We start from the raw sequence: 144,179 nt of genomic DNA on the forward strand, positions 1-144,179 counted from the left end.
ATGGGGGCATTTTGGTCATTTTTTGCGCTTTATGGGGTATTTTGGTCTCATTCAAGTAATCGAGCGTATTTTGATCTTTTTCAGGCATGGGGGGTACTTTGTTCATTTTCGATGTTTTGGGGGCTACTTTAGTCAGTTTTTAGGTTTTTGGGGTTATTTCGGTTATTTTTTAGGTTTTAAGGGTGTATAGGTCATTTTTATGTATTGGGGGTGTTTTGAACATTTTTGTGTGCTTATGGGGGCATTTTATTCATTATTTCGATTTCTAGGGGGTATTTTGGTCATATTTAAGTAATCGAGGGTATTTTGGTCTTTTTTAGGAATGGGGGTACTTTGATCATTTTCGATGTTTTGGGGTGTACTTTGGTCAGTTTTTAGGTTTTTGTGGTTATTTTAGTCATGTTGTAGGTTTCAGGGGTGTATCCATCTTTTTCTAGGTATCAACGGTGTTTTGGACATTTTTGTGTTTACAGGGGCATTTTGGTCACTTTTACAATTTATGGGGGTATTTTGGTCTTATTTAAGTAATCGAGAGTATTTTTGGTCTATTTCAAGCACAAGGGGTACTTTGGTCATTTTCGATGTTTTGGGGTATTTCGGTCATTTTTTAGGTTTCGAGGTGTATCGGTCTTTTTTTAGGTATCAAGGGTGTTTTGGACCCTTTTTTTTATTTTTTTATTTTTTGTGTTTACGGGGGCATTTTGGTCACTTTTTTAATTTATGGGGGTAATTTGGTCTTATTCAAGTAATCGAGGGTATTTTGGTATTTTGCGATTTTGGGGGGGGGGGGTGTGTGGGGTACTTTGGTCATTGCTTAAGTTTTAAGGGTGGTATTGGTCATTTATTATGAGAAACCCTATTCCAGCGCTTTTAAAAGCACTAGGATAGGTCTCCCCATAAGGGAATAGAGTAATCCTATCCTAGTGCTTTTATAGTGCTGGTATAGGTAAACCCTATTCAGTGCTTTTAAAAGTTTCGGGATAGGTATACCCTATATTGGAATGAAGTAACCCTATTCAAGCGCTTTTAACTGTGCTGGGATAGGTTAACCCTATTCCAACACTTTTAAAAGCGCCAGGATAAGTCTCCCCTACAAGGGAATAGAGTAACCATATCCTAATGTTGGGGTTTATGCCCTAAAATCCAATTTATTGGCATGTCATAAATAATTAAATTATTTACTTATATGAGACTATTTATAAATAAAATAATGAGATATTATCTTAGTCCATGAGATGCATAGTATGTGATTTATGTGAAAAGTCACAGAAGATATAAATCACAAATTTTTATATACTCAAAATTTTAGTTCGTAGTCAGTGATGAAATTGGGCATTTCATCTGTAAAGACTATAACATATTAACTAAGATGATTTGTCTTGATCATGGAAGTGGAGACTTCTAGTTGATATGTTTTAAGAGTTAAGACATATTAAACTGGATCGCTGTGAGAATTATTATTCTCCTAACGATTATCAAATTAATAATAATCTCACGATTCTATTTACATCAACTCTAAATCCTGAGAGAATAATGGACCTGATCATGAGATGTAGGTTGCTTTGATATATCAGGAGTGAGATCTATAAGTCACGGTCAAAACCTTAGTATGTTGGGCAGCCGCATCTAGTATTGATGGAACATATATTCTCAAGATAGAATTTATAATCTCTTAACGGAGATATAAAATATTCCTTGAGATAAGTTTATTTGTTTTGGTTATTCAATGTGTTGGGCCCAACCACTTTAGTAAGGAGTTACTAAAGTATATATTTATAAAATTGAATTCATAAATATATGATGAATAACATAAATGATTAAATTGGGTACTCAAGGATTAATATGTAGTAATCTTTAAAGTGGCAGTCTACATTCATAACTTTCTATTACTATGAATATTTTAATGAAGGAGTTGCATGTATAATAAAGTATTGGGATATAATTTATTAATAAGGCCTAAAGTGCAATTATATTCTTATAGTGGTATTGAATATAATTAATGGTAACTTTGGATTTGTCAAGAATTGACAGAAAAGCCCAAGGCCCATTAGAGTTAGAGTCTTATTTGTTCCCTTTTGGTCCCACTCCAAACCATATACTAGAGCCCAATTGGAATAGTCCAAAAGGCTAGCCCAATTAAATAATTAGTTATATATAAGGAGAGAAACATACAAAATTTCAGGAGTATGGTTTTCATTTAGATCACATAAGGAATGCAATGATGTATGTGAGTGTTGACATTCTCTTATTCTCTTTTTGGAAACTGATTGGGAGACCACACTTCTTGGGCATTAAGGGGAATTGGAGTGAAAATTAAAAGTTTTCCCAAGTGTTCTCAAGTACTTCTAATTTGGTTTTGAATTTCACCTCACCAAGGTACGCTTTCTATTCTTTGTTCTATAATTCAAGGTTATATGTTATCTTTCATGAATAAAGTAAATCCATATTTATTGCTTCCGCTGTATGTTCTATATGAGATACAAAACCAGATTTTCAACACCCAGCGCTTTGAGAGTGCTGGGATAAGGTTAATTAAAAAAAAAAATCAATAATTCTGGCCTACAGCGATGGTTTGAAAATGCTGCAATAGGGCTTCCTAAAACTGCTGCTATAGGTCTCCTATTGCAGCAATTTATGAAGCGTCGATGTTGAAATGCCGTAATAAGATTTCCATACTAGTGGTTTCAAAAAGCACTGATACAGGCTCCTCTATTATGGTAGTTTTTTTGTAGTGAGTTGTCAATTTTTTTTTTTTTTTTTTTTTTTTTGAGAATCATGTTGAAGTTGCCAAATTATTATTATGTATTTAGAATTTGCGAGTGATATTCAAAATTGGTGTTGTTTTTTGGAGGTGGATATTTATAATTTTAATAGTGTCTTGGTTCATGGTTGCATGTTTTAGGCAAGTCAAACCAAATAAGAATATGGTTTAAACAATAAAAGTTGGATTAAAACAAGAAAAAAAAAGGGATTATGATGTATATATATGTGTGTGTATATATATATATATATATTTTTTTTTTTGATGAGTTATTATGGTGTATATTTGATTGGCCTAATTGAATTATAATCAAGAAAACTTTGTTAAAAAAAAAAAAAAAACTCATCCTGAAAAAGGGCTTAAAAAAAGCCCAACCCAGTTTGTAGGTCTAAGGCTGTGTAAAATTACAAAACATGAAACACCGATCGGGAGCAGTGCGGTGCCAAAAAAGACAAACATAATAAATTTGTTGATAATTTAATGAGCATTAAATTAAAGAAGTTCACCTGTATTTAGTATTTATCTAAAAACACAAATTTTTTGAAAAAAAAAAAATCCAAAAACACAAAATAATAAGTTAGTAGTAATCCCTAATATCAATTATCAATGACCACATGGCGTAAACATAATATATGTTCTTCAAATTTTGGGGATAATTAATAGCAAAGAAGTTGACTGACGACTTAAATATGGTACTACTGTTTATCTAAAAACTAAAAGCACTAAATAAATATGATTGAGTTGTGGACCCACCTTGCGTGGTTAGAGCATTAGTATTGGGAAATGTTAATGCCAAATTTAAGGAAAATTTGACATTTTAAGCCCCAAAACCATCTGCATTGGGAAATACTAAATAGCAGTATTGCAAATTTTTTTGCAATACTGCAACAGTGCAATTCTAAACATAGAATTGCACCGTAGCAAGTATTGTAAAAAATATATATATATATATATTTTATTATGTAGAGAGAGGAGAGAGATGGGAGATAAAATATATTATTTTAAGATATATTATTTTATTATGTAGATATATTATTTTAATGAGTAAAAGAGAGAAGTAGAAGTTTGGGATGTGGAGGTATTGTAAAATAGTATGATATAATGATAAAGTGGCTTTTTAGAATTGTAAAATAGAATAGCATTAGAATTTTTCAATGCTAATGCTCTTAGTCAAGTGGTCATGAGTTCACTCTTACAAGTCTAGGAAGTAGAGATCTAAATTCAAATCCTGTAATTAGTGGCGGCTCTAAGAAATTTTTTTAGGGAGGTCATTAAGAAATTTAAATTAAACAAAATTTAATATAGAAGAGAACTTGAATATATTGAGTTATTAAAAAAAAAAACACACAAATACATGAAATTTTAGAATTTCTTTTTACAAGTTTTCATATTTTGAAATCATCTCACAATAGTTTATTATTAGTTATCATTATTTATTGTCAATGTAAGTATGACCATTTTATATTGTTAAGTTTGTATAACATTTTTATTTTTATGCAATTGTGGTTATATATTTATCATTGTTTTTATAAAAAATATTTTAAACTAAATGACAAAACTCAACCCCACTTGCATTGTATAATTATTAACCCATAGAACCACACTCATCCATAAATAAATAATACATCAAATTGTTGTTTGATTGTGTTGGAAATAAAGGAGAGATAATACCTGAATTTTCCTTGGAAATTATACAATTTGATATTACCAAAAAGAGGTGGCAGAGATGAGGCGTGGACCAAGTCACTGTCTTGAGACAAATCGTGCCGTCTACGGTATATCCGATGTAGTTAGACAAATAGTTTCTGCACGTTGCCCCCAGGATACAACAGCCCAGCCACCTTTTGCTGATTATCCTTGCGAGCCTACACTGCTCGTAGGATATAAGCTCTCTATAGTACTTTCTTTTCCCAGAAAAGTTTGTAAAAGATAGAATATTTTTTGTGAGTTGTAAAAAGTAAAAGATGGTAAGTGTTTAGGACAATAAAAAAAATTGCTTTTTGAAAAGTCTACAGCTTTCTAATTCAAAAATCAAAATGTATGTATAAAACTTTTATTTCTTTCCTTATATATAAAGCTAGACACGTTGCTTGTCCTTAGCCAAAAAATCAAGAGGATTTGATATCAATTAAATAGTCATAAAGTAATGAGATAAATATATATAATCAATGGCTTTCAATCTGTACGTTGGAAAACAAAGAAAANATCTATCCAGCAGTCGATCCTTTAGATTAAACAAAAAACCCACAACCACCACTAAACAAAAAATACAGTCACCACCATTAACACAAAAACATAGTCATTACCATAAACAAAAAAACCAAACCACCACCATAAACACAAAAACCCAACCACACAATAAACAAAAAATCCAGCCACCATCATTAACACAAAACCCACCACCAACATTAGACAAAAACTCTAACTACCATCACAAACAAAAAACTCATCACCACCATTAAACAAAAAATACAATTGTAGCACAATTGTGCTATAGTACCCTCATACATATAAGAGGTTACTATAGCACAATTGTAAAAATGTTTACAATTGAGAGACTAGGTAAGACTTGTTTTTGTGTTTTTATGCTAAATATAGCAACATATACCATATACAAGCCCCAATACTAATGCTCTTAGGCAGGAAAATAAAACACTAACCAAGGTGTGTTCTAGTTAGTAGATGAGCTCCCCCCACTGCCACAAATGTCACTGTCACCCTTGCTCCTCAAATATTGTATGATGCAATCCATCTTCTCTTCCAGCCTGAAGTTTGCATCCTGAAGCTCTTCTACTCGACCCTCCAGCTTGTAGTTTGCATCTTGGAGCTCTTCTACTCGACCCTCGAGTTGTTGAGTATACTGAGTTGAGGAAGATGAGGCAAAAGTCCTAAGAGATGAGGAAGGCCTCATGCCAAGTCCCTTTACATAGCCAGATCTCGGCTTAAGAACCATCATAGATATCTCCTCTTCGGTTAAAGGCTGTGCTTCAGGAGTGCTACAATGCTTATCTTGTACTCTCAACATCTCTTGTTGTCATTTCAAATAATAAAAACCATCAAAAATATATATGTTCTAGTTTTGCAAACATATATAGAATAAAAATACATATATTCTAGTTTTGCAAACTCAAGGCATGTACTGATATACATACATATGTATCTTCGCAATCAGGGTGTACCCACTATTTTGTCTTTGAATTGAAATGGGTATCATAGTAGACTTGTGCTAGCTTAGGAATATGACCTCCATTTTTCCGTCTCTAATTACATGCTTTTCAATGTTAGAAGACAAGTTAATTAATTACATTTGAAGTTCAATGTTAGAAGACATGTCAGTAGTCCCACAAAAGCTATTTTTCTATATAATGAGATTGATCTACAAATATGCCATTTGAAGTTCTAGAGATTTTCATGCCAAGAATCACATTAGCTTCTCCTAAATCTTTCGTATAAAAATTATTTTTAAGAAGCATTTTGGTAGCATTTATAATATCCATATTAGGACCAAAAATTAGAAGATCATCAACATATAAACAAATTATAAGATGAGCATCATCAAATGTTTTATAATATATACATTTGTCACTTTCATTTGTTTTAAAACCATTAGAAAGCAAACATTGATCAAATTTCTCATGTCACTGTCTAGGTGCTTGTTTTAGACCATATAAAGATTTTAATAATTTACATACCTTGTGCTCATTACCTGGCATTGTAAAACCTTCTGGTTGGTTCATGCAGATTTCTTCTTCTAAATCTCCATTTAGAAATGCCGTCTTTACATCCATTTGATGTATCATCAAATTATGTATAGCTACTATAACAATCAATAATCTAATAGATGTAACTTTAGTAACAGGAGAAAAAGTATCGAAAAAATCAATATCTTCTTTTTGTTTAAAACCTTTAGCTACAAGCCTTGCTTTGAATTTTTCAATAGATCCATCAGGTTTTAATTTTCTCCTAAGTACCCATTTACATCCAATTGTTTTACAACCTGGAGGTAAATCTACAAGTTTCCAAGTATTATTAGATATAATAGAATCCATCTCATCATTGATGGCTTCTTTCCAAAAACCTGAATCAGGAGAAGATAAAGCTTCTTCTAAAGAAGTAGGGNACAGCCGTATCCCTTTCCGCTGGGTCGCCGCTAGACGACAGCCCAGTATCAAGCTCACTAGACCTAACTTCTGACATCGTCCTTCCCCTCACTAATTCTTCAAACCACTCAATAGATTGGTGAAGGATTGGCAATAAATCAGCCAACACAACAGACAAACTACTGCCTTCGTGAACAAAGTTTTCTAAGTGAGGGAAAGTCCCTAAAACCCCCCCTAATCGAGCGAACAAGAATGAGATTGAAGGGCACTCTAACCTAACCTTAAGGTTACTGCACATGGAAAGCTAGGAAACAGGAGGTCTAAAGCACCCCAAAAACCAAAAAAGAAGAAAAACAAAGAAGCAACCAGCAAAGCAAAGAAAAAAAAAAAAAAAAAAAAAAAATCAGAAATTGGCAACAACAAAAGAGATCAAGGGAAAAAGAAAGCCGAAGAAAAAAAGACTTACCTCGGAGAAGACAACAATGGCACTGCGCAGAAGATCGCCGGGGAGAAGAAGAACACCAGAGCAATATTGAAAGGGAGTTTTTCGAAAAAATGAAAAAAATAATGGGGAAAGGAGAAGTTTAAAAACCCAATGTTGGGAAGCTGAAAAACCAGCGGGAAAATCAAGGAGGCTCATCATATGCAGCCTTAACTCCTCCAACCAAAAGGCGCCACGTGGGCCACAACTCAAAAGGAACCGCCGCTGCACATTAAATGCGGCTCAAAAACCCAACCGCCTGCTGCCCAGAAACCTTTTACATTCCTTGGTCAACACGACGCGTCATGACGACCATGGAATCCGGGGGCAACTGATGGGACAGACGACATAGATCCTGCAAGAGGTGAGGCTGATGACGAGGAAGATCGATAGTGACGATAACACGCGTCATTGACGAGGATAGCTCCATCATTACCATCAGTAAATGATAAGGGGCGGTTACACATCCAGACGAACAGACCGTTGGGACCAACTTAAAACCACTTAATAATGCCAACAGGCGTTACGTAGAGGGAAGTTAAAGCACCATAAATCACCCAACGGCTAAAATCTACAACAACATATATAAATCCTCCACATTCCCCTACGGGAGAGGTATGAACATTTTTTTTTACATTGATACTGTGTGTTTGTTCTGCTCTCATATAATTTTCAACACTAACTTTAGCATCGGAGACGTTGTGGCAGGCACCACACCGGTGACCATCCATCAGGAAAGGTCGATCACGAGGTTTCAATTCGTCCATGATCGCATTCATCTTCTGATGAAGTCACGTTTCATCATAAGCAAAACTTGAATTTTCATTCATCTCAACATTAAGTTTAAACATGTCATCACAAGCATAGCCTTTGCCAACAAACATGCCCTTTTTAGAGAGTACATATTGATTAGCCTCAAAGACTTGTTTGAAACCAGCCTTATTCAACAAAAAACTAGAAACTAGATTCTTTCTAATGTCAGGAACATGAAAGACATCTTTGAGAGTGACTTCTCTCCCAAAAGTAAATTTGAGAAGCACATCTCCAATACCCACAACTTTAATGGTATGAGAATCACCAAGCATAATTTTCTTTTTCTCATCCAAGATGGTGTAGGTCTTGAACCAATTTTTATCATAGCAAACATATCTAGTTGCCCCAGAATCAATCCACCACCTTCCTAAGCCTTCAAGAATATTAATCTCGGTAACCATAGCCACAAGAGGCTCTTCAATGACATTGGCTTGAGCCATAGGCCCATGTTTTCGAAAGCGACAATTTCTAGCCGAATGTCCAGGCTTTCCACATACAAAACATGCATAATTGTTATTATTATTGTGGCTGCCATTATTTGGAGCATGCTTAGGATGGTGTGCTTGATTCTTTCTTTGATTAGAGTGGGTCTTATGTTGAGGCTGATTTCCATTTGGCCTACGTTTGAAGTTTCTTTTCTTAGGCCTTACATAGTCATTATTTTTTGCATTGGCTTTTGACATGTTTTCATTTGAGGAGACGAAATTTACCTTAGGACCATTTGCTCCATGGAATTCAACAGCTTTGTCTTGGTTCCTTGCCTCTTCCTCCACTCTCAAACGGGTAATAAGGGATTCAATGGAGAGTTCCTTTTGCTTGTGTCTCAGAACTTTGGCAAACTCCTTCCAAGACTCAGGCAGCTTGTCAATGATGGTTGAAACTTGCATTTGTTCATCTACTCGAATGCCTTCAGATCGAACATCTTGTGAAATCATTTGGAGTTCATAGGATTGTTCCACCACGGACTTGCCTTCAACCATCTGAAACTTGAAAAATCGGCTACATGCATATTTCTTGGATCCAGCTTCCTCTGTATCATATTTTTGATTCAATGCCTTCCATATCTTTTTGACTGATTTGTAAGCTTGATCATAATAATCATACAAGTCATCAGAAAGACAATTAAGTAAATAATTTCTACAGTAAAGATGATCCTTATCCCATTTCTTAACATCCTTTTCATGTTGAGAAAGTTCTTCTTCAGTCAATTGTTCAGATTTCTTTTTCTTTGGTTTTTTCTCAGTTAACACATAAGCCACATTCAAGAGAGTAAGATAAAACAAAGTCTTTTGTCTCCATCTCTTGAAGTTAACACCACGGAAGCGGAATGGCTTATTAAGATCACCCACTCCAGAGGAATTAGACATAACATTACCATTTTCCAAGGATGATTTTGTGTTCTCCATAATGATTTGTCTCAAATTGTTGGAAATAAAGGAGAGATAATACCTGAATTTTCCTTGAAAATTGCACAATTTGATATTTCCAAAAAAGAGGTGGCAGAGATGAGGCATGGACCAAGTCACTGTCTTGAGACAAATCATACCGTCTACGGTATATCTAACGTAGTTAGACAAATAATTTCTGCACGTTGCTCCCAGGATATAACAGCCCAGCCACCTTTGCTGATTATCCTTGCGAGCCTACACTGCTTGCAGGATATAAGCTCTCTATAGTACTTTCTTTTCCCAGAAAATTTTGTAAAAGATAGAATAATTTTGTGAGTAGTAAAAATCAATAGATGATAAGTGTTTACGACAATAAAAAATTGTTTTTAAAAAGTTTGTAGCTTTCTAAAATAAAAATGTGTGTTTTTGAAACTTTTATTTCTTTCCATATATATAGAACTAGATATGTTGCTTGTCCTTAGCCAGAAAATAAAACGTTTGATATCAATTAAATAGTCAAAATGTTATTAAAATTAATATATATAATCAATGGCTTCTTTATATATATATATATATATAATATAATATAATATAATATAATAAAACCGGATACCAAGATTAAAAGTCTGTCTTTGCCAGCCTTTAGTACGTTGAGAGCAAGAAAAGAAAGAATCAAAATGTCCCATAGATTACGTTGCTGAACAAGAAAAGAAAAAGTCGTAGTGCCAAGCATTTAATGGCCTATTATTACAATACTTTTTCAAAAGTTTTCTTTCTGAATATATGTTAGCAATTTGCTAACGGTTTGACCACTGCCCATTAAACCAAATAGTAAACATTTGTGTATATATGGTAACATAAAATAATTCAGAATAACTGTACATTTAAGTGCTGAAATTCTTCCATATATGACATTATTATGTCATATTCAAATAAGATAATAAAACCAAATATGCTGGCAATTATGGTATTAATATTACATTAATGTTCATAAATTTCCTGATTAAAACCATTGACAAAAACTATTCAAATTTTGAATTAAATTTGAATTTCAAAATTTAGTATTCAACGTATCTGACATTAAGGGATAATTGATACACATAAATGAGTATCAAAAATATAATATTTTTTATAAAAATATCCAACAAGACATCCACTGATTTTTTGTTCATCAAACGGTTTATTGGAGACTTTGTTAATGCAGAAGGACTTGTTATTGATGAGGATTACGTCCTATATAATTCTGAAATTTGCCCATATCGTACAAAGCTATTTTATGTTTACAAGTTGAATTTCAGGCAGAAAACATGGGAACAGGTTGAATCTTTGAACGATCAGGTTGTGCTTTTGGGCGGGAATCAGTCAATATCACTCTCCAGCCATGATCTTTTGGAGTACATACCAGATTAGATTTATTTCACGGATCATAGATGGGATGAGATGGATGTGGATGACTCGTATGTTGGCCACGGTATTGGATTTTTCAATTTAGATGATCAAAGTATTAAACCATATTACCATTTAAATTTGGCGAGGATCAATCCACCATCCTTTTGGATTACTCCAAATCTATCTATGGTGAAAGACTAGGATGATGTTAGCTAGAATTGCCAACCTCTGTACAGGTTCTAAGGTAAAAGAAGATAAAAGATAAAAGACGAAGAATAAGATGCTGTTAGCTAGAATTGCCAACCCCAGGTAGTAGGAGATAAAGATGAGGTATTTAAAATCAATGAGTACAACAATTAGAATCAAATCTGCTGCAAGTTTATCTAATAGCTGTAGAAGTATTTGAATTTAAATTATGTGAACCGGTGTGATCTGAATTTTAAGAATGAGAGCATTTATCTGAGATGGAAGCATGAATTCAAAGTGGTTAAACATGATGATAAAGCTAAGATCACAACCAACACCAGATTGCAGTCCATACAAAAATATTAGAGTTTATCATTATCTTTTCATATTTGTAATTATCACATTCTGTAAAAATAAACATCAGGTGTATATTGATATATTTATAACTACAAGCATGGACAACTAACAATTCAAGCTGCCATTTACGGCAAACACTACTTTTTACAAAACTGACACGAAATTTTAATTGATGCCTGTGAATGTGACAGCATCTTATTTAGCCACATAAACAATTTGCAAACCATAAGGGACTCATAATTTGGCAACGCATAAACAAGTGAAAGGCTGTTTTCAATTCAAAACCACAAATATTTTACAGTGAAATTGACGGAGCCTAAATATAAATTAGAGACATACATATCTAGTTTTTCTTAAATGGTTAAATTTTCATAGATGCATTTTGAGGCTATCATTGAATTTAGACTTTACATGATAACACAGGGCATTTGAGAAAATTGGTCAAATTTGATATTTGTTAGCATATATATATATATATATATATGCTAGAGAGAGATCGCAAGGGACAGAACTCGCTGAGAGAGATAGAGAAAAATTGCCGCTGCGAAGGCCAGCAGAGATCAACCAAAACAGGAGAAAGAGTCACTAGAAGGACAAAGTTGGTGGAGACAGGCGCTCACCATTCAACGCCACCTCGTTCGTTCCACCGCCAAGTGCATGCAAACCGAATTGGGTTAGATTGGCTTCTAACTTCAATTTTTTTTTTTTGTTCTTTTCTTATTCTGATTCAAATTTGTTGTTACCATTTGATTACTTTTATGTTTTGTGCTCTGATTATATGTCTTCGTTGAGACATTTGAGAGAGAAACAGATGTCCTTTGTCCTGGAGAAGAAACTAATATCTTCCATATATGACGTTATTATGTCATATTTAAATAAGAACGTTTGAATACAAAACGTTTAGAATGGAAAGTGTATATTTGTAATAGCCAAATATGCTGGCAATTATGGCATTAATATCACGTTAATATTTATAAATTTCCTAATTAAAACCATTGACAAAAACTATTCAAATTTTGAATTATATTTGAATTTCAAAATTTAGTAATCAACGTATCTGACATTAAGGGATAATTGATACACATAAATGAGTATCAAAATAAGTATAATATTTTTTATTAAAATATCCAACAGATTGTAAGATAAGCTAATATGTGATCAGGGTGTGCAAGAATATTTTTAGGAGTAAAATAAATTAGTAAAGCAATATATGTGTGTGTGTGTGGGTGTGTGTGTGTGCAACCACCCCTATTCTTGCAATGGGAAGCGCCTAGAAAAAACCTATGTTCTCAATTCATGCTCACTAGTGATCAAGATCCTTTGCTCCTGTAGGACTGAGCTCAGTAAATAGGTTGTCATCATAATCACGATGAGGTAGAAGACGTTAACTCAAGCTTATGAAGTTTACTGAAAATTGATTTCATTAATCTGAATAAAATAGATACAATTACAGGTATTTATAGTATCACTAAGCAACTAAACCAGAGCCAAAAACTGACTAATCTGATCTAACAAACTTCTTAACCAACTAACAGAAATGTACAACTAATCAGTCACGTGTAAAACACATACTCACTAACTAACACTATACTACACGCAGCTTTATACTTTAAACTACTTGTCGTTGATCTCTGCTTCAGGTCTACAGCTACTTGAACTTGTGGACTCTTGTGATTCACTCAGCTGCTCTGATTTCTTGGACTTCTGATAAAGCTGCTCACCTATCCATTTTTTTCATAAAAAAAGAAAAAGAAATAGATTGAGTTGTGGAAATGATTTGGCAAACCCACACCAAGATAGGAAGATGGATCTTAAAAAAATAAAAGAAGAAGAAGAGAATTACAAAATACAAGGTGTTAGTTTTGTAATACTAGTGGTTCCATTCCTGCAAGGCTCTATGAAACTGTGTACTAAAATTTAAGAGTCGGAAAATACCAGTTCATGCCCACCAATGGTTAATGGTTAGGCCCTTCTCACCTGAATACTAAATTTGTTCTAACCTCCATCCACAAATTCACGTGAGGCTGGCTTCTTTTTAATATCCTAAATACATCTTGGGAAGTGGGAACGAAAACAATACAACAGAGAATAGAGGTCCGGGGGAACACTGTTAACTTGTAAGATGTTCACACTGTCTATTACACTCAAAAATTTGGAAGTTTTAGGTCTATTTTATCACACTATCCATTAATAAAATTTTCGGTTTAATGTTTTAAAATTCTCATCATTATATTATATGTTTTTTATATTCTTAATATATATATATATATCAAGTTTTGTGTGAATCAATCTCATTTATTATTCTATTTAGAAGTTCATCATTTATACAAAATTTTAAATACAAAAATTTGAAGTTTAAATATTTAATGAATAACATAATTTTTTTTTATTATTGAAATTTCAACTTATCGCGTCCACTTCTGATAATAGTTATTTTATCATTATATTAAGACACTAATCAGTTTTTTGTGTAGGCACGGATTGAACTTCAAATCTCTTATTCAACCATCAAAGACTTTACCAATTGAGCTAACTGAAACTCATAATTATTGATCTAAAATTACCTTAAAATTTTAGAAGCTTGTAAAGTATAAAAAGAAAATTTAATCCAACAATATAAAAAAAAAAAAAAAAAAATTAAGCATTATAACATAGCTTATAGTTACATACTTACATTAACTAGAACTCATCAACACACACATATATAATAGTGGATGAACCTAGATAAATAGAACCAAACAACTAGCATGGAAACCTAGCAGAAACAAATACTAAAAACAACAACAACAACGACATGAGAGAGAGAGAGAGAAAGAGAGAGAGAGATTTATTATACTGTAGAAGAAAATGAAATGGGCATTCTGGCAAGTTCTTCTAAATGTAGTTCATATTCTCCATTTTATTTTCTTTAATGTTTAACGTTTGTAAATGTCATAGAGTTTTAATATTAATACACACACGTCTCTTGCGCTTTGTCCGCTAATACTAACATTATGATAAAACCAACATTTTTTCCTGTTATATTATGTTGACTAGAACCTCCATACTTACATTATCACATAACATGTCAAATGCCTTATTATGAATCGTAAGCTTCATTGTCACTGAACAGAACCTAGTGCCTACTTTACGTACATTCTCTTAATGATTCTTCGTCAGATCCTAAACCAGTCAATTTTATGAACTTTAATTCACTCAAATACGTACCTATACCATTATATCTAAATAATAAAAAATAGCATCGACTGGGGCTAGCCAAATCCACATGGAGGAGATGTAGTTCCAACCCTATCTCAACTCCTAATTAAATACTTTTGCAAATGGTTATTTAACTGTATAAAGTATAAACAATGGACAAAATTTGGCTCAAAACATATTTGAAACTATATTTTTTAACTCACGATTTATAAGACTACTTATATGTATTATTTAAACAAATCACATAATTTATAAAGAATTCATGTAACTAAAACTACAAATGAATAGTTTCTTCAATCGCCACATATCAGGGGCGGCTCTACATAGAGTTTAGGGTGGTCACAAGACCACCTTGACCTGGAAAAAAAATACAATTATTATGTATAAATTTTAAAAATTTATAATTTTTTTTATCTTTAAAAAAATTTTGTGACCACCCTAAATTTTTTTAGGCCGAACGTAATTAAATTTTGGACAAAATTTGGCAACAAGCATGGCTATAGACTAAGGCTACAACTCTATTCATTATTTTTTTTTTTTATTGAATGTGAATTTTAACAAATCCACAATTTAATCACATTTTTTTTATAAATCCTCCATACTTGCAACATTTCAAGAAGATAAAAGATCAATAGCTATATCGTCAATCAAATATTTAAATTTCGAGTTTTTGTAGTCTAAAATTATACATAAAAAATAATTTATGGATCGAATAGCAAATAACATTTGATTGGCATGAAATTTTAACATGTTTTAAGAATATAGAGAACATGCAATTCATCGATTAGATTTTCAAAATATATAATAATGTTAATTCATATAGTGAGAGTGACTACAACAAAGTTTGTAGCCAAATTTTGTTCTTAAATTTTGGTTCCCTTAACAATATATATGTCCTTACAAATAAAAAGAAAAAGTTCAAGAAAAATTTTATTCAACTAACTTTTGAAGAGATGTAGTTTGCAACATTGATAATGAGACTATTATGTAACGATTTTAAAATTTTTAAAAAAAAAATTGTAGAAGGAAATTGTAAGATTTTATGTATTTGTGTGTGTGTGTGTTTGTCAAAGTATGAAATTATCTTTTTCTTAGATTTTGTATAATTTAAATTTCTTAATGACTACCCTCAAAAAAATTCATGGAGCTACCACTGCCACATATTGCAAGATAACCCCAAGCATGTTTGGAGTTAAACTTTTTCCCTTTTCTAATATGTATGTATAATCTATACATCTAAAATCAACATAAATTTTAACTACCTTTGGATTAGTTCTTTAGTGAAAAATGTTACATATTAAGAAGCAACAAATATACAATTATGAATTAAAAAACACACACTTTTCTAAGATAAAAATATAACTATCAACAATTCATTAGTTTCCACTCAAAAAATCATTGTAATTGTGTGTTTATATATATATATATATATATTCAAAATTTGTTGTAACTGTGTGTGTATATATATTACAACTTGTCTTTATATTTTGGGTTTTGTTAATACGCATACCTTAAGCACTCATTAAGAAGACTTCAAAGGTCTCACCTACAGTGAAAACATCTAAAGTTAATTAATAAAAATCTAGATTGAAATTGGTTTTGACTTCTTCTAAAAGTGGTTTCGACTCTATCATTAAATTCTACCTTAGAAGGTGCCATTTGACACCCAGGACTCTTTACAAAATACAGTATATATATAAAAACATTACGTAACATTAAGTGCATCAATTTGTTCTCTTAGTTATAAGTACACTCCCAAATCTTAGTTTATTTGTTGAAAGTTTATTTATTAAAAATTTGTCCACAATGCACAACTTGTCTTTATTTTTTGGTATTTATTAATAGGTTCCTTAGGCACTCATTAAGGAGACTTCAAGGGGTCTCACCTACATCGAAAAATAGCAAAAGTTCATTAAAATTTGGGAAATGTTAACCAATATCCTAAGGGTATTGGTTTAGAAACTATTTTTAGAAACATTTATTCGAGATTAATAAAACAATAAATATTGTTAACAGCTTTTTATATATCCTATAAAAGTGGTGTTAAAACTTTTCTATTATGATTTATTAACAATTGCTCTAAAGACATCCGTTAATATGACCCTAAAAATTTAGATTGAAAATTGTTTGACTTCTTATAAAAGTGGTTTCGACTCCATTATTAAATTCTACCTTAATAGGTGCCTTTTGATACCCAAGACTCTTTGTATATGATGATGGGAATGTAATCCAGAACCATGACTGGGGTTTCGGTAAGTCCTTATAGGGTTGAAAACCAACCAAAATTCATCTACGTATTATTGTAACACTTGCTGATGTACCTCATAGTTGGGTGTACCTTCCTCAGGTGTCAAATGTGATGTTGTACACCTGAGAATGAATGAATTGTGTGTGATATAGCGGAATAAGCCATTGCTCTATTCCCAACTCAAATCTATAAAGGACTTTAAGGAGAGAAAATGGGAGCCCTATACCATACATTCTGCTGCCTGGGACGACTGCACGTTACATCATAGCAGCACGTCCAAATGAAGGCGGAAACCCCTTGTATAGGTTGGGTGTTTCTGTGCACCCGACATCTTGCAAGAAAGGGCCCCTTACTATAGAACAAAGCAACGAATTGAGCTTTAGAAAGCCGTTTCGCGTTAGGCATCCGTTTTCTTGCTCGTTAGCACTTTACTAATATAATAGAAAGGGGCAAGCCAAAACCTACTCCTAGTAAGTTGCTAGATCGAAGTAGAACATTCTCCATCCGCTCTCTTTTTAACATTAAATGCACCTACTTCTGTTCTTAGTAAGTATACTCCAAAACCTTTAGGGCACGTTTGATACATTAAATAAGGATTATATTAGGAACAGTAGTTTTATATATTTGTACTACTATTTAAGAGGTTTCTCCAGTTTGGAATGAACATTTCGTTAGTTCAAAAAACCCTAAACTCTAAGTTCAAGCAGAGACAAAACTAAAGGACAACCTAGTGTGTATTTGGCAAAAATTAAAAAGCCAGCTTATTTTACTATTCAGCTTATTTAATTTTACTACTATTCATAGATTCTACTGCACTTTTTGGTACTATTCATGGGTCTTACTGTACTATTTCAGCTAACTTTTACCTTTATCTACAGTAGTTGCAGCAAAAAGTTTTCAGTTTCAGCAAAATAAACAAATTTCAAACAGACCCCTAATAAAAATACATTTCTAACTCCTACATAAAATATTGCCTACGAAACAAAACCACTATCACATTGGTTTTTAAACTGAGTATTTAGAATTTAGAATTGCTCCAACTCCCCTATATTTCTCCAATCACTCAAACACATTTTTGCTTTTTTTTTTTTTTTCTTTAACAAGATTTACCATTTATTTATAATTTTCCGGCTTCCCAATCATACATTTTTTTTTTCTTTAATGTCTTTTTCTTTATTTTGAATTTGAAGGAAAAAAAACTCACTAACTAGAAAACTATTACTATAACTGTAAGGGCTATTTTTGTCTCCTAGGCTCAAAAGGTAAAAGGATTAAAGCCCAAAGAGCTCAATATAAAGAATTTGTAAAGAGTGGGCTAAAAACTAAGTTTCAATGGGTTGGACAACGCTTATAATGAATTAAATATTGAAATAAAACAAATAAAAACAAGTTTTATGTGAAGAAATCCTTCCTCGGCAAAGTCCGAGGAGAGTAGTTCTTGAGTATATTCATTTTAGACTTGATTATAATTACAGTTCTTAGTGCTACAATTTTTTTTTTCTTTCTATAGATTCTCCGCTGATCCCCTTATAATTGGGGTCTTTCTTCTTTATATTACCCTGTTTGCTTTATCTCCACCCTCCACATGTAGATCAAGCTCCTAACTTTTATCCTTGTCCCATCAACACCTTCCTAAAGTCTTTGGGAATATCTGTAAAGCTGAATATTACTGTTCAGGTATCACCTCCATATTAATGCGGCCAGAGAGTTAGCTGCAGAGCTTTTAATGCGATGGTAGTAGCTTTCTCTTTGGTATTTCTTAGCTTCCCTCTGTCCTATTCTCTCATGATGTTTATCCTTACCAATAGAATCGTCTGGAGCGTAGCTCCTAATGGTAGACTAAATCTTCTGACCTTTGCTTTGCTTGGTTGAGGAGGCATTTCTCCTCGGACAACCTTACCAAACCTTTATGGCCATGATCCTGTCATAACTCACTGATTGGTACCTTTCTGTTAAAGCCTACCTGTCCTCAGACTGCTAAATGTCCTCGGACAAGGCCCACGGCCCAATATACACTCTGGGCCCTTCATCCCTACAATAACTTATCATCCATATCCCTTAAATTTAGGCACTACCACGTATTCTTGGTTTTTTTTTTTTTTTTTTTTTTTTTTTTGAATTGCAAGTAGCTGTAAAAACAAAACATAAATAAATGTCCTCTCTCCCCCTCCCTCTCTTTCTCTTTGAGGCATAAGCAGATGAAATTTTCTTATTACATATTATTTTTATGTTTTCTTGCTTACATATTTGTACGTTTGTCTTTACTTTACACAAGTTTATAATTCTAAAAAGATTTTCTTTTCTTTTGATGGTTGATCACAATTTGGTCTAGACACCATTAATTCTATTTAGGCTTTCAAACTTGAAAGTTGAAACATTGTTCTATACTACTTGGTGTATATTTAAAATGATCATTTTGTATATACAAATGCAAAAAAAAAAAAAAAAAAAAACAACCAACGCAATGTAGAAATACAAATAATTGGTATATATTTCAAATTAATGGTCATTTTGTATATAGAAATACAAAAAAGAAATAAAAAAAAAAAAGAAAAAAAGAACAACCAATGCAATGTAGGAATACAAATAGTTTTTTTTTTTTTAAAAAAAAAAAAAATTTAAAAAGAGCCTCTAAATTCATAATAATCATGTATAAGGAATAATTATATTTTTGGAAATATATTAATTTTAAAACCTTTTTTTTTTTTTTTTTGAGAAGGAAAGTAAACAGACAGCACACACACATACACAGAATGGGGACAAAGTCATAGTATCACACAACTTACCCCTTACAAAAGCCGGTAACTCTTGTAAGGTGTAGTAAGAAGGCTTTATACCCACATCATCGCTTAAAACCTATTACATGAACTATGGGATAGCTATTACAAGTTTACAACTATTTTAAAAAAGGAATAGTCACATTCCTTAATTTAAAGAATAATTATTCTTATTCTTATGTAATAACTAATCTATGTAATAAAAATGAGATCGAGTAAGTTCTATATTTATATAGATTTATTAGAACTTGTTTAAATATAAATCATAGATTTTATAGATATAATTAGATAATACTCAAAGTGCTGCTAATTAGTATGTAAATGATTGAATCACTTTTTACACATAAATAACTGTTTCATTAAATGATCACAGCATGCAAAATATACTCTTATTTATTTGTTGAAAGTTTGTAACATGAAAAGATATACAAATAATGTAATCACATGTTGGAATCTTATTCTCTGTTTTTTTTTTTTGTTTTTTTTTATACGCATGTTGGTTTTTTGAAAGAAAAAAGAATTGTAATTATCTTTGAGTTACCTCAACTGTTAAAATATTTTGTAAACGCGTATCGCGCTGTTCATGAAAATACGCCCCCTTAAGAATAGTAGAAGGCGTTACTAGTCGAGCAGAAGCCGGGGTGGAAAAGAAGACCAAACCTGAAAAGAGGGGACACGTGTAAGACGCCCGCTTAACCTGAAACCGTAATACTGCTATAGCTGCCAGCGTCACCTTCCTTTGTTGTCCTCTCAGTATTATGACAGATATATCTGTCTATATATGCATGCAAAAGTCTAGCTGTGTTTAGCATAGCCGTTTCAAGATCATGAATCATGATTCCCTTGCTTTCAACCATCCCAATCCCAACTCCATTGAAGCTTTGTACCTTTCTCTGCCCGAAAATCCTCACCTTTTTCCTCCTCCTTATCCAGCAAGCCTCTTTAGTCTTTCATGAATCATATACCCTACTAGGCTACTTGTACTAGCTATATGCATAGAAGAAGTGTTTTTGACTTAATGGCATGCACTTAAGGCACATCATTTTATACATCACGAGGTTGGTCATCACCCATTAGTCATAATCATTACCACAATATATATATATATATATATTATAAATTATTGAATCAAGATATTAATCGATTTTTTTATGTAACAGGTGTCAAACTCTAAAATTATTACTTGACAACAAATGAATTTTACCAGTTGAACTACAAAATGAAAAGAGAGGCACTTTTTTTTTTTTAAGGTAAGTCTTCACGCTATATGTATAGATTTTGTTAATCATATTTGAAGAGTATAAGTTAAAGTGTATTTAATATTTTTTTAGAGAGTTTCAACTTATAGTGTCTATTTTTTATGATAACTTTTTATCATTAAATCAAGATATTAATTAATTTTTGATGTAAATAGAGATTAAATCCTAGTTTTCTTATATAATTTTATATATTTTTAAGAAATAAAGTCAAACTGTGTATAAATATTAAAACAAATCAATTAGATTTATGTGCGTTCTCAAAAGTATGCATCAATGATTACATCTCATAACTATTTATTATTAATTTTTCATTTGCAGTCTTATTACACTCTTTAAAAAGTTGAAATATATGGGGATTGAGAGGTTGAAATATATGGGATTGAGGGTGATGATTGAAGCATTCAAATTTCATAATCACTGGACCCTTCTCTTTCAAGCCTTAATCCAATTAAATCAACCTAACTCCTATATGCCGAAAGCTTTGTTAGATCACACAGTTTCTTTTTTAAATTTTTTGATAGACCCCACTGCTTCCATACCATCCAATGTAAAACCTCATTCACTACTTAAGTAGAGCAAACAACTTCACTAACATCATATCAGACTTAAAAGGCATCACTCATCGTCAGAGATTCTCCTAGATTGATATCAATCTCTTTAAATGGAGACCTCAGCACAAGGCCCACAACAGCAAATTCTCTCAAAAACCTTTACCGACAACACCCTCACCACTCCCTCAAGTCTCAACAACAACAACAACAAGAAGTTTGAGGCCAAAGAAGAAGAGCAACAAGATTCATTATCACTGGCAGTCATGATGAACAATTCGAACCAACAGCATATTGAAGACCACAAATCCAAGACAAACAAGAACTATCTTCTCCTTTTGGTGGTGAACTATGTGTGCCTTTTTTTGGGTTCAACCTCTTCAACTTTGCTCTCAAAGTTCTATTTCAATCACAAAGGCTCAAGCAGGTGGGTGTCTACATGTGTTCAAACTGGTGGCTTTCCTCTCCTTATCATTCCTATTTACCTCCCTTATTTCCTCAAATGCACAGAGAGAAAACCCTTTACTCACTTCACTAAAAAGCTCTTAATCTTATCAGTTTTCGTAGGCATCATGTTAGGCATAAACAACCTTCTTTTCTCATGGGGAAATTCCTATTTGCCAGTATCAACCTCATCACTCTTATTGTCTTCTCAGTTGGTTTTCAATCTCATACTCTCAGTTTTGATTGTCAAGCAAAAAGTCACATTCTCAAACCTCAATTGTGTGATTCTCTTAACCCTGAGTTCTGTGCTCTTAGCCTTGGCTTCTAGCAATGACAAACCAACCAATATATCTCGTGCCAAATATTTCATAGGCTTTTTTTGTACAATAGGTGCTGGATTGTTATTTGCTCTCTATCTTCCTGTCATGGAGAAGATTTACAAGAAGGTTTATTGTTACCAAATGGTGATGGAAATGCAACTACTGATGCAAGTGGTAGCCACAATATTAGCTTGTATAGGGATGGCACTTGATGGTGGATTTTCAGAAATGATGAAAGAAAGCCGAGAATTGTTTGATAAGGGACCTACTTGGTATTGGGTCACAGTTTTTTCCAATGTAATCTCTTGGCAACTATGCTTTATGGGCACAGCAGGAATGGTGTTCTTGACCTCTTCTTTAACAGGAGGGATTTGCATGACAGCCTTGTTGGCCATCAACGTTTTGGGAGGGGTATTGGTGTATAAGGATGAGTTTGGTGGTATGAAAGTGGTGTCCACTGCACTTTGTTGTTGGGGGTTTTGTTCCTATGTGTATGGTTTGTACGTTAAGATGAAGGAAGAAGGAAAGGAAAAGAAAGAGGTGGAGAAAAGTATTCATGTAAGAGAGATGGTTCATATGGTCAATGATATTCCTTGATAATGATAATAATGTAGAATGAAAATCATCTTGTGGTAGCTTTGATAATAATAGATTGTAGAATGAATATCCTATGTTTTCCTCTTAATGTTCTACTTTAAACCTTTTCAATTGCAACTTATCACATATTTAATTTTTTCTTATAAAGTAACTAAAGTTAAAATGAAAATAAATCAAAGTATAACTTTTTTTTAGGGATAATTTCAACCTATGAGTTCTTGATAATTGCTTTTTATCGTTAGAGTAGAATACCGATTGATTTTTTGGTATAGACTAGGTTTAAACCCATATTTCTTATTTGATGATATGAAATTTTATCAGTTAAGTTAACTAAAATCTATATATGCATAACATGACGTAATTGGTAGAGTAAAAATAAAAAAGTTTAGGACTATACACTTGCTCTCACACTTTAACACAACTAAGAAATATAGAAAGCAGTAATTGGATTACTATGCACTAAATATTAGTGATAAATTCATAAGTAAGTGATGAAATTCAACCATACATTAACAAATATGCAAATTGTGTTAAAATGTGCTTAAAAATGTGTGTCCATAAAAGAAAAAAATTGAATACTACAGGTGAAATAAAGAAAAAAAAATTTTCTCAATAATTTATGATTTTACCGGAGACAAAAGGTCAATTCAAGCATATCATTGTACGACACCATGACTAAATGGAGTAATTCCAGTCTGCGGATTTGAAAGTTCTAAATTATTACCATGATCGATAAACCTCTTTTTCATTATAATTATCATTATCATCTTTGTCCTTATTGAGTTTAATTAAATGAGTGAAAGAAATTAGACACCCATAAGCATAAAGGTGGAGATTATTTTTGAAGTTGACTTTATACACAACTCCAATTTAGTCTCAAAAGTTGGATAAAAATTAAAAAACAAAAAAGTCTAACTACAGCCACAGGATCTCTAAAATCTTGAAACTAAATTCAATTTAGTAAAAGTAAAATATTAAAAAAATGGAACATTTTGGGGTTGTTTGGTGAGTGTTTTCAAATAATTATTTTTAGTTTTTAAACAACATTTTTCGTATTTTAACGCACTTTTTCACCTACACGTATTTTTATAAATATTTACAAATAATAATTTTTAATTTTTAAACACATATACCAAACGGACCCTTAACTTTTTAGATACAAATGATAAAATAAATTTCATAACATTTGAGACGGTAGGTATCGTAAATAATGGAATTTGTTGTGCATCTAGACTGCTTACAATTTAGATATAAATGTCAACCTGTATCAATAGGTAACGTTAAACTTGCCTACTAAACCTAGACTTTTATTCCACTTAGATTCTTAATTTGATTCCATATTCTGGAACCATTATAATCAGGTAGGGATTTGATATAATTAATCTTTTTTTTTTTTGAGGGGGCGATATAATTAATCTTAATTTAGGAATAGCGTAATAATTTTTTGCCCACTATGCCTCGTTGTAGAGTTTTTGTTTTTGTTTTTGCCTACACTTTATTAGATGCTTAGCTACCTACCACCGGAAAAAAAATAAAAAATAAAAAATTTCGGAGGTTCAAAAGAGATAGCCTAGTGATAATGATATCTCTTATTATGCTTCATATTTATGATTCGAACCTTGCCTCCTTTCTTCATACTATTTATCTTAAAACAAGTATTGTTTTATCATAAATTGATAAATTAAAGTTTAAAATATGTTTTAATAACCTCATCTCACAAATAATAACCATATGCAAAGCCAATATATACCTAACTAGGCTTGCAGATAATATGATTGTACACGTCTTCTTCTAGATTTGTGATGATAGTTGACACTTGACATATTTTTCTTTAATCCCATTCATGGTGGATTATATAAGGGAGATCCATCAGAACTTTTATGGGTTGCCAAATCATATCCAACTTTTACATGAACCTTCTTTATAAAATTTGGATATAAGAAATCAATTTAATCAAGCATTTGAAAAGTGAAAAGTTGAGCCTATTATGTATATTTTTATGAGAAAAAAAAAATTGTGTACATAGTAGTACATACTATATATGCAATTGTATGCCATCATGTCCTCATTATTTAACACTAAAGTGATAACTATAATGGAAGGAGCACAATGGTTGAAAACATAGGATTCGTTAGAAAACGAAATCATTTAGTTTTATATGTATAAGAAAAGTTCCTCTCAAAATGTGGAACTTCATATTACTAGGTAGAGAAGCTTTTATCATTGAGTTGATATTAAAAAGAACGAATTAAAAGAAAAAGAGGATAATGTAAGGACCTATTAATGAACATATATATTGGTAAATGTAACACATTTTAGGACTGACATTGTCCATCTTAGGGCAAAATTTTGCCAAATAGTAGATTTTTAGAAAAAATTGTATTTTTTTTTTTTTTGGGTCCATGTCAGACTTCACGCAAGAGGAAATTGAGTTTGAATGGGTTGGAACTCAAGTTTGTTAAACTCGATTTCCAAAAACAATCCAACTTACTAAAATATTTCATCCGCATGTCATGCACCAAAATTTTTTCTAAAAATCTACTATTTGGCAAATTTTGCCTCCATCTTAGTATGGAATAAATAACTTTATATTATATATGTATTGAAGAATATTGATTAATGTGCAAAGTAATATAGGCAATGAAAGATCACTAATGATTAGATACATAACAGTGTAATGCAAAGACAAAGAAGAAAAGCACGTGAAATCACACAGAAATTAACAATTCATGGTGGGAGATGTACTTTTTGATCACAAAACCGAAGCTTTGGTTTCTCTGCGTGCATGAAAATGAATTCTTGTTGGAGAACTTGGCTTTCTAGGGGTTCCACTTGCGATAAAACAAATGTTCAATACTACAAGTTATAACAATCTCCCCCATACTAAGAAACAGTATTTCACTGTGTCAGACTAAAGCAATGGTTTAAAAATATATGTGCTTGAAAGAAATTAAACAAATCATTCATAATCTGTTTCCATTTGCCTTTTTCTAATAAAAAGAATCACAAGAACCAATGTAGTTGTTCCACTCTGCGGCCTTTTTTTTGTCAATCTTTTTGTGATTTCCCTAGAAAAAAAGATAAGCGAGCTGTCATGATTTCCTTCAAAACATAAATAGTACAAAGAAAAACCATAAAATATTTAAGATATGAAAGAAAGCAAGTAGCTTGTCGTCTATCGTGCAAAGAAAGGTTTTTCTTTATGCACATTTTGTTTTCTACTTTCCTTGCACGTAGTTCTTTTTCAAATTGAATTAGCCCAAATTAATTAACGATAATGTAGCTTTACAACATGGTGTGTCCTTATCCTTGTCTCTCTAATGCTTTTTAAGCTATTATAAACTCATTTGAAAGGCCACTTTGGTTGTTATAAGGACTTAGATCCCTTTTATGGTGGATCACACTGTAGAAATAACAACTACAAATAGATATATCATAGGCCAAGGACAAACAAAATATTGCAGGGTGCGGAAAGATATATTTCAATGAACAATACAAGAAAAAATAATAATAAGCAACTTCCAAATTAATGGGACTTTTATCTCCTTTTCATCTTTGTAGATTGCAGTCTTGTAGTTGGCTTGATGTTAAACATAAAAAGGGATCTTAGTCTTAGAGATGCTGTAAAAAAAATATTGGTTTAAGTAGTTCACAACTCAAATGTTTAAAATTCTCACCTAATCCTTTTTTTTTTAATTTAAAAAAATCATTAAATTTCTTTAAGCTTGTAATTCCAAAATTGAGCTAGGAATTAGAGACAAATTTGGTGACACTAACTCAAAGTTGTTAGGATCTTAGTGTTGGCAAATTCTGTGCCAAATTTCTATGTATTTTCATGCTATTATTTTTAATGCATTTTGAACATTTGTGGGTTATATTGTATGTGATTGAAAGATGAAAGTGAAAGTGCTTTCATAGGAATCTCGGTTGAGCAAGTTTGGTATGACACGCAAATTATCAAGCAAGAGACAGCTTTTAAAATTTTATTACCAGCAATCTTGTTGGATTCTTGCCTAATTATTAATCTAGCGAGATTGCAAACTTGAGAGAATTTAGTTTCTCTCGTTCTCTATTGACTATTTTATCCATCCAATTAACCCTCTCATATAGTCATCTAATCCCACAAAATACAACACCCACTTCTTAGATTGAAGAGCTAAGAGCTACCAATTTTTTTAGGAGAAAAATATTTCTTTAGAGCCTAGCCTGTAATTTGGTGTCGAAGCATGTTAAATTCTTTAAAGCCTCCAATTACATATTAGCAAGTATTACATTATTATTATTATTATTATTTGGTGGGGGGAGGGGGAGGATCGGGGAAAAGAAAAAGGGAAATAAGAAAAAAAGAGAGAGATTATAATGACATCCTAATTAAGATTTTTAACTGAATTACAGATAAGATTGAACCTTTTTTGTTTTCTTTAATAGCTGACAATTAATTATTTCTCATAGGGTGTCTGTTTCTTTGCTTTAGGCCTAATCTTTACACTCAGGTCCTAGTACACAAAGCTACACTTCTTTTGCTTTATAAATTATATTAATTTTTCTTTTAAACCCAAACCAATGAAATCTTTGAGCTTTAGCTATTAAATTAAGACTTATTAGAAGGGAATGGGGACACCGTTGTCCGCCATTGTATCCACTTTTAATTATGAACAAATACTAGAAGCCAATGATGATAAAAAGGTCAACCAAAGCAAACTTGTCCATTTTATTAATTTTAGCAATTATGCGCATGCAAAGTGATGTGTGCACATTAATAGCATTACAAAATTTTTACTTAAAATTAACTATATATATGTACACCATGAAAAGCAAGATACACAATTAATTATTTTAAACAAAGAGGGAGATATAGAGAGAGAGAAGGATGTGAATATTGTACTTTGCAAGAGTTCAAAAGATTATTGTTATTAAGTACTTAATAAGTTGATGACAATAATTAAAAGGAGAGTGGGATGGAGTAATTAACTAGCAATTACTATAGAATTAGCAAATAGTTTTTTTTTTCGAGGGAATAATTAGCAAATGGTTAAATCTGATTATATGAGCACTCTAAAATATCTTATGAATTATGGCTCTTAATCCTTGTTCTGATGATAACAGACAAAAACCACCGGAACCTCACCTATGAGCTAGGATTGATGTATGTATGATTCCAAGAGATCAACCTACCTACCCTCTTCTCACTATTCTTCTTTAATATTTTTCTCTTTTAATTAATGTAAAATATTCCATTATAGTATGCTTCCAAGCAATGATTAACTATTATTCTTAGAAAAAAAAAAAAAAAACTTTAGTTGCATCTTGCATATGAGGGAAAAAAGAAGAAGAAGAAGAAGAAGAAGGAGGAAGAAACAGTCCTCAAATAATGAGTCCAAATCAACTGAGCTTGAGCTCGATTTTGAGTTTAAAATTCCATTTTATATATTATTATGTTAAATAGATTTCATTTTTGAACTTGACTTGCAAAAGTCTTAACGAGCTCAGGTGGTCTTGGGTTTAATTAAATAAACAACTTCAAATTTGTAATCGAATTAAATGCAACCTGATCAAGCTTGACTTCTAAAGTCTAAGAATGATATTTTCTAGTCCCATATATGTTTGTCAAATGTAACAAATAATCTAATTGAGTATTTCTTTTCGAATTATCAAATTTTCAAAGCCTATATATTACTTCTTTTGGAACTATGACAACTTGTTTTTTTACAACCAGTACAATTGAATAGTAAAATTAAAAGGATAAGAACTTTGGAGTCAACACCAAGAGCTAGCTCTAGTCATTATCAAACCAAAAAAAACCCCTCAAAATGCATTTTTTTTAAAATATATTTAATTATCAAAAACTTAAACATATCCAAAAGGAGTTTAATAGTTTGCTTATATAGGTAACCGTAGTTTCAATTGGCGCAATAAGAAACCCTAATTGCTTTATTACGAAAATAATATTACTTCCAAATATTAAAAAACTATTATTGCCTAAAACATAAAAATAAAATAAAATAAAATAAAATTACAATTAACTTGTAAAAATAAATAATACTAAATAAAAATAAAGTCTATCTTTCCGCATCAAGATCCATCAACGAAGATCTGGGGTTTTGGTCATATGGGATGATGATATTCGAAAGCTAGTATATCTGAGCTCAGCTGACACTAGTAATGAATTCCAAATTCAGACATTATTATTGCGTAGTAGTAGAGCTCATTATTACTTTACTGCATGTGTGTTGTGTCCTAACTCCTAAGTTCAGCATAAAGAGTACGTACGTACTTAAAACATGTATGGAGTGGATGCATGAACAAAGAAAAAGATGGATCAGAGTTTGCACTTTGCAGTAAAGCTCAGCAGAACCAATTCCTCCAACAAAAGCCCCAGGCCTCAAACTACTTCTTTATGAGTCTGTGGTTCCCATGGTGCATGATTTTGAGGGGGTGGTTAGGACGAACCCTTGTCAGATATTCTATGAATACTAGCTAGCTAGCTCTTTCTAGTCTCCTCTAGAAAGGTTTGCTTTTTCACACCAGAACTTGGGAATTGCCTATCTTTGAAAAAGGTTTTATGATTCTCAAGCTGGTGAAACGACACTGGGAATAATTCTTTTTTCTATTTTGTGCTATTTTTTTGGGTAAGACAAAGGTATTAGAATAAGAATTCGAACACAATATTTTTCATTTGATATATGGTTCGCTGTGATTGATTTATAATAATGGTCTGTTTGGATATTGCTTATTGCTAAAGACTGAAAACTGAAAACACTGTAATAAAATAATTTTTAAAGATGTGAATAGTATCGTAAGACCCAAAAATGCATGGGTATGCACATTTTGCTAAATTTAGTGGTCCCATGAACAATGCTGTGAGATCCAAAAAACAGCCAAACGCAACTGAAACTTGTAGAAGAAGCATGCACTGTAGCCATGGTGTAAACGAAGACGCAGACGTGGGGCAGATAAACGCAATCCAAACGCTCACTAAATGTGCTGTCGAATATAAATAAGATTGATATTACTCTAACTGGAATAAGTGCCCGTTTGTGTCAGCTTTTAGAAGCTGAAACGCACTTTTTGAAACCAAAAATATAAAAGATGCGTTTGGTAAGTTTTTAAAAGTTGCTATTTTTAAAAAGCTGTGTTTTCATTTGTGAAGGAAAAGCCCAAATCGCGAAAGCAATAAGCGAAAGCGATAAGGAGCTCCATTGCAAAAAAGCGCTGAAGAGAAAATGGAGATAGGAAGAAAGAAAATAAATAAATAAATAAATAAGAGGAAGAAAGAGAGCTCAGTGGAATGTTCTGGAGTTTGGAGGAAGTGGTAAGGAAAAAAAAGAGGAAAGAAGGAAAAAAGGAAAAAAGAAAAGAGTAAGGGTACGTGTGTGGAGGAGAAAAAAAGAGGGAAAAGGAAAAAAGGAAAAAAGAAGGAAATATGGATGAAAAAAAAAAAAGAAATAAGGGAAAAATAAAATTAAAAATTAAAAATTAAAATTGAGAAATGCTATTACAATATTTTCACAATACTTTTACAATAAATTTTAAGTGATAGGTTATTATTAGCTAATATTGGTGAAAAAAAAATTAGAAAGAGAAAAAAAAATAATTTTAATAGTACGTTCAAATTAAAATCAGTATTAATTTATCACCAATGATTTTTTGTGAAAATATTGTAAAAATATTATGAATATAGTTTTTAGAAATGAATGAGAAAAAATTGATTTAAGTATGAAATAAATTCTTTTATATATACATTGTTCTTTTTGGTAATTTATCACTCAAACCACCACTTTTATAAGTGCTAGCCAAACACTCAATTTTTTCAAAAAACACTTTTTAATAGCTTTTACTAAACATTCAGCTTTTTCAAAAAGCTCAGTTTCATACCGCACTTTTTAAAACCTCAACTTTTTCAAAAAGCACAATATCAAAAAGCTAAACCAAACTCACCTTAAACCATGTACAATTGTGAAAAATACTGTAAAAAAAAAAAAGTTTACATTCCTAACATTACTCGATTTATTAAATGGAATCTGTACCATATATACGTTGAAGTGGAAGGAGCTCTTGTGACTTGAAAGAAGGTGCCAAGGAGAGTAGTACCATTAGTACCTTGAAGGACTTTACATACTTTTTGCTGAAAGTACTGTAGATAAAGATGAAAGTTAGCTGAAATAAGATAGTGGAACTCATGAATAGTACCAAAAAGTACAATGAGACCCATAAATAGTAACAAAAATAAGTTAAATAGTAAAATAAGTTGACTTTTTAATTCAGAGTTAAACGCACACTTTATGAGAAAAGTGGCAATTAACAATAACATACCCAACTACTATCACAGAGTTAAGTGCGTTGGTACATTCCTAAATCAAAATTTATAAGTGCTTGGGGCAGAGGGGAGAGTGGGTTGGAGCTGATGACGTGGCAATATATATAGTACGTAAGTATTCTAACAATTTAAAATAATAATAATAATAATAATAACCTATGCACCTAATTAAGGCTAAAATCAACAGTACCCCATTCTATAATTGTCACATAAACTAAGTTCTCTTTCAAGGTACGAAGAGTGGGTGTGGATTAGCCCAATTAATAAATTCTCTTGGCATTATATATAGATTCTATCCGTGCATGGGGCAAGCCTAGCATAATAGAGTGTAGATCAGCCATGGACAAAAGGTGAAACAAAAAACGATAAATGGTGGCAAAATAATTTTGAAACCGAGAGCTATGGCCTATGGTACACAATAAGGAAATAAACATTTAAATCATTAAATTGAAAATTGAGAAGTTTATTGTACATTTTTTTCACTATGTTAATAGGGTAGTTATTAAGCTATTCTTTCTCTTTCCTCTCCCCTTTTCCAATTTCCATTGGTCCAAATATATAGCAAATAAACTCATAAGACATTTTATAGACTTTTTACTTTTGTGATAATAATAATAAAGGAATTCAGGTGAGACAATCCATATATACTTCCATAGTCCCTTTGAGTCCATGTTAAGTATGAAACATATTGGACTCATTAAAAGTGCATTGGGCCATGACCAGCTTGCAGGCTTAATTGCCATACCTATACAAATGTCAAAAGTGTAGCCTATGGTTGGGCTGATTTTTCTAAGAAAAGGTCATGAATATTTGAAGGAAACGCTAGAAAAGTTTGAATGGGCCAAGAATAAAGCTAGTGCGCTAAATGGGCTACGGTAAGTGTGGGCCAAGTGCTTGCTTACGTGTTTGGGGATTATCTGGTGCCATGGGCTACAATAAAAGTCTGGTGCCATGATAATATGAATCTCCACAACTTTTGCTACAACTTCATTATTTATAATTCACCATATAGTGAGTTGCAACAAAATTGTAAAGATTGTTGAGGTAGTAGACTTTTTGGAAAAAGAAAAGAAAGAGAAAATTTGTCTGAACATGTTTGGTTTGTGTTTTCAAAGAACCATTTTCAGTTTTTAAACAACATTACACGTATTTTCACACACTTTTTCACCTATACATATTTTTGCAAATGTTTTTAAACAACAATTTTCAGTTTTTAAATACGTGTACTAAACGGGCCCTTGGTTTTGTTGTTTTGTGTTTTCAAAACTAGTTTTCTAGTGCTTTGAAATTTGTTCCCAAATCTTGTTATCTAGTGATCTCCATCCTAAAAAACTGCTTGGTACTTGTTTGCTATTTCAAAGTTAATAAATCATATTAAGAAAGTTTTAAGTTTTTAACACCACTTTTATGAGAAATATAAAAAATTGTCAAAAAAATTAATTTCTTTATCATTTTCTCATAAAATATTTCTAAAAATAGTTCATAAACTAATACTCTTAGAGCATTCATTAACATTTCCTTTATTTATTTTGCCCAATTCTTCTTCACTTGAAAAAACTACGGAAAAAAAAATCAAAATTATCGACACATCGTCAACCACCACCTCCACCACTGTCAAACCAACAATCTCCTAGCACCATTACCGACACTACAGCAAGAGCTACTATTTATAAGGGCACAATCTAGTTCCTCCACCTACCCTAACTAAGGTACTGTTTGGTATGGGTGCTTTAGAACTGTTGTTTGTTGTTTAAATGCCCAAACACTTGAGCCCCACACTAAGTTCTATGTTTGGTAAAGTGTGTTGTTGAAGTGGTGTTTGAGTTATGTTATCCCAAATATGTTACCGTTTGGTTGAAATACATTGGGCCCACCTAAAGTGACTACACCTCAACGTCTCTTCTCCCCCACGCCATCTGTCCTTTCTGAGTCTCGACCCTCTCTATCCTTCCCAAAGCTCACTTCTTATTTCCCTTTTGCACAACTGCAGTCCCATCACCATAGAGTAACTAACCTTTTATTAACCCTTCATTAGTCCTCACCCACCCACCCAAATCCCTATTACTCATCCTCAACGGTCACCTAAAACATATCATAAATCTGAAATCAAAGTTACCAAACCCTAAATTTACCAAAATTAATCCCAAATCCATACGGCCTGATTCATCTCCTCAATCACTGTATTTACTCTACCAGTCCAGCCACATCTTAATCACTATTTTGGGCAAGATTTTTTCAAACAAGTATTAAACTTTATCTCAAATCAAATTAAGTTCCCTTGCACAACTCATCTACCATTACCATGGTATATTATGGAGTACGCAGACACAGCGTATTCCTCCTTAGCCTTTTTGCCATATTCATCCTCCTCCAATGCAATTCCTTCACCTACAGTAAGTGTTTAATTTTGCTGTTCAATTAAATGTTGAATTTTGCTGTTGCATTTGTTCTTAGTTGCTGTTGAACAATCCTTCACCCACCGTGTTCATATTTGTTCACAATTGCTGTTGATTTTGGACAAGATTTTCCTCCATGCCCATCCAACTAAAGCTAAGTATGGTTTGGAAAATGCGCTTTTTGAAGCACAATAAGGTTTAGGAAAATGGGCTTTTTGGAAATCATTTATAAAGGCTTAAAATGTATATTTGATTTCATATAAATCATTTATAATTATGAATTTTGTTTTCTTTCCCCATGCTGTATGTAACTTGTCTTCATTGCCATTTGTTATACATGTAATAACTTGTTTGAGTTAATTGCTAAATGTGTTGCTCTAGCTGTATTGGAACTTGAAACATAATGCTACAACATGTTTGGTAGAGTTTTTTTTGTGCAAAGGACCATTTTCCTATTCTGCAGTTACTGGTATTGGTGAGGATTAGGTTCAAGTCTGAGAAATCATAAAAGTAATCTAGGAAATCAGAAACCTTGAATTTACTATGAGATTATGTTCACTTTGTGTTGCCTACTATCCATGTTAGTGGATATTTTTTGGTTAAGTGTGTATCTTTTATTAGATGGCTGCATCAACTGACGCTGAGGATTGGAAGTTATGGCCTCCTCCCATTGAGAAGCACTTCATAGATGTTTTGGTTGAAGAAGAAGCCAAAGGGAACATGCCTAGTGGGCAATTTAAAAAATGGATTTGGACAGTTGTCCAAAATGAGTTCAATCAATGAGCCGGAAAAACCTAACACAAAGATCAATTACACCAAAAATATCAATGGTTAAAGCAGAGACACCGAGTTTTTTTCCAGCTAATCAGTCGAACCAGAATGGGATGAGATTTTGTCACTAACATGGTCACAAGTAGTGACAAGGCATGGGCATAGGCAGTAGCGGCGAGTGTTATGGGTTTGCTTAATAATTTCCATGCCATTGATTCATAGTATTCATATAAATAAATACCACATGTGAATAATCTCATATATACCACATGTTGATAAGCCAACACTAGGTGCAAAAAGTTTCATAAAAAGGGGCTAGATCACTATGACCTGCTAGGACAGCTGTTCAACACGGGCACTGCAATTGGATTTCAACAAATTTCCTCCACCCAACCAGCCCCTAACAGCAATGAAAAGCAAGAATTGGATGCCACTTTCCTAACGCATGGAGTACACATTAATGTCAAACTCGATAGTGGAAACAATGTGAAGGAGTTGCCCACCCCAGTTGCAGGGCAAGGCAGCAAACGTGTTGGAAAACAGTCATCTCACTCAGAGACATCAGCAAGGAAGAAAAGGAAATGAGGGCTCATTGAATATATGACCGATGTTATCATGGAGTTCATGGACATATCAAGGAAAAGGTGTAGTAATAAGAAAAGCAATAGTTGAAAGGAAACTGTTGATTATGCACTAGTGGGTGATAGGTTTTCAATGGACAGGGTCGTCACAATTCTTAACAGTATTGAAAATGTAAATGATTATACCACGTTCAAGGTCCTTAACAAACTCCATAAGCCCGATAGTAGGGCCGTTTTCATCATGCTGAGGCCGGATAAAAGAAGGGGCTGGATGGATTTAGTTAGTAGTTTAATGTAGGGGACTTGGTTAAGGAAAGGGGGCGAGTTTGGGCTGCTTTTTGTAGGGTTGCAGCTATTGTTTCTATTCTTATGTAGTGTTATGCTAATTACCACTAGAACCATTTTTTGTTGTATAGGCTATATGGTTTTGTGGGGTGACATTCTAGTTTGCTAAGGAATAATGATCTCACTACATGTGAACTTATTGTTAATGATGGTAGTACATTCTGGTTTGTTAAGGAACCATTTATTTTTATTGTTAAAAACTACTGTTATGCTGATGTTGTTTGTATATTGTTAATGATGGCAGTACATTCTAGTCTGTTAAGGAGTCATGTTATTTATATAGTTAAAAACTACTGTTGTGCTGAGTTTTTTGTAAAAACTTTTTGTTAATGATTATTCCAACATTCTGGTTTGTTAAGGAACCATTATTTTTATTGTTAATAACTACTATTGTGCTAATGTTGTTTGTATAAACATTATGCTATCTTTGCTGCAAATTATGCTATCTTTACTGGTGGATGTTGTTTGTATAAATATTATGCTGTCTGTTAGTACATTTTAAATTAAATATGTTGAAACTCAAAAAAACTGAAGAAGAATAAAGAGATGAGTTAGAATAAAATTTGTTAAAGAAAGAGTTACTTGTATGGAAATTAGATTAAATAAATTAAGAGAAGATTTAAAAAAAAAAAAATTAATAAATAACATGTAGGTTATGTGAAGGGTTGGAAGACTATATATATAGCTATGCTATGGACTAAGTTCATATCAAGAGTGAATGAAAAAAATAGTTAAAAGCAAAGAGTGTTGTCTGAGAGAGTGAATTCAATAATATTCCTAAATACTTGAGAAATTTCAGGCCAAAGAAAGGTGTTCTTCTGGTGGAGTTTTGGGCTTGAACACTTTGTGCAGAAGCTATTCTAGCCATACAACATTTGTTGGGTTGTTGTATCCTGGGGGAGACAAGTCAGAGAAGGTTTGCACCGGTTACAAGTCAGAAGCCGTTCTTGACATACTCTATATCTTTCATAGCTATACCTAATTGATATGCTATGTATGTATGAAGAGACATGCTCTGTGGCATAGGTTAATTGTTTTTTCCTTGTAGCATAAATAGTAGCATACACTATGTACAAAGTTGGCGTTCATATACGGATGTTTACATACAATACAGACATTTACATGAATGACCACAAATTGAGAAAATCATATTCAATAATATTTCAGAGATGAATCTTTTGAGACATGGTGCTACTGATTGAGACATGGTGACTGAAGTTTTTAGATCTGTATGCATGATTGATTTATTTGTAGTAACAACTTATTTAATTTTTTGCTGAACATTTTTTTACTGAAAATGTGCTAAAGTATACTTGTACCTTGAAAAAGTAAAAAGAAAAAAAAAAAAGTAAAGTTTTAAAAACGGTAAATAAAATCTTATAGCTAAAAGTTAAAACTTAAAGTTGATGTCAAACTCAAGTTTAATCAGAAAAGTGATTTAAAACCCATCAAAATAAGAAAAGTGACAAAGTCCCAGCAATATTATATGTTGCTATCATATGGTTTTTTTTTCCCTTAGGTGACATATTTTACTTATTTTTTTCTCTTCACACAAAAACTTTAAAGATATTTTAACGAATGTCTTAAAGTTATTAATTTAGAAAATATTTATAGAAATGTTCTATGGAAAAATGAAAAATAACAATTTAATTTTTTTATAGTTTTTTATATTTCACAAGAAAGTTGTATAAAAGCCATCTTAAAATAATTTATTAACAAATGTCCTAAGAATGGTATTATTTAGATTTTTAAATTTTTTCAAGCATTTTTTTTAAAAAAAAAAATGATGTAAGGAATGAAATGAGGATATCTCATTTTTCTTCCAAATCCCTTCCCCAGTTATCTCCAAAAACTCCACTAACGAATCTTTGTGCCTTGTTGTATTGTTTCTCATGCAAGTTCAGTAAATATGCGATTCATTTAATAAACATTGGGCATTAGTTATGACTTGGTGGGTTCTTAACGCCAGTTTTGAGTCCTATATGTGGTGTGTATATTTTTTGTAATTGTCAGGTCATTTTTTGGTTTGTTTTACAAGAGGGAAAGCTTATGTGAATTATTGTTATTTTTACACTTAATACCAACTCAACATTTTAATTTTGACCTACTTGTTTTGAATTTTTCCCGACTTTGGCTTGTTTTCTATTGAGTCTTTTAACTATAATATGTTTTTAATCAAGTTTCGATCAATCTCATCACTAGCACAAAATCAAGATTTCAATATTTGATAATTTCGTGAAAGACCTTATTGACTCCTTCACTAAAGTTTTTCATACACACATAATTTGATAATATAAAATTGACAACAATCTTTCACTTAATTACATTTGAATCTGCCACTTAGAGCATTCACAGATCAAAATGCTAAAAAGTTATTTTTAGCAACACAAATAACAAAATGAATGTTGTATCGATGGTGCGAAAATGTTCCTTTGCTTGATCTATAAACTATTATACTTCTAGAGAGAATGACATTAATTGTGGTATTAAGGTGTGTGTGTGTATATATATATATATAAACTGTGATAGTTTGCGGTCTTTTGGGAAAAAATTGGTTATGGCTCAAGGCCTTGGTTGTGTAATTGCCTAAGCTAGGCATGGCTCGGCTCCAAGCCAATGAGATCCTCTACCAAGATAGAAGAAATATCTACCATTCATGTGAACTGTTCTTGGGAGAAATCAAAAAATGGGGGTAGCAGTGACTACAAAAGTCCTTCCATTAATTCCATTTTAATACGGAATAAGCTAAGCTTTTATGGACTGTGAAATTAATCATGGAGGAGGAAATAATGCAAGGCACAGAATCAACAGCTTAAATGATATATCCATATTCAAAATGATATGTGGAATTAGTAAGATGCTAATATGTTTAATAAATACAAGAGAAGTTGCTAAACAGGTTTAGGCAAACAGTTTTCAAACATATATATATAGGTAGCAGTAGCAAAATACAATAGGCTGCTATGTCAAGAAACCCTACAGAACCACATTATAAAATGGTCCCCTGTATCCAAGTCAATTTGATAACGATTCATACATAATACACAAATATGCGTAGAAAGGAAAGACAAAGTGGGCCGCATATCACTTTCTTTTACACTGTTGGCATAGTGAGTAGTAGTGCAATAGCCGTGCATAGCAAGTACCATCCAACGAACATAATTTCACCATTCTTTTAGTCTTAACAGTGGGTTGGACTGTCTCATGCATGGCCTTCAATTCCTCTCGCAATACACACAGCTCTATTTGTAGTTGCTGGAAATCCTCTGTATATGATAATGACATCTTCAGTGGAATACACCATTCAAAAAAAACCACATTGATCCCTTGAGCAACATTGGTAAAGCTTGTATTGATTCTCATTTCGCTTATCCAAAATCCCCATGCTTATTCTCAAGCCACACAAACAATTTGCAATTTGGAACCTAAGCTTGTCGTCAATATCATTACACATTGCTTTCGACATTTGCAAATGAAACCAAAGAATATTGAATTCACTGTTCCTTCAATGTAATTTGCACAAAGACGCGAGTTCAGTATCAAGTTCAACATCATCATATTGTAATATGTATTATATAAAAGACTTTTGTTCAAAACAAGCAACAATGTAATACGCATGTCCACTGCAAAAAGATCATTTTTGAATCCATCATTATCACCAAAAGATTTTATAGTTGCTCATGTACAAATAAAATATTACTCTTGTTACTTCTCTTGTTTAGAATTATCACAAAACCAACTTGTTTTACCTTGCTTAGGGTGAGTCTTCACCTGAAAATAAACTCTTAAGGATTGTGGAGTAACTCCTCAAGAACTATTTACTCTAAAGCCTTGTGGGAGTAATATTGGATTAGGTGTTGATCCTATTAGTTTATACACTATATACTGTTTAGACTCCAAATAGCATCTGTTCTTACTTTCCATGATGTTTATTGCAGATAATAATGGACTGCTTTCAAGTCTCAAAGTCACCTTAATTTAAGTCAGACATTATTAGTGTTTTCTTTATTTTTGAAATTACCACACACATGGTTGTATACCTAAGCAATCTGTACTCCCACTTCAACAAAATCATCTATTTATACTAATCTTCTTCTTTATTTTCCCATATATACCACAACCCCAAACTTGGTATCCTTTTACAAGGTTTCCTTCGCTAGGGCTCGGTGATTTCTCCCTATGGAGTGGTTTAAAGCATCTGGGTATGTCACAAAACCCCTCTCACTAAATTGACACAATTTTTCAATTGAAAGTATAAAGAAGGAAAGCAATAATCTTGTTACAAAAACCTATTAAGAACCAAGGTCGAAGTGTTCTTCAAACTTGGATTTGCAACAGGCTCTTGGGTTTTCGGTGGTGAAGTGGGAACTTCTTCCCTTGGCTGTTGCTGGGTCGTGGACTGCTGACAGGAATCAATGAGATCCAAAGGAAAGTGAAGCCCAATCGCGGATCGTCGTCTATGTCGATGGAGATGAGGAATGCAAAGTTAAGGAAAAAGTTGAGGATCGTTGTCTGCCTCAGTTCCTACTCATGAAGGAATGAGAAGCTTTAGTGGTACAAAATTAAAAAGAATGCTTGAGAAGCTTCAGAGCACTTTTCTTCTCTCCTTATATAATAAATTTAAATTTGTACCCGTTGTCAGCTTTTTCAAAATTAAGTATACATATACTAAACACACAATTATTTTTCAAACACTAAAATATGTTATTTAAAACACGATACCAAACACATTTTTTATTTTATGAATACTATAAATATGTGTTTTTCACAAAAATTTTTAAAGCACATTTTTCACATCATTTTAAACAACGTTACTCAAACTCCTCAACCAAACGGGCCCTAACCTGTTGCAGCAAATGACCCTTCTTGCCACCACCTCAACCCCTACAATTGTCAATTTCATTGCCAATTCAAGTGTCAAATCCTTCATCCACCCTATTCCAAAAAGCGATCTTGTGGTAACTACTCACCTAGCATTTCAGCCATTCTAGTGTCGTGAGTTATAACCACTTGAATAAGAGATTTAGAATTTAAACTTCACATATATTAAAGACTAATTGGAGTTTAGGCTTGAAAAAAAAAATTATTATGAAACAAACACCCAAAATTAAAATTTTATCATATTTATAAAAAAATATATATAATATAACATTTATTTATTTAAAAACCATGCTGTTCCGAGAGTCTTTTGGCTAAATATTGTCAAAATTAAAACATATTTGCGTTATAGGTACTGTTTGAAGTTATTTGTGGAAATGAGGAGAGAGATTGAATTTCGGCAACAGTGTTGCCGAAATTCAACAAAAAGTATAAGAGAGAATGAGAAAAAGGAGGAAAGAGAAAAGCCTAATGTCAGGAACAGTAAATCTTGAATTTCGGCAATAGTGTTGCCGAAATTCATCTGCCCAAATTTCCTACGCTGCCCGGATGTGTGAGAAGTGCAATAATGAGCGGGTGCCCAAAAAAAAAGTAATTGTGGCAATGGTATTGCCGAAAATAGTAGGGGGAAAAAAAGTGAATGCGGAAGAATTAAAGAAAAATATATAAAGTGTTACGTACACAATATTTTTACAATATTTTCACAACAAATCTCAGGTAACTGGTTATTATTAATTCAAATTTAAATTTAACATTGAGATTACTATTTTAATCCAACAATAACAATAAGTAATAACCTGACACTTAGAATTTGTTGTAAAAATATTGTAAAAATTGTGTGCACTTCATTTCTAAAAAAACAAAAAAAAAAAAAATTCAATTGTGGCAATGGTATTGCCGAAATACCATTTCCACATTTTTGAAAAAAAAAAAATTCCCACAATTTCGGCAATACCATTGCCGAAATTGTGGGCAAGTTTTTTTTTTTTTGTTTCAATTGTGGCAATGGTATTTCGGCAATACCATTGCCTGAACTTCTTCCCCTGGCTGTTGCTGGGTCGTGGACTGCTGACAGGAATCAATGAGATCCAAAGGAAAGTGAAGCCCAATCGCGGATCGTCGTCTATGTCAATGGAGATGAGGAATGCAAAGTTAAGGAAAAAGTTGAGGATCGTTGTCTGCCTCAGTTCCTACTCATGAAGGAATGAGAAGCTTCAGTGGTACAAAATGAAAAAGAATGCTTGAGAAGCTTCAGGCACTTTTCTTCTCTCCTTATATAATAAATTTAAATTTGTACCCGTTGTCAGCTTTTTCAAAATTAAGTATACATATACTAAACACACAATTATTTTTCAAACACTAAAATATGTTATTTAAAACACGATACCAAACACATTTTTTATTTTATGAATACTATAAATATGTGTTTTTCACAAAAATTTTTAAACCACATTTTTCACATCATTTTAAACAACGTTACTCAAACTCCTTAATCAAACGGGGCCTAACCTGTTGCAGCAAATGACCCTTCTTGCCACCACCTCAACCCCTACAATTGTCAATTTCATTGCCAATTCAAGTGTCAAATCCTTCATCCACCCTATTCCAAAAAGCGATCTTGGGGTAACTACTCACCTAGCGTTTCAGCCATTCAAGTGTCGTGAGTTATAATCACTTGAATAAGAGATTTAGGATTTAAACTTCACATATATTAAAGACTAATTGGAGTTTAGGCTTGAAAAAAAAAATTATTATGAAACGAACACCCAAAATTAAAATTTTATCATATTTATCAAAAAAAAAAAAATTATAATATAACATTTATTTATTTAAAAACCATGCTGTTCCGAACGTTGTATTCAAATCCCCCCTCATTTTTTCTAATTCCCTCGCCATCTACTTAAATAATAATAATAATAATAATAATAATAATAATAATAATAAAAGAAAAAAAGAACCACTGTGGGTCGGATCCGACCCGATTCGATTCCGACACAGAATATGAAATTCTGAATTTTGAAGATTATGACAAAAAGAATTGCAGAGCAATGGAAGCCATGGCTATGCCACTGCTCCAACTCCCACTCACTGCATCACCCTCTTCGTCTTCTTCTTCTTCTTGTTATAGCATTCCAAAGCTACCCATCTTCTCCAAGAAACTCCACCACCGCTACTCTTGTCGCCCAACAAAGAGTCGAGTGGTTGTACTCGTTGGCAGCAATGAAGAGGCCACAGAGCCAAGCGTTTCATCGACCCAAGAGGAACCAGACCCTCAAGACCTCGAATACATTCGACAAATCAAAAGGGTATCTTTTATTTTTCTCTTTTATGAACATTCATGCCCATGTTTTTGTTTGCTTAGTTAGTAAAGACTCTATCTTTGTCACTGTAGGTGTTGGAGCTTCTCAGAAAAAATCGAGATATGATTTTCAATGAGGTCATTATTACTTTACTTGTACTATTTTTTATTTGATTTCCATTGGAAATTCTCGGCTTTGCTTTTGCTTCCACACATTGTTTTGTTAGTTTATCCTTTATTTTCTTTGACACTTTTTCATAATTTTGTCCCAATTTAGTATTGGTTTGGTTATACTTGTACCCTTCTCTTAAATTTGACTACAATTTTGTGAATTTAGTAGTTTTGATACCATATATGGTATTTCATGATTCTAGTGTCTGTGTTGTTAAATTACCAATTCTGCCAAAAGCTTAAGCTATTGGAAAATGGTAAATGTAATGCTATAATTCTAACACTGTGCCTCACATGTGGGCTCAAATTGCCTTTTAAATTTTGAATAGGTGAGGCCCAATGAATGGGATTTTAAATGAGAGTTAGAGTGGAGGAGACATGCTCTGATACTGTGTTGAATTACTGATTCTCCCAAAAGTTTAAGCTATTGGGAAATGGTTAATTTAGTCATATAACCACATAATTCTAACATATGCATTCACTAAAACTTTGTGGGCATGAGCATAAATTGCTTAGCCCGTTAGGGCAAATACCCCTAGATTATCTGGTAATTGGATTTGGCAGTGAGGTTAGTTGCCTGTAGGTTTATTTGCTAGAAGTAAGTCCAAAAGGGTTCTTCTTTAGAAAGGTTCCATACGTTATTAAAAATAAATTGAAAACTTTACAAAATCTTGGGGATGTTTTAGTGTATTTCATACTTGTCTAGCTATCTCACACTCTCATGTCATTACCAAACTGTCCAATTTTGTGTGTACATTATATTATAAGATGACCCAATCTACCTTTTTTTTTTCCTCTTTCCTAATGTGTAGGTTAAGTTGACCATAATGATTGAGGACCCAAGAGAAGTTGAGAGGAGAAGATTACTTGGAATAGAGGATGCGGATACCCCAACAAGGGAGGACTTGGCTGCTGTTTTGGAAGAAGTGAGTCCCTCCTTTTTGTTTTCTTTCCTACTATGACTCATACAAATTTGAAATTGTGTTTAGCTCCATATCTCAATTCCATGGTGGACAAAATATTTATTCATTGTCATTTTGTTTTTGAGATGATACAACCATGTGAACATTTTCTCGTTAATGTTCAATGTGAGACTTTGAGAGTTTCCATCTTTGGGAAATTTTAAAGGTTGAGACTGTGCACCCCTTGCTGGATATGCTTCTAAAAGAGACACGTGATCTCCACTTGATACCTTATCACTGTCAAAGCCTTCTACTTCTGATAATCTCAAACTGGCAGTGGCCCACTATATATTTATATTTTCCAATTATGTATAATAATTCTGAGTGAGAATTTCTTCAAGATGCCCTCATGACATTGCTAGAATTAACAGCATATTTCTACTTTCAACAAGAGGAATGGAGACCTTTTATAGAAACCTTTCCTTTGTCAGCCATTGATGAAGATACTAGCAGGTGGATGAATAGGCCATTTGGTCAAGAGGAGGTTTAGGGGCCTTATATGATTTTGATGGTGACAAATCTCCAGGATTAGATGGATTCACAATTTCTTTCTTCAAGTATTGGTGGGGTTTTCTAGAGAAGGATATAATGTTTTTGTTTCATGAATTTTATACTTATTGCAGATTTGAAAAGTCTTTGAATGCACCTTTTATTACTTTAATACCAATAAAGGGTGGTGCTTAAAACACTTGTTAATTTAGTTGGAAGTGTGTATATATTGATCCCCAATATATTGGAAAATAGATAGAAGGAAAATATGGGGTGGCTTGTGTTTGACTCACAAATTGCATTCATTGGTGACAGACAAAATATGGACTTAGTTCTTATTGTCAATGAGTGTTTGGATAGTTGGCTGAGGAGAAGAGCTCCTAGTGTAGTTTCCAAAACGGACATTGAAAAGTCATGATCATTTCAATTGAGATTGTGTGTTGTTTTGGTTAGAGGTGAAAGAATTGGATCCAATTTTGTATTCCACTGGTTTGGTTCTCCATTATGATCAATGGTTTTATTAGCAGCTCTAGAGATCTAAGACAATGTGAACCTTAATCATTATTCCTATTAATTTTGGTTATGGAGTGCAGACAGTGGTTATTTATTTGGGTTTAATGTGGGAGGAGGATATAGGGGTAATGGAAGTTTTGCATCTCCGTTATACTGATGACACAATTGTGTTATGTAAGGCAATTCCACAACAACTTGGATATCCATGATGTGTTCTCCTTTGCTTTGAAGCAGTCTCAGGTATGAGGGTACATATGTAGAAAAGTGAATTGGTACCTATTGGGGATGTATAACAAGGGATTAATGTCTTTGTTGGGATTGTAAGGTGGGTGCTTTGCCCATTTATTGGAAGGCTCGAGGGTGTGGAATCACATTATTGAAAGGATGGAACAATGCTTTGTGGGTTGGAAGAAGTTATATCTTCCTTTCCCACTTACTTTATCTAAGTTTTCATAATGCCAAGTCATAGTGTAAATCATTTGGAGAAGCTTTAAAAATATTTTTTGTGGGATGCAATGGGAGATGCCAAAAAGTTTCATTTAGTGGAGTAGGGAGCAATCTTTCTTTCTTTTCTTTTCTTCTTCATTTTTTTTTTTTTTTGGTGTAGAATGGTGGATTGGGGATTTGTCACTTTTAATCAAGCTCTTCTAGGGAAAATGATTGTTGGGGTTTGGGGTTGAATGAGAATAGTTATGAGACAGGTTTGTTTATACTATATACAGAGAATATTTTTTTGTGGGGGGGGGGGGGGGGGGGGAATTTTTTTTTTTTTTTTTTTTTTTTTTTTTTTTTTTTAATTTTAATTTTTGTATAATGGTGGATTGGGGATTTGTAAGCTGAGCACTTTCAATCAAGCTCTTCTAGGGGAAATGATTGTTGGGGTTTGGGGTTGAATGAGAACAGTTATGAGACAGGTTTGTTTATACTATATAAAGAGAATAAATTGTGGGGGGGGGGGGTGTGGTGAATGGAGAAGGTATGAGGTTCACATGGGGACAGGCTTTGGAAATGTATCAGAAGCAGATATCTTTCGTAAGAATATCAAGTTTATTATTGGGGTTGGTATATGGGTGAGTATCTGGCACGATACTTGGTGGGAAGATTCTTGTCTTAAGGATATGTTCCTTGAGAAGTATAGAATTGCAGTAGACAAGAATGCCTCATTTGTATCTTATTTGGATCATGGGAGTAGTTGGAACCCTCAATTCACTAGATAGCCACAAGATTGGGAGTTTGAGTCTAGGAAAAATTTCTTTGAATTGTCGTACTCAAGTAACTTCGGGCCAATTTGTTGGAGGCCTTCAAAGGAAGGAAAACCTAACGTTCATTCTTACTATTAAGTTTTTAGGGGTTTATAGGGAAATGTTTTCCTTAAAGGAGTATTGATATACAAAGGTCCCAAGAAAAGTTGCCTTCTTTGTTCAGATGACAACCTAGGGTAACGATGGATAATCTCTGGAAAAGGAATATCTTGCTTCTTGGTTGGTGTTATATGTGCAAGAAAAATGGTGAATTAGTTGATCATTTTCTTGGGGCTTTCCCTCTCTTTGAATTTAGCTGCTTGTTCAGTAGCGAGGGACGTTTTGTCTTTTGTGCTTGCCATATTTGGAGCCTTTAGGGTTTGGTATTTTATGATTCCCTTATTTGGAGTCTTTTGGGTTATGACAAAGAAGGTGTCTTTGATGCTTAGACTGTTGGCAAGGGAAATTCCATGGTCATAGAGGTGCTAAAAATTGGAAGGTGGTTTTGTTGTGTGTTATGTTGGTAATATGGTATGAGCGTAATAGTAGAAAGTTTGAAGGGGTTGAGCATTTTAATCATGTCATTTTAAAAAAAATGTTCTGAGATGCTTGTATTAATGGATGGCTTCCCTTTGCAGTATTCCCTCTGGACAATTTCTAGATCTTATACACTCTTTGAACATGAGTTTGTAATCCTTTGTATGCAGTTTGGTACACTTATGGTGTATTCAAACTGATGCCTTTTTCTTAATAAAATTATTTTTCTCATACCAAAAAAAAAAGGAAATATTTGCACGTAAAACGAAAAGGAATTGTGTTAGTAAAGCCCCTTGTTCAAAACATATTGCATTGATCTTTGACTTCTATGAATGAATAATAAATCCCATTTCTTTTCTTTCATGCAATATATAACAAAGAGAAAAAGAAAGGAGGTTAGGCTTCGAGGGTCCATTCATAATAAAGTGACTAAATTAAACGTTGATCTTTAACATACATCAACTCTCCTTTTTCCGAGCTTGGGATTGGTTGTGAGCAAGATATACGACACTAAGGCTTTGTTGTTATTGTTGTTAAGCTTGGAGTTTGAAGATTTATCACATCCCTTATTGGCATCACTTTTGATGTAGCTGGTGTACAGAATTAGCCAAGAAGAGGAGCTTACTTAAACAAGTTTCACAATTAGACAAGATAGGTGGATTAATCTAATAACAATTTCTCTGTAAAGAAAAGTATGTAATGTGGTTATTTGTTTACTGTCTTGTATACTTCAAGACTTGTTGATATATCTACTGCAATCTTTGTTGAAAATCTAAAATATTTATCTCTATAGTCCCTACTCCTTGGTATTTATCAAATTTTCCAATCATATATTGTTGTTTTTTCAAATGTATCTCTATGTTCACCTATTTCATCTCACTACCATAGGAGGAGAAGGAGATGATATCTCTTTCACACATGTGAATTGCAGATTTGAAAACTGATTTCATTTATTGGCATAATTCATGGTGCAATTCCGTATTTATTAGGTGAATGAAGGAAAAGTACCAAGGGATCGTGTTGCTCTTCAGATGCTAGCTGAGGAAATGATTCAGTGGCCTAATTTGGAGGTACTCTTGTAACTTGAGCATATGGCATTGTCGAATCTATAAGTGCTAATATTTAGACAGCTACTTGCTAGCTAGCTTTTATGCTTTTTATTGAGGCGAAATGACATGCAATGAAGATGCTTCCTCATTTTTACTCACCTTGAGGCTCCAGCATCTAAGTGGAGATAAAATGCAGTAGTTATCTAAGCCATATGTACAAGAATGTTGAAACTGCATCTTGATATTGTTTATAGAGGCAACAGGCAACTGTAGTAGTTGTAAGAGTAGGTTAACATTATAAACTTTTTTCTTTGCAAAGTATTCAGACATTTTAAAGGAAATCTGCAATATGCATCCAGTCTTCCACTGGGGTAGCAAATAGACTGTTGTTGAGAAATGAGACTATGTACCTATACCACAGCTTTCTTGATAACTGTATGGATCAATGAATTTATTGGAAATCTGTTATTGTTGAGGGCTTGAGGCTAACAATGCTATATGTTTTATGTGAAAATTAGTGAATTATTGCAGGAACTTTAAGTTTTGGGTCAATTTTTTTCATAAATTTTTGGTTGCATCAGAATAGACAGAATGGTTCTCCCTAATATGAATGTTAAATGACTATTATATCTGTTTGACTCTTTATTCGACAGTTTCTTTATCATGTCATGCTTTGTCAATCCTTCTTCAGAGGCTAGAATTTCAGGTCCCCATGTTGATGGAGGTCCTTGCCAAGCCCCTTAGATCATCACCAGTAATTGCCACTTGATAATGGTTTGAAGGAAAATGAAATTTGTATTTTAGAAACCATCTTTCTTAAAAGCTCAGGCTGTCAGGAAGTTGGCTGACAATGTATGTTTAGAGCACCATATACTGACATTCAATATGATAACCTGACGTAGGAAAAGTGGTACACTAGCCCTTCATATGCTATTGTGCTGCGTCATTACCAAAGTGAGATAAAGTGTCTGAAAGGTGTGATGTTTGATTTTTATCTAGGTCTAGATGTTAGCTTACCTTTTCAGAAGATATTCTCTAGCAAGTGTGCTCTTGAAGTTCCAAAACATAATCCCACATCAATTTCTGAAAAGCATTACTATTTAGTAGTTTGATACATTTGTTTGGTTTTAAACTTCCATAAAATTCTACTTTTTATGCTTTGGTTATATTTGTTTGAGTTTGAATTTAAAACCCAAGTTTAAGCCTAAGACCTTGTCTGGAAGCCAATTTTTCTTAGAGAACCTCTGATATCATCATCATACAGATTAAACTTTACTAGTCACTTGTCACCACTGGTGTATCATTTTTGTTCAGCTGACTTTGCTTCCAATTTCCTTGAAAGATCTTGTTTCCTCCTACTGTGTTTATTGTTAGGTTGAAGCTCCGAAGAAAAAGCCTGGCAAATCCCTATATGCAAAAGCCACAGACACTGGAATTGATCCTAAAGAGGCTGCCAAAAGACTGAACGTTGATTGGGATTCAGCTGCTGAGATTGAAGATTCTGATGCCAGCGATGACACAGAAGTACCTCCAGCGCTGGTTTGTTCCTTAATCTTCTGTTGAAAAGTTAATAGTGGTTTTCTCATTGGTATTTGGTACTAGGCTTAGGCTATGACACAGCTTTTGGCCAACATATTTCGAAGTTGCTGCAATGGTCCTGGTTCAAATGGTTTCACAATTGTCAAATTTACATCTGGGAACACTATATTGTTTCTCTCTCTCTCTCTCTCTCTCTCTCTCTCTCTTTTTGATAACCTGGAATCTCACCAGGTAGGGCCCTTTGGACCCACCCCTGGGGAGTAAACCACAGGTACATGACCCCTCCGCTAGAATGCTATATTGGTTCTTTTGCCCCATAAAGTTTTGACTGCTTAGTATTTTGAAAACACATTGCACATTGTACAGTAATGAACAGTCAAAACAAGCTAATTGTTACAACATTGCTTCACAATCATCTAAATTTCCTAGTGAATATATGAGCATTAAGAAGTTTTGATAGTGATTTTCTGTGTTAGCTAATCCTTGAAATATGTACTGAGAAAGCTTGTTCACTTGCAGGGTTATGGAGCACTTTACCTGGTCACGGCTTTTCCAGTCATCATTGGTATCTCAGTGGTATCAATTTTATTTTTCAATTCTCTCCAGTAGATCTTGCCAACTTGTATAGTATCTGTGCCTTGTTATGGACCTATTAGTGTCAATGGTCTTCACACGAGCTTGTAGATCACAATCATGAAATTAAATGATTGTTTCTGGGAATTATGTAATTGCTGTAATGATATAGCTTTTTCCTCTTTGCTCCCTTTTCTCCAATACAGGAGTTATATAATGTTGTATCAACGATACACGAGCTATATAATGTAGTATCAATGTATAACATTATTTATTCATTAAAAAAATGTATGACATTATGCATCTACTATATTTGCCACTACACTGACAGAAGTAAACATTAGTGTCAAATGGCCCTGCGATAATTTTATTTTACGTTTTGCAGATGAAGACAAACCCACATTAGTTATCAGCTTAAGTTACTTCTTAATTCTTACATGCATGAATTTGGATTTTTATATGCTGTTCGTGCGGGTGCATATTCTATGTTGCATTTAGGAGACTTAATGTTTATTATAGTTATCCTTCATTATTGTACAAAAGTATCAGCTCTTATCAGAATTTAAAACAAGACAGATGTTCTCTCAGGAATTAGTGTTTAGATATAAATATGGAACATTGCATTTAGCTCCCATTAAACAAAGGAGGGAAGAGAACGTGGGAATCACCATGAAGATTTTGGTGAATATGCTGGGCACGTTTTAACTGACCCCTGAGTAGTCATTCTCTTTAAAGTAGTCCAGTGATTTCTTTACCTCACAATCTGCATCTTTCAACACCATGGCCCTTTCAGTTTCAGATGCAGTTATTCCTACCACAAAACACACAGTTGAAGTCGATGTCCATATGACTACTGATCATCCCCATCATTTGGATTTTTCAACCACAAAAGGAGGTGCTCAAGAGGCAGATGAAGTCTATGACGAAGTTGAAGTAGATGCCAATATGTCTCCTGATCTTCCCAATGACTTTGAGAAAGAGAGGCTGCAAAAGGAAAAGCAGATTTCAGTGGATCCTATATCCTTGCAAGGATCATCAATGGGAAAGGCAAGCTTTAAACTAATGTTGCCACCTCTACCACCTGCAAAAGGGTTCTTAAGTTGCAGCCTTCCAAACTCAGCCAATTCATCTCCTCGATTTAACTCAGCTCTGTTGAAGAAGAAATCAAGAGACGGAAGCAAAGCAAATCCCAGACAAGTCAGTAATCTGGCACGCCAGCACTCAACAGCAGATGATCATGTGCTCAGCCCCCTGCAACGAGAGACTTACTTACAAAGGAGCAAATCGTGCTATGAAGGAAAAGCGCGTGCATTGGCAGATGATTTTGAACTTTGGTTGACTAAACCAAATTCTATTGAATATGACCACAAGTATGATATCAGCTTTTCCAAAACTGAACCCAGCAAAGATAGTCATAAGTATACAAGGAGCATGGGCGGTGGTGATGAGGAATTCAAATGTGGTGCTTTGTGTCTATTCCTGCCAGGCTTTGGTAAGGGAAAGCCAGTGAGAGCAAAGAAGGAAGTAGTAGACATCGAACATGTGGTGAATATCGAAAATGTGATCTCCAGGAGCGTTTCCTTGGAAAAATTTGAATGTGGATCTTGGGCTTCATCAGCCATAACACATGACAGTGAAGATGACTCTAAGAGTCTCTACTTTGATCTGCCACTGGAGTTGATCAGAACCAGTGTTAATGATGCATACTCACCAGTTACAGCAGCATTCTTCTTTGATAATAATAAAAAAAGGGTTCTCAAGAATGGCTCCGCAAGATCAACAGCCAAGAAATCAGATGAATCGCCGCGCCATGTTCAATTCTCTCTATCTTCCCCTAGATCACACCCTACCTCACCGGCTTCTTGCATTACACCTCGTTTGCGCAAGGCAAGGGAGGAGTTCAATGCCTTCTTAGAAGCACAGGGTGCTTGAAATGTTCTAACTTGTTTTGTAATGCTGTAGCTCTTCATTGTCAAGAGTGAAGAGCATAAGAGGCCTGGATTTTCTTTTTTCCTTTGGTCATTTTTGGAATTTTGTTTCACAAACTACCACTATCATGGTTGTATTAGCCCTTGAAGAGAGGGTGTGCATGATATTTTGGAGTAGAATATATAAAATTAACTTTAATCTTAATATGATTTAAACATAGCTTCGGGTGCATTATGTTTGTATCATACTAAACTGGATGTAGTTATTGATAACCCCCTCATTATCTGCTATAGTGATGAGCACCCCCAAGATGTTCAAGGAATATAGGATGTATTTAGATTCTTTGAGGCCACAGCTTCAATCCTGAAAGCTGGATTATTTGATGTGTAGTGCCTACAAGTATGCCCAATCTGACAAAAATTCTAGAAGCTCCCACTCCAATTTTCTTTTGGTAGAAAAGAAAAATTGAAATTAATAGAAAACAAGTCCAAAATCATGCCTTACAAAACCAAGCAAATTATTTAAGTTACTTTAGAATCATTTTCAATACAAATGATCCAAGTTTCTTGAATCATTTAACTATCAAAATTCATGAATATACATCTTGAAATTATAAAAACAGACTGCTAATTTATTGTAGTTTTATATGATGTTATGAATTCGTACAATCCATTTCTTATAAATAGAAAATGAAATTAACACATTATACACTTAAACCCATTTTAGATCATTATCCCACATAAACATACAAAATGAGGAGTTTAGAAAGCTTTCTAAATGATATTTTAGTAAAATTTTCTATATAGTTGGTAATGATTCCGCGACTTTTTTAGGAAACATCAAAATGAGGTATAACTAAAGCATTTAGCTATATACCTAAAGGTATATATATTGAAGGAATTGTTTAGTTATACCTTGGTTCGATGCTTCCTAAGAAAGTTGCAAAATCATTACCAACTCAAGAGAAAATCTCTTCCAGCATATCATCTTGAAGGCTTTCTAAACTATACTTTTTGTATGTTTGCGTGGAATAGTGATCTAAAATGTGAGTTTAAGTGTATAATTTGTTGATTCTATTTTCTATTTATTAAAAATGGGTTGTACAAATTGATAGCATCGTATAAAACTATAATAACTTAGATGAATATTTTTATAATTTATGAATTTATGTTCATGAATTTTAATAGTTAAATGATTCAAGTTATATGGATACGCTGTATTGAAAATGTTTCTCAAATAAAATGAATAATATGTTTGGTTCAAGTAATTGTAGTGTATGAGTTTGGACTTGTTTATTAGGAGATATTAGTTGCTGAATTGCACAATACGCAAAAATATATAATTATGTTTTAATGGCATATAATATATAATTTATTTATTAAAATATTCGTAAAAACATATATTATAATCAATAAAATTTATAACAAAAAAATTGTTTTTTTTTTCATAAGAAAATTTTATTTTGGGTATATTAAATTAAAAAAAAAAAAAATTCTGTGTTATCTTTGCCCTTTACTAAACCAACCAAGGGCAACATCTTTTTTTTTTTTTACCAGAATAAATAATCTCATATTGCTTTTTTCTGTCAACTAATGAAAATTGTGTGTCCTTTTATCATCTACTCTGAGCAAATTTGTTAGTGATCAAATATAATGGGGATTAAGTTTTTCCCATCATGATAGTTGGAAAAGAAAGAGAAAGTAGAGTTTTTCTATTGTTTAGAAACTTTAACTTGTCTTTTTAATATTGTCTTTAATCCCAAACCACTATATTATCATCTAATATTATTGTTTTAATCTTATGAAGTATATGAAAGTATGATCATTACATTTCTTACTGAATACATTGCTTCTTTCAATACATTGGTAAATATCTAGCAAATCAATATATACTCATACATGGCCAAAAAAAAAAAAAAAAAAAAAAAAAAAAAAACACAAAATGTCATATTAATTTTCACTCAACAATGATAATTGCACAAATTAAGAAAACTACTTACATTTGATAACCTGTTAAGATGCCTTCTCCATGGAAACTGCACATTTTTCCACCCAAAAAGATCATCAAATAAACAAATATTAGCAAAACCTAATAATTAAGCTTCTACATGCATCATTTAAAAAAAAGAAAAAAAAGAAAATCCAATTGTGAAATCCAAAATATGTCATTTAAATGATATATATTTTTTGTTTGATTAACTTTTTTTTCTTGAATAAGCGTTGCTATAGCATACTTTAAAAACAACTATTGAGGGTACTTTCTCTACAAACTACAAATTCATCCAAAAGGATTAAAAAACAAAAAACAAAAACAAAACAAAACATAGCAAAGCCTCATAGTTTCAACATCTAAACAGATCACTAAAAACCTCAAATTCTCACTTCCAAAACAACTAATTATTAATCCAAACTCAAATAAAATTAAATGATATATATTTTTTGTTTGATTAACTTTTTTTTCTTGAATAAGTGTTGCTATAGCATACTTTAAAAACAACGATTAAGGGTACTTTCTCTACAAACTACAAATTTCTTCATCCAAAAGGATTAAAAAACAAAAAACAAAAACAAAACAAAACATAGCAAAGCCTCATAGTTTCAACATCTAAACGGATCACTAAAAACCTCAAATTCTCACTTCCAAAACAACTAATTATTAATCCAAACTCAAATCAAATTAAATGATATATATTTTTTGTTTGATTTACTTTTTTTTTCCCTTGAATAAGTGTCGCTATAGCATACTTTAAAAACAACTATTGAGGGTACTTTCTCTACAAACTAAAAATTTCTTCATTGAAAAGGATTAAAAAACAAAAACAAAACAAAACATAGCAAAGCCTCATAGTGTCAACATCTAAACAGATCACTAAAAACCTCAAATTCTCACTTCCAAAACAACTAATTATTAATCCAAACTCAAATCAAATTAAATGATATATATTTTTTGTTTGATTAACTTTTTTTTCTTGAATAAGTGTTGCTATAGCATACTTTAAAAACAACTATTGAGGGTACTTTCTCTACAAACTACAAATTTTTTCATCCAAAAGGATTAAAACACCAAAAACAAAAACAAAACAAAACATAGCAAATCCTCATAGTTTCAACATCTAAACAGATCATGAAAAACCTCAAATTCTCATTTCCAAAACAACTAATTATTAATCCAAACTCAAATCAAATCAAAGTGATATAGAGAAAGAACCTAAATTGAAACACCAAAACACCTAAATACATAAGCCATAAGAGATTTGCTAAAACGAAAAAGAAATGTGATTCAACAATTAAACTGACAATAACAAAAAGAACCATTAATTGGAAAAAAGTGGTAGAAACAATAAATAAAAAGTAAAAGAGAAATAAAATTGAAGAAATAGAGAGCATTGGCCTTTTTTTTTTTTTTTTTTTTTTTTTTTTTTTTTTTTTTTCTGTGGATTGAACTTGGAAAGATTAGGTGAGAGGGGTGGATGTCTGGATGAAGTTATAACAAAATTTATATGAAACATAAGATAGAAGAGAAGAGGCTGAAGGAGATGAAAAGTTGAATAAAGTAAAACCGTAGAATTTAAGAATATATAAATGAGAAAAATTTAAGAATGCATAAATGGAATGAAATGGAAAATTTAAAAAGATAACAGTTGGAGACAATGAAAGGTTGAACTAAAGAGGCACTAGTTGATGGAGATGAAAGTTTGAACTGATGAGTCAATAGTTAAAGATGTCCCTTGCTGAATCCTAAGAATTCAGGAAGAAATTAAAATCTCTCCCCATGACGAGGTTCATTCAATCCTAGGGAAAGTTGAAGAAATGCAAAGTCTGTCTAATAAAACTCCATTCAAAGTCTATCATAAACTTTTTCATAGTATAATTTTATGGCCGTAGAATCTGGTTTGCTTTTAGAAATATTAATAGAATGGACAGGTTCTGAGCCAAGATGACACTATCTCTAGCATTTCGTCCTAGAACAAAACTAGCTTGCAGCTGGTGAACTAGATCAGTGAGCGTGTAGTCTGAGTTAAATTTGATTTGCCAATACTTAAGGTTGTTGTTGATCACTTTTCTTAATAAAAATCACAATGTTCAAATTACCTTCTTTAGAAACAAAGTTTAAAAACAGAATAATAGTTCAATTCAAGAACTACAACTAAATACAATTAAACATTAAGAGGGAAAATATCAAAATTTAGCTTTTTAAATCATAATTGATAAATCAAATTTGATCTAAACAAGAAGAATAAAATGTAATGATCGCTAATTTCAATGAAAACAGAGCTGTTGGTATCATAATGGCTGAAGAAGGGGGACAAAAATAAAATTTTAAAATATTTAAAAAAAAAAAAAAAAAGGTTGAAGAAGGCACTTATGCATGAAAATATTTAGCCAGGGCCCCATTGCTAGGCTTTCTGTTGGTGTTGATTGTTAGAGAAATAATCAAGCCCAACCGGCTTGTATTATTCTTGTCAAGGTTCTTTGTATTACTTTAATGCTAATCAAACACGTAATCTTAACTATATTACCATAACCCTAGGGTCAGTCTAGATCCAGATTATCTTATGATTAATCTATTATAAATACATGTCAATGGGTTCATCGCAACACACATAACTTCTTCTTCTTTTCTAAAACGATTTTTTTTTTTTAAAGAAACTCAGCATGAATAACTTATTAATAAAGTTGTAACCTTTTGAAATTTTGAGTTTTATTTATTTATTTATTTTTATTTTTTCCGAGATGATATCAAAGTTATGTCTCACCTTTACTAACATTGGTACCATGGTTGGACTTGGCGATTATTGTGCCTGATGTAAACAAAGCTGGATGTCATGGGAAGTTTAAGGTGAAAATTGGTGATCTACTAGTGGATCCAGATCAAATGCACACCATGTACGAGAGTAAAAAGTTGAGAAGGTAAAATAGTAGAAAAGTTGAAATTTTAGATTCAAATTAAATGTTGAGATTAAAAGTAACTCTTTTAACTTTCAATCTTAGCTATCAAAAATACTATTGCATGGTGCATCAAATCTCAATCCAAGATAAAAGGGTGTGTTATTGACTATTGGTAACACGTTACATCATGCTAGGGTCATCAACTCATCATTTTGCTTTGAAAACGACCTTGATGTACTGTGTCAAGAAAACAAAAAATTTCGACTGTGCTAGTATTAGTATCGAATTGCATCATGGAGCATCTAGATTTTGTAATTATTTAATGGTTTGGAGTGGCCCTCCACTCCCTACCCCAGTTGTTAAGTAGTGTGTATATGTATAATGGCATTATCAAATTCAGACTTAGAATCACTATTATTTTAAGCTTCTTAGTTTGTCTCTTATCACTATCGTGCGTGCAAGTGATCTTTGTTTCTTAGTTCTTTTTACCTTTTTTTTAACCTATAGTTGACTATTTACATACTACCTATGGCCCTCCCACCGCAAATTAAGCCTACAATGCGTTTCTTGAGGTGTACCACTTGACTACACCGTAGCATAGCAAAGGCAATTGTTCTTTTACATTTGTTGATATACACTTTATACATATAACGTTTATAATTTTACGTATGATATTCACATTCAAAACATAAAAACAGTCATGTATATAGACAATGTACAATAAGAAGTGTGTGAAATACTCAAAAATCAATCCCCCTTTCGCAAATCTTGAGTGAAAATTCACCTTTCTTTTTTAATTGTTTTTTATTTTTTGGGATATAGAAATCCATCTTCTTGTTATAGGAGTGAAAGGCATGGCTGATAATTGAATGCACAACAATAATATCTGATCAGGCGAATCTAATGCAACAAAAAATTGATAAACCAAAATGTAAGTATAAAATTAAGGACATTAATACTACATGAAGAAGTAACACAATGTTTTCTTAATTGTAAGAGGCCCCACAAAATGTAATGTTTGGTTTCCATGTCTGTTAATATAAGGTCATCTAGTCATCTATGACAAACAAGTTGTTAAAGTTGCATACTCACAAAACTAGCCAGCCAAAGTCATTTCATCATCTATTCAACTAATCATGTTGAAGATGATAAGGAGAAACGAAAGCAAAGTAAATCCTGGTCAGGCTAATGATGTTGCTGATCATGAACAGAACAACTCTGCAGTGGACAATGCTCTCACCCATAAGCAACCAGAAATGCAGTTACAAAGAAGTAAGTCATGTGGTGAAGGAAGAGCAAGTGCACCTTCAGAAGAACTTTCTCTTAGGCTATCTAAACCAAATGCTACTAAGAGAAATAGTTCTAAGAGTCGTAACAACGTGGATCCTAGTGAAAAAGCATTCAAATGTGGTCTCTTGTGCCTGCCCTTTCCAGTGTTTGGTAAGGGAAACTTAGCAAAGCCCAAAAGAGAAGAAGCAATGATGATAGAAGAAATCATATCCAGGACAGTTTCCTTAGAGAAATTCGAATGTGGGTCATGGGCATCATCGGCTATATGTCACGGCAGCGAGGAAGGTGGAGACTCCAAGCATCTCTACTTTGATCTTCCATTGGAGTTGATTCGAAACAGCAATGTGAATGATGATGCAAATTCAACAGTTAAAGCAGCTTTTGTCTTTGATAAAGACCGCAAAGGAATTCTCAAGAATTGCTCCACAAAAGCAGTAATAACCAAAAAACCAGACGAATCAACTGGCCGCCATGTTCCTTTTTCTACTTCTTGTCCTGACTCACCGGTTTTATGCATTTCACCTCGCTTGCTTAAGGCCAGGGAGGACTTCAATGCTTTCCTAGAAGCTCAGAATAAATAAAAAGTATCATGAAATCTCAGTATGTAGCACTAAGTACTTCTTTTGTTCTCTCTGTTTTTTTTTTTTTCTTCAATGATGCATTTGTGTTTTGGCCATTTTCCTTATAATTTTTTCGTGGCCAAAATGCTAGCAGTGTGTCTTTTGGTTGTTTTAGCACCTTAGTGGACGAGAGTATGATGTTTTTGAAGGTCATTTACCCATATATCTTGCTTACAGATAGTATTAAGATTTAAGTTCAATTGTTGAAGAATTACTTTTAGTCATGATTTAATTCAAGTTGGCTGGTTTCTGCATTAAAAATTGTGTTCATAGGAGTTGTAATCATTGCTAAGTAAATATGAAAAGTATAGAGGCAATTTATTGTCAAAGGTCATGAGTTAAGAAGACTCGCTCGAGTGAAAATCCAAGTTAATTAGGCATAAATCTCGCTCGACCCTCACTAATTGATATTGTGAAATCCAGTGATTGACTTTGTTCAGTTGTTGCACTAACTAGTTTAACTTAACTTTTTCATATATAAATATAAACACAACTCTTGTTGCACGATTTTCTTTGGGAGAGGTAGCCGCTCCTTAAAAGTAAATTGTCAAAAAACCTCTCCACGGAAGTTTCTTTTGAGAGTTTCTCTCCATAAGTCTAACTATGAAATTAAATTTAACACACCATGAACATGTTTCTTGCCAACCACAAAAGTTTCAAGCCTCCACCATTGAATTTATTAAGCGGTTTTTCTATGGACACGGCTCACAATTTGCATATTTTTTAATATGTGATTGGAATACATTATTTACACATGATCACTAGAACTTAGTGAAAAGTAATCTAATCATTGCTTACCACGTGTCTAATGTGTGGTTCTAGACTTTCTGTTCATTGAGAGTAAACCTCCACAAAGCTTTTTGGAGCTTTTTTTTTTTATATAATTTATTTTATTTTTAAAAGGTGCAAACAGGAATTTTACCTAAATTTTCTAGAATAGGATGGAATTTAGCTAGAGATGGAATTTTTTTTTTTTTTTTTTTTTTTTTTTTTTTTTTTTTGGGATATAGAAATCCATCTTCTTGTTATAGGAGTGAAAGGCACGACTGATAATTGAATGCACAACAATAATATCTGATCAGGAGAATCTAATGCAACAAAAAATTGATAAACCAAAATGTAAGTATAAAATTAAGGACATTAATACTACATGAAGAAGTAACACAATGTTTTCTTAATTGTAAGAGGCCCCACAAAATGTAATGTGAGGTTTCCATGTCTGTTAATATAAGGTCATCTAGTCATCTATGACAAACATGTTAAAGTTGCATACTCACAAAACTAGCCAGCCAAAGTCATTTCATCATCTATTCAGCTAATCATGTTGAAGATGATAAGGAGAAACGAAAGCAAAGTAAATCCTGGTCAGGCTAATGATGTTGCTGATCATGACCAGAACAACTCTGCAGTGGACAATGCTCTCACCAAAAAGCAACCAGAAATGCAGTTACAAAGAAGTAAGTCATGTGGTGAAGGAAGAGCAAGTGCACCTTCAGAAGAACTCTCTCTTAGGCTATCTAAACCAAATGCTACTAAGAGAAATAGTACTAAGAGTCGTAACAACGTGGATCCTAGTGAAAAAGCATTCAAATGTGGTCTCTTGTGCCTGCTCTTTCCAGTGTTTGGTAAGGGAAACTTAGCAAAGCCCAAAAGAGAAGAAGCAATGATGATAGAAGAAATCATATCCAGGACAGTTTCCTTTGAGAAATTCGAATGTGGGTCATGGGCATCATCGGCTATATGTCACGGCAGCGAGGAAGGTGGAGACTCCAACCATATCTACTTTGATCTTCCATTGGAGTTGATTCGAAACAGCAATGTGAACGATGATGCAAATTCAACAGTTAAAGCAGCTTTTGTCTTTGATAAAGACCGCAAAGGAATTCTCAAGAATTGCTCCACAAAAGCAGTAATAACCAAAAAACTAGACGAATCAACTGGCCGCCATGTTCCTTTTTCTACTTCTTGTCCTGACTCACCGGTTTTATGCATTTCACCTCGCTTGCTCAAGGCAAGGGAGGACTTCAATGCTTTCCTAGAAGCTCAGAATAAATAAAAAGTATCATGAAATCTCAGTATGTAGCACTAAGTACTTCTTTTGTTCTCTCTGTTTTTTTTCTCTTCAATGATGCATTTGTGTTTTGGCCATTTTCCTTATAATTTTTTCGTGGCCAAAATGCTAGCAGTGTGTCTTTTGGTTGTTTTAGCACCTTAGTGGACGAGAGTATGATGTTTTTGAAGGTCATTTACCCATATATCTTGCTTACAGATAGTATTAAGATTTAAGTTCAATTGTTGAAGAATTACTTTTAGTCATGATTTAATTCAAGTTGGCTGGTTTCTGCATGAAAAATTGTGTTCATAGGAGTTGTAATCATTGCAAAGTAAATATGAAAAGTATAGAGGCAATTTATTGTCAAAGATCTTGAGTTAAAGAAAACTCGCTCGAGTGAAAATCCAAGTTAATTAGGCATAAATCTCGCTCGACCCTCACTAATTGATATTGTGAAATCCAATAATTGACTTTGTTCAGTTGTTGCACTAACTGGTTTTACTAACTTTTTCATATATAAATATAAACACAACTCTTGTTGCACGATTTTCTTTGGGAGAGGTAGCCGCTCCTTAAAAGTAAATTGTCAAAAAACCTCTCCGCGGAAGTTTCTTTTGAGAGTCTCTCCATAAGTCTAACCATGAAATTATACTTGAATTTAACACAACATGAACATGTTTCTTGCAAACCACAAAAGTTTCAGGCCTCCATGGCTCCACCATTGAATTCATTAAACAGTTTTTCTGTGGACACATACTTGCTCACACACTTTGACACAATTTGCATATTTTTTAATGTGTGATTGGAATACATTATTTACACGACCACTAGAACTTAGTGTGAAAAGTAATCTAATCACTACTTACCACGTGTCTTCTAGGCTTTTTGTTCATTGAGAGAAAACCTCCACAAGCATTTTTTTTTTATATAATTTATTTTATTTTTAAAAGGTGCAAACAGGAATTTTACCTAAATTGTCTAGAATATGATGGAATTTAGCCAGAGATGGAATGAGGGGGCTAGCCCTAAAATTCCGAGTTTAGGGCAGAACAGGCTTCTTGTTCCACCCTAAACTCGAAATTTTATTATTTTTTCTAAAGTTCTTTTTTATCTCTATTTCTACCCTAAACTATGAAAAAAAACTTTTTACGTAAGTTTAAGGACAAAAAATAATTTTCTTAATAACATTTTCAGTCATTTTTATATATATAAAAAAAAATCAATATTTTATCCATTTATATTTCATTGCAATCTATTTATATTGATTTTTGGGCTTAGCTCTTGTATCATGTGCTCTTCTAAAAAAATTGTACTTTGGGCAAATTAACACAGACCAGCCCCTTGTCTATTGCTTTGCTGGGATCATTCTTGGTAAGGCCCAGATTTTGATACAAGGTGCTTGATCTGTACTTTGTTTTTCTCTAAAATATCGTTTGCAAGTTTTTTTATATGTATAGAAGCCGTATTAATGGTTTACCTGAAACAGGAAGAGGCCGCAAAGGTTTTTTTTTTTAACGAATGAGAAAATTTTTATTGCAAGTTTGCTACACAATAAACAGACATATGTCCAAATTTTAACTTAACTTAAGAGCACTTGCATTAGTGTTTGTATAATATAAAAAAATGACCACATTTTAGCCAATCAAACCAAAAATTTACCTACATCAAGTAATGAAAAGTTTGTAGAAATACATAGTTGTTACGGTAATCATGTAAATTTATACTAGTACTATTCATTTTGCATATAATTTTTTTTTATTCTGTTTTTACATATCCTGAGTATGAAAGGAGAGAAGATGATGGTTATTATGTGAAAAAAATAAACAATTAATAAAAATTGATATTTTAATAAAATTTAATGTAAAATAAATATTTTTTAATATAAAATGTTTTGAAAAATAAAAATATAAAATATAAAAAGTAAATTTTTATATTAAAATAGATAAGATTTTTGCACGAGCCAAATGTTCTTGGTATAACATCCTATTAAAAATAGAGTCCTTCACTCTTTTACACAAAGGAAACCTACAACGCACATCATCAATGACACTTTCCACTAAATCAATCTCAGCCCAGACTTTCCCTGATGAATTTTAGCATGCCTATCAGGCCATATATAGGCCCAAATGTAGTAAATTTTAATATAAGCCCAAATCATTTTAAAATTCTCTATTGTAGAGAAGAGTCTAACTTACCTTTGAGGCTTTGGGCTTTTGAACTGCCGATTCTGGCTTAGTAGCCCAATCCTTGACTTAAAAGATGTAGAAGCATCAGTTTAGAACACACGTAATCTCTTGACACAAGCTTGCCTTGACAGTAAGTATGACAATTTCACCTCAATCCTCTCGCTTGAGTTTCCCCACCCAAAAGAGGTGATAGAGTTGGAGACAAGATTTCTGTTACATATGCATGCAACAGGCCTCCACCACATGTGCATGTGCCTTGTGAAGGTCTGCTGCATGTATCTATAACAAGAGATAATTATTTGCACGTATGTAACAAAACTCCTACCACATGTATGTGTACCTTGTTGTGAGAGGCACACTGCATGCATATATCACAAGAGACAATTATTCGCACAACTAGGCTGGGACAAATTTTGGTCATCCCACTCTGAATATATTTGAAATGCTATTTTTCGTGAGGCAATATAGGCAAGGCAAGGACAAGATGGGGTAGGTATAGAAGGTATAGTACAGGGTAACTCTTTCACATAGTGGGTTTAAGGCACCCATTCTCTTTTTCTGGGTAACCAATTAGCCATACAATATCTGGTAGGCAACTTATTTGGTAAAAGTACCCACCAGCAAATAAAGGCATGCTAACGATTATTGGAAGCAAACCAAAGTAATCTCCACCAAATTAGAATGATCGTTTTGCTCCTACTAGCTGTTGTCATGTATCACGACAAGCTTACTGCTTTGAAGCAAAACGCAACCACTATAATATATCATCACCAACCAATTGATTATGCACTATGAAGCAGCAAAGACTGAGATTGTTTCTTCGAATTTTCATGGAAAAAATTGAACTGAGAGATGTTGCTATCCCCTCCATGAAGAAAGAAGAAACCTTTGTGTTAGATAAATTTTGTAAAATTTTAGATTTAAAAGATTTTTCTATTTGGAAATTTTATACCAAATGGACTTATAGCCATGTTTTTAGGAGCTACAGCCGCATTTTTAAAACGCGGCTGTAGACCAGTTTTTTCGTAGTGAAATTAAGCCCAAGAAAGAAGAAATGGAATGATCTAGACACCCATACAATCATTCACATTGTTCCGTTTCTTTAGTACATCAAATTTAGATATAGATTAATGAAATATGGTCATATATATATATATAATTACTAATTTAGTTTTCTAATTTTTGGGTAAAGTTAATTTCATCCATCAACTATTAATTGTCTCAATTTAATCCAAAATTTTTAAAACTCATTCTGATCTTCACTTAAATTAAAAAAAAAAAAAAATTTTAATAGTAGTTCAAATTGACTTGATTTTGAAACTTTTGCACTTTACACATAACTTTTTAATGTACACTCTAATTGCAACTTCAATCAATTTTGTTAAACTTAAATGAAAATAAAATTTGAGAATGAAATTAACTTGATTTTGAAAATTGAGTGAGTGGCACAATTTATATATGAGGACCAAATAAAACTTTATCCAATAATTTGATGACTAAATTAGTAATTTAAATCAACAGAAATACAAAAAACAATCTTCTAAAAAAAAAAAAAAAAAAACATTTACACATATGGCCGTAACTCCCAAAGTCATGGCCCAATAATTAGGATAATGGTATGGGGTATGGTTTGATTTTGAACCCTAGCTTGAAGACAATGGTCAATGGTGATATGATAGTTTGGCTAAGGACTGTTTCTCCCCCACTTGAAGTCCTCTCATAAATGATAAACCGGCGTACTATCTAGGCCTTCACAGTGAGTAGTTCTTTTTACCCTCTCTTAACTCCCACTTGAATCCCTTTCTTGTGGGTAAATCTAAGTTCCTCAAATTTTGGTTCCTCAATTAGGAAGGTTTCTTAGCCTCCCTTAACCTTTTTCATTAAGAGGAAGAAAACTATGAATTACCATAAAAAGAGTGATTTTTTTACCAATAATGAAATGAGCTAGACAACTTTATAGTTTATTTCTTATACCTGTTCTTTGTTCTGACTAACTCCTATATCTATTATTGCAGAGTGTGGCTTGATGGTAGAAGTCTTCATATCGTTTCATTTGGTGAGTAGTTTAAGTGATAGTCCTACTATAGTCTACATATAGTATTACACATTGCCGTCACCTAACATGAGATTAATGTGTTCACACCGAAAACTCTTTTTTTTTTTAATAAAATAAAATCCTTGTATCTCCGTGTATAATGAAGGTCAGTCTTTGACTACTCCAAGGGGTGACAGCAAATGAACTCCATCTTTGAATAGATGTAAAAAGTTGACAAAGGATATACTACACTATACAAATTTCTTCTGTTGGTAGGATACTAAGCAAAGATTTAAAAAAAAAAAAAAAAAAATTAAGAACATGGTACTTGAAGAACTAAAACAATAATCAATTGACAATGTTGGTGAAGAGTGGCATGAAGTTTCCTGATGTCGATTTGATTATGAATGGAACTACAATAAATAACATATAGAATATTCTTTTTCCATTGCCACCTCCCTCTGTTGATGCCTAAACCAAATGACATAAGGTAGGAACCATGTATCAACCTTCCTGTCTCACATGTTTTCATGTGCATGTGTCCCCACCATTTCTAAATTCTAATAACATGCTATAGAGCCATGAATTCACTCATTTTTAGAATATTCTTTTTCCATTGCCACCTCCCTCTGTTGATGCCTAAACCAAATGACATAAGGTAGGAACCATGTATCAACCTTCCTGTCTCACATGTTTTCATGTGCATGTGTCCCCACCATTTCTAAATTCTAATAACATGCTATAGAGCCATGAATTCACTCATTTTTGAGATAGTATGTAAGAAGTTATAAAGGACAATTGTTTGTGTCCCATGCTAGCTAGCAAGTGCATTTTGTTGGTTTGCTACATTCACATTAGCTTTAAATTCTTCCCTAGAAGTTATTCATGTTTACATATAATTTATAGACATGACAAATTTGACAAAAAATTTCACATCCGTTACTGACACAGATTGTTATTAGTAAAAAAAAAATGATGTTCAATAATAGGACTAGATAAAAACTTATCGACTCAGCTTATAAAAAAAATATTGTGAAATTTTTTATGCATGCAATAACATTGCTCTATGTATAAGTTTTATATAAAACGTCATCTGCCAGCTGCAAGGCAATACAAAATTCTAGACTAATTGTGTCTTCATCTGTCATTATAGTTTGATGATGAGATCTTATGACTGAAAACCCATATGTAACAAAACATTTGTCAATGGAGCCCCCCTTAACTAATACACAGACTAAAATACAAGTATCAACAATAAACGAAAGCGACTTTCTTGTATCATGCTCTGGATTTTTAAAACTTTTTGTGTGTCACTAATTCATACGTACAAGTGCGAAAATGAAGAGAAAAAAAAAAGTCGGAATGTGCTCTTCTTCAAATTCGTAGAAATTTGATATAAAAGAGTTGTATAAAACACTACATAATACATATATACTAGCTAATACTACCTTGAACCTTCTCACCATTTTTTTTTTCCACTTTGGATAGAAATTAACAGCATTGCTTATGACAGTAATTTTATCACATTCATTGATAATTACACGCCACATTTAATACTTATAATAGGGTCAAATATATATGGTGGTAAGAGTCTACCACATTGCATAGTAACCCATGTTTTCTTTTTCTTTTTCTTTGTTGTCATTTTGGACTACTTTACAATTTACATCACATTAATGATTAGACAATAGCCAATGAATTTCATACAACCAAAATCATTAAAAATACTGCGCGTGGAAGAGCCCTTTCTCTATGATTTCTCGTTTCTGATATTATATAGCCACCTCCTATGAGTATTTCAAGACCACACAACTAAAAAAGTTTTAGCTTGTTTAAAAAGTCCTATGAGGTGGAAAGTAGCTAGCCAATACTACGTAGACAGCTATAGAGGAGCCAAGCCAAGCACCTCTGGCAGCATTAGTGCCCAAGTAAATCAGTAATTTCAAGTCGGTCCGGTAATAGTCTTACCGACGCGCTTTTTTTGGCACCCAAATTCACATTTTTTATGGGCCATGTTCTAATTGGATTTCAGTATTTTCAGTGGATCTATGTTGTCAATTTAGGTAACAATCATAAGTTCACATATAAACATACTGTGAATTTGGGTGCGAAAGAAGTGTGTTCTATCATTATTCGTTTAAAATTGTTTGTTAATTATATATACTTTTAGCTTGAAAATCACTTGAAAGAGAGAGCTCATTGCAAGCTTCTGTTTTTTTAAACTTACAGCAGCAGTGCTTAGACTTCTAGCATTTCAACTAAACCCCACCATTTGAGTAGTGTTAGTCTATGGACAAGCAGTACTGGCACACCCTTTATTATTTATTGAACCATGGGATCACGTGATATTGAAATAATCTTTGTTTTTTTGGTAGAAATGAAATAATCTTTGTGGACAGTTGGAGATGGGTTTTTAATATGAAGAAGACATAAAACCTTGGATCTAACTGGGGGAGGTCATAAAAATAGAAGTAATTTCATTTGTCTAACAAAGAAAGACATCATCATCACACCGTAACGGTCCACCATTAAAAATACATCAATGAGACCCAGAAAATAATTAATAACGCTTGCTAATAATGCATGTAGGCATAACTACGTACCGACCAATTGGTACGTAGTTGTAACGCACTAGTTTCTTTTGTAAAGTGCAGCTCATTTTTTAGCTTCCATGCCAATCCCTTCATTCATTTATTAACAATTTTTCATGCTCCAATCAAGGTTAGGCACCTCCACTCAATTGTCTTTTGCTACAAAAAGTTGATTCCATAGTATACTCCATTAAACTAGTTTATCACTTACATAAAAATAATATTCACGATTTTAATCAATTACAAGTTCAATGGGAGAGACTAGAGAGATCCTTGTTCGTATATTAAAATTGTTATCTTGGTAAGAATTTTAGGTAGGTGTTTGGTAAAATTTCTTACATCATGTAAAGGAATTTGAATTGATCTACACCAAAGAAAGGATTTAAGTAAAGATTGATGTACATAACTCATGGACATTAATGATTTTCTAATGAATGAAAAAGATAGAAACCTAAACTATGGATATTTTGTAATATATATCTTCAACTACAAAATTTTGCAATCAATGTCTTAATTTAGGATTTTAATTCTAATGTCTATGCATTGTCTCCAAATGTCTAAAGTTAAAAAAATTTGGGTTGACTAATTTCGTAGTAGGTGTTTGATTGCATTAGTTTTTATAGTAAAAATGCACATTGTAAGTGTTTGTTAATTTAAATGCTGATTACACATTGTCATTTTTTTTCCCTTTTCTATTTTTCATACCAGTCTTAATTATCACCTGGATCATTGAAGAATAAATTGTTTTTGTTTTTGTTTGTACTTTTTTTTCTTTTTCTTTTTTTGGGTTCTTTGGTTGCTCTCTCCTTTGTAATTTTCCCACCAAACAATGCAGCCTAACTACAAGCATTTACCCAACCTCAATTATGGAGGCCAAAAAGAATTTAAGTGGTGGCTATTTTACTATATAGTCGGCAAAAATAAGTGGAGGTGAAAGAAAGAGAACCATAGGTTTGGTTTGAAGGTAAAAAGTGAAAAAAGAATAACTCATATGTGGGTCTCTCCCATCTCACTTTCACTGCTCTCTCTTCTCATTTTCTTCACCTGGCTTTCCTCAAACAAATAATGGATTTCCTTTATCTCCCTTCTCTTTTCCATCATAGCTTTCCTTTACCTCTCTTTTTCCCTATACCAAACATTAAGGCTTTGGCCCTGAGGGACTAGAGATAGAGCCGCAAAAAAACCTATTGGGTCTTCATATTTATTCGTTAACAATGCACCTGGACGAAAGGAAAGAGGAAGACCACAGAAGAGAAACCAAAAAAGGGAGGGAGTATCTGGTTAAGGAGAAAGACAGGAAAAAAAAATCATGAAATTTCTCTATAATCTGAATTAGATATTTCTGATTTTTTTTTTTTTTTTGGCAATTACAAATGTGGTAATTTGTGAATGATAGACGATAATATATTGAAAATGATAAACCCACTAGAAAATAAATAACTTACCATTTACCATGTTAATAGTTGTGAAAATTATTATGAATATAGCATTATTTATTTTTATTCTCTTTGGAAGGTAGAGGACGGATTAGAAAAGAGAGTTACGATATACTTTTTTGTGTTTTCATATGTTTGGTAGTATAAAAAAAATTAGTCAACGGAAAGTTCAAGACTTAATTTTTAAAGATTATTTTCTATTAAAATTTTTCAGAAAACTCTGTTTTACACCGCCTGAAACAAAGAAGTAAAAAATTCATGTTTTCGAGCTCATTTTCAATGTCTCTACCGAACACGCACAAAAGAAAGAGTTTCCAAGTGTCTTTTAAAAAATGACTCATTTTCTAAAAATCGATATTGTCAAAACAAACAAAGATCAATGTAATTTTCTTCCATCCATTTTCCTCTTAAAGAACCAATCTCCAAAAAGAAGATAAAACCTTCCATTCCTTGCTCCTATACTTTTTCTTTCTCCTTGGTGGTCCATTTAGCCAAACATCACGCTAGAAATGAAGAGAAAGTCATAAAGGAAAAAAGACAAAAACAAAAGCAAAAAGTTAAAAAAAACCTATCCCTCGTGAAGACTCCAGAATTAGGGGGCAATAAAACTCACAATCATCATGTTATTAAAAAAAAAAAAAAAAAACTCACAATCATCACGTTATTAAAAAAAAAAAACCTCCCAATCATGATTCATTTCTTTTTCTCTTGTCCTTGCTCACACTTTTTTTCCTCACGTTAGTTAGATGATAGGACCACTAGAAAGACACCTCTATGTTTACCCACATGCCTTTTTTGACCTTGCCAAAAAGACAACCCTTTGCAAATTATTCCTCACACACAAAATTCCTTCTCACCCTCATGGACAAGGCATATGTTTTTCTTTTGAGTCCTCACTTTTTTCGGTGGCTATGAATATGCATCGAGAAAGCATAAATGCTAGAGAGAGAGAGAGAGAGAGAGAGAGAAGGAGAGAGTGAGAGAGAGCGAGACAATAAAAGTGATGTAGCCAGCAAGCAAAGCTACCCCAGCACATTAGCCACCTTCACTGGCTGGCTCTGTTTTGTGGTCCCTCTTACCGACAACCCCAATCAAACACAGCGAATAATTATTTAAGTATAATTACTTTTAATACTAAAAAATTTTTGAGTATTAATTAAAATATATAAAGAATGCAACACCAACTCTAATGTCCTGTTCCTTTTCTTTTCTTTTCTCTTCCCCAAGAACATGATCATTATACCCAACTGTATCTATACCATTGAAAGCTATCATACAAGAGGAAAAAAAAAAAAAGTAACCCCAATAAATTTCTGTTTCTAATAACAACTAATGTAATAACAAAAATAAAAAAAAAGAGAACTTTAGGATATGGAATATGAAACAAAGAAGAAAAAAATTATGCTGTCATTGCCTTGTCCTTTGCAACCTAGTTCCAATCATTTTGAGCTCAAATTTCTTCACAGCCCCAGCAGCATCCCTCATTGTGGTGTCCAAAACATAAGGCATTTTTTCAAATGTGACCTCTGTCGCATTGATTAGGTTCCGGCATGGTTCGCGTCTTACTGCTATGGTTCCGTGATAATGGAAGTATTTGATACGTCCCTCGGTTTTATGTGTTGTTTTACCAGCTAAATTTTGTGACATATGAACTCCAGTGGCATATACATTGCGCGGTTGCACTGCGTATTTGCGGTCCCTCCTAATTCCTTTCTTCACATCTCTATATACAAGCTTCTCAAATCCCCATCTCCTGTAATTTTGACATTGACAAAATAATGGATGAGAACAAGATGCATCTCAATGACACATATGTAGTTATCAAAACAATAGTGACTTTTGATATTGTGCACAGTCATTTATTTATTTTGAAAACAATTTTTCTCGTCAGTCCTGTTGCTGTCAATAACCAACTTCTTATGTGTGTACATGAAGCATCTCAAATAGAGCCAAGCAATCAATTAATTAGATAAAGCCATCCATTAATATCTCTCACAATGAATAGTGAGAGAGTACCAAAAATGAGTTCCATGGTCTACAATATAGACTGTTTACAATGAAACCCATCTCTCATTAGTCCCAACAAATTGCTAATGGCCCTGTTGCTTAATGGTACTTCGCTTCTTTGAGAAGGAGGAGGCTTGAGGTTAGACCTACTGTAGGGTGGGATCTGAAGGGATTTATGAGATGAAGGAGTAAGAAACTAAGGTACTTTCGTGGTTTGTTAAAAAAAGAAAAAAGCTCCTAACAATTTGACCTCAGTCCCACAAATTTTATTTCCAGTTGACATCAGCATCAACATAATTAAAGGTTTGCCAAAATTTAACCTTAATTATTAGCATTTACGTATCTTTCACTACTCTGGCCAAATTTTCATTCCCACAAATGACATCATGTTGAATATTGATTCATTTGCAAATCTTATGAGAGAAGAGAACAACCTTGATTGCAGGTTTTGTTGTGATATTTCACTGAAACAAAAGGATTCTAGAACAAAATGATTCATATAATATTATAGGAATTAACAAATGCCTAATCATGCAGGCCTAAGATTCAATCACTTGAGAACATAGTTCAAACCCACCCTAGTTCCACCGGCCCTCAAACAATGAAAGGAAGGAAGAATCTAATTTACCATAAGAAAGTGCCAATATTTTTAAATTTAAAAAAACACTCTGTCCAAGAATGTTTTCAACATCAAAGAAAAATGTTCCCATCACTCAACCACCACAAAATCACAATGTAAACAATTGTTTGTTTTTATCTTTTTGGATGAGTGAATTTTCAATGTGGACAGTTATCAAAGTAATTCATAAAAGCCTAACAATTCTGCAGAACAGTCAATTCCTTCTATATATACTCCAATATGAACTCTCAAACCAGTCAATTTCATGTCCAATTGAACACGGCAGAGACTAATCCAACCCAAAAAAAATTATTGTCTATCAAAGAATTTTCATCTTACAATTCATTCTATGTCTGCACCCAATCACAACAATTCAAACATCAAATTGCAGCAATTAAACTAAAATTCTCAAATATCAAAATCCAAGTTCCTCTACCAGCCATCTTTCTTAGGATTCTAATTACGCTATCTCTAGCCATTTAAAAAAGTTAAAGTAAATTTTAAACCCATTGTAAAGCATGTCAAAAGCTCTAATTCTAACCAAGCAAATCACTTTTTCTCAACCAAAATCATGCAAGAACAATTAACAAAGAACACAAAGAAGCAAAACATGTACCTGTAGGTTCTTCCATTAGGCTCAGACAAGCAGAGCTTACTGCTCATAGGCATTTGCTCAATGGTAAACTGATTATAATCAGAAAGTGAATCCAACACAGTCTTGATAGTGCTCCTGGGAGGCACAAAAATATACTCATCCACATCAAAGAAGAACATCCACTTAGTCATAAACTTATACCTATGCAAACAATCATTCACCACCATGAACTGATTGTGATAGTACCCATCAAACCTCTCTTGCTCCCTGATATCTTGCAATGTCACATACCCTTTTTCCATCCACGGCTTCAACACCTCCAACACTTCCTCATGAACCCCACCAGCATCATGTATCACAAAATGTGACTTTTCCCCAAACAATCTCACATGGTAAGCCAACCATTCCCTCACTCGCTGTGGACTCAAACCCCCATACAAAGATGACCCACAATATAAATATTCATACTTTGGCTTTGAAGTGAACACAGACAAGTCCAAAGTCCCAGGAGACTCAGTCAGAGCTTCAATGGTGTCAGTGACATTCAAGTTCCTGTCACCACCACCAGAAGTTGTAGCATAGAGAACCAGTCTTCCACCTGAGTTATCAACATTAACGGGCTGTGAAAAGGTACAGTTTACAACCACAACAGTGTAAACTCTCCCATAGCCCCAGTCTGGGAGCATCTTATATCCAACTGCGGAGACGGGTTTTGAGGTAGAGTTGTGAGAAGGTTCCCACTTGCACAAGTAAGTAGGCTTTGAATAGAGATGGAGAGGCTTTGAAGCAACACCCACAATGGCAAATGTGTTGAAACCACCTCTGTATGATCCCATAGTGACAAAGCTGTATGCTGCTGCACCATACGGATTGAAAGCTCTCTTGATGGAACCGTTCTCCAAAGTCTGATCTTGCAATGGTTGTGGCGGTGGAGGAGGTGGTGGTGGTAGTAGTGGTGGTGAAGGTGGTGGTGACTGTGACGGTGGTGGAGGAAGAGACAACAGTTGTGGCTGTGGCTGTGCAGCCAGTTGAGGTGGTGGGGCCACTTGAGACACAACCCTTGAGATACAGAAACGGAGATCAGAAGTAGAGATGGTGAAGCGAGAAGGGAGGAATTGGAAGAGTGTGGCTAGGCTGCAGAGAACAACAAGCGTTGTTAACAACAGTTTTAGCTCTGCTGCAACATGCCACACTGTGCCTCCTATGAACAGCTTCCTCTCTTTCTCTTTTCCCATTACAAACTCTCTCTCCCTCTCTCTCTCTCTCTCTCTCACACACTATTACTCTTCCTCTTTTCTTGTCTCAACTCTGGCTTCAAAGGGTCTGTGCCTCTCTGTGTTTATTGGAATATTGGGGCTCTCTAATCTCCGTGAAGCCAAAAAAATCTCTAATAACTTTCCAATTACGGGTTTAGCTAGCTGTCATGTTGTAATGTGATTTGCATAGTAGAGACTAGAGGTGTTTATTTGTATGGAAAAAATTATGATTGGGTTTAATAGTTTATACTTTTATACATCATTGTATACTTCCTAGGATTCTTCTGAAAAGGAAAAAAAAAAAATCGTATACTTCTGGGTTTATATTTTAACTTCTACTAGGAAACAAAATCACATCATATTTTCACTTCACAGTAAATTGTGGTGTCAATCTATTATAGGACAAAATAAAAACAGAATAATATAATATTCTAACTTACTACAACTCAAAACAAAGATGGTGAAAAAAAAAATGGTGCAAAAATATTTTAATATTTTGTTGTAATTTGTTTGTTTTGTGTCTTTCTTACCCACTAGTAATGACAAGTAACAATTTAAAACTTAAGATTTGTTGTGAAAATAGTGTACACATAACATTTTTCTTAATAGAGATTTTAAAATGAGTTAAAAAAAAAAAAAAAAAAAAACTCTCTCTTAACTTCCCTTATTTAATTTTATTTCTTTAAATAGATTATTAACAAGTGCCCTAAGGGCACTTGTTAGCATTTCCATATATATATATATATATATATGGAGAGTTACAAAATAGTTTTCCTTTAACTCATTTTTTTATACTAACAAACAAAGGAAATTATGAAACACTATGCGCATGTTTGGTTGACTGTAATAAATATTGTAATGTAATAGCTTCCTATAGTTTAAGCATTCTTTAATTTAGTAATATTTTTATTATTCCTTAATATTCTTTAAAAGTTAAGAGATAGCTGATTCTCAAAAAAAAAAAAAAAAAGAGATAGTTTTTTAATATTCTTTAAAATAAAGAATAATTATTCATCCATAAAAGGGTTGTAAACTTGTAATAGTTATTCTTTAGTAAGTGTAATAATTTATTAAATTAATATATTTTCAAATAAACAAACTTTTTATATGCACATAATAACTAAAAAAATAAATAATCATAATAAATAACTCATCTCTCTCTAAATTTGAAAAATATATTATGAGAAAAATATTTACTAAAATAAATCTTAAGTTTTATTTTAATGTTATAACTCTCAACTAAATTTATGAATATGTTTAGTTATTTCATTGCAACACATTTTATTTCTCATGTTAAGATTACCATTATTCGGTGTATCGAAAGTGCACTATCTTTGTATAAAGTTTTTCATTAAAATAAAAAAACAATAAATCTTTTTTTATTTTTTGAAACTATAGAACAATAAATCTCGGGTACAAGAGTTCATTCTTCAAAAAAAAAAAAAATCCAAGAGTTCATAAAGTACATTTATTGTGTGTTTGGTAAGTTTTCTGTTAAATTCAACCATGTAATTATTTTGAATTTAGTTATCTTTAAAAAAAAAATCTATATTTTTTATGGTAATTATAATCATACAGTATTTAAATTTGATTCTTTATAACCACTAATAATGCAATAGATTTTAATGTAAGAGATTTGATAAGGGTAAAGAGGGGTTAATTATTGGCATGGGTGAAAAGGTGTTAATGCCTATTGGTGTGATTAGATTAATTAAGTATTTAATTAGTAATAAGCCAAGGTGAATATATTTACATTAGAAAAGCCGTGTCAAAAAAGTGTGGGGCTCTATTCTAAAGCCTCGTCGTTGCTGTTGCCAACAGAATTGTTGCACTCTGGCTCTTGATTTCCGAACTGATTTGTTTTTTGTTTTTAATGAAAAGACTGAATGATTTTCATTAATCTGAATGATTTTTATTGCCAATTTGTCCTTACATTGTTTGAATCTATAATTCCTAGCCCCAAATTTAATGGATATGTTATCATCAACCTTGTAGTGTTCTACCCCAAAAAAAGAAAAAGAAAAAATCATCATTATAGTGGTAAATGGTAATCCTTTTCAGTCCCAAAAGGAGATTTATAAGCAATAATTTCAAACTAGTTTTTTAAAGGATTCCTTTAATCTCAAACATAAATTACAAGGACCAAATATTTATTCTCTTTTTTCTTTAATTGATAAATAAAATACCTTGTTAAAAATTTAAACTTACAAATGTCTAATTTATGTTATAGTTAGGTTAAAATATTTTGAACGAGACAGAAAGTATATAACATACAAGACCTTTTTTGTACATTAACGTGACACATGATTATTTTGGAACATGTAATATATTTGTGTTCTGTCCAAAATTTTTTGACTTAAAAGACATTCGTAGATTCAAATTTGTTTATACAAAAATAAATTGTCATAATACTTATTAGAAGGAATAAAAAAAAACCACATTATGGCTTCAAAGATTTTACAATTTTTTTTTTCCTCGAATTTTGGCAATCAAAACATTTTTTTTTTCCTCGAATTTTGGCAATCAAAATAAGGACACCATTCTCATCCTGTTTTTTCTTTGATTTTTTGGCATGCCGACCTAATTTTGAACTTATAAAAAGTTAAGAACATGGGGATTGAGTTTGAAAGTGTCATAAACTATAAGGGCATCAAAGAAATGAGATTCCCAATGCATGCCATAGGAAGTGACACCTGGCAAAACCGTCTGCAAAATAATACTAGTCCCTCAATTCTCTTCTCTCTCCTCCCATTCCCATATGATATGGCTGTCAAAGACGACTGTCCGAAATGTGCTGTCTTCGTCACTCTAACCTACCCTACACACTCCAGCCACATTGGTGGAGACCACCTTTTTCAATTAATGATTTCACATTTACTAATTAATTAACAATAAAGTTATAGCTATAATTTTTTCGCAACAAATTAAAAATATTATACTTTGAAATTTTTTTTTTATTAGTTTGAATATATAAAATTGTATATATATTTTAAATATTTAGATATTAAATATACATAATTGTGTAGTCTTTGAATTTAAAGAAAAGAAAAGTTGTCTGATGGAGAATTGGGTTATGAAAATTTTTTTAAAAGTTTTTATTAAAAAAAAGTAATTAATTTTTTGACTAATTTTTATATTTCTTTTAAAAGTGTGAAAATTTTCTTAAAATGCGGGTTTTATTTAGTTCAACTAATAAAGTTGCTAATAGTTGAATAAGAGATCTGAAATTTTAATCATTACTTATACCAAAAACTAATTGATGTCTTGGTCTGATAATAAATAGCTATTATTAGGAATAGATGTCATAGGTTGAAATTCTAAAAAATAAAAATAAAATTCCTAAAATAGTTTAGTAAATTTTAATTATAAGCTCTTCATAGTAGGTTAAAAAAAATGATATCAATTATCAATAAGAAGAAAACCAGCAAAAACTTGTCATTTAGATTTTATTGTAAAATTATTATGAAAATATTATAGTTTAGCCATACTCATTAATTAATTAATTAATTTTTTATAATATTATTAATTAATTAAATAAAACAACTCCGTACTTTTAAATTTTAATAATTGAATCTCAGTTAGGAAAATGGGTGGCATCACATGCTACGTGGACCACTGCTAGCATCACATGTTTGTAACGGTGATTTTTAATTTGCAATAATAATACATTAATACCTTTTAATATATTTTCAAATAAACAAACTTTTTATATGCACATAATAACTAAAAAAATAAATAATCATAATAAATAACTCATCTCTCTCTAAATTTGAAAAATATATTATGAGTAAAATATTTACTAAAATAAATCTTAAGTTTTATTTTAATGTTATAACTCTCAACTAAATTTATGAATATGTTTAGTTATTTCATTACAACACATTTTATTTCTCATAATTAAGATTACCATTATTTAGTGTATCAAAAGTGCACTATCTTTGTATAAAGTTTTTCATTAAAATAAAAAAACAATAAATCTTTTTTTTTTTTGAAACTATAGAACAATAAATCTCGGGTACAAGAGTTCATTCTTCAAAAAAAAAAATCCAAGAGTTCATAAAGTACATTTAGTATGTGTTTGGTAAGTTTTCTGTTAAATTCAACCATGTAATTATTTTGAATTAAGTTATCTTAAAAAGAAAAATCTATATTTTTTATGGTAATTATAATCATACAGCATTTAAATTTGATTCTTTATAACCACTAATAATGCAATAGATTTTAATATAAGAGATTTGATAAGGGTGAAGAGGGGTTAATTATTGGCATGGGTGAAAAGGTGTTAATGCCAATCGGTGTGATTAGATTAATTAAGTATTTAATTAGTAATTTGCCAAGGTGAATATATTTACATTAGAAAAGCCGTGTCAAAAAAGTGTGGGGCTCTATTCTAAAGCCTCGTCGTTGCTGTTGCCAACAGAATTTTTGCACTCTGGCTCTTGATTTCCGAACTGATTTGTTTTTATTGCCATTTTTTTTTTTGATGAAAAGACAGAATGGTTTTCATTAATCTGAATGATTTTTATTGCCAATTTGTCCTTACATTGTTTGAATCTATAATTCCTAGCCCCAAATTTAATGGATATGTTATCATCAACCTTGTAGTGTTCTACCCCAAAAAAAGAAAAAGAAAAAATCATCATTATAGTGGTAAATGGTAATCCTTTTCAGTCCCAAAAGAGAATTATAAGCAATAATTTCAAACTAGTTTTTTAAAGGGTCCTTTAATCTCAAACGTAAATTACAAGGACCAAATATTTATTCCTTTTTCTTTAATTGATAAATGAAATAACTTGTTAAAAATTTAAATTGTAGATGTCTAATTTATGTTACAGTTAGGTTAAAATATTTTGAACAAGACATAAAGTATATAACATACAAGACCTTTTTTTTACATAATGTGACACATGATTATTTTGGAACATGTAATATATTTGTATTCTGTCCAAAAATTTTTGACTTAAAAGATATTCGTAGATTCAAACTTGTTTATACGAGAATGAATTGTCATAATACTTATTATAAAGAAAATAAAAAAATACCACATTATGGCTTCAAAGATTTTTCCTCGAATTTTGGCAATCAAAACATTTTTTCCCTCGAATTGTGGCAATCAAAACAAGGACACCATTCTCATCCTGTTTTTCCATAGTTATTGATTCCGTTCCGTTCCGGCCGGAACGGCCGGAATTTTTCGTACCGGTATGCAAACCGGTACCGGAATACTCACATTCCACCTCGGGTCAAATTCCGGGTCATTCCGGTCCATTCCGGCCATCCGGTCAATTCCGGCCAATTCCGGCCGAGATGCAAATTCCGGCCGGTACCGGATTTGGCCTATTATTAAAAAAAAAAAAAAGAAAAAAAAAAAAAGAGTAAAGGTCCAATGGGTGTTGGTAGTTCTTGGGAGTTCTTTTGATAATGAATTTGATCATTCTCTCATGGATGATGATGAGGAGGAGGAGTAAATCTTGTATTTTTTTATATTTAGTTATTGTCTTGTAAATCTTCTTATTGTGTGATTATATTGATGTTTAAGACTTAAGAGTTAAGACTAAATGATTTGTATTATTTGATATTTAGTTATTTATTTATTAGAATTGATAATTTTATGTTCAACAAGGATATATATAAATTATTTTTTAAGAACCCCGAAACACCCTGAAACGGTACGCCGAAATCGGCCGGTACCGAAATATTCCATTCCACTGGACAAACCGAAACGGGGTCCAAAACGGTATTAATAACAATGGTTTTTTCTTTGATTTTTTGGCATGCCGACCTAATTTTGAACTTATAAAAAGTTAAGAACATGGGGAGTGAGTTTGAAAGTGCCATAAACTATAAGGGCATCAAAGAAATGAGATTCCCAATGCATGCCATAGGAAGTGACACCTGGCAAAACTGTTTGCAAAATAATACTAGTCCCTCAATTCTCTTCTCTCTCCTCCCATTCCCATATGATATGGCTGTCAAAGACGACTGTCCGAAATGTGCTGTCTTTGTCACTCTAACGTACCCTACACACTCCAGCCACATTGGTGGAGACCACCTTTTTCAATTAATGATTTCACATTTACTAATTAATTAACAATAAAGTTATAGCTATAATTTTTTCGCAACAAATTAAAAATATTATACTTTGAAATTTTTTTTTATTAGTTTGAATATATAAAATTGTATATATATTTTAAATATTTAGATATTAAATATATATAATTGTGTAGTCTTTGAATTTAAAAAAAAAGAAAAGAAAAGTTGACTGATGGAGTATTGGGCTATGAAAATTTTTTTAAAAGTTTTTATTAAAAAAAAGTAATTAATTTTTTTGACTAATTTTTATATTTCTTTTAAAAGTGTGAAAAATTTCTTAAAATGCGGGTTTTATTTAATTCAACTGATAAAGTTTCTGATGGTTGAATAAGAAATTTAGAATTTTAATCATTACTTATACCAAAAACTAATTGGTATCTTGGTCTGATAATAAAGAGTTATTATTAAGAATAGATATCATAGGTTGAAATCCTAAAAAATAAAAATAAAATTCCTAAAATGGTTTATTAAATTTTAATTATAAGCTCTTCATAGTAGGTTAAAAAAAATGATATCAATAAGAAGAAAACCAGCAAAAACTTGCCACTTAGATTTTATTGTAAAATTATTGTGAAAATATTATAGTTTAGCCATACTCATTAATTAATTAATTGTTTTTATAATATTATTAATTAATTAAATAAAACAACTCCGTACTTTTAAATTTTAATAATTGAATCTCAGTTAGGAAAATGGGTGGCATCACATGCTACGTGGACCACTGCTAGCATCACATGTTTGTAACTTTTTTTTTTTTTTTTTTTTTTTTTTTTTTTTTTTTTTTTTTTTACAGTTGAATAGTTTGGTCAAATCTTTTTCTCAACCAACAAAAAAAAAAGTTCGATCAAATATTCTAGATGAAAATATTTTATGTCTCTAATTAAGTGTAAAATATTTGATAACATAATTTCCGAATTAAGTCAAGAGCTTGGTAGTTAACTGACACTAGTGTGTACATATGCACGGATACAGTTAAAAATAAACACAATTATACAATTCAAATTATATATTTTTAAAAAAAAGATGTTCAAATTATACCTGATATTAGTTTACACTTTTTTCAAGTCATACATTTCTAAAATATGTAATGATTTCTCATTGTATATATATGATTTAGAATTTAAGTGTTTTTTTTTACAGTTGAATAATTTGGTCAAATCTTTTTCTCAACCAACCAAAAAAAAAAAGTTCGGTAAAATATTCTAGATGAAAATATTTTATGTCTCTAATTAAGTGTAAAATATTTGATAACATAATTTCCAGATTAGGTCAAGAGCTTGGTAGTTAACTGACACTAGTGTGTACATATGCAAGGATACAATTAAAAATAAGCACAATTATACAATTCAAATTATATATTTTTTAAAAAAAGATGTTCAAATTATACCTGGTATTAGTTTACACTTTTTTCAAGTCATACATTTCTAAAATATGTAATGATTTCTCATTGTATATATATGATTTAGAATTTAATTGGTTTTAAACTTTTTGGTTTTTGCTACTAATAATTTACTTATCACAAAAATTAAAAATTTAGATGGACAAATGGTGGAAAATTGTACCCCAAATAAAATCCAATTTAGAGTCTAACTGGATTTGTACTCTTTGATTTTTATACTCAATAATTCACTTGGTACAAAATTAAAAAAATTAAATGAGACACGTGGCACAAAATTGAGAATTCAAATTAAAATGTAATTGGATTTTCTATTAGCTTTGGTATATATATAGATCTTTTGGTGTTTTTTTACAAGAACATCCAGGATTCAAATAGACAAATACTTCTCTTAGGTAACTATCGAATTATTTATATATTAAAAAAAACTATAGAAAAAAAATCCAAAAATTTTATTCTCTAACCACTATAAAATTTTATATTTAAAATTCAATTTTTATGGAGTAAAGATATTATTTATTTATATAGATTAAATATGCGGTGTTAAAAAATGAGTAATACTAAAGACACAAATTATTTTACAACATTTTTACAAACTGTTGATGTGGTTTTAGCATTTTCCAAATAGTTATTGTAAGTAAAAATGTGATTTTAGTGATGGGCTCATATTAAAACTAGTAAAAATTCGTCATATCAGCAGTTTGTAAAAATGTTGTAAAATAGTTTGTGTCTGTAGCATTACTCTTAAAATATTAACTCATTTGAGCACGAATAATAAAAAGTTATATTTTATTTTATTTTTATAACAAAATCTCATATCATATCTTGATATGAATGTCATATGTGATGGAATAGAATGAGATGATCATAAGGGAATGGAAAAGAATGGAATGTATTTAAGTAAGAAAAAGGAATGGAAAAGAATGGAATGGAATAGAATTAAATAACCTTGACTGGATGTTTTAAAATAAAGTAATGAAAAGGAATTAAAATGAATGGAATATAAGTAATCCTGTTTGGGAGCAACATTGAGAGAATAGAATAGAATTATTTTATGATAATATTACTATTAGACCCCTATTTAAAAATAAATTGTTGAATATATAAGGGTATTTTGGGAGTTTTAGTAAAAAAATAATTATATCTAATTTCATTCCCTCCTATTCCTCCCAATTTCGGGGGGAATGAAAATTTGAGGTTTTAAAGGAATAGAGAAGAATGAGTGTTCCCTCCTACTCATTTCATTTCCTCCCACTTAAACTCCCAAACAAAGGAATGAACTTTCCATTCCCTCCATTAAAACTCCCAAACAAGAGAAGGGAAGAATATTCTAAAATTATTCTTTTTATTCATTTCCATTCTATTCCATTCCATTCCCTCCTTCTAAGCGGAGCCTTAGACACTGTATATAAATAAGTGAGATTTAGTTTCATTCCTATTCCATAATGTAAACCATGATGTGTGTTGATTTTGGTAGAGTATCCTCAAAGATTGCACATATAAGTTTGCGTCAACATTAATATATAAGATTGTCTCCATTTTTATCGAGATTCATTATACATGTTCGGTTCAACCACCTTACCTTCGAGTTTATGGAAAACTTAGTTCTATTTTCTTCTCTCTTGACAAAGCTTAAGCATCAAATTACAGAAATAATGATGGCGATGGTAAGTGCCATAATTTAATGGGACCGGCTTGGGGAGGAAGAAATTTTTTATTTTACAAATAATTGTAGTCATTGAACATATGACATTCATTGAAGGCGGGCTTGTGTGTGTTTTTTTATTAATAAATTATTGAAAGAATTCTCTCTCTCTCACACACATATACATAGAAAGAAAAAAGAGAGTATAGGTTGGGACTGATATAACTGTTTATTTTTTAAAAAGTTTTACACTATATAATAATATTTTCTTGAATTTATATTTTGAAAATCTCATCATTGAACTATTTATTGTTTTTGTTTTTAACATAAATAAAAGGTAAGAGGAAACAATGTATTCTAATGGACGATTTTTTTTTATTTTTTTATTTTAATCTAATATAAAATTATTTAGCAACATTACATTAACTAAAGTAACAATATGTGTAATTTGAGTGTGTGTGTATATATATATATATATAATAAAATAATTAATTGATTGAATAAATTCTTGTGTTGTGGAGGTTGGATGGGGTGAAGATAGGTGTTAGAATTTCACTGTTGATTATTTATTTTCACTGACTTTTCCAGTGGAAACAATAAGTGAGTGTTACCCTCCCTACAAGGACAGTACACAGAGTATGTCATATTGTATTTGTGATGTTTTGCATTAATTGTATACACAAGTATCTTGTTCTCCTTGTTTCCTCTAAAATTTTATGTCAAAATCTATTGAATTTATTTAAAAAAATAAATTTATTAATTTATATTCTTATATTTGGAGTTATGACGTGCCTTATATTAGAACCCCTTTCTCTTTCTATTATGTGTTTCTCAAAAAAAAAAAAAAAAAACCTTATATTCATCTATCATTATTAATTTTCTAATTGCTTCTTATTTTAAGCGAACCTAATGCGCTTTGTTATTCCCAACAATATTTTGTACCTCTTCAAACACATTATTGTATTAGGAGTTTTTTTAAGTTTTACTTTAAAAACATTGATTTTATAAGGAGTTTTTGAGTTTTTTAGTTTACGATTAAATATTGAAGAGTTTAGATTTTTTTTTTGGGTGAAAATTAGATGAATTACCATGTATTTTGATCATGATAATGAATTTATTTCTTTTGAAATTTCTTATTGCGGGTTAAATATAAATTTTTTTGAATTGAAATTTGTGGGTGTTACATAATGTGAAGAAGAAAAAAATCATCAGCAATTTTTCAATATTAGAACTCCTAAAGTGTCAAAGTGTTATTACATTTTTTTTTCTTCCTTTTTCTTTTGACATTTACTTATTTCTTCAAGAAGTGTATTATATGTCAATGATTATTCCGAGCCATCGACCATGTCTTAATGTGTTCTTAGCTAAGATCCAATGAGCTCTGGAATTTTCAATGGTCAAAGAGGTTATGCTATTTAATATATACGTAAACCCTTTTTGTTTTGATACACGTTTTTCAAATGTCTTTCAAATTAGGCCACATTTCCTATCAAAAAAAAAAAAAAAGCCACGTCTTGTATAAGAGTCGGTGAATCGGCATTGTATTGCTAACTACAATCAAGTTTTGGCATGTCTCCCTTCTCCCAAAAAAAAAAAAAAAGATTGGGCATGTCTTCGTATATTTGATTAGGCTTTCCTAAACATTTAGGTTAATAACATCAAGAGATGTTAGTTGAAATATAAAATTTTTGGCCGAATTTGTACAGTAGAAAATCTTCAATAATTCAACTTATTTTGCCAATTCTTCTCTAGGGTCTTAAGCCTCTAATATCCTTGTTGATGATCATTTTGTAATGAGGGCCAAAATGCTAAAGCGAACCCAAAACTTTTGATTATTATTATTATTTTTTATACAAGATAGAATTTTTACTCTAATTTAATCTAAGTGTATATGTGTGTGAAGCTTCTTTCTAGAAACTTGAACCTCGGTCCTTGCCCTTCACACCCCTCAAGCATTTATACTTGTGGAATGACCATCGCATCAAGAGTGCGCAGTGGTTTGATTATTTGAAATGTGATTAAATTAGAAGACTCAAGCCCAAAATTTCAATATGTGATAAATAATTAAATATAGGCTAGTGGTATGTTGCAAGATGGGAATCAAAATGCTAAACGGCAATGGGTGCAACAAAATGCTTACAACAAGTAAAAAAAAAAAAAAAAAAAAAAAGCCACGTCTTGTATAAGAGTCGGTGAGTCGGCATTGTATCGCAAACTATAATCAAGATTTGGCATGTCTCCCTTCTCCAAAAAAAATAAAAAAAAATAAAAAAAATAATGATTGGGCATGTCTTCCTATATTTTATTAGGCTTTCCTAAACATTTAGGTTAATAACATCAAGAGATGTTAGTTGAAATACAAAATTTTTGGCTGAATTTGTACAATAGAAAATCTTCAATAATTCAACATATTTTGCCAATTCTTCTCTAGGTTCTTAAGCCTCTAATATCCTTGTTGATGATCATTTTGTAATGAGGGCCAAAATGCTAAAGCAAACCCAAAACATATGATTATTATTATTATTTTTATACAAGATAGAATTTCTACTCTAACTTAATTTAAGTGTACATGTTTGTGAAGCTCCCTCATAGAGACTTGAACCTCGGCCTTTGCCCTTCACACCTCTCAAGCATTTATATTTGTAGAGTGACCACCACACCAAAAGTGCGCGCAATGGTCTGATTATTTGAAATGTGATTAAATTAGAAGACTCAAGCCCAAAATTTCAATATGTGATAAATAATTAAATATAGGCTAGTGGTATGTTGCAAGATGGAAATCAAAATGCTAAACAGCAATGGGTGCAACAAAATGCTTACAACAAGAAGGGAAATTTGGGAAAAGTGGTGAGAGAGAGAGAGAGAGAGAACTCTTTTGTGCCACTATTTTCATCACAAGACCTCAAATGTTAATGCTGGTTTGTTATTAAATAGGCTTTTGTTATGAGGTTAGGGTTTCAAGGGCAAAACGAGATTAGTTGTGTCAGTTCTGATGGAAGGTTTCCATAGTAAATCTAGGATGTTTTTGGGGTTTGGTTTATGGATAATGGTTGAGGCCATGGTCCTCCATGATGTTAAACTAATAATTATGGTCATATTTGTTTTTCAAGTAAAAGGAAGGCTTGTCTTTTTATTATTATTAAGGGAAATGTTTGACTCAATGTTATTGGCTACCTTTTGGTCGTTTGGGAAGCTGCTCTATGCAATAGAAACCAGCCAAGAAAGCACAAAACATCCTTTACATGGGCCTCAGGTTTTGCAAGAAGCCCCAGCCCACTTTTAGCAAAACCCACATTTTGGGCTCATAAAAATGGTCTAAAAAAGTACTTATACCCTTCACACTTGGGAATTGGGCTCATAAAAATGGTCCGTACTTGAAAGAAACAAATTGGAATTGAGCTCGCAACACTTTTTTTTAAAACAACCGTCAAGAATCCTCCCATCATTTTTGTTTCCCAATCATCAGATTCTAAATGCTGGTGTACTTTAAAATTCAGTAAAAATTTCTTGAAAAAATTTGCAATTCCTATGAACATCTCAATCCAGAATTCTTGCAATTCTAATACCCACCATTTAGGTAAACAAATGTTAATTCAAGCCTCTCCAACATTTATAATATTGTTAGAATTTGACTTTTCAATATTTTTCTTTAACTCTATATATATGAAGTTAATTTAAAAAATGAATAGTATTTAATAACGTTCAAAGGTATTTGTCATTTAAAAATTCTGACAATGAGTTGGTTTGGAATCTTTGGATTACTTAAAAGACAATATAAATTAAAATTGCAAGATATCGAAGCAACATAAAAAGTATGAGAGTTCTAATTCTATACTCTCAAAAATCTACTACTTGGTTATTTGAATTTTTTACAACCAAACATCCATGTCCTTTCTAGCATATGCATTTCATCTATTGCACGCAAAAGTCTCTCTTTAAATAATATGTTAAATGTAGAGTCGGATCATGGGTGCCTCATCCCAAGGCAGGTGAGAGTCAAGTTGGGGCAAGACGCGGGATGAAAAATTTTTACCACCCCTAGCTAGGTAGCTCTATAATTAATGAAATAGAAGAAAAAGGAACTTTAAGGAAGGGACAACAATGGCAATGTTGAGAGAGAAAGAAAACGGGTAACTAGAATAGGATGGTATAATATGTATAAAATAAAATAAAAATTAAATGTAAATAAGATATGTATAAAAAAAAACACACACACACACACCTAGGGCTGTGCTGGTCCTGCTGGACATACAACCATGTTGGGTGAAAAACCCCATGTTGGGCGGATCAAGCAGGGCCGGGAATTTTTACCATTCCTACAAACGAGGCACATAGTGAGTGGGTGAAGAAGTTTGGCTATAGCAATTAGTACAACTTCTCTGAATCTATACATAACCCTCATGCAACATAAGGATAAAACTCAGATTATCAAATATCAAATTGAACCTCACAATATTAACTTAGAAGAATTGAACACCCAATTCTGAGCTTCTACAGACAACCAAGACAAACAAGCATATCAAGATCTCATAAAAACTATATTATTGTTACCAAGCATGAAACAGACAAAAAAAAATGGAAGATAATTTAAGGAACTAAAAGGTCAGAGCTACAAAACCAAATAACCATCAGATAAGTTTGAAGGTTATTTTCACCATGTTCATTTAAGCTGTGGCTGCCCCTTGAGCTGCAAGCCTCTTCTTGGCCTCTTCAATGATGGTTAGCTTTATTCCCTTGCCCTTAGGAAGGGAAACCCAAGGCTTTGTCCCCTTGCCAATAGTGTATATAATTTAAGGAACTAAAAGGTCAGAGCTACAAAACCAAATAACCATCAGATAAGTTTGAAGGTTATTTTCACCATGTTCATTTAAGCTGTGGCTGCCCCTTGAGCTGCAAGCCTCTTCTTGGCCTCTTCAATGATGGTTAGCTTTATTCCCTTGCCCTTAGGAAGGGAAACCCAAGGCTTTGTCCCCTTGCCAATAGTGTAGACATTGCCCAAACGAGTAGCAAATTCATGCCCAGTGGCATCCTGGATGTGGACTGTCTCAAAGGTTCCCTTATGCTTCTCTCTGTTCTTGATTACTCCGACACGGCCTCTATTTCTTCCACCAGTCACCATGACTACATTCCCAACATCAAATTTGATGAAATCAGTGATTATGCCACTCTCCAAGTCCAGCTTGATGGTGTCATTGGCCTTGATGAGAGGGTCTGGGTAGCGGATGGTTCGCCCATCATGGGTGTTGAGGTATGGGATGCCCTTTTGCCCAAACTGCACCGACCTGACTTTGCAGAGCTTAAACTGCAGAGAGACTTTCAGTTGATCAGAATAATCCTAACAGGATCCATAATAACTCCAGCTTCAAAGGATCCATACAATATTGCGATACAAAATTGTGAAGCTAGGCAGATGATGTTACAACTTCATCTATTATGTACAATAAGATGATATATATTCACTAGGAATCATGTCACTCTCAGTTTTTGAAGCCTCAGTTACAGATATACATTAATTTTTACAATGGAAAAAAAAAATTGAGAATATATTCAAGAGACTGAAGATAATACCTTTGCCTCTTCGTCCCTGATTGAGTGAAGACGGAATCGACCCTTAGTGTCGTAAAGCAGGCGGAAATTCTCATTAGTCTTGGGGATTGAAACAACATCTGTTAGAAGGAAAGAAGATTATAAGCATAACATTAAATTTCTAACCAATAACACCACAGAACTTAATTTTAAACCAGGGAACATGCAGCAGTCATAAATACAAGGAAGCAACAAAAACTCTCAATGCCACAAAACTAATGAGCCACCCACCAATCATATTGGCTAGGTCAAATAATTCAGGAAAAAATGAGTGTGGAAGATTTAAATGACATTTTTTCCTAATGTAGTAGCAATACATAGTGTAAATAAAATTATATCATCAAGCAAATTGTGGTTATAGTAATTCAACATTTTCCTTTGCAACACCCATCAATTAGTAAATTTGTAACTGCATCATATAGATGGGTTAAAAAAAAAAGGCATGTTTTTCAGTATGTCTCCAAAAGGGCCCCCCACTAGTCCAGCTAGCTAGTGAGCAGTTCTTTCAGTTAAGAAGATATAGATGATTACTGCATAGGTACAAATGAGCATTCTTCTCATGATGATTTAGTGTATTGCATTGGTACTAAAAACAAGTAAAGATAAAAAAAAATAATAATAAAGTCAATAATTTACAACAGGAAGATTAGGATGTGCATACCCATGAAACCCGAGGGATAGGTCTTATCTGTCCTGACTTTCCCATCAACCAGAACATGTCGTTGCATCAGTATGGAAATGACCTCACGGTATGTGAGAGCATATTTCAATCTGTTTCGCAAAATAAGGATCAATGGCAGGCATTCCCTAGATTTGTGAGGTCCAGATGAAGGCTTGGGAGCCTAAACAAGAAAAATAAAATACATTGAACAAAAAGGAACCTGAATTCAACATATAAACTGAGAGATAAGACGAATACAAAAATCAGTCCAGAGGCAACTAGGTACAGAAGTTTTGACTTACAAATGCACCACCAAGTTTGTCAAGCATCCAATGCTTAGGGGCATTGAGCCTCTTCAAGTGCTTCTTCAACCCTCTAGCCTGTTGTAGACATACAAAATATTAATTTCAAAAACTTAAAACAAGCCAAATATTCATGTATACTATACATAAATGGGTTGAATACAATTCATACACAATTCATAAAGTTGTTTTATACGTGCTTTATATCAGAGTTACAAGATTTAAGTTTCACTTGAAAATAAAATTTAGACATTTCACCTAATAGATTTGACAAAAGTTAAAACCTCAAGGATAAGAATAACCACAATGATAAAACATCAATGAGTTTTCTACCGTAAAGAGTTGTGTTTACAACCAACTTTGACCTATTTCACTTTGTTTCCACTGTAGAATTTGAATCTAATGAAGGATATCCAATATTAAAATTTAAAGCTGGAGAATCACCTATGATAAAAAAAACGTAAGACGCTAGATATTTGCTACTGCCATACAGGAATACGGATGGAAGCTTTCATCAAGCAACAGAGGTGGATTTTTATAAGTTTACTTCAATCAAATTCAGAGGACGGTCCCTACATGCTAAGTTTTCTAGCCAACATAAGCACTTAGTTGCACAAATCAGTTTTTCAAATAATTGACAGAGCTGACATCTAGCACTAACACAAACCAGGCATTCAATAGAGGGATCAGGATTGTGTGGGAATGAAGGATAAAACAATTATCAATACAAACTTTATGGATTTTACGACATGCAATAAAATATAGGTGCCCATCATGGGCCATCACAATGATAAAACATCAATGAGTTTTCTACCGTAAAGAGTTGTGTTTACAACCAACTTTGACCTATTTCACTTTGTTTCCACTGTAGAATTTGAATCTAATGAAGGATATCCAATATTAAAATTTAAAGCTGGAGAATCACCTATGATAAAAAAAACGTAAGACACTAGATATTTGCTACTGCCATACAGGAATACGGATGGAAGCTTTCATCAAGCAACAGAGGTGGATTTTTATAAGTTTACTTCAATCAAATTCAGAGGATGGTCCCTACATGCTAAGTTTTCTAGCCAACATAAGCACTTAGTTGCACAAATCAGTTTTTCAAATACTTGACAGAGCTGACATCTAGCACTAACACAAACCAGGCATTCAATAGAGGGATCAGGATTGTGTGGGAATGAAGGATAAAACAATTATCAATACAAACTTTATGGATTTTACGACATGCAATAAAATATAGGTGCCCATCATGGGCCAGTTTTGAATAGTGGCAAACCATAAAATGCAGAGTTACATAAGAAGATCTCAGCCCTACCCAACTGAAGAAAATGATAGACGATTGGTTATCAAAAAGCCTCTCTTTTCATCATACATGGAGAGATGTCATTTTAATCAGCCTCTCTCCAAAACAAAATTGGAGGTAAAGTCACCTACCAATTAACTCTCTCAGACACCAGTGGGAGCTTTGTGCATTGGGTAGAACTATCATATATGTATTCTAGACTTAGAAAAGAAAATAGTTAAGCAAATCCCAACTTCCTAATCTCCACCAATTATGTAAATCAAACATATACCATACATTTTTGTAACAACCCCATGACAAAATCATCATTATATTCATTCTCAAACTTGTTTGTAGCTGTTTAATACATTTTTAGTTTATGAATCCATAGAATAACCAAACAACCGTATAACCATACATAAGAGATCAAAAAAAACATACACATAATCTACATATTTGAACACCCAAATCCTGGTTCTGACATATCTTCAACATCAAAAAGAACCCATTTGAAACAACCAAAACCCAAACGAATACAACCCCTTAAAATCCATTTGGACAGTGAACAAAACCCACAATATTCATTAGCCAATTTCATATCCTTAAAATAAATTTTATTAAAAAACAAAAAGACCAACAACAAACGATAATATCGAAAGAGAAGATGTACAAACCATTTTTGTTTGGGTGTGGTGTACAAGTAGAGCAAGTCTGTTGTCTCTCCAAGCTCTCTGCAAAGGCAGCAAGGTTTTGTGAATGAAGCTGCTCGTGAATATATATGGTTACAGAGAAGGAACCCTAATGGGTGCCATGGTTTTATGTTTTTTGGGCTGAGTATTCGGGTCGGATGTGGGCTGGAATAGGGTCTACAATGGGCTCATATCTGCAATCTGTTCTACCCATAGAAAAGGGCCAGTTAACTGCATAGCGCATAAGTGAAAAAAAAATAAGATTTTAAAAAATAAAATAAAAAATTTAGCCACTATATTTTAGGGTGACAATTAATTTAGTACCTACATTTTAGTAAATATTAATTTGGTTTTTATCGTTAACTTACAAATAAAAAATGTTCACATCAGTAATGAATTACACAATTGATAGTTGATACACTTGAAGCTCACGTGACTTACAAAAGATAGAAAAAAAAAATTTTAAGAACTTATTCTACATTTTTTTTTTTCATTTTCTTGGCAATAAAACACACAGTACACTCAAAAAAAAAAAAAAAAAATCAAACAATCAATTCCTAATTTCATCAAATCTTCACCTGCAAATTAGATAAGTATTTCAACCACAACCTCTAAAATTCATTTATCTCTATATATTAAGAAGATTTGGAAAGTTAGTTATTACTTTTTGAGTTATCAAAATATTCCAATTTAATTAGATGGTCTTACTCTTAAAAAAATTGTTTCTCAAAAAAAAAAAAAACTCTTAAAAAATTGAAAAAAGAGAGAGGATAGAATCATAATTCAACAAAATTTTAAAAACAAAAAACTATATATGGTTCATTTGGATATAACTTATTGTTGTTAAAAACTGATTGTTGCTGAAAATACTGTAGCAAAATAATTTTTAAATGTATGAATAGTATCGTGGGACCTATTTTTAATATTTTTAATGCATGAACAGTGCACGCACTGTTCATGCACAGTACTTGTTGTTCCTCAAAAGTCAATAACTTTGGTGTAAAAAAAAGGAAAAAAAAAAAAAAACTGAAAACGCAAGGAACAAAACGCAACGCAACATTAAGTGGAATGAAGTGCTATCCAAATTGATACTATATCACAAAAACATTCTACTCCACGCACACAACAAAAGTGTAATTAAAGAGTGTGTATTTAGTAGTTTGAAAAAAAAAAAAAAAAAAAAAAAAAAAAAAAAAAAAAAAACCCACCCTAGTCACACAATCAACAACAATTTCCTCTTAATAACTTCCAACTAAATGAATACTTTCCAAGTAACCCAGTAACAGTGGTTACAAACTTCTCCTAAACTTAAACATCGTTTTTTGCTCTAAAAAATTTAATAAAAATATATATTCATGCATGGTATTTTTTTTTTTTTCATTTGAATTCTAACTTCTCACTAACTCTTACCATGTCTAAATCATTTTAGTTCTAGTTAAAGTTATTTTTATTAAAAATAATAATAAAGAAAAAGATTAACAATTATCTTTATTCAGGTTTTTTAAGGATATTTTAAAACTTTTTTTCCTCTCTGTTAGTGAGTTGATGGTAGGAACCAAATTAACGGCAAATTGAAAATAATAGGAACTAAATTGATTGTAATCCCAAAATGTAGGGAACTTGTGGGGGAGTGAACCTAAATCCAAGGAGTGGACCCGGCCTGGGGTCTAACAAGAGATAAAGGGGACTTCTGATGGGAAGACCATTTAGGCCTATAGCTGAAGTAATCTGCTATACCCATCCTTCCCAAAGACCCATCTAGGCACGCTACTGTGGTAATTTGCGGAACCATTCTTTCTAGAGGACATGGAGACTAGTCGAGGTGCGACCTTCCTCTTAAGCCGAGGCCATCCTTTGCTCACCTTTCTCCCAATGAACACATCGAAGAAAATGCAGAGCCCAACGTAACATCTTTGCATTAATGAGGTTCTCCCACTTAATGTCAGTCTCATTAAATGCTGAATAACTGGCCTAAACAATGAAAACACCTCCAAAAGTCCTTCTTCATGATTAAGAAATGGCAGCGCAAGGGGCTTATAGGACAAGTACCCCTCAAATCCAGCTAAGAGCTAGACACCTAGAGAATGAAGAGATATGGCTATAAAAGAAGAAGGAGAGAGCAATAGGAATGGGGGTCCATAAAAAAAAGGACATAAGCAAGAACAATAAAGAGAAAGAGAGTTAGAGCTTTTTTACTTATATTCAACCCTCAAAATCCTTCTCTGTATCACAAGAACACTCCTTTTTCATATATATATATATATATATATAAATAAACGCATGATATAGTTTCCTTTTCCCTTTAGCTATTTGTTTAATTTTCCCAATGTGGATTCATATCTCTCATTTTTTAGAAATTAGTTGTGTTGATTAAGAACTTTTGTTCAAAATCCATTTCTTAAGTTTTTGACCCCCACATAATCATAATAGTATTTTTGTCTTTTTCTTTTCTTTTATCTTTTTAATCCCACATAACTTCTAACCTGCCGATGGTAAATATCAAATTATAAAGAAAATAAAAAGAATGATATTTTAGTATGAATTACTAAAGAGAAGTAGTACTTAAATTTTTATTTTGGAAAAAATCCATTTTTCATCCGCTAACTTTTCCCAAAAATCATTTCTATTTTTTAAGTTTGAAGTTTGTTATTTTAGTCAACAACTTTGCTAACTCACTCAAATCAATACTTCTGTCCATTATCAAGTGCTTTGTTAAGCAATTACAATAGAGAGAAAGAGAGTTAGAGGTTTTTACTCATAGTCAATTCTCATAATCCCTCTTATTATTTAAATAAATTTTTGTTAATTTTAATAAAATTAAAAAAGAAAAGAAAAAAAATCAGGATAACTTGTTTCATTGCTTATTTTTGAAAAGTGGTTATATAAAATTGAAAAAAAAAAAAGATTATTATGCTTTCAGGATAACTTGTTTCATTGCTTATTTTTGAAAAGTGGTTATATAAAATTGAAAAAAAAAAAAGATTATTATGCTAAAACAAATATGAATTTAAACATAAGCTGATGTAAATGCTCTAAGTATTTCATAGTGAGACCTACAATGGAGGTCAAAATCAATTGCACTAGCAATAGATGACATGTGGTCGAGTAATTAATACTGTAAACAATAGTTTTTACAATAAAATTCACACTTATTGAGTGTCTTATTCAAAAATACCCACATATGAGAATCAATAATAGTTTGCCAACTCAGCAGGGGCGACTAGGAAAGCACACTAAAACTTTAATTTGTGCTAATCATATCATGTGGTAATATAGTAAATTTTATCAAAAGAGCAAAAAAATTGAGATAATTGCAGAATTAAAAATTACTATCTTTAAGAGACGTTCCAAAGATTAAAATGGCACCTTATTCTAACTTTTAGATTAAAAGTTACAAAGAAAAAAAAAATATTAAAAAGGGCAAAAATGAGGATTTTGGGGCCTAAACAAAGGAATTGCCTGAAAAGTAATGTGCCTCATCACCAAAGGCAATGACTTTTGCTCCCATCCTCGGTTCTCTTCATGTCACTAAATTTCATGGATGTCACTCTAAAGATCCTTGCTACATGGATTTCCTATGAGTTGACTCTTGACGCTTCATCTAATTAAGAAGGCATACATTGTTTGTTCCACATCACTGAATCAAACAAGCCAAAAAGTGGAGGTACAATTAAAGCTGGTTTAACTCTCTTGCAAACCAATAAGATTGGGTTTTGCGCAAAAAAATGTACAAATTAAGTAATAAAATAATGATGTATAAAATTATAAGGTTTCAAAAGTTTATGTGGGTGTGGCACAATAGTATGAGGTCAAAAAAAGTTTTTTGGTTTAGTCAATCTAGTGGGCAAAACTCATCGTTTCATCACTTGTTTTATTTGGGCTTAAAAGGAAAAGAGAACCCACACCTGTTATGGCTCCCCAAACGTCCAAAAGAACCAAAACTCATTGATTTCGTGGGAAAGAAAAGCGTTTTAGATGCGGGCAAAGTGCAAGAAATATCTTGTTTTTCTGGCAGACTCGACAGACACTTGAGTTGAGTACGGGTGTAGTGTCGGTGTAATTCGTATATATTTGGTGAGATAAGGCCCAGAAACAGCAGGCTGTAGGTATGTGGGGGGAGAGGATTGTGTGGTTTAAAGGATAGGAAGAGGCTTTGGTGGAGACTGTGGGTGGGTGTGGGTTTCTTGGAAGTTGAGAGAGACAAGTAGAGGACCAGATAAAATACATTGTTGGTTTGTGGTTTGGCATTCTTAACTCATCGCAATACATGTATCTTTCTCTCTCTAAAGTTCCCTTCTCTATTTTTTTTTTTTTAAGACTGATTTATCACTCTTTTTAGTTTTGTTGCTTCAATTTTGCCTAAATATTTGATGAAGAAATACGGAATGGTTGTTGAAGTTTTATATTTATGCATGCATGTTATTAAGGCCAGCTTTGATTTTTGATAGTATTTGCTTTAGAATTTGGGATGCAGAGCAAAGAGTCACCAATGGTATATATTCATCATTCTTTGTTTTCCTCTTCTTCTATTAATCTGAAGTTGATAACAAATTAATTCATTTTTTAACAATATTTTAAAAATTAATGAGTTCTGGTATTCTATATCTCTATATATTTTTCTTCGGTTTAATTCTTTTCAAACTGTTGAATCTTTTCTTTTTAAAAAAATAACAAATACTTTGTATTGTCATTTCATATATATATATATTATTTGGTATGACAGCTAGCTAAAGTATCTCAATCTAATTGGAGCTAGCCTGCTTAATTAGGATTTCTTATTCATTTTGTGAGAACAGTAAGAGAAATATGCATATTTTACTCACTTATAGAAGTCATTTAACCTCATTGTGTTTGTTATTTTGCTGAATTGTTCGTAGAGATTATTGATTTTTGACTGTTGTTAATGAGTAGTCCATACAAATTCCATTGTTTGAGTCTTTGAAAATTATCTATATGTGTGATTTGTGTATGATAGTTTTCTGCTGTGTGTAAGTTCTATAAATAGCTTTCTAGAACTGTTATTGTATTGTTGGTGTTAAATTGTTGACTGTATAATTTGTGGGATTAGTCTTTGTTATGACCTTGATTTGGCCAAACTTTGGATGTATGTGTATTTCTTGGTTTGTCTTAAATGCAATTATTCTGATTCATGATTTTAAAAAAAAAATGTCAAACCAGTAGCATTCTTTGTGAAATAGACAATGCATATGGAGAAGGGTGATTTAATATATTAGTAAAACTACCAATGACACAATAAAAACATTTGATTTCTACTAAGTTTTACAAAAACTAGCTAAGTAGACAAGTTGTCGAACATATTCTGTACATTTTAGTTGCCTTATTTACAACTAAGAATTTGTTCTTTCTTTCTCTTCTCATTGGTTTTATCTAAATAATTAATTATTGAAGCCTTTTAAGGATGTGTACTTCACAGTCTCACATTTGGTTTAGGTTTATGGAAATAATACAATTTAGTGTGTTAATTGTCTATTGGGTTTGCTTGCTTCCATCCCTCTTCCTATGAAGCACGGGTGCGTTTGCGGGTGTGGGTACGGGTGCAGGTGTGGGTGCGGGTGCGGGTGCGGGACTCGGCAATTTTTGAAAAACTTGGGTGCGGGTGCGGCGATTAAAAAATTTATAAAAATATTTTTATTTATATTTTTAATATATTGCTAAGCATACTTTTTCACATTATATAAACAAATACCAAATTTAAAAATAATAATAAATAATAACTAAAACATGATGTTCATAAATTAAATACAACCCACAAGTTTAAAATCTTTTTCTTTTTATTCTCTCCATTCACCCTGTCACTCCAGTGCCAACAAGTTAACAACACATCACGTTTGGTCTCATTAGAATATCAACTTTAACTTTTTTTTTTTTTTTTAAAAAAAATTTTATTTCCCAAGGCTTCCATTCCTAAAACTTAATCTACACCACACCTTTAAAAAAAATCTCTACACCAAGTCAGCCTTTTACTTCTACATATTTTTTCTTCTTTCGTCTTCTTAACCTTCGTTTCTTCTGTCACTCCAACTTCCCAGTTCATAACTTTTTTTTTTTTAAACCTTTCTTTAGTTTTCTTAAACCATTTACCAACATCTAGATTGAGTAGAGGCAAGAAAACAAGACAGAGAGAGAAAGAGAAGAAGATTTTGCAATTTTTTTTTTTTTTGAATTTTGACATTTCGGCGGTTTTGCCCGATACGGCTCGAGTCGGCGTGAATTAGCCCGATTCAGCATGCATCTGCTCGCGTCAGCGCAAGTCGGCCTGCGTCATGAAACGAAAAAAAAAAAAAAAAAAAAAAGCTGGACGCGGCACTGACGAGCAGGTAGCGGCGTCCCTCATGCGACGTCGCATTGGACGCGAGTGTGGTGGGCATTTTGTCGCGTCCATGCATCCCAGCCCTCCCCCCCCCCCCTCTTTTTTTTTTTTTTTTTCAATTGAAGCTTTATTTCTATAAAAATAAAAAATTGGAGTTCTTTTGTTACATTTTTTAGGGCGATGCATTATGTGAGTTACTGTTTTCCTAAAAACTAGAATAAATTGTTGTTTGGAGTGTTGGGAATATGTGCGGAATTGAAGAAAAGGGCTTTATGATTTCATGATGTTTCAAATTGTTATGTTCCTATTTTTGAGTTTATGAATTTGAAGTGGGGTGTTGTAACTTGTTATTTGTGTTCTGCCATTAACCCTCCTAAAACCACATTGTTTTGCTATTTTGTATTCTAAATGTAATTTTTGGATGGATTAGCTGCTAGATTTTAATGAATGTTGATGGAAGGCACACATTGATTTTGTCCGAATATTTGATGGTGTAAATTTCAATTTATCAATCAACGGATGCAATTTAGAAATATAAAAGAGCACAAGCTTGAAAAGTGTAATAATTTCTTAACCTATAGATTTTTATTATTTTATGTTAGTTAAAATTAATAATTTATGTTCATGTTACTTCTCAGTTGTCATTTTTTTTATAAGTACAAATCAGATAACAAAAAAAATGAAAGACCAATAATTCTGTTTTCATTATAATGTATCTGTATGCAAGATTGCACCACTAGCTGTCTCCACAGAAAACATGATTGATATCATAAATTAATGATAACTTTGCCTTTAGATAGAATTTAAAAAATAAACCTTTACTGAAAATTGAATGTGTATTACCACTAATAAACGTACCGAATCAGTTAACTTCCCAATTTGAAACCACAAAAGAATTTGTGCATAAATCAAGTAATATGCTAGATTTAAACATTGAACAGATGTTGACCTAGATTATTGCATTTTTGGTTCCTTTAAAAATACCAAATAATAAAGCTACTCATCCCTTTTTTTAAATTAACTTGGTGACTATGATAATAGCTCCATCTCATTCAATAAAGTATTTTGTTTTTTCATTCTAAAAAAAAAAAAATGTATTTTGTTTTTAGTGCTACTTAAATTATGAGCTCAATTTGATATTCATAGGATGTTCACACACTCCCGTGATGTTTCACAATGCAAGCATGGATAAAAAGTAAAGAGATCTTAATAGGTTAATGTTTATTTTTTATTATTTATATAAAATATAGTGTATAATAAATGGACTGATGTTGATATTTTGTAAAAATGGATACGTAAAATAAAAAAAGTAGTTTTATTTATTTATTTATGCAAAATAGATGATAAGTTTGCTTGTGGATGCTCTCAGTCCGCTTCCTCACTATAGGGGCTTAGATCTAGGGTTCAGCTATTAATGGAGAGAAAAAAAAAAATCCCTACTCTCCTCTAGTCCTCTTGCTCCTTGCAAAGAAAAATCTATACTCCCACACTCTTTCCTCTCCTCCCACTCTCTAGTTTCCATGGATGATGGTCAAGCTTTTTGCTACTATTGTCGCTAGTCGTTTTCGTTATTTGACAATTCGAAAGCTTTACGATTACATAACCGTATGGTGCACAAAAATTTCCATTACCAATGTAACATTTGTTACAACGTGTTCTATACTGATGCAATCCTTCAAGTGCACAAACAAGACTCTCATGCACCTCCAACTCCACCTCCACCTCCAACCCATGGCCAGCAACAGCAAGACCAAGCAAGCCAACCACAAGGTAACATCATAATATATATATATATATAATATTCTTATTTATTTGTGATATGTTTATGTTATCCTTTTGTACTCTTCAATCTACATGAAAATTCATTTGTTCATCAAGTTAAAAATCGTTGTAATAATAACTTAAAAGTAGCAAACTATCACATTTACAATAATTAGTTGCAATAACTTAAAATTATTAGTATTACATTAAGAAAATTTGTTGCAATAACTTAAAATAAAATATTGTTACAATAACTTGATACCAATTATTTTTACAATCTATTACAACAAAATTTCAAAGGGATACTTTATTGCAATAAAGACATCATTGTAATCATTTTATATCAATTATTTTTCAATATATTGCAATAACAAACATGAAACAAATACATCATTACAATAACTTAATATTAATTATTTTATAATCTATTGCAATGACAAATATAAAATGTTATTTATTACAACAAATACATCGTTGCAATAAATTGATTTTCGCAACAACATATATATCATTGCAACAAAGTAATTAAAAAGAGAAATATATCATTAATCACATTTTGTAATGAGGACCAAAATGCCATATATATAATGATTCTACCAAAAAGCTAATTAAGTTTAAGCTAGTGAAGAAGCAAATAGCTTATATTTATAATGTTTATAATAAAAAAAAAAATAGCTATCTTATATTAGCACTATTTTATTCTAATATTGTTATATCAAATAAATTGTTATTTCTCTAAACCTTTGATATATAAATGAGAATGATGAAATTTCTTTGTAGAGTTGAAGGTCTAATTGGACATCGATGTTGATAGGACTAAAACACATTTTCCTAATCAATTCTAAACGTAATTGTTAATGGAGAAGGGGGAAAAAATTCCCTACTCTCTTCTTGCTCCCTAAAGTCCAGCAAAGAAAAATCTTCTCCCACTCTCTTTCCTCTCCTCCCACTCCCAAGTTTCACCATGGATGATGATCGAGTTGTTTGCTGCAATTGTCACTAGTCTTTTAACAACGCGAGAGCTTTAAATGAACATAACAATGCTATGCACAAACGTTACCACTACGAATGTAACATTTGTACTAATGTGTTCCTTACTAATGCTATCCTTCAAGTGCACAAGCAAGATTCTCACGCACCTCCAGCTCCACCTCCAGCCTAGCAACAACAAGACCAAGCAGGCCAACCACAAGGTAACATCATAATTTTCTTATTTGAATTTTCTTTCCATTTTTTTTTTCACTTGTATGAGTAAGCAAACTTATTTTTAAACATATTTGTTCAATATTTCTTTCTGCTGTGATCCTTCTCCCCCAACCCTAGCTAATCCAGCCCTAGATCCACAACAAGTGAACCCATAAGAAGCAGAAGAAGTAGAAGAAGAAGAAGGTCAATAGGTAGTGATATATATATATATATAATATTCTTATTTATTTGTGATGTGTTTATGTCATCCTTTTGTGTTCTTCAACCCACATGAAAATTCATTTGTTTATCAAGTTAAAAATCATTGTAATAATAACTTAAAAGTAGCAAACTATCGCATTTACAATAATTAGTTGCAATAAGTTAAAATTATCGGTATTACATTAAGAAAATTTGTTGCAATAACTTAAAATAAAAATATTGTTACAATAACTTGATACCAAATATTTTAACAATCTATTACAACAAAAATTTCAAAGTGATACTTTATTGCAATGAAGACATCATTGTAATAATTTTATATCATTTATTTTTCAATCTATTGCAATAACAAACATGAAACGAATACATCATTGCAATAACTTAATATTAATTATTTTATAATTTATTGTAATGGCAAATATAAAACATTATTTATTACAACAAATACATCGTTGCAATAAATTGTTTTTTGCAACAACATATATATCATTGCAACAAAGTAATTAGAAAGAGAAATATATCATTAATGTATGAATCAAAAAGAGAGAAATATATCATTCATTTAAAATAAATAAGACTCAAGAGAAGAAAAGTAGTAATGAGAATTATTGAATTAGTCAAAAAAATTAAAATTTATATAATCCAATGCTAAAAAAACTAAAAGAAAAACATAGATAAAGTGCAAAGTCTATATGATTATAGTTTAGAGCGAAGGTGTAACCTTTGGAAGAGAGTTGGTCATTCCTAAACTAGGCACAACCCACATAGGTGGTGTTGTGCTAGAACGAGATTGGCCTAAATAGCATGGTTGGATACTTCCATCTAGCATGTTGTAGATGCTCATATCTCTCCCTCTTCCACCAGGTACCACACTATCCGTAAAGTAAATGCAATTAGGATTGTAACCCAAGAAATCAAATGTCTCAACAGATATGGAAGGGTTATGTAGTTGCTATGGGACCTGTTCCTTCCCCTCTAGAACTTGATCCATGAAGTGCTACCTAACAACTGCTACCAAACATTGTCTAGCCATTGCTTGATTTCCTACCAATTCCCCTACTTGTCCCTGCGTGAGTTATTTGACCTTCATATGCAAGGTAGACGATACTGCCCTTATAGCATGAAGCCAAGGCCTTGCTAGAATAGTAGTATAAGGAGAATAGGCTTCCACCACGATGAAGTTGACTTGTACCTCTTCGTCCCCAGCTTGCACAGGTAGTCAGATCATCCCACGGGGGATTACCATTCTTCCATCAAAGCCAACCAACGACAAATTATATTTCTGCAAGCCCTTGGGCATGAGCTTCAATCTCCTATACAAATCTAGGTACATAATCCCTGCTCCGTTTCCTTGGTCCACAAGGACCCTCTTCACATCATATCCACCGATCCGCAGGGTTACCACTAAGGCATTATCGTGAAGTTGAAATGTTCCTTCCTTATCTTCCTCCGAGAAACCCAAAGTTAGCACGGCCATCATTTTAGCCCTTTTAGACACTTGGGCTTTGTCCTCCACATCGAGGTTTGATGCCATGGACATGACTCTTGAGTACGAACTGATGTTGCCTCGGGGTGTAGCAAAAATTATGTTAATTGTGCCTAGGGCTGGCCAAGGAATTCCATCTCTTTGATACCCGGCCACAAACTGTTCTGATTGTCCTGTAGGTTAGTGCAAAAACTGCTTCAACTTCCCTGCCTTCACCAACTGGCCCAAATGATCACGCAATGTTCTGCAATCCTTTGTTGTATGTCCTGTCTCTTGGTGATAGTGATAATAAAGGCTCTGGTTTCTTTTGGAAGGGTCTCCACCCATTTTATTGGATCATTTAAAGTATGGCTCATTCTTTATCTTCTCTAAGATTTGATAAACTAGCTTTTTAAATACTGAGTTGACCACTTGAGCGCTTGTTCCCGATGATTGATTGGGAAAATCCCTCCTAGGACGATTATTATTATATCCCCTTGCCCGAGGATCCCTCTTTTCTGGGAAGGCTTTGGCTTTGCCCTTTCCTTGGGTTTGATCATCCTTTACCCGTTTATGCTCATCAATGCGATCCCTAAGTTGGTGCATATTACGAGCAGGTTTCATTGTCAATGACTTCCTTAACTTATGCTCTGTTGGAAGCCCCACCTTAAAAGTCCTTACTGCCACGTCTTCAAAATCCTTATCTATTTCGTTAAATGTTTCCCAATATTTGTTCAAGTAGGTATTAAGAGTTTCACCCTCCCTTATCGCCATAGACAACAAAGAATCTAAGGGTTTAGGAACTTTACTACACGTTACAAATCTAGCCCCAAACGCTTGAGTCAACTCCTCGAAAGATCCTATTGAACCTTCTTCCAATGCGTCAAACCATCGCATAGCCATGGGCCCGAGGCTAGAAGGGAAAACTCTGTACATAAGAGCCTCATTCCTGGAATGGACAGCCATCCTCTAGTTAAAATAGCTCACATGCTTTACAGGATTAGTCATTCCATTGTAAATGGTGAACATAGGCTGAGTAAAGCGGTAGGAGGGCTTGGCTCTGTCAATTCTTCTTACAAAGGTGACTTTGAAATCTGACGAAGTGCTTTGCTTATTGCATCATTCCCCCTACCCCTACTTCGATGAGATGAGCCTTCGCCATGCTTGTTCTTGTGCCTCTCAAATTTATCCAAACGAGAGGAGGCAGAAAAAGATTCAGTAGGAGGAGTCCTAGATTTGGGGCGATAGGATCGATCCCTGTGTTTTTTGGATTCCTTACTTAATGGTGGTGTGGAATTTCTCTGTCATGTTCCTCGATGCAACTTTTTACGCAGATGATCAATCTTGCATTTTAAATCCCGTGTTTCCTACTCATGCGAAACACGGCTCCTAGTCCTTGAATGACTCCTTTCAGTATGTTCTGTATGTTGTGTTTCCACCATAACGCTGGGTGTGGGGTTATTCTCCTTATCCTTCCTTGGTTCCGAGTTAACAAAATGGTCCTCCCGTTGAGAACCAAATTGATTCCTCCTTGTTCTGCTCCTGATTAGCCACGACTTAACAAAGTCACAAGCAAAATTTTTCACAGACGGTGCCAATTGTTAGTGTTAGAATTTTGATAGTCCAAGTCCATTGAGAATAATGAAGCCCCTTCCCTCAAATTAAGCCCAAAACAGTATTGTAGGGACCAAGTTTAGGCCTCCCTATGTGTTACGGGAGTGGACCTAAGCCCAGCTAGCCCTGCAACTAATTTGTAGAGAGCGGGGTTAAGAACTAGGCCCTAGTAAGAGGTGCAACGACCATGCGTGGTAGTTCTCAGATGGACGTGAACAATGATGCTCCTCGACCTTTCTCCGGCGAGCTTGCGGTTCTTATGACTTCCTCCTTTCCTCCTTCTTTCCAACCCCCTCCCCTTAAGAGGGGTCCCTTACATTATATACTCCTTTCCCCATTGATCACAACCCTACATTTGTTGAGCAACTAGGCCACCACTTGAGTACCTGTCCCATCAGCCACCTTCTCATTCTTCCTATGGGTTGCGGCAACCAAGGCAACACTGTTCTGTAATCCCCTTCTCATTAATGCGGCTAGGACGTTAGTTGTGGGCATTTAATGTGGAGGTGACAGCTCGCCTTAGACTTGCTCCTCCACCGTGCTCCCGTTGTCGACGCGTGGCACTTGCCCTTTCCTCCTCGGATATTCAAGAAGACCCCTCTTTGGTGGTGTGGTGCTCGTGTACTTCTAAGGTCTCGGATGTCCGAGGATGGGGTCGTCCTCGAACCTGTTCCTTGGGGGCTGGACATCGTACTTTTATCCTCGGACCCTACATGCATCCTCGGCATGGGTCTCTAGGCCTGGTTTGAAGTGGGCCGAGACTACCTGACTTTCTGGCCCCACAAGTATAATTTGTATGGAGAGTGAGAAAATGACTTTAGTGTGAGTTGAATTAAATTTAGAATTAAGGTTGAAGATTCGAAGATTAACAGAGTAGAATGATTCCAAAGAGTAATTTAAGATTAATGCAGCCTTCGGGCAAACCCAAGGATGTGTTCTTATACATAAATTTGTACAAGTTCTACCTTCAACTCCTTTGTACTGTGTTCGTTCCTATCCTCTTAATTATGCTTTCTTCTCCAAAAATTCAGCATCCCTCGATCTGAGAGGTTCTCCTCCCTTATATAATCTTTCTTCCTTCCATCCTGGCCCTCCACTTGTATATTTCCAGGCTTTTCTTTGGACACTTGTCATATCCAAGTTCTGCTGAAGGTGGTAGAAGGGGTTGCTTAACTATGAATCTACTGTTCAGGTGTCATTTCCTCATTAATGCAATTGATAAGGTGGTTGCCATGCATTCAATGCGGAGGTGGTAAGTAACCTTTTTCAGGAACTATCTTTCCACTGCCTTAGCCCTTTCCAGGAAGACTACTTCACCTACTCAGGCACTCTTGTGACATTATGCACCTTTCCTATCCTCTTTTCAGTTCAGAGGTGCTTTACAGATGAATCGGTGGAAATACCGTTTCTCACCCTCCTCGGTCCTCGGACTCCCCACAGTAGAGTTAATTAATCAATTAAAGAAAAAAAAATAAATGAAATAAAATCTAATCTAATCAAGTATGGAAAGTTACTTTACGAAATAAAATTAAAATTATATCAAGTCAAATATGGAAAGTGATCAATGAGTCTTAATTAACATAATCCAAGGGATTAAATCTTAACACAAATGAAAAATCTTTAAATTGATCATACTAGGTGATTTAATTGAGAGAGGATTTTTGCCTTTTGGATTGAGATGCATATGCAAGCTACAACTTTACTAAAATAGAGATTTTTTTGGGGTCATGATAACAGTGAGTCAATGACTCTCTTTGTCTGAAGAGTCATTGTTCACTAGCAAATAATGAATTTTTTTTGCATAAAAAAAAATAAAGAAAGAATAAAATGTATTTGAACTAATGAGCAAAAGAATAAAGATACATATTTAAATGGGATTCTTCTATAATAATAAAAAAAAAGGAATAGAAAAAAAACGTTGAAAAATGTATTTAAAAAAGTAGATAGACAAAATAAAAAAAATAACTTTTAGGCTTCAATTTAAGTGAGAAAATGCCTACATTGTTAAAGATACACACGCTTCGAGTATGATTGCACATGCTTAGGCATGTTTGTGCATCCTTTCCAAATTTTTTTTTTTTTTTCAAAATCTTCTAATCTTCTAAAAAACTGAATCATTTATTTGGTGTTTCAAACATCTGAAAGTTAATGGATTTCCTAAGTTTATTGGTTTAAGTTTCTAAAAAAAAAAAGTTCATTGGTTTAGGAAATATATTTTTAAAAGTATTTATGCGAAAAGAAAAAAGTCATTTTTTTTTACATTTTTTTATATTTTCAATAAAGTGATATCAAAATTTTCCTAAAATTGTCTATTAACAAATTATCTAAAGGCACCTCGTTAATTGGACCCTTCAAACATACAGGATTCTTTCCTGTGCAAATAAGAGCTTAACTCTAATCATTCCATACTGGAAAGCAATCATTCATAACAAAAGAAGAACATCAAAAGAAAAGATATGTCAATATAATTTAAGTGAAGATGGAAAGAATCATAAAAGTGAAACTAACCTAGCTTGGAGATTCTTTAAGTTTCTTTCACTAACTCCTCGGAGCTGGGACGAACCTAGGATTTTACATTAAAGGGGGCCGAAGTATAAGTTTTAAAAAAATCCTGAAACCACTACTCATATCTATATCTATATCTATATATATCTAAAAGCTGAAGTGTAGCATTTATTATTGTTATGCTCTAGTTGAGCCACATCATCGGCCATGTCATATTCTTTTTTTTTTTTTTCATTTTTTTAAACAATATTAATATATAAATAAATAGTGCAATTGTATACATTCTCTAACTCATTAAATCTAATTCACCATTAATTCAGCCGTTTTCCAATTCTCAACTCTTCATTTTCCCCTTTGAACCCAATTAGCTCTTTTCAAGTTCAAACCCTTCAATTGCCACCCTTACAATCAACTATGTTATTTTTAACACTATAAATTTTCAATTGCTCTCAACTATCCAATGAATGTTTTCTTATTTTTCACCTTCCCCATTTTTTTGGGGATAAATTTTGTAGAATCCTCTCCAAAATGACTGAGCTAACCACAACCCATTCACCTTCTCCATTTACTCAATTAAAACCCAACTGGCTAACTATTTGCATTCACAATTAATAGTCCTAGAATTTAATAGGATAACATTGAACACCAAGCATAAGCATATGTTCATGGACAATTCTGCATCTATAACCATCCATTACACAACAAAACAACAAACAAAAGAAAAAAAAAATACCATTTTTATTAATAAATAGAAATCACTCTTACAGGCTAAATTCAATTATGCATTTGCAACTGCCCATTAAAACCAACCACACTTCCTTCCCCAAAAAAGAAAAAGAAAAAAAGAAAAGACATTTACACCAAATATTCAACATCAAGCATGAGTATATGTTCATTGGTTGTTCATTCACCATAATGTTTTCTTAACCTTACAATTTCTCTATCCATTCATCTTCCTTTTATTTTGACTCTTTTTCTCCCCATTTTTTTTTACTATAAAAAGTTGTTATTTTCTCTTCCATTCAATCCGTATTTTGTTCACACCAAAAGGTAAATACTCTCTCTCTCTCTCTCTCTCTCTCTCTCTCTCTCTCCACATATATATATATATATATTCTTTCTTTTGGTGGATGTTTAATTCTCTAGATTGATGAATTTTTATGTTTAACTCTACTTTAAGTTGATATGATTTGGTTATATTTTAATTTTCTTTGTTTGTTACATGTATCCTATAAAATTACAAAATGATTTAATGTTATTCTATTACATAGCATGACTTAGACAATTTGGTGTTTACAACTATACATTTTCTTTTGAATATTCTTCTACACATCTTCTTTTCTATAATTTTGTTCTCTCTCTCTCTCTCTCTCTCTCTCTCTCTCTCTTATTAATTTTTTCTTGCAACTCTAATTTAGATTGATGATTTTTTTTTCGTCTCTACTTGTGGATCCACTTTGGTGGTGTGTTTTTTGAGTTATTTATCACATGTACTCTCTATCCCTCTTATAGTTTTGGTTTGAATTAATTTTTAGATATTTTAGAAGTGGGATGATTATGTATTTGAATGTTTCTATAAATTATTTGAGTAATATCCATTATAAATTTGTGATGAGGTTTGGTTATCATGATAGTCTTCTTAAGAGAATAAGAAATTCATATAATTAATTTTGGAACTTAAAATTTTAGTTGTAGAAAAAAAAATCATAACACGCTATACAAAAGTTTGAATAATATAGATCACTTGAAAAAAAATAGTATTTCTATCTCTTATCTCAAAAACAATAATGGAATAATATCAATCAAATGCACCTAAGTTTTTCAAAGAAAAAATAAAACTCAAAATAATAGAATGATATATTTGTAGAGATGGAGAGATGAAAAATAATTTTAAAAATAATATGTCCAATACGTTTTATAGAATAAAAGTATACATTATACTACGATACAAAATAGTTGTATATTCCCACACATTGCGTGGGTCTGCGACTAGTCTAAATAATTTCTAAAACATTCATTTGTATATCTATTGTAATTGTGTAAATTTTCTCAATTAACTCCAAAATATATTCACATCAGTCTATGTATCATTGTACAAAAATTCATTTGTGTTATAATAATTGTATAAATTTGCAAAATACATTTATGCTATAGTAATTGTGTAAATTTACACAATTTCTGTAGTACAAATATATTTTTGCACAATGATACATAAACTAATGTGAGTGTATTTTTGGGTTGATTAATTGGACAAATTTGGGGTCTTATTGTTATTTTACAATTGATGCAAATTCTATTACAATGAAATCAATGTAAAATTGTAGGGGAGGAGGCTCAAAAGTTTTGAAAAAGGGGGCCTAAATATAAAATTTTTAAAAATATACCTCTCTCTCTCTCTCTCTCTCTCTATATATATATATATATATCTTTTTTTTCCTCTTATGAATAGGGAGCTCTAGCCCCTTGGGGCCACCTAGTTCCGCCCCTACCTCGGAGTCTACAACACCAAAGTTACATCAAAATAAAAAAGGATTTTATACTTCTCTTTAGAATGTAATGCTCACAACTCAAAGGATGAAATATTTTTGAAAAAGTTGGGACTTGGCAGGCAAGGATGGAATCGAATGCTATAGAAAGTGGAGATTTTAAAAGAATTATATTGTGCTTAGCATTACTACAAAGAGAACTGAAGAAAAATTTAGTTTACTAGTTTTTAAGAAAAACATTGGCAAAATAGTTGCTTTAACTTCAAAGAGATATATCTCGCTCATTGTAAATCTAAAGTATGGTGAAATTTGTATCCATTTTGAAGTTCTAGATGTCTATTTTCCAATGAACAAGTCTCACTCAAAAATTCATTACGTTTTAAAATATATAGGTAAATGATTGATTAAAGGTGATTTTCCAACAACACCTCTTCGAATAGTTTCAACTTTGAAACACTTGTTAGTTGTGATTACTCTCAAACTATAAAAAAAATATCTTTAGCTATAAGTGGTAGACATTTGTCATGCTCCTCATTGGGGTCAAAGACCTAAGTTTTTGGTTGGTAGAAAATTAAGTGTCTACATCTTGCATGTCTTAGACAATTTATGGTGCAATGAATGACAGAATGGTTTTATCTACTGGTACAAGAATAAAAAAACACTTTCCATGTACATTTTACTCACTATGGATACAAATTCACTATGGATACAAATTCTGTACATCTTTTCAATCTGTAGAACCTTTTTCTCTGTCTTGGCCATTGTTACCTTTCATTGTTAAAAAGTACAAACAACACCTGTTAGTATATCTCTTGCAAAAATAATAATACCTCCTTTACATTTCCTCACCAAATAAAACATATTAGTTCGCCGTGCAAACCATGTATAGAAATTGCCAATATAAAATCAGGGCCAGCTCAAGAAAATTTGGGGGCTAAGGCGAAAATTTTATATGGGGCATTAATTTCTATATGTACATATTAATTATATAAAATTGTATAATACCAATTAAATTAAGACTAGTTTTATGTAAATACAGAAATTGATGAATAATATATACTAACTAAACTAAGGTTAATTTCATATAGAGGATTAAATATCATTGTTGAACTATAAATTTACTAAAAAAGAACTAAAAAAATATTATTTAAAAAAAAAAACTTCCTTTAACTTGGATATATAACTATGCATAGTTAAGTACAATTGTAATCTAAATTTTAATTTTATATATTCTTTTTAAGAGAAAGAGATAGATATTATTTGGTGTGTGGCTTTGTAGGAGATTAGTTTACAGAAATTAAGGTCTCAAACTATTGGAGGAGATTAGCCGTCATTGTTGATCTATCACATTTGCAGCATATTTTTTGAAACATTTTAGGGTTTCAATTGGTTAAAATTTCTATTGGTCTCCTATTTTGGAAGCCTTGTTAGAAATGAAAAAAAATACTAAAGATATTACAAAATGTTCACAATATAATATAATAATGATTGTAATTGATGAGTTTTAACAACTTAATTTATTTGGATTTTAATTACTTTTTTATGTAATTGGTGATATATCAATTAAACCTATAGAAAAATATGTGATATCTTTAGCATCACTCTTAAAAAAAGAATCAATTATTTAAAAAATGTTATATTTTTATAAATTTTTGGGCATTTTGGAAAGGAAAATGAGGCATTTTTTTAATAGGAATTTTTTTTTTTTAATTTTGTTGTGGGGCCTTAGGCCTAGGCCATTTAAAATAATCAGACTCAAGAGAAGAGAATTAGTAATGAGAATTATTGAATTAGTCAAGAAAATTAAATAAATTAAAATTTATATAAACTACCCAAATCCAATGCTAAAAAAAACTAAAAGAAAAACATAGATAAAAGTGCAAAGTCTATATAATTATAGTTTAGACCAAAGGTGCAACCTTTGAAAGAGAGTTGGTCATTCCTAAACTAGGCACAACCCACATAGGTGGCGTTACGTTAGAACGAGATTGGCCTGGATAGCATGGTTGGATACTTCCATCTAGCATGTTGTAGATGCCCATATCTCTCCCTCCTCCACCGGGTATCCGCATATTTGATGAGTCACTGAAACTATCTGTAAAGTAAATGCAATTAGGACTGCAACCCGAGTAATCAAATGCCTCAACAGATATGGAAGAGTTATGTCCCAAGAAAAGGGCTCTATTGTCCAAGCTCTTCAACTCCTTCCACTCCCTGCCGTCTAAGCCCACCTCAAAAACTATGAACCCCTTGGTCCAGTATTCGTTAATCCCTACCCCCCCTACAGGGGGTACTAATAGATCCAGTTGCTGTGAAACTAGCAACAAAGTTTCTGACGATTCTACCAGGTAAAACAGTGCTACATCACTAATTCGGTGAGCTAGTTCCTCAGGAAGAGTTGTCACTGGGGTACTTGTTAAACCAGGATCCGGGCTTCTAATGTCACATGCAAAAACTCCTCCCTGATTATCAACACAATAAAATTTGTTGTTGTTGTTATAGTAAACAACATCCAAAAAACACTCCAAGAATGGAAATTTTGTTCTAATTTTGGTCCAAGACTTATCTCCATGTCGGCAAAAGGCAAGCTTTTCATAAGCCCCATATATGGCCATGACAACATAGTCTGATGTCTCAGATGGGCTCGCTGATAACACAATCTTGTCAAAAAAAGCGGCATACGACCAGGTAACAGGTTTATCAAGGTGTTTAATCTTTTGATGAAAGAGAGTTCTCATGTGAGGAAGCTTTATTTGAAGCCGCAAAAAGGGGTGCAAAAGCTTAATCCTGAGGTTTTTTCCTATGGTAATAAGCCATCCTTGTGATGAAAAGCACATCTTCCCATAAGCTTGTGGTAACAGGACTTGGCGAGTCATGCCTCCTATGCCTTTGGAGGGGCTGAGGTTGAGGCTGAAGAAGCCACGCAAGTAGCTGCTGCCCTCTTTTTCTGCAAGAATAAGACATGGAGTCTTTGGTATTCTTTGACTCGTAGAATATTGTTTCAATGAAAATCGCCATGATTGACAAACTCCGCCGAAAGCAATAAAATCATCGTACAAAGGTATGCGTCTGACAATAAGGACTAAAAGATCATGATGAAGATTAGACCAATCAGCCATTGTTGTTTTATAAAATCGAAAGATGCAGCACAGATTTTTTCAAGGTTTAAGAGCTTTTGTAGGCTGTATATAAGAGCCTTTCTAGGGTTTATATATATATATATATATAAACATATATAAAATATAAGGTTTATTATAATTTTAATTTATTATTATATTTTAAAATTTTAATATTGACTTATTTTATGTATTTTAATCTATATTCTATATAAAACCGAGACCTTTAAAACTCCTACAATTTTCCACGTCACCATTATTTTCTTTTTCTTTTTATTTTAGATTCTTTTTATTCTAGGTTTTATATCTTCTTATATTTATTAGTGTTACAATAGTTTAGTTTAAGTAAAACTCTATTAGATATATTTTGTTGGCCTCTCTAAAGCTTATCACATCGTTATTATTATCTATATATAATTTAAAATTGAAGATTAAAAATTAATTATAATTTTTTAAGATACCTCACGTTAGAATTTAAAAAAAAAAAATGACTCACTTTAGGTTTCCAAAAAAAAAAAAAAAAAATAAAAAAAATGACTCACTTTAGGTTTCCAAAAAAAAAAAAAAAAACTCTTTAGGATTAAGAAAAAAAGAGAGAGACTCTTGGTAGGACTCTCTCTTTTCTCCTTAAAACCCTAGTAATTACCATCTCAAAACCCTAAATTTAACTTCACTTTAAGATTAAAAAAATAAGGAGAGAGACTCATGGCAAAAAAAAAAAAAAAGAAGACATAGGTTTTGTCTTTTTTATTTGCTTTCATATGTGCCTGAAATTTTCATTCTATCTTATTGTTTTATTATGTTTAGAATTGATTTTCATGTGATTTACCATTGCTTTATTGAGAAGTTTTGGGGTTTTTTGGTTTTAGACTGCACCGTTATATTTTATAACGTGAAGTCAAATAAGTGGTTGTGTTAGATGACGTGAAGTCTACATCAATGTCAATGGTAAAAAAAAAAATGAAAGCAATCTAATTCAACTTTCTTCTTTGATTAATAAATTTTATGTCGTATTTTTTTATATTGTTATTATTAATGAAATTTCAATTCAACATATGTGAATATTTGTTTATATTTAAGATTTTCTTTCTATCTTATTTTTATATTATGTTTTGAATTGATTTTCTTTTGAGTATTTGGGTTAATCTCCATATTTATATTGACATTGTTTTTGTGGGTTTGGTTTTTGGGTTGAAATTTCTACTAATTATTTTTTTTTATATTGTACATGGCAAATAAATAACATCTCTAATTTTTGAAGAAAAATCAAAGCTAAAATCTATGTCTTCCAGCCTAGAGAATGATAAATTTTTATTTGGTATGTTATATATAAATTTGTTGAATTTTTTTTGGTTTTGAAGTAGAATTTGGGGATTCTATAAATTTTGAAGTTTGATCTTAATTCTTTACCTTAAATGCTTTTAATTTAATTAGGTTGATGTGATTTTTTGTTTTCCTATTAAAAGCTATGATTTTTGGTTGATTAATTATTTGTTTGGATTAATTTCAATTAATTATTTGTTTGGACTCAACATAAAAGATAATGGAATTAGATATTATAATTTTGATATTGTTCTATGTTTTGAATTGTCTATATTATTATTACTATGAGAAAGTCATGTTACTACTCAAATTTGAAACTTGGTATGTCTTCCTCATATCATGGTCTTTGTTTATATATTTACAGTTTATATTAGTTTTGAGTATGTGTGTGTGTATATATAACTATTGGGAGTTTTGTTTTATTAATTTAAGAATTGTAAATTACTTTGTAGGTTTAAGTAACTATGCACTTGCAACTCAATAACGTTTAATGTTAGACAACACTTCTAAACTATGGAAAAGTATAGAAGTTAAATATTTCTTCATTTAAAAAAAAAAAAATACTATCTAGCAAAATGTCTATTTACTCATTGTTGGTAACTATGCACTTGCAACTTAATAACGTTTAATGTTAGACAACACTTCTAAACTATGGAAAAGTATAGAAGTTAAATATTTATTCACTTAAAAAAAAAATACTATCTTACAAAATGTCTATTTGCTCATTGTTGGATTTTTTTTTCAAAATTAAAAATTTTTTCGTGCATCGCACGGGTTAGCCACTAGTTTAAATAATTTTGGTATTTATGGGCGGCGTATGAATTATGATGTAGGCATGGTTTTGGTCTTGGGTTGACAATAGGGGTTTAAGATCAAGAGTTGGATTAGGGTTGAATCTCCATGTGGGCTGGGCATTCACGCTTTGCTTACTCTGTTATTTTGGGCTTTGGTGGTTGTATTTGTACTGGTGTGTGATACTGGCTGAAGACATGGAATTCCATTATTGTGTTATTTTGGTAACTAGCCCGTAACCTATGCAAAGCCCAAAAAAATTTAACATAACACAATTTTTATCACTCCTCCTTTGTCTAAATATAAAAATTGATACCTACAATAATTATTATATAGACATTTAATATGATTTTTGTGTTGATCGATCAGAAAAAAAAGTCGTCAGAGGCTACCCTAGTGGGGCAGATTAGCTTGGTTACAGTCTTACGGGCAGGCTATAAGGCACCTGGGTTCGACAGGAGAACCCACGTACAAAAGTGAAATTGACCTAGCTTGGAGATTCTTTGAGTTTCTTTTACTGACTCCTTGGAGCTGGGATGGACCTAGGATTTCGCATTAAAGGAGGCCGGAAGTATAAGTTTAAAAAAACCCTGAAACTACTGCTCATAATCTAAATAATTTTTAAAATATTTATTTGTTTAGCTATGGTAATTGTGTAAATTTTCTCAATTAACCCTAAAATACATTCACATCAATCTATGTATCATTTTACAAAAATTTATTTGTGTTATAATAATTGTATAAATTTACATAATTACTGTAGTAAAAATGTATTTTTACACAATAATACATAAACTAATGTGAGTGTATTTTGGGGTTGATTGGACAAATTTGGGATCTTATGTTATTTTACAATTGATGCAAATGCTATTACAATAAACCAATGTAAAACTGTAGGGGAGGGGGCTCAAAAGTTTTGAAAGAGGGGGACTAAATATAAAATTTTAAAAATTATACCTTGATGCAAATGCTATTACAATAAACCAATGTAAAACTGTAGGGGAGGGGGCTCAAAAGTTTTGAAAGAGGGGGACTAAATATAAAATTTTAAAAATTATACCTCTATATATATATATATATATATTCTCTTAAGAATAGGGAGCCCAGGCCCCTTGGGCCCCACCTTGTTCCGCCCCTGCCTCAGAGTCCACAACACCAAAGTTACATCAAAATAAAAAGGGATTTTATACTTCTCTTTTGAACGTAATGCTCACAACTCAAAGGATGAAATATTTTTGAAAAAGTTGGGACTTGGGAGGCAAGGATGGAATCGAATTCTATAGAAAGTAGAGATTTTATAAGGATTTAATTGTGCTTAGCGTTACTACAAAGAGAATTGTAGAAAAATGTAGTTTACTAGTTTTTAAGAAAAATATTAACAACATAGTTAACTTTAACTTCAAATGGATATATCTCACTCATTGTAGATCTAAAGTATGGTGAAATTTGTATCCATTTTGAAGTTCTAGATGTCTATTTTCCAATGAAGAAGTCTCACTCAAAAATTCATTACTTATTAAAATATATAGGTAAATGATTGATCAAAGGTGATTTTCCAACATCACTTCTTTGAATAGTTTCAACTTTCAAGAACTTGTTAGTTGTGATTACTTTCAGACTATAAAGAATACCTTTAATTATACCTGGTAGACAATCGTTATGCGCCTCATTGGGTCAAAGACCAAAGTCTTTGGTTGGTAGAAAATGAGGTGTCTACATCTTGCATGTCTTGGACAATTTATGGTGCAATGAGTGACTGAATGGTTTTATCTACTGGTACAAAGAATAAAAAAACACTTTCCATGTACATTTTACTCACTATGGATACAAATTCTGTACATCTTTTCAATCTGTAGAACCTTTTTCTCTGTCTTGGCTAACAACCTTTCATTGTTAAGAAGTACAAACAATCATGCCTTTGTACTCATTGCTTCTTGAAGTAGAGAAATCACAATGACTTCGTATGAAAGCCATAAGAAAGTGGCTTTGGCAATGATTCATTAATCATTATTCTGCAGGAATATTCAACCATTATGACTTAAGATATCCTGCATGGTTCTTGCTTCATTTTTACAACTTTTCTTATTTTAGTTGATTACTTATCACAGGCGCATAACTGGCTTGGAGAGAGAGAGAGCATGAATGGATATAGTGCTATTTCCTAAGAAAAACATAGAAATAACTGCAACACTGTTGAGTGTTGAATGTGAAGTGTATTTGCAATGTACGATAAAAGAAGAAAACAGATATTCTCCACTGCAGAACAAGCATTCGTTTGTTAATCCAACCTTGTATGGAGAACAATGCAGAGGATATTTTGAAAAGAAACCCCCCCAAAAAAAAAGAAAAAGAAAAAGAAAAAAAACTAGAACTCTATATACAAAGATGGAATATCAGAACATGTTAGTCGTCATTTCTCTTCAAAAAAACACATATACAGAGTATATGTTGAAAAAGAGAAACAATGTGTGATGTTGAACGAGTTTCTTGTACAATATTTACATGGCAAATAAATTAAATGCTTCAACTTCAAGTCGCTTCTTTAAGTTAAGATCTATTAATAAAGGTGGTCCTGTGGAGCATGAATTCATTCACAAATAATCTATGAATCCACATAAGCTCGCACGACATCCACTATTGGAGCTCGACATATTGGACACTTTCCACTACCCCATTGCAATTCATGAGCACATTTGAGACAAGTGCACATGTGTCCACATCTGAAAGATATGAAAAATGACATATCAGAATATAAGTACTGAAAACATTGACAATATCAAAATGAAAAAATATATATTCTTAAGGGATTAAATCTTAACACAAATGAAAAATCTTTAAATTGATCATACTAGGTGATTTAATTGAGAGAGGATTTTTGCCTTTTGGATTGAGATGCATATGCAAGCTACAACTTTACTAAAATAGAGATTTTTTTGGGGTCATGATAACAGTGAGTCAGTGACTCTCTTTGTCTGAAGAGTCATTGTTCACTAGCAAATAATGAATTTTTTTTGCATAAAAAAAAATAAAGAAAGAATGAAATGTATTTGTACTAATGAGCAAAAGAATAAAGATACATATTTAAATGGGATTCTTCTATAATAATAAAAAAATGGAATAGGAAAAAAATGTTGAAAAATGTATTTAAAAAAGTAGATAGACAAAATAAAAAAGTAACTTTTATTCTTCAATTTAAGTGAGAAAATGCCTACATTGTTAAAGATACACATGCTTCGAGTATGATTGTGCATGCTTAGGCATGTTTGTGCATCCTTTCCAAATTTTTTTTTTTTTTTCAAAATCTTCTAATCTTCTAAAAAACTGAATCATTTATTTGGTATTTCAAACATGTGAAAGTTAATGGATTTCCTAAGTTTATTGGTTTAGGAAATATTTTTTTAAAACTGTTTATGCGAAAAGAAAAAAGTAAATTTTTTTTTTTTACATTTTTTTATATTTCCAATAAAAATGATATCAAAATGTTTCTAAAATTGTCCGTTAACAAATGATCTAAAGGCACCTCGTTAATCGGACCCTTCAAACATACATGATTCTTTCCTGTGCAAATAAGAGCTTAACTTTAATCATTCCATACTGGAAAGCAATCATTCATAACAAAAGAAGAACATCAAAAGAAAAGATATGTCAATATAATTTAAGCGAAGATGGAAAGAATCATAAAAGTGAAACTAACCTAGCTTGGAGATTCTTCACGTTTCTTTCACTAACTCCTTGGAGCTAGGACGGACCTAGGATTTCGCATTAAAGGGGGCCAAAGTATAAGTTTAAAAAAATCTTGAAACCATTACTCATAATCTATATCTATATCTATATATATCTAAAAGCTGAAGTGTAACATTTATTGTTACTATGCTCTAGTTGAACCACATCATCGGCCATGTCATATTCTTTGTTTTTTTTTTTTTTTTTTTTTTTTTTTTTTCATTTTTTTAAACAATATTAATATATAAATAAATAGTGCAATTGTATACATTCTCTAACTCATTAAATCTAATTCACCATTAATTCAGCCATTTTCCAATTCTTAACTCTTCATTTTCCCCTTTGAACCCAATTAGCTCTTTTCAAGTTCAAACCCTTCAATTGCCACCCTTACAATTAACTATGTTATTTTTAACACTATAAATTTTCAATTGCTCTCAACTATCCATTGAATGTTTTCTTATTTTTCACCTTCCACATTTTTTTGGGGATAAATTTTGTAAAATCCTCTCCATAATGACTGAGCTAACCACAACCCATTCACCTTCTCCATTTACTCCATTAAAAGCCAATTGGCTAACTATTTGCATTTACAATTAACAGTCCTAGAATTTAATAGGATAACATTGAACACCAAGCATAAGCATGTGTTCATGGACAATTTTGCATCCATAACCATCCATTACACAACAAAACAACAAACAAAAACCAAAATACCATTTTTATTAATAAATAAAAATCTCTCTTACAGGCTAAATTCAATTATGCATCTGCAACTGCCCATTGAAACCAACCGCACTCCCTTCCCAAAAAAAGAAAAAGAAAAAAAAAAGACATTTACACCAAATATTCAACATCAAGCATGAGCATATGTTCATTGGTTGTTCATTCACCGTAATATTTTCTTAACCTTGCAATTTCTCTATCCATTCATCTTCCCTTTATTTTGACTCTTCTTCTCCCCATTTTTTTACTATAAAAAATTGTTATTTTCTCTTCCATTCAATCTGTATTTTGTTCACACAAAAAGGTGAATACTCTCTCTCTCTCCATATATATATATATATTCTTTCTTTTGGTGGATGTTTAATTCTTTAGATTGATGAGTTTTTATGTTTAACTCTACTTTAAGTTGATATGATTTGGTTATATTTTAATTTTCTTTGTTTGTTACATGTTATCCTATAAAATTACAAAATGATTTAATGTTATTCTATTACATAGCATGACTTAGACAATTTGGTGCTTACAACTATACATTTTCTTTTGAATATTCTTCTAGACATCTTCTTTTATATAATTTTGTTATTTGTCTCACATTCTCTTCCAAAAAAGGTGATTGTTCACTCTCTCTCTCTCTCTCTCTCTCTCTCTATTATTAATTTTTTCTTGCAACTCTAATTTAGATTGATGATTTTTTTTTTGTCTCTACTTGTGAATGACACACTTTGGTGGTGTGTTTTTTGAGTTATTTATCACATTTACTCTCTATCACTCTTATAGTTTTGGTTTGAATTAATTTTTAGATATTTTAGAAGTGGGATGATTATGTAATTGAAACTTTCTATAAATTATTTGAGTAATATCCATTATAAATTTGTGATGAGTTTTGGTTATCATGATAGTCTTCTTAAGAGAATAAGAAATTCATATAATTAATTTTGGAACTTAAAATTTTAGTTGTAGAAAAAAAATCATGACACACTATACAAAAGTTTGAATAATATAGATCACTTGAAAAAAAATAGTATTTCTATCTTTTATCTCAAAAACAATAATGGAATATATCAATCGAATGCACCTAAGTTTTTCAAAGAAAAAAAAAACTCAAAATAATAGAATGATATATTTGTAGAGATGGAGAGATGAAAAATAATTTTAAAAATAATATGTCCAATACGTTTTATAGAATAAATTATACATTATACTACGTTACAAAATAGTTGTATATTTCCATGCATTGCATGAGTCTGCGACTAGTCTAAATGATTTCTAAAACATTCATTTGTATAACTACCGTAATTGTGTAAATTTTCTCAATTAACCCCAAAATACACTCATATCAATCTATGTATCATTGTACAAAAATTCATTTGTGTTATAATAATTGTATAACTTTGCAAAATACATTTGTGTTACAGTAATTGTGTAAATTTACACAATTATTGTAGTAAAAATGTATTTTTGCACAATGATACATAAACTAATGTGAGTGTATTTAGGGGTTGATTGGACAAATTTGGGATCTTATGTTATTTTACAATTGATGCAAATGCTATTACAATAAAATCAATATAAAACTGTAGGCGAGGGGGCTCAAAAGTTTTGAAAGAGGGGGACTAAATATAAAAAAAATTTTTAATATGGATATATATATATATATATATAAATCTCTTAAGAATAGGGAGCCCAGGCCCCTTGGGCCCCACCTTGTTCCGCCCCTGCCTCAGAGTCTACAACATCAAAGTTACATCAAAATAAAAAAAGGATTTTATACTTCTCTTTTAAACGAAATGCTCACAACTCAAAGGATGAAATATTTTTGAAGAATTAAATTGTGCTTAGCGTTACTACAAAGAGAATTGTAGAAAAATGTAGTTTACTAGTTTTTAAGAAAAATATTAACAACATAGTTAACTTTAAATTCAAATGGATATATCTCACTCATTGTAGATCTAAAGTATGGTGAAATTTGTATCCATTTTGAAGTTCTAGATGTCTATTTTCCAATGAAGAAGTCTCACTCAAAAATTCATTACTTATTAAAATATATAGGTAAATGATTGATCAAAGGTGATTTTCCAACATCACTTCTTTGAATAGTTTCAACTTTCAAGAACTTGTTAGTTGTGATTACTTTCAGACTATAAAGAATACCTTTAATTATACCTGGTAGACAATCGTTATGCGCCTCATTGGGTCAAAGACCAAAGTCTTTGGTTGGTAGAAAATGAGGTGTCTACATCTTGCATGTCTTGGACAATTTATGGTGCAATGAGTGACTGAATGGTTTTATCTACTGGCACAAAGAATAAAAAAAACACTTTCCATGTACATTTTACCCACTATGGATACAAATTCTGTACATCTTTTCAATCTGTAGAACCTTTTTCTCTGTCTTGGCTAACAACCTTTCATTGTTAAGAAGTACAAACAATCATGCCTTTGTACTCATTGCTTCTTGAAGTAGAGAAATCACAATGACTTCGTATGAAAGCCATAAGAAAGTGGCTTTGGCAATGATTCATTAATCATTATTCTGCAGGAATATTCAACCATTATGACTTAAGATATCCTGCATGGTTCTTGCTTCATTTTTACAACTTTTCTTATTTTAGTTGATTACTTATCACAGGCGCATAACTGGCTTGGAGAGAGAGAGAGCATGAATGGATATAGTGCTATTTCCTAAGAAAAACATAGAAATAACTGCAACACTGTTGAGTGTTGAATGTGAAGTGTATTTGCAATGTACGATAAAAGAAGAAAACAGATATTCTCCACTGCAGAACAAGCATTCGTTTGTTAATCCAACCTTGTATGGAGAACAATGCAGAGGATATTTTGAAAAGAAACCCCCCCAAAAAAAAAGAAAAAGAAAAAGAAAAAAAACTAGAACTCTATATACAAAGATGGAATATCAGAACATGTTAGTCGTCATTTCTCTTCAAAAAAACACATATACAGAGTATATGTTGAAAAAGAGAAACAATGTGTGATGTTGAACGAGTTTCTTGTACAATATTTACATGGCAAATAAATTAAATGCTTCAACTTCAACTCGCTTCTTTAAGTTAAGATCTATTAATAAAGGTGGTCCTGTGGAGCATGAATTCATTCACAAATAATCTATGAATCCACATAAGCTCGCACGACATCCACTATTGGAGCTCGACATATTGGACACTTTCCACTACCCCATTGCAATTCATGAGCACATTTGAGACAAGTGCACATGTGTCCACATCTGAAAGATATGAAAAATGACATATCAGAATATAAGTACTGAAAACATTGACAATATCAAAATGAAAAAATATATATTCTTCAAAGGGAACCTTTGCTTCAAAAGGAAGTACCTGTATAAAAGTGAGTCGATTTGCTTTTCATAGCAAATACAACAATTGCCTTTCTTTGGTACCCCATCATAGGACTTCTTCCCCTCCCCCTGAGCTGTAAGATGATTTCATATGCTATTGTTTATGAGGACCTTAATGAATTAGGGACAGAAAATACGAGAGAGAGGCAGAGAGAGACACAAAAAATTTATGCAGTTAATCATTGTTTAGCTTCCGGTTGCATGCATTACAAAAGTAATTTCACTTTTTTTCAAAAAGAAAACAGAACAAAGAAGATAAAGAAAAAGCAAAATAGTAAAGTTGGGTCTGATTAGTGCTTTAAATAACATTCTCTTGAAATATAACATAACACTCATTTCCAAAGGCATGTGTTTAGCTTGAGATTAGTATGAGTTTATAACATATTATTGTTTTCCTAACCATGTGATTATGTCCAGCATATTTGGTAGTAGTTTAAAACCATGTTTTCATGCTTGTCTTTGGCATTGACAACCTTATTAGTGGTGCATCTCTTGTTATGACCATGCTGTTACTAGGGTAACAAGGAAGGCACCAAAATCTCCTCCATGGTTGATTTGAACATGTGATATGAATTTCACTTTTACTTTAGAGGGAAGAACACAAACCTGAATGAGACTCTTGCTTAGAGGATTGTTGCAACATCATCTGCATGTCCATGCAGCTCTTGATTGATTTTCTTAGCTCAGACATCTCATGATAGAGTTGCTCCATTTGGCCTCTCATATCATAAATGAGTTCCATTTCCTGCAAGACCAGCAGCATTATTTCATTGGCAGAAACGTAAGGAATTTATTTTGAGATATCCAATAGGGTATAACGTAAAACTCACAATTGAATTAGGATTTGTGGCGGAAGAGTTTTGCTGACTATCCTGATCGTAAGGTTGAGATGGTAAATGTTGGCGTGGAGATGCGGATGTAACTTGATCAGAATCATCACCAACTTGATTATCCTGATAACTCCATGACCCTAATGGATATGATGAAGCTATTTGCATTGATGATGAGGATACATCAAAGTAATCGCCAGCTTCATGATACTGACCACTGATTAGGCTCTCCTCTCCTTCCTCTGCCACATCTCTGTCTTCCTCCTCCTCCTCCTCTTCTTCTTCTTCTTCTTGTTGACTGCCTGATGGATCCGTAAAACTATGTAAGAAAGACATGAATTGGTCCATTCCCTCCTGGCTGCCATTCTCATCTTCTCTTTCTTCTAGATGCGTCTGTCTATCTAAGCGAGATACCATCAATCTGTCTATTCTCTCTCTGAAATCACTAGTGAGAAAACTTGATACTGTTCTTCTGTATACATAAAATTGAAAATTCAAATGATTGAAATGTGGAATTATTTTTGTACTATGTCTAAAAGTAAAATTTAACATACACAGCATAGTTCATGCTTCACTAGTCGTTGTCAATGGTACCTAACCTCACATTTGTCATTGGGGACAAGCTCACTCATCCCCCAACCACCCTAAAAAATATAGATTCCACTGATGGAATTTTGATGTTGTTTTTGTATCCACCCTTGGTGAATGATAGACTAAGTTTTTTAGATGCGGTACTAATGAAAATAATATAGCAAAACACGCATTGAACAAATGTTCTTTTATTTATTTTTGTTATGTAATTATTCAATAGATCCAATGAAACAGGCCTTATATATTAAATACAAAAGGGCAGCATCATTCCATTTGGTCTCTTCAAATTTTATATTAAATGGTTTCCCGTGATATCAGAAATTGATTCTATTTCAGTTATTCATGATTTTGTAGTTTGTTCAAGCTTAAATGCCAGGAGTAGGAAAGAAAAGAAGATAACGGGAGGAAATGGATTGTGGGACAAAACCTCATATACCTTTCAAGGAGTTGACATATCTCCCCATTGCCAGAGTTACTAAGCACCTCCTCATACCGTTCTTGTCTGCAATGTTCCCAATAACTCCGTGGACGAGCAATGTCATTAATCCAGTCGTAACTGGTTTCTGCATATTCATGGTCAATGACCTCCACTTCTTCTGCTATCTCATTCTCAGCCCAAAACCTAAAGGATGCAGTTCTATCTGCAAATTCTTCTGAGTCAAGATTTCTAACCTCTGATCTTGTTCCTTGCAATGTCACATCTGAAATTCTGGCTTCTTCATGAACATCTTCCTTTATGTGTAACATTGAGTTCTCTAATTGGTGTGTACCATGCTGCTCAGTTATATTAACTTCCTGATTATGAAAGTGGTTACTTGGCTGATTGAAGGTGGAAGAACTGTTCAAATAAACTCCATTGTTTACTATCTTCTGACGAGGGCTTCTTGGATAAGATGAATCATTCTGGGCTGTTTTGACCTGCTCAACAACTGTGCTAAGTCTCTCCCTACAAGAACTGTCCAAATGAACTTCATTGCGTACCGTCTCCCGAGGGGGGCTTCTTGGATAAGTTGCACCATTCTGGGCTGTTATGACCTGCTCATCACTTGTGCTAGGTCTTTTCCTGCAAGAACTGTCCAAATGAGCTGCATTGTTTACTATCTCCAGACGTGGGCTTCCTGGATAAGTGGCATCATTCTGGGCTGTTGTGACCTGCTCTACACCTGTGCTAAATCTCTCCCTGCATTTAATTGAGATTCCATTTCCAAAGCCAAATGAATTAAATGTTGTGGATTTAACATGGCAGCAAATTTCTGAGATTCAAATAACATACAAATTGCCAAATTATTTTCAGTATTTGAGGTTCAAGATTGCAGGGATAGCTTGGGACAAATAGAATGATAATGATGACAACTTAATCTTCAAATTCTTAAACAGAAAAATAGAAGTATTCCATTATCATAATTTGAAATCTAACCAATTTCATCAATTCTAGATTTCTTCTCCCTGATCGTAAAAATATCAACTCTAAATTTACTACTATATTAAACAATTTCCATATCAAAATTATTTTTGTTTGAATTATATGCATAGGCACTATTCATGGCCTAAACTGCAACATTTTAATTCCATTACTTTATATTGTTTTGCCTTGCAAAGCTCACGGCAATTTACATGTGACATGAAGATATAAATATCATCATCAGCAGCCATTTACGCTTGTAAAATCTGACCTAGGGACAGGATAAAATCTGACTCATTAACTAAAAATGCAGAATGTTTATACACATGATTCGAAGTGGTGGTATGAGCACTAGTTGTTTGGCTAATATAAGCACCAAATGATGAGTGTTACTTTACAAATCAACTAGTTAAGTAGCATGTAATTACAACTAATTGGGGTAAGAGAAGATGTAACTAAGCTTCATTCTGGCTGTTAACCTTGCCCAACCATCCTTTTGTCAGTCTGTAAGAGGCTATTTTACAAAAAAATTGGGTACTAAGTATGATGCAGGCAGAATTAATCTATAGTGAAACAAATTCTAAATGTGGCACATTTTTTTGGTTTCCAAAATGTTAAATTCAGAAAAATTCTTGAAAATTTCCCCTTTCCTTCTTTGGAATTTTTTGATTTGGAAATCCCCTGTACAGAACAACAAGATGAATGCCAAGTCGAAATACAATTAGCAACTTGAAGTTTTTGGGATATTGCTTGAGTCCAGATCACAACAGAAGCCTAACAATCATATATGCTCTTTTAAAGTTCTTGTTCCCTTTCTACTCTTCTACTTTTTAAAAAAGTTTTCTTAAAGTGAAAACTTCATTAAACTTGCCTATCATTGGTTTCACCCAACTGATTGCTTTTAATGAGCATTTTATCTTATGCATAGCTTTAAAACATTCAAACGGATTATACAAAACAAAATTAAAGAAGGGAGAAACAGAACAAATGCATGTGGAACTAGATTAACATGTTCCGACTAATTGATTTAAATGACCTTCCCCCCTTTGTACAACATTGAAACCAAACAACATGACACATTCCTATTGTGTTCCACATACCAAAGAAAACCATGTTGTAAACCTTCCAACAAAACAAGTATTACTATTCTTCTTTTAGAATTGGGACTAACGACTAAATCTATAATCATAAATGTTCTCAAAACAGTTCCATCACATGCACAGTTCTAAATTCTGAATGAATTTAATGCAACATGTCAATAAAAATATATTATACCTTAGATGCATGATGGTAGATCCTTGTGGTAATTTGTTCACTTCAGATACTGTTGGTTGCGGGCGTGGTTGATCTTGAACTGCAATGCCCCGTTGTAGTAATCTAAGTCGAATCAATGACTACAAACAAGCATAATACAAAGTAAATTTGTGTTTCCTAATGGTAAGAAATAAATTTATTACTACATTGTATAAACCAAAAAGGAGTTCCAGCAAATGAATTAAGTACTTAACCTGAATGCGGCCTCTTTGTGTGAATCTAGAAACTGCTCGTCGCTCAGCCAATGTGTCTATCTCCCTTTGCCTGTCGCGTTCCAATTGCATAAGTAAATCTGTGAATGCTTGACGCCCTCTGATCCGGGGTGACATAACCTTAGGCAAAATTTTATAATCAAATTGATCCCAATAAGAACAGTCCCGCTCTCTAAATGGCGATCCAAGCATGCTAGACTGCTCGTGATCATTATCATCGCAACAAGATGAGGACTTGGGGCTCTGCATTTGTGTTGCAGCTGCTAACCTCTTAATGATATCCACTATTCTAACCTTCTCACTCTCTCCTTCTGAATTACAGCCTTGTGACGAAGACGTTCTACCTGACTCCCAATCAGGAAAGGGGTCATCATTAGGCTGAGCATCATATTTTTCTTCAACAACAGAGTCCCCTGCTTCAGCTGGTGATTCTTGAACAGGGAAACCATTTTCAACACTGCTGTTTTCAGAATTAGACCTTGATTTCATACTGTTGGACTCGGTAAGCCTCTTCTCCCATATCTGAACAAGGGAAGAGGCCCCAAGGGTTGGAATTTCAACAGAACCAACCGGTGGATCCGGAGAGCCTTCCTCCCTCCTAAAACTTGATTCCCCTGATGACATGATTGGAGAATTTGATAATTCCGAGAGCTCTGCCTCCTGCCTCTGTTTGTCAAATGTTGATACAATCTCTTGTTCTGTTCGGGCAGTCCATCTTTCAAGACTTCGCATCTGCTTCGGGCTCATTATTGAGGACTTTTTCCCATCATTGGGACTATGATTACTGTTCCTCTCTCCATTGTTAATCCAAGATTCAACAATATTATCATTTTGAGCCCCCGGGCTCTCATCTGATACAGAGCCCGAAGATATTCCAATGCACGAATGGAGGCGACCCGTCACCAAGTGCTTGAGGTTTTTCGGAAAGTTTGCTCGATTACCGTTTTCTCTGTACCGATCCAGCCTGCCATTGTCCCTTAGAACGCAACCAAAAGGCGCAGAGGAAGCGTATTCAACTTCAGAGGATGCCATTTTTTTTTTCCTTCTGAAATTGAATTCAGAGTCTGGATTCTTAATCAATCATTTTCAATTGACATGAATCCAAAACTAGACAAACCCATTTCATGAAAAATGGTTGGAAAACGCAAAACCAACCTCACAATCTTTGTCACCTCACGGAAGAGAGGGAGGGACAGAGGGAGGGGCTCATCTTAAAAGAAAACAGAGGAGCTGTTTAAAGCATATATACTGTTAACCACAAGCTTGATACTCGTTTACAATTTGGCTATATTTAGATACGCGTTAAAAATAGAAAAAAAAAAAAAAAAAAAAAAAAACATTTTTTAAAAATTATTTTTATTTTAAAAGCCTAAATATTCTTCTAGAACCATGGAATTGCAATACCTGAATTCACTTGAGGATGTTATAACTACTTTCTTCTTTTTATTTTTTAAATCATCTGTTCACTTTTTATATTCTACTTTATACCCTACTGATTATCATATGCTATGTTCTTAATTTTTTTTTCATTTTAAATTTTTGTATTTTATAAAAAAAATCAAAATAATATATAATAAACTGTAATTGGTAGAACATATAAGTGGAATGCAAAAAGTGAGACAGAGAATTTGTATTCATTCCATTGGTTCTTTTGCTTACAACAATAATTTTAACTAAATGACATTTTTATTAACCTCTTCTTTCCAAACAAACCGTGCTCTGTGTATTTCGATGAAAAATCTTGTGTAAAGATAGTTTTTCATATTTTCCAATGTTTGGTAACATTAGAAAAGATGAGTCAGAGGAAAACTATTTTATAGTTTATTTTTAAAGATTGTTTTCTACTAATTTCTTTTTTGGAAAACAACTCCATCTCATAGAAAGCTAAATAAGGAAAGTTAGAAGATTATTTTTTAACTCATTTAAGGTTTCTACCAAATATAGGAAAATTAGATACTTTTATAGAAAATACTTTTTGAAAAATGACTCGTTTTCTAAAAACGTTATTGCTAAAACAAATAGAAGTGACCCTTCTATGTACTAATTGAGTTGAGACCATCACATGATAAACCTAACCTAAAGAATGAGTATACAAAAAAAAAAAAAAAAAAAAAAAAAAAAAAAAAAACGCTCTATTTGCTTTGACAATAATGTTTTCTAAAAAATAAGTTATTTTTAAGAAAGTATTTTCTATAAAACTATCTCATTTTCCTATGTTTGGTAATAACCCTAAATGAGTTGAAAAACAATTTCTTAACTTTCCTTATTTAGCTTACTATGAAAGAGAGTTGCTTTCCAAAAAAAATTAGTGGAAAACAATCTCTAAAAATAAACAATACTTTTTATGTTGACCAAATATAGTTTTCCTTTAACTCATTTTTCTAATGCTACCTGTGGGGAAAAAGGCCCAGCCTAACATAATGGGCCAAAGGCCCATAGGAGGGCTATTTTGCGACCGAGAAGAAAAGGATGGAGAAGGCAGGGCCCATCTGGAAGTGGGACTCTCAAAATGAAGAATTATTACGATCCGAAGAGGATATCTCCTGTCCGAAGAGGTTGTAATCCTCTGATGCAGTATTTTAAATCAATTGAGTGTGTGAAAGGCCAAAATGACCTTCCGAGGACTCCACCTGATCAAGATAAGCTCTGAGTATGCTGTGAAACGATAAGGATGGAGAAATATCTAAGGGGAAAGCTGCTACCACCGTATTTAATGCACTGCAGCAACTTTTCTGGCCGCATTTATGTGGAGAAGACCCTGAACAGTGCATCCTAACCTACCGCCACTCACACAGAGCTAAAAGAAGATGCTTGACGTGACATGTATTCAAGCAAACTCATGGATGAGGAACAAGTGAACGATGGAGATGAAAAGGAGGGTGGCTATATAAAGGGAGAGGAAGAACAAAAGAGGGGGACGAGACTGTAACCCTAAGACCTTTGTTCATCAGATAAACAATAAAATAGCTCTTCGGATTTTCTGGAGTTACGTGTAATTTCATGTTTGTTTATGTTTAAAAGCTGTGATTCGTTGTTGTCAATCCAATACTTATCCTAGCTCTTTCACCCATACTCTACAAATTTATTGTTTTAGGCTTGGGCCACAAATCTTAACCCTACACTACCAAACACTGGAAAATATGAAAAACTGTCTTTATATAAGGTTTTCTATCGAAACAAACAAAAATAAAAACTAAAACCAATGGATAGGAATGAAAGAAAGTTGAAACCAAATAAAATCATCTATCCCACTATTTAGTGTTTTATTTTATATTCCATAAATTATAATATGTTGATTTTTATCAAAAAAGAAAAGAAAAAGAAAGATTATAATTACAGCCATAACAAAATCTCACAATATTTTACATATTTTTATAGCAAGTTGAGGTATCAGTCCATTATAAAATAAAATAAAATTATACCTTGACCCACCACAACTCAAACTAGAGAATGTTTAGGGGTATAACTTTTGTGCTACAACTCTAATGTGATCAACTTTTGAGTTAGATAGAAAAAGGTAGTAGATTCATATGAAAGTGATTGTTTACTACTCAGAATTAACACATTCAGAAAGTTGTGGCAAATTGTGTGGTCATAGAAGAACGGCCCAAAACATGGGTGTTGTGAAAATATTCTAAGATATTTTTATACTCATACACTTTCACTAATATGCCGATGATTTTTTTTTTAATATTTAATTTTGGTTACTTTATAAGAAAACGAAGGATATTCTTGATTGATAGAGCATGTGAAATTGATTATTCAGCATTCACAGTTGTTGAGTTTAGTAAATTGTGATAAAAGTTGTGGTGAATGATATGACTCTAAAAGAATTGCTCAAAATATGGAGGTTGACTGTTGTGGAAATGTTGTAAGATTTTATTATACCCGTAAATTATCTCTTATACACCATATGATTAATTTTTATTTTTCATTTTAAATTTTGGTTACTTTACAGGAAAAAGAAAGATAATCTCAATTGATAGAACACCTAAAAATGATTGTCTAGCACTCATAGTTGGCGACTTCAGCAAATTGCGGTAAAAGTTGTTGCAAATGACATGGTTCTCAAAGAACAGTTGAATATATGAATGTTGACTATTGAGGAAATGTTGTAAAATTTTGTTATACCTGTAAATTATCTCTACCATGTCACATGATTAATCTTATTTTTTTCATCTTTCAATTTGGTTACTTTATAAGAAAAAGAAGGATAATCTCAATTGATAAAAACATCTTAAAATAATTGTCCAGCACCCATAATTAACGACTTCAGCAAATTTTGGTAAAAGTTGTTGCAAAGCGAATGATATGGTTCTAGAAGAACAACTCAAAATATGAGTGTTGACTATTGTGGAAATGCTTTTAAATTTTATTATACTTGTAAATTATCTCTAATATGCAGTATAATTAATTTATTTTTTTTTTTTTAAAATTTGGTCACTTTATAATAAAAGGAAGGATAATCTCCATTGATAGAGCATAAATGAAACACTCAGTATGAAAGATGAGATTTTTACTAGACCTATTAATATACTATCATAAGGCATCTTAGGCATACAAGTTGTGCTAAACAGATAATATTATATTAATAGTAAAAAATTGGTATTTATTTTAGAATATGAACTAGAATCAAGGCCAGATATGGGAAAAATGGCAATATAATAATCACTAGTCTTTTAACCCAATAAAGTCAAACAATAAAAGAAGGGTACAAGTACAACATATATTATATATAGCATGTAGAGAGAGAGAGAGAGAGAGAGAGAGAGATAGAGCTCTGTTTCTCTTTCTTTTTTTTTTCTTTTTTCTTTTTTTGGTTGCTCTGTTTTAACCTTTTAGAATGAATTGCATATTGCTTTTCCGCTAATCATATTTGAGATATTGCATCAATGACCCCACAATCCCAACGGCTCAAAACCAACGTCTCTCTCTTTCACCAAACTCTTTCACTGTTTTATTAAAGACACCTACTCAACTCTGTTTTCGTCCTCTGCAATACATATAATATGTATGAAACTTCCTCAGTCTCACACTTTTTTAGCTTCTCTTTCTCTCGCTCTCTCTCTCCCTGTGTAACTAGAACTTAGCCATACTCTATTTTTAGCTATAACCCTCTTGTTCTTTCACCACAAAAAGACTAAAATCCTCTTTTGGACCAAACCAATTCCAACCTCTTTCTCTTTCTCTTAGTGGGGTTGTTGTTTTTTTTTTTTTTTTTTTCTATTTTTNCTCTTTCATTTCTCCCTCCTCTACATTTTTTAAAAATTATTTTTATTTTAAAAGCCTAAATATTCTTCTAGAACCATGGAATTGCAATACCTGAATTCACTTGAGGATGTTATAACTACTTTCTTCTTTTTATTTTTTAAATCATCTGTTCACTTTTTATATTCTACTTTATACCCTACTGATTATCATATGCTATGTTCTTAATTTTTTTTTCATTTTAAATTTTTGTATTTTATAAAAAAAATCAAAATAATATATAATAAACTGTAATTGGTAGAACATATAAGTGGAATGCAAAAAGTGAGACAGAGAATTTGTATTCATTCCATTGGTTCTTTTGCTTACAACAATAATTTTAACTAAATGACATTTTTATTAACCTCTTCTTTCCAAACAAACCGTGCTCTGTGTATTTCGATGAAAAATCTTGTGTAAAGATAGTTTTTCATATTTTCCAATGTTTGGTAACATTAGAAAAGATGAGTCAGAGGAAAACTATTTTATAGTTTATTTTTAAAGATTGTTTTCTACTAATTTCTTTTTTGGAAAACAACTCCATCTCATAGAAAGCTAAATAAGGAAAGTTAGAAGATTATTTTTTAACTCATTTAAGGTTTCTACCAAATATAGGAAAATTAGATACTTTTATAGAAAATACTTTTTGAAAAATGACTCGTTTTCTAAAAACGTTATTGCTAAAACAAATAGAAGTGACCCTTCTATGTACTAATTGAGTTGAGACCATCACATGATAAACCTAACCTAAAGAATGAGTATACAAAAAAAAAAAAAAAAAAAAAAAAAAAAAAAAAAACGCTCTATTTGCTTTGACAATAATGTTTTCTAAAAAATAAGTTATTTTTAAGAAAGTATTTTCTATAAAACTATCTCATTTTCCTATGTTTGGTAATAACCCTAAATGAGTTGAAAAACAATTTCTTAACTTTCCTTATTTAGCTTACTATGAAAGAGAGTTGCTTTCCAAAAAAAATTATTTTTTTTTTTTTTTTTTTTTTTTTTTTTTTATAAATTTTTTAAGTCAAGCTCAAAAATTTTTATTCATGACTTGTTCAAATCAAAATCCTAAATTTTCATTTTTGAGAGAAATACGGCCTAACTGACCATAAAATTAAAAAAAAAAAAAAATGCTAAAGACTCTAAACTATAATAAACCTCTTGACATATTTAAGCAAATTGGATTGACATATTTAAGCAAATTGGATTGGCTTGGCCAACTCTTGACTACCATTATTTATTCTCTTACTAAATTAGGAGAGATAATTTTAGATTCAGCACATATAATGACTGCTGTGTTGAATATAATAAATAACAATACCAAGGCTGCGTTTGGAACAGAGCAAAGGCTGGGAAAAAGGTTTTGAATTTTCTTTTATATATATATATATATAGTTATATACACACATACACATATTATGTAATATAAATTTATTTATTTTAGTTCAAAAGTCATTGTAAATTACCACTAGATCAAGAAATAATGTTATTCAAATTCTTTGATCTTTTTTTTTTCTTTGGTTGATGAAACTAAATACTAAAATTCCCATTCAAATTCTTTGATCTTTTAGTTTTAGTTGTTTCAAAGTCATTTGCGGTCTAAGTCATTCTTTCACTAACCACATTTATTTCATTTTGACCAACTTTTTCTTTGTGTATATATATATATATATATTGTGTGTGTGTATTTCCTGAAATATAATGATGACAAACTATTTAATGAAACCCTCTAATATAAATGAAATTTAATAGTCACTTGTAATTATGAAAATGAATTTATTGATCACGTATTAAGTACTCTTCAATAAGTTTTTTTTTTTTTTTGAATTAATAATTTCCACTCAAAATTCATAAATCCAGTGGTGGCTCATAAATTTGTTTAGATGATGAATTTTGTGATCTACGTGATTCTTTTGTCCATAGTATGTGCTAACAAAAGAATAAAAGATGAGAAGTATTACGTTTACAACATTTTCACAACATTTTTATATCAAATTTTAGGCGATAAGTTATTATTAGTTTTAATTTAAATCCATTACTGAAAGTATTTTTTTGTCCATTAGTAATAGCTAATAACAATCCACAACTTAGAATTTGCTGTAAAAATGTTGTGAATATAGTATTTCTCATAAAAAATAACTTATAAATTCATTTGGCATATTGTGTTGTGTCTTAATACAATGAACATACTAATTATTGTTGCAAAGATTAAATCTTAGAAACCATCTTTTGTTTCTAAATACAATAAACAAACATATTAATTATTGTTGTTAAGTGAATAACAAGCAAAATCTAAATACAATAAAATTTTACTTACTGTTTATTTCAAATTTGTTGAGATCTAACTAAGCATTTTATGAGGATTAAGATGAACAAATTTCTACTTTTGTTCTTAGTTTTTATTTTTATTTTTTTAAAGACCAAGATATTGCTAAGAGATCATATTCAAACTTATTTTAGCTGTACTTCAAAAAAAATTTGGTCTAAGGTGTTCAAATTTTTATTTTAAGAAAAGATAAATATTTTTTTAAAAAAATTATATATAATTTTATTTTTTATTAGCTCAAGAGATTCGTTTGAATCCCTAGACTGTACCTAGAGATCCCTGCATAAATCCCATATGTCTCAAATTGTTTTCCAAAATTCCATAGGGTGGTCGAGTAATATCTTTACTTATTATTTTTTAAAAATTTCACTAGTCTTATAAAAGTTGATGTCCTGATGATGTTGAAAAAAAAAGGGGGCAATGTATGATGTACTCACCGGTTAATATTATGTGTGAGTTTGGGTACAATGTTTTTCCCTTAACGTTTGCGTCTATGCAGTTTTTAGTAGGTTCTGTGCACTGTTATTCACGGGACCTACAAGTACTTTTTTCAACAAAAAAAATTTTAAAACTGGGTCCCACTGCACTATTAACACATTTAAAAATTATTTTGTTAAAATATTTTTAATTTTCAGTTTTCAGTAATAAGCGGTATTCAAATAGACATATATATGTCGAAATATATATATATATATATATATAAACCAAACTAATTCTATTTCTACCAATAATTTACTAATTTATCCGCCTGATGAGCCTTTAATTGGTGTTTTGATAAAACTAAGCTGATATCATAGTTCACATCATCAATGAAACTCCTAAGAATAGTTAAATATTCTAACTAATCTCTCTCTTTCCCCTTGTGTGATATGTGTATGCACGTTAGAGATAATAGGTTGGAAAAACAAAAGAGATAATAGGTTGGAACTTTGAACTTTAAAGTTTGATTGTATGACTTTTATTTCATCATTTTTATTGCTTACCATCGTAAAGGAATTCGGCCAAAAAATATCATTATCAAGTAGTGTCAGCTCCAGTATTTCTTTTCAGGGGCTCATTAAAAAAATTTTAATTTAATAAAATTTAATTAAAAAAAACCTAAATATATTTAATAAAAAAAGAACTTGAATATATCAAGTTATTGACAAAAAAAGAAAAAAAAAATCACACAAATACATGACATTTTACGATTTCCGTTTATAAGTTTTCATATTTTAATATCATTAATTATGAGTTTTTATTATTTATTGTCAAAAACAAAAACAACTGGATGAAGAAAACACCAGGAAATCATAACATCATTATGAGTTTTCATATTTGCTTTTTTCCTCTTCTTCGTCCAGTTTTCATTATCCATTATCAATCACTACAAAATAATTGGCCTATGGCCGCGGTTTCAAAACGCGGCTACAGGTCACAAAAGAAGAAAAAGAAGAAGAAGAAGAAGAAGAAGAGCAACTGGACGAAGCTGCCCAGCAAATCAAAAGAAGAAAATAATAATAATAATAATAGGCAACGTCCAAACCAGAAGAAAAAAAATAAAATAAAATAAAGAAGAAGGAATAGGCATAGTATAGTGTCTACGGACCGGACCAAAAAAAAGGCAACAGATTGGACAAGCCCAAGTGCACATGGGTATTTTCGTCATTTATCTATCAAATTCATCTCAGTTAGTTTTCTCTCCATTTTGAAGAAAAAATATTTTGGTGGGTTCAGAGAGAAAACACTTGGACCTCTTCAATTTTTTTCCTTTCCCTCTCTCCAACCAAACACCCACCAAAAAAGTTTTTCTTCTAATTTTTTTTCCAAAATTTTCAGTTGGTAAAATTTTTAATAGTTAAATAAAAGATTTGAGATTCAATTCCTGCCTACACTATTAACTAATTGATGTTGTCATTTAATTTCTGATGATAAAAGAGCACAATCTTAAAAAACAACCGTCATAAGTTGAAACTCTATTAAAAAATCATTACTTAAGGGTCTTAATTACATGTTTGCATGACCAATTTAAAAAATTTATAACCAAAATAAATATAAATTCTAACACATGATTGCATTAACCAAAAAAAACACAAATAATATTATCATTTCTAAGAATAATTAAATTAAATTCAGTTATATGTTTAAATTTAATTGAGAACCTAATTTTTACCCTAATATAAAAATTAAAATCTACAGCAGTAACCAATAAGGCCTGCATATATTTACTCTGAAAAGTAAAATATACAACTGGTTTTTTGTCTACCCGTGGAACCATTATCGAGCAGTGGGGCATCTTTTGAGTTTTTTCAAGCGAAACCACATTGAAATCGTTATTATATTTGCAATTTGTCACTAAAATCTCTCACTAACAGTCATATGTTCACATGCATATGGTCATTTGTAAAACTCGATTATGGTTTTTGGCTTTTTAATCTTCACGCGGAACCAATATCAATTATCGAGCTGGGGACTGCTTATTAAATTTGTAAAATTTAACCAAATCTCTCACAAACAGCCATTCAACTCAATACACCTTTGATTGTGGAACTAACACTCACAGGTGTTGCGTGGATTCGTGAGCATTGCGCATGCATATATTCATTTGTGAAACTCAAATATAGTTGTTTATTCTTCACGTGAAACCATTATCGAGAAGTGAAGCCTTTACAAAACTCTTTCATAGCGACTTTGATCTTCTTTCTACCACATTTCATCCTTTCCTTTCAGCTCTATTGTCTCTCTTCTGAGTTTTCTTTCTTTCATCCAACAAGAACAAATGGCCGATGCAATCCTGTATGGCGTTGTACAGAAGATCATTGAAAGCTTGGGCTCCTCCACTCTCAAACAGATTGGATCAATCTGGGGTGTCAAAGATGATCTCGAAAAAATGAACAACACTGTTCTCACTATTCAAGCTGTATTGAAGATGCAGAGGAGCAGCAGGTCCAGAACCACCAAGACAAGCAGTGGCTCATGAAGCTCAGAGAATTAGTTTTTGATGCCGATGACTTGCTGACGACTTCTCCACTCAGGTGTTTCGGCGTAAGGTGATGGGTGGTGATAATACGGCAAAGACGGTACGCATTTTCTTTTCAAGTTCAAACCAAATAGTTTTTTGTCTTAAGATGGCTTGCAATATAAAAACCATGAGGGAGAGACTTAATGATATAGCAGATAATAGGAACAATTTCCAGTTGATACAGCGTCCTTTAGAGACACGGGCTGTGACTAGGGAGAGGGAAACAAAGGTTGTGATGGGGGAGAGGGAAACTCACTCATTTGTACGTAAAGAATAAGTTATTGGGAGAGAGGAGGATAAAGAGGAAGATCATAGGTCTATTTCAAGACTTTGATGTGAAAAAGAATGTTTCCTTTATATCCATAGTGGGAATTGGAGGGCGAGGGAAGTCTACACTTGCTCAATATATATACAATTAAGAGATGGTCAATGCTCATTTTGAATTGAAAATGTGGGTGTGTGTCTCTGATGTCTTTGATGTGAAAACCATTGTTGAAAATATGATTACATCTGCAACTAAAAAAAACACCCGAAAGGTAATGGAACAATTGAAAGATGAACTTCTCAAAATTCTCAATCAAAAGATATATTTACTCGTGTTGGATGATGTGTGGATTGATAACAAAGCAACATGGGATAAATTGAAAACACTTTTGTGGATGGAAAAAGGGGAAGTAAGGTGATGATTACTACATGGACCAAATTGCTTGCAGATATTACTAGCCCAATCTCACAATATTTTCTAAGAGGCCTGTCAGATGATCAATCTTGGGCTTTGTTGAAGCAAATGGCATTTGAAGAAGCAAAAGAGACCATCAATAGCTACTTTGAAGTAATTGGAATGGACATAGTAAAAAAAGGTCAAGGAGTGCCTCTTGCTATAAAGATAATGGGAAGTGTCTTATACTTCAAAAAATCAGTAGATGATTGGTTAAATATAAAGAATAATGAACTCACAAATGTAATTGAGCTAAAGAATGGTATTTTGCTAGTTCTAAAATTGAGTTATAATCATCTCTCATCACATCTAAAGTGTTGTTTTGCATACTATTCATTATTTCTCAAAGATTATTTGATTGATAAGTTGACATTAATACAATTATGGATGGCACAAGGGTTTATCCAATCACTAGATGAGAACTTACTACTAGTGGATGTTGCCGATGATTACTTCAAAGAGCTACTTTGGAGATCCTTTTTCCAAGAAGTAGAAGAAGATGAAGGGATGACTAGGAGGTTTAAGATGCATGATTTAATCCATGATCTTGCATAATCAATCTCAAAGAGTGAGTGTACCCTGGTTGATTCTAATGCAAACAATGTCAATGAAAAAGTTCGTCATCTCTCATTTCCATTTCACAATGTTTCATTCTTTAAGGAGAATTTAAGCAAGTTGGTTAAAACAAACAAGATACGAACATTTATATTGGCATACAATAGTAGGAACTATGATCAGAGAACATAATCAACTTTCAAAAAACTTATTTCTAGTTTTAGATACTTGCGTGCATTAGACCTACATGGTTTAAATATGAAGATGTTGCCAAATACCATAGATACTTTGATGCATCTAAAGTACCTTGACATTTCCTTTAATGATATTGAGGTTCTCCCTAGTTGTATTACTAAATTGGTGAATTTGCAAACATTAAAGCTTTCTCTATGTATAATGCTTAGGGAGTTACCGGTAGATATTCAAAAATTGGTCAGCCTCAAGCATCTTGACTTAGAAGATTGTGAGAATTTGACTCATATGCCATGTGGATTAGGGCAATTGACTTCTCTTCAAACATTAAACTTATTTGTTTGGAGTGAGGGTCCCGTAGGTTCTTCCAAGCATTGCGGTGGGCTAGCGGAATTAAACAAGCTAAATGACTTGAGAGGAAAATTAGAGATTAAAAATTTGGCATGGGTGAAAGATGCCACCCCAGAATTCAATGCTGCAAATTTGAAGGAGAAGCAACGTCTTAGTGAGTTGATATTAAGGTGGAATCCAAAGGGAGATGATAGTGTAGATGCTAGTGATGATGAAAATTCCATGGATAGCCTCTAACCACACGAAAGTTTAAAATCTTTGAGAGTAGACGGGTATATGGGTGTGAGAGTTTCAAGTTGGCTTTCATTCTTAACAAATCTCATTGGATTAAATATAGTCAATTGTAAGAAGTGCCAATATTTGCAACCGTTGTATCAACTCCCAACTCTCCGAAACGTAGGTATTAGGCATATGGATGGTCTGGAGTACATGACAGACGGGGATATGAATGATGAGATATCTGCTTCACTGGCATCACCATCAACATTTTTCCCATCCCTTGAGACACTCTGGCTCTCCGGTTGCCGAAATCTAAAGGTTGTGATACTTCACAAATTAAAAGCCTATCTTCAATCAACATATCAAAGGTTGTGATACTTGTATCTTTGGGATTTCCTCCTTGAAGTTACACTTTCCTTTACTGAACAGAATAACATTACCATGTAACTCCCTAACCTGAAGCTGCTTAGAAACTCTTAATCCAGTTCTCTTACATAAGTTCAATGCCCGAGATAAAATGAGACAGAGCAAGCCAGAGAATTTGTTGCCAAAATTTAAGAAAGAACTACAAGCAATATGCAAGTTTCATTTCTTGTGTATAAATATAAAACAATTTTCATGAATAAATTTTTTTAAAGTAAGCAGTACTATTCATAAATAGAAAATATTATCTTAACTGAAAAGGAAAGGTTTTCTTTTTCTTCTCAATAAAACTGATTATAATAAAGAAAAATATACTCTGTTTTGTTTTTTATTGTAACTAGTCGCTAACCCGTGTGATGCACGGGAAAATTACTAAAAATGAAATCTAATGAATGCAAGCAAAGTAGTTATGAAAAATACCATTTAAATTAAAAGACAAATATTAGTAAATGTCATTATCCTTAGCTGTTTGTGTTGTATCTAGAGTTTCATATCTAAGTTACTATAATACTACTTGCAGCCACCAAAGCTCACAACATAAGTATATAATATAAGGCTAAAACTTATATTATCTTCAAGCTTCCCTTAGCCTTACAGAGTCCCTAACAAAATTTCTTTTGTATTGAATTTGATTTCAGAGGACTTATTCAAAATTATTTGAATTAAACCTCACAAATTAGAAGAAAAAAAAAACATTACAACCTTGTAGCTAATTAATATACAAATAAACTACCAATTTAACATGATAAATTACTATCAGTAATTTAGAAAGCAAAAATTAACAAAATTAAAGTTGTTACCCACTTAACCTAAAACTTTTCATATTCTAAAGTTGTCAAACAACTATTGATATAAAATATTCTGTAATTACTTCAATACCGCAAGTTGTTCATGCTGTAAAAAATTTGAGAGAATAACATAGCAAGCATCTTAAATTCTTTCTTGCTTGGATCCTACAAAACAATATATATATATATATAGCGATGGAGACAGAAAATGCCTTTAAAGAGACAACCAGTTACGATAGTGTTGGAGACAAAGTAAAATATTAAAAAAAAAAAAAAAAAACTAAAGAAGCAAGCGGTTTGGCTAGCATACCAGCTAGTTAATTTATATCAAAAGACATAAAAATCTTACAATAAAATAGAATTCAAAAGTAAATTCACACGTGGTACAATCAGATAAATAAAAGGTTTGTCAAGATGATCAAGTTTGGCAAGGAAGAAGACGCAACAGCTACTGATGAGGTAATCTCTATCTTAAACTTGTGATAATGATGAAGATGCAACAACTACTAATTATGCAGATCTAGCTTAATCTTATTTTGATTCAACTACAACAAAAATGACGATAATTACCACAAAAAGATTATATAAAAAAACAGTCTTTTATGATATAGCTAAGAGTACAATAAAAGCTAATAGAAGGAATTTAAATTGATTTCAATGATGAAGGAGGGATTCACTTAAATGAGGAGACCATGAAAAAAGGAGAAGTATCGTGTTCTGAGTATAGTATTGAATTTTAAACTCTACAATTCAATTTGCTAAGGTATTTTAGTAGTTAGCAAATTAAATTTCTTTAGGCACGGATTACATCATTTAATTGAATTTCTGAAGGCATGATAGTACTAAAACTCTATCATTCAATTTTTTAACTACTAAAACTCTATCACATGGATATTACAAAAACACTATCACACGAATTACACAATATAAACCAATAATGTTATTGTCTCAAACATTTAAAAAAAAAACCCAAATCAATTTTAAACATAGAAATAAACAATCATCTATCAATACAAATACCCAGCCTAAATACATATAAACTCATATATGATCCCAAGGGCGGAGCCAGCTAAATACATATAAGCTCATATATGATCCCAGGGGCGGAGCCAGGGGGGGTCGAGGGGGGGCACCTGCCCCCCCTGGCCCGCCAAAAAAAAATTAGGCACTTAAGAGATATCCTAATTTTGCCTTGTGATGGTTTCATTTTTTTTTTTTTTTTTGTTTTCTTCAGTCCTAAACGTATAGGGTACATGAAGAGAACTTGATCTAAACTCCAGGAATGAGACCAACACTCTTGTGACTACTGGGTATTAAAATTATCCTAAAGTTACACATGTCTTTTTTTTTTTTTTTTCCTTTAGTGCAACATGTCTTAGTCTCTCAGGGTATTAATCTCGGTTAGCAAGTAGGCTATGATATACTTTTCTATAGTATACTCTATTTTTTAAGAAGTAATAGTATTATTTTATTTTAAATTATGTAGGTCTTATTACATTAAAATATCACTAAAATATATGTGTATTGTTCTTTTTTATATCAAGTAATATACATATACATGTCCTAATGAATGTTCATAGTGTATATAAATTTTGCCCCTCCTGAAGTCAAATCTTAGCTCCGCCACTGTTAATGATCCACAATACAAAAGAGGTAGTAACAAAATTAAAAAAGAAAAAAAAATCAATAAAAAAGAAAAAACACTTTTAATCTAACCCTTACATTGAACTATTATGTAGGCAACTACAAGAATAGAGGTCAAGAGCAACTGAGATTTAGAGGTGCCTAAACTGAATCATCCAGCTTTTTAGTATTAATATAGTGTGAGGAGAGGAAGAGATGAAGGAGTTAGAAAGCCAAAGTCTAGTGTTAGGAAGCTGAAGGGTTGCCGTTTGAGATTGTAACCATTGAACACAAAGGGTTGCTATTTAAAATTGTAACCGTGGAACACAAAGGGTTGCCATCTAAAATTGTAATTGTGGAATACAAAGGGTTGTCATCTAGAATTGTAACCGTGGAAGACAAAGGGTTGGGAATTATTTTATTTTTATTAGTATTTTTAAATTTAAGAAAACTTATTTTAAATTGTAAGACAAATTCAGGAAAAAGAATTGTAATGACATGGCAGCTGATGTGGCTTAACCTGAGCGTAGCAACATTAAATGCTGCGCTTCAGCTTTTAGTAATATATAGATGATGTGGAACCTCACCAAGGTAGGGCCCTTTGGACCCATCCTTAGGGAGTAAACCACGGATAAACAACTCCACCCACCAGAACCGTGTGTCAAGTAATGCAGGGAAACTAGGATGCTTGGGTCTAGAACTCATCCCATGTCAAGTAATGCAGGGAAACTAGGATGCTTGGGTCTAGAACTCATCCCAAGCCTCCAAGCACTAAACTGCACCCTTACGGGTACAAGTAAAACATACTCTGTAGCAAGGATGAGCAACCTGAATACTTATCATGCAAAAGTACAATCTCTTTTTAGTTTTGACAAGTGTTTTGTTTTTAAGTTATACTCTAACCCTCACCTTGACAACAGACACATATCCAACATGACAAGACAAAGGACATGGCTAAATTCAGAATTAAGTTAGATTTTTTAAGATGAATTTTTGTCATATATGTGCCCAGAGGCATATGTGAATTTAAGGTTTCAACTGCACTAGTTTGGATTAGTTGTCTTTCATAAAACTTTATGATGTAATTATACATGCACTTTGATATCTCACGTTTTAAGAGTACAGTTACTAGCTTTATAACTTTTTACTATCTCTTCCACTCTTTATGTTGGGCCAACACTTGCTTATCCATATCTGAGTGCCATCATCCTGTGGTGATCACTCAGAAACAAAGGGAATTTGAGGACATAGATATACCTCCTCCTGCTCTGTGGTGGCATACCCAGCATTCTGTACCATAATCATTTCCTTTGATTTATTTAATATATGACAAAAATAACATGTTACAGCGGGCAGTGGCCATCTTCATGAATGTAGCAAATCCTAGATAAATGGGAGAGGATTGACAACATGAATCAAGGTAATAATCACTTGTTTTAGACTTTCTCGTTACTCCTCCATTAACTCCTCACAAACATGGAAAAGTTATCAGTCAGTAACACAGCCTTTTCTTTAAGTATACACAATACAGCATTCCTTCTTTTATGCATCATATCTTGTCAGTATTGATCATCTGGAATCTCTCCTCAGATACCATCCACGTCCAACTAGATGCTTTCAGTTATTTAATAAAGTTGTCCTCCAACTTCTCAACTTGTCACACAAGGCCACCAACTAGATGCTTTCAGTTATTTAATAAAGTTGTCCTCCAACTTCTCAACTTGTCACACAAGGCCAGAAGGAACATGTCATTACCATACACTCTCAGTTCAAAATCAGTATCATCAAACTATAAAGTTTTTATCCAGTTTATGTTTCTGGAAACTTCAATAAGTCTGCAATTTATTCCAGTAAAAAGTTTATGTCGATATCACACGCAAGCAATCAATTTTCAACCTCACAATAAGTACCCCATCCCCCTGGTAAGTCAAAGTTTCTTCAGCCTTGAATTATGAGGTTACTCCCTTAGATTCCAAAAACTCAGTCTAAACTCTTTCCATAAATCATTAATATTATTCCAGATGGCATCGTCATGTTCATCCAAGTATAAATTTCCATTGATGAAGAAAAAAAAATTTAGATGTGCCCTAATTTTATACTGAACAATTTAGTAAGTCTCATTGTTTGTAAGGGTCTAAACTACTCTACTTTACCGTGTCTATACATCACATATTTACCTCCCAAATAAAGAACATGCCTCAAAGTATGCCAACCATTCCCACTAATCAAAATGTTTCTAAACCACCAAAATTGAAACTTGCACCATCAATGTGATGACACCACAAGCATCAAACCAATAAAAAAAAGTGCAAGATTTTAGTTAAAGCACACCGAACAAAAACTTGGGAAATCAAACACATCATTTGAGACACAAGACATTCTTAGCATAGGCCATCAAACATAAGCACAGATAGAACTTTTCTAAGACAAAGACCCTATATACCATCACCAAAAAATTTTCAATACACCACGAGCAATGCTCTCTCATCTCACATGAACGCTGGGTCTCACAATGAATTTAACATACATTTAAAAAAAAAAAAATCAAATTTTTAGTATATAGATGTAACAAATCAAATATTTAGACATGCCATCTTTAAAAAGTCAAATTTTTAGACACACCACCCTCACAAAATCAAAAATTTAGTGTGTACATGTAAAAAAATAGAATACATACCCTTGTGGACTTTGGAGTTGGTTCTTGGGCAGTAGCTACAGAAGAAGAACGAGAAGCGCTGGGTATTGGGCCTTTAATAGGGAAGTAATGGTTCTTCTCCTTATCATAATAAAACCCAGGAAGATCTGCCATACATGTATTACACTCGCCATCATAAACTAAAAAAAACGAAACCCAGAATCTAAAACAACCCAGAAAAAAAGGAAGCAGAATAATTGAAATTATATATGTAAGCCCAACAAAGTAAAAGGAAATTGAAAAAGAAGGAAGAGTACGTTGTGGCATGGCTTCAGAGAAACTAGGTGTCTGTACTGTATTGTATTGTTGTTTTAGGTTAAGAACGGTAAAGAGCGGTGGAGGCGTGTGAAGAGAAAAACGGTCAAAACCTGCGTGTG

At 32.3% G+C, this 144,179-nt stretch overlaps 10 protein-coding genes and 1 long non-coding RNA gene across 11 annotated transcripts in view; 5 read left to right on the forward strand and 6 right to left on the reverse strand.

The window, feature by feature from the left end:
• The first annotated feature begins 21,487 nt into the window (after positions 1 to 21,487).
• On the forward strand, positions 21,488 to 22,954 carry LOC112030899 (probable purine permease 4). Its single transcript, XM_024063576.2, has one exon. The coding sequence runs from the start codon at positions 21,619 to 21,621 to the stop codon at positions 22,864 to 22,866; it is 1,248 nt and encodes a 415-aa protein (XP_023919344.2). The 5' UTR covers positions 21,488 to 21,618; the 3' UTR covers positions 22,867 to 22,954.
• A 19,207-nt stretch (positions 22,955 to 42,161) lies between these two features.
• Positions 42,162 to 49,834, forward strand: LOC112030878 (ycf3-interacting protein 1, chloroplastic). Its single transcript, XM_024063549.2, has 6 exons — positions 42,162 to 42,460; positions 42,547 to 42,591; positions 43,437 to 43,550; positions 47,356 to 47,436; positions 48,790 to 48,954; positions 49,474 to 49,834. The coding sequence occupies exons 1-6, from the start codon at positions 42,203 to 42,205 to the stop codon at positions 49,561 to 49,563; spliced, it is 753 nt and encodes a 250-aa protein (XP_023919317.2). The 5' UTR covers positions 42,162 to 42,202; the 3' UTR covers positions 49,564 to 49,834.
• Positions 49,835 to 49,924: 90 nt separating this feature from the next.
• Positions 49,925 to 51,744, forward strand: LOC112030839 (uncharacterized). Its single transcript, XM_024063500.2, has one exon. It carries the CDS (start codon positions 50,308 to 50,310, stop codon positions 51,457 to 51,459), a length of 1,152 nt encoding a protein of 383 aa, XP_023919268.2. The 5' UTR covers positions 49,925 to 50,307; the 3' UTR covers positions 51,460 to 51,744.
• A 5,696-nt stretch (positions 51,745 to 57,440) lies between these two features.
• On the forward strand, positions 57,441 to 58,466 carry LOC112030838 (uncharacterized). Its single transcript, XM_024063499.2, has one exon. The coding sequence runs from the start codon at positions 57,482 to 57,484 to the stop codon at positions 58,214 to 58,216; it is 735 nt and encodes a 244-aa protein (XP_023919267.1). The 5' UTR covers positions 57,441 to 57,481; the 3' UTR covers positions 58,217 to 58,466.
• Positions 58,467 to 59,416: 950 nt separating this feature from the next.
• On the forward strand, positions 59,417 to 60,558 carry LOC136066633 (uncharacterized). Its single transcript, XM_065771286.1, has one exon. The coding sequence runs from the start codon at positions 59,577 to 59,579 to the stop codon at positions 60,309 to 60,311; it is 735 nt and encodes a 244-aa protein (XP_065627358.1). The 5' UTR covers positions 59,417 to 59,576; the 3' UTR covers positions 60,312 to 60,558.
• Positions 60,559 to 69,729: 9,171 nt separating this feature from the next.
• Positions 69,730 to 73,247, reverse strand: LOC112030872 (galactan beta-1,4-galactosyltransferase GALS3). Its single transcript, XM_024063541.2, has 2 exons — positions 71,799 to 73,247; positions 69,730 to 70,309 (listed from the first exon to the last, which is right to left on the reverse strand). The coding sequence occupies exons 1-2, from the start codon at positions 73,010 to 73,012 to the stop codon at positions 69,964 to 69,966; spliced, it is 1,560 nt and encodes a 519-aa protein (XP_023919309.2). The 5' UTR covers positions 73,013 to 73,247; the 3' UTR covers positions 69,730 to 69,963.
• Positions 73,248 to 86,980: 13,733 nt separating this feature from the next.
• Positions 86,981 to 90,767, reverse strand: LOC111984101 (small ribosomal subunit protein eS4x). Its single transcript, XM_024015725.2, has 5 exons — positions 90,679 to 90,767; positions 88,717 to 88,794; positions 88,415 to 88,595; positions 87,736 to 87,833; positions 86,981 to 87,469 (listed from the first exon to the last, which is right to left on the reverse strand). The coding sequence occupies exons 1-5, from the start codon at positions 90,679 to 90,681 to the stop codon at positions 87,035 to 87,037; spliced, it is 795 nt and encodes a 264-aa protein (XP_023871493.1). The 5' UTR covers positions 90,682 to 90,767; the 3' UTR covers positions 86,981 to 87,034.
• Positions 90,768 to 102,014: 11,247 nt separating this feature from the next.
• LOC111984100 (uncharacterized) lies at positions 102,015 to 102,623 on the reverse strand. The gene has a single exon (XM_024015724.1). The coding sequence runs from the start codon at positions 102,621 to 102,623 to the stop codon at positions 102,015 to 102,017; it is 609 nt and encodes a 202-aa protein (XP_023871492.1).
• A 7,540-nt stretch (positions 102,624 to 110,163) lies between these two features.
• LOC112030834 (F-box protein At2g26160) lies at positions 110,164 to 111,381 on the reverse strand. Its single transcript, XM_024063497.1, has one exon. The coding sequence runs from the start codon at positions 111,379 to 111,381 to the stop codon at positions 110,164 to 110,166; it is 1,218 nt and encodes a 405-aa protein (XP_023919265.1).
• Positions 111,382 to 120,656: 9,275 nt separating this feature from the next.
• On the reverse strand, positions 120,657 to 126,848 carry LOC112030901 (uncharacterized). Its single transcript, XM_024063579.2, has 7 exons — positions 125,647 to 126,848; positions 125,414 to 125,532; positions 123,173 to 123,916; positions 122,146 to 122,617; positions 121,922 to 122,060; positions 121,296 to 121,389; positions 120,657 to 121,183 (listed from the first exon to the last, which is right to left on the reverse strand). The coding sequence occupies exons 1-7, from the start codon at positions 126,694 to 126,696 to the stop codon at positions 121,066 to 121,068; spliced, it is 2,736 nt and encodes a 911-aa protein (XP_023919347.2). The 5' UTR covers positions 126,697 to 126,848; the 3' UTR covers positions 120,657 to 121,065.
• Positions 126,849 to 140,685: 13,837 nt separating this feature from the next.
• LOC136066611 (uncharacterized) overlaps positions 140,686 to 144,179 on the reverse strand; it is a 3,637-nt gene continuing 143 nt past the window's right edge. Inside the window, exons 1-2 of the long non-coding RNA XR_010628132.1 lie at positions 144,060 to 144,179; positions 140,686 to 143,909 (exon numbers count right to left, since the gene is read on the reverse strand). The exon at positions 144,060 to 144,179 is cut by the window's right edge and continues 143 nt beyond it. This is a non-coding gene — a long non-coding RNA (uncharacterized LOC136066611). The remainder of the gene's footprint in view (positions 143,910 to 144,059) is intronic.

This window comes from Quercus suber, unplaced genomic scaffold (assembly GCF_002906115.3).
Source record: "Quercus suber isolate HL8 unplaced genomic scaffold, Cork oak 2.0 scaffold_41, whole genome shotgun sequence".
NCBI lineage: Eukaryota > Viridiplantae > Streptophyta > Magnoliopsida > Fagales > Fagaceae > Quercus > Quercus suber.

What these genes read in the sequence shown, in the direction of transcription:
- LOC112030878 (XM_024063549.2), top strand. Translation starts at nt 42,203, where the DNA reads ATGGAAGCCATGGCTATGCCACTGCTCCAACTCCCACTCACTGCATCA. An exon ending in TTCAGTGGCCTAATTTGGAG is followed by an intron (nt 47,437 to 48,789) that starts GTACTCTTGTAA and finishes GTTTATTGTTAG; the next exon opens with GTTGAAGCTCCGAAGAAAAA. An exon ending in CAGAAGTACCTCCAGCGCTG is followed by an intron (nt 48,955 to 49,473) that starts GTTTGTTCCTTA and finishes GTTCACTTGCAG; the next exon opens with GGTTATGGAGCACTTTACCT.
- LOC112030838 (XM_024063499.2), top strand. Translation starts at nt 57,482, where the DNA reads ATGTTGAAGATGATAAGGAGAAACGAAAGCAAAGTAAATCCTGGTCAG.
- LOC136066633 (XM_065771286.1), top strand. Translation starts at nt 59,577, where the DNA reads ATGTTGAAGATGATAAGGAGAAACGAAAGCAAAGTAAATCCTGGTCAG.
- LOC112030899 (XM_024063576.2), top strand. Translation starts at nt 21,619, where the DNA reads ATGGAGACCTCAGCACAAGGCCCACAACAGCAAATTCTCTCAAAAACC.
- LOC112030901 (XM_024063579.2), bottom strand. Translation starts at nt 126,696, where the DNA reads ATGGCATCCTCTGAAGTTGAATACGCTTCCTCTGCGCCTTTTGGTTGC. An exon ending in CCACAAATCCTAATTCAATT is followed by an intron (nt 122,061 to 122,145) that starts GTGAGTTTTACG and finishes CTGGTCTTGCAG; the next exon opens with GAAATGGAACTCATTTATGA. An exon ending in TAAGCAAGAGTCTCATTCAG is followed by an intron (nt 121,390 to 121,921) that starts GTTTGTGTTCTT and finishes ATCATCTTACAG; the next exon opens with CTCAGGGGGAGGGGAAGAAG.
- LOC112030834 (XM_024063497.1), bottom strand. Translation starts at nt 111,381, where the DNA reads ATGGCTGATTGGTCTAATCTTCATCATGATCTTTTAGTCCTTATTGTC.
- LOC111984100 (XM_024015724.1), bottom strand. Translation starts at nt 102,623, where the DNA reads ATGGCTGTCCATTCCAGGAATGAGGCTCTTATGTACAGAGTTTTCCCT.
- LOC112030839 (XM_024063500.2), top strand. Translation starts at nt 50,308, where the DNA reads ATGGCCCTTTCAGTTTCAGATGCAGTTATTCCTACCACAAAACACACA.
- LOC112030872 (XM_024063541.2), bottom strand. Translation starts at nt 73,012, where the DNA reads ATGGGAAAAGAGAAAGAGAGGAAGCTGTTCATAGGAGGCACAGTGTGG. An exon ending in CCTAATGGAAGAACCTACAG is followed by an intron (nt 70,310 to 71,798) that starts GTACATGTTTTG and finishes TCAAAATTACAG; the next exon opens with GAGATGGGGATTTGAGAAGC.
- LOC111984101 (XM_024015725.2), bottom strand. An exon ending in ACAAACTTGGTGGTGCATTT is followed by an intron (nt 88,596 to 88,716) that starts GTAAGTCAAAAC and finishes TTTCTTGTTTAG; the next exon opens with GCTCCCAAGCCTTCATCTGG. An exon ending in TCAGGGACGAAGAGGCAAAG is followed by an intron (nt 87,470 to 87,735) that starts GTATTATCTTCA and finishes GTCTCTCTGCAG; the next exon opens with TTTAAGCTCTGCAAAGTCAG.